Below are 142,607 nucleotides of genomic sequence, written 5' to 3'. Positions count from 1 at the left end.
TTTTTACCTCAACTAATTGTTGTCCAAAAGTAGTCAAAGAATTTTCATGCAAACAGTCATCTAACAAAGAAAGATTGCCACACATATCACATGTACTAGAAATACATGCATTGAAAAGAAAGTATTGATCATTAGGTGGCTTACAAAAAAAACTTGATATGAAATCCTTTATAGTTTCAAGTGGTATTTTTATACCACATTCCTGCAACATTTCTTTACTATGCATGGTACCACATATAGATCGAAATACATCATAATGGTAATGAAATTGAATATGAGTTTTGCAACAACATGTGATTCTTTCCTTGTTAATCCTTACATACCATGGTTTACACTTTTCAAAAGACCTTTGACTAATGGTAATAGTTAACACCTTATCATCTACAAATTTTCTAAACAATTCAGTTTGAGTCATGTCAAAAGGTGTTTAGGATGTGGATCACGTATTTTTGACCCAACTCTCAATTTAAGAACATCTCTTGAATTAGGTGATACTCTTGTATTATCATACCAAAAAATTTCGACCAAACTTTTGACTTCACTAGTAAGTTTCATATCACATCTCAGGAGTCTACCACTAGAAGTCCACAAAATGTTTGTTGGATCACATTCAAAGTTAACCCTTCTCTTTACAGCTCTTTCAAAAGTCTTATGATTCACATTAAGATATCCACTTATGTTGCTAATCAATCTTTTGTCAGTTGTTGATTTGTTAACTAAAGTTGTTGTTATTGCTCGTCGTGCTGCATTCTTATCTTTAGAGCGACTTTTCTTTTTGATAACATCAAAGGCACTAGCAATAGTGGAAACAACTTGTTTTAAAGACTCATTTCTATTCTTGGGTTTCGCATACATTCCTAACCTTTTCATTACTTTTTGCATTTTAGATATTTTAATTAATTGCAACATCAACTGACATTGAAACACAAATTCTTATTATAAAAAAAATGTCTATATAATCTATTAGCATGTGTCCTAATTTGTCTCCATGAAACCAATCCCTCAAGATTATCTAGCACATCATTAGGAAAATAAAAATTATGTTATGGCACTTTACCATCATTCTCACCTGTTTGTTCAGTAATTGGTGTTTCTATGTCTACATTCATACAATTGTTATTTTCAATTGGAATTTTATTTTCACTATTATTTGGGATTTGAATCTCATTTTCAATTTTTCTTGGTATTTCTTTTGAGGCATGCATTTCTACTGGAATTTGTTGTGCATGATCATTTGACAATCTATTCTCATAAAAAAATCTAAATCATTTAAATCATAACCTGCTTCTAAAAAATCACCAATTTCATTATAAGAAAAAATTTGAGGGTTTCGAGACACACCTATATTGAATATTTGATTGGAATGTGCACCTAAATCTCCTTGTAATAGGTTCTCTTCTTTAGCCTCTTCATTCATTGTGGTATACTTAATGTCTTTCTCCTTTGAAACACTGCTCAATTCTCTAATTTTTTTGTCTTCGCTCTCGTTCACGTTGTGTTTCATGCTCTTTATTTGTTGCAATCTCCTCATTTGTCAGAACTTTTAATTTCTTCTTTCTTCATTTTTTTGATCCCATGTTTGCACCAATTTTGAATTCAAATCAACAGCTTGCAAATTGCAAAAGAAGACAAGAAAATAGAATAACTATGATAGAATTCGTTATTGTAGATCGAAACTGTTATTCAATGATTGCAATCATTGAAAAGTGGTCTATGGGGCATTTTTTGGGGCCCAACAGGTATATAAGAATCGGGTACCCAATTGTTTAAAAATCGGGTATCCGACTTTTAAACAATTGAGTACTTGTTTCTATCAACGGTTAAAATCGAATTGGGCACCCAATTTTTGAATTACAAATTGGGTGCCGGATTCTAGTTGACATAGGCAGGAATTTGGAATGGCCACAAATTTGCTTTGGGTTTTGCCTTGGGGAAAGGCATGGCATAGGCTTGGTCCCACCAAGCCATGCCTTCATGAACCATTTTTTTTCTAAGGCATTTAATCAACAATTTTAGGGATTGTTGTAAATTTTTATATGGTTGTCCCCATTGAATTTTTTGACGAAACAAAAACCCATTATAGGTCTTACCATTCTAATTTCAAAAATATAAATTTTATAGTGTTATGAGTTCATTTTCTATTTTTCCATTATTTATTAATCAAAATTATCTCTTAAACGTTAAATAGTGACATTCACTAAAACTTTAATAACTTTTTTAATTTTTCATATTTTGTAAATTAATTTAGATATCATCAATCCTCACACAATTCTTTTAAAGTTTTTTAAAAAAATTAAAAATAAATTTTGATTAAATTATGGCGTCCGTACATGAGATATTTTAGAAATTAGCTTAATTGTCAATTAAAAATTAATTTTAAAAAATTCATTAAAAAATTCAAAAAAAAAAATCTCATTAATCTTTGGTGTGTCAGGTAACTTCATTTAAAAGGATTAGAAAAAATTTATTTAATTGTGTCAAAATTATGGTGTGGTCCTGAAATAGACATTTTGAAAAAGTGGTTTTTAAAGATCCATATCAAAAAAAATCTATCATATGGATATACAAATTAATTACATATTCAAAAAGAAGATCCTAGGCACTACAATTTTTATTTATCAAGTTTTTTAATATTTAATCTTTAAATGCCTCAAATTTTGGCATCAATTGACAAAATGTTTCAAAAATAGGAAAAACACTCCCAGTTTTTGGCCTAAAGTGAGACCCAACTTCTTGCATTGACCCTTATGTGTGTGTGTGTGTGTGTGTGCGTGTGTGTGTGTGCGCGCGCGCACGCGCACGCGTGTGTGTGGATAAGTATATATAGGAAATGATGATTACAAAAATAATAATGTATATCAGATTGAATCAATCCTATTGAAGCTACAACTTTAACACTTCCTCTTAGTTAGAGAGGACTACTATAGAACACATTATGCTCTCAAGAATATGAAGAGATATCATCTCACCTTTTATAACACATAATTGAAATAAATTCCATAACTTTAATATAAGCTTAAACACCACCTTAAGTATGGTCTATAATAGTAACTCTGTCATGGTGTTCGACAAGATCTGGCCCAAAGAACCATAACAAGTCAGTTATCATGGTGTCTAGAAAAATCTAGCGCAAAGAACCATGACGAGTTGGTTATCATAGTGTTCGCAAAAATTCATCTCAAAGAACCATGATAACAGGTCTACCATTTATAAGATCACCACCTTACAATGGTTACCTTATGTCTATTCGTTACCATGTCTTCTAGCACTCTAGGACAACAACTTAATAAAGTTTGTCATGATAACAGGTCTACAATTATAAGATCATCACCTTACAATGGTTACCTTATGTTTATATATATATCAAGGAAAGATCATCACCTTTCGTTACATATCATATGTGAAATAGTAACCACCATGAACCCAGTCAAAGGGTGGTACAAAAGCTTTCACCTTAATTCTCTCTCACAGACAAGAATGCATTACAAGGAATTTCACTTATAACGTATCTTCATAGAGAAGATATCATTCGCAAAGGATTGCACCTCAAAATAGTAACCACCATGAACCATGATCCTGGAAGTCAGGTCCTGTAGTTAGCCCCTTTGAGACTCTCCTCACCTAAGGATGCCTATTGAACTCCCTCTAAATCTGATATTAACCTTCCAACCTTCCAGTGAAAAGTTATTACTTCCTCGTGATGTACACATGAGTAGGCCCTATCACAATTATGTAGTCATACATGGGCATGTTAGACTTCATCTAAGTATCAATCTTCTGAGTTCCTTGTTTAAGGTTGTCCCTAATGAATTATTGAACTACCTCTTGATATGAAATGATACTCATAATCTCAATCATCAAAGATATTCACTTCTTGAGCCCCACTTTAACGAGCCAAATCATTAGATGACTACTAAATTCTAGATCATAACTTCTATAGAGCTATTAATGAGATTGAGTTTGCACAATATGCCTAATGTACCATTCTTTTTTTCTTGCAAGATCATCTTTAGATACAAAGGAAAAGATCAAAGAAAATGACTCTTATTGTATGTATAGAATTACAAATGAGAGAGAGAGAGAGAGAGAGATACAATGAGCTAATAAATGTAAAAGATGAGAATTGTTATCTGCACATGAGAATCCATAGATATTAGAGAATGTAACATTTCCTTTCTAAAGATGGTTCAAGTGGGAATGAAATTTAATACATGTTGCATAACCTGATCTTCACAGTTTGCAGTAGGATTACTTCTATAAAAATCATTCCTATTGTCTAGTGATGCCTTTGGATATTTTGCTATTTGTTCTAGTTCTTGACACAGTCGCTAGTGGTCTTTCAAACAATCATTTGAGATCCCAGGAATGATTCACAATGATCTTAATCAGGACACTTAATTGCATCATTATTATCACCATAATATCGAGGAGCCAATGCCATTAAAAATTTGTAACAATAAGTGTTGTTTATATACTTCATATTTGTATATTGATTTGCATATGTGCCTTTCAATGCTGATGCTATTATGAGGAAACTTATTGTTGCTATTGTATCATATTGCACATTATACAAGTAGAACTTATAATTGTTATCAAATCCATCCAACGTTTTCTTGTTACATCTACATGGTGAATTTTCTACAATCTTTGTCCTTATAGTAGTCAGGTCTTTAAGATCTTCCTTTTAGTAGTAAAGCTTTCTTCGAAGGAACCTGCTTTGATACCATGTTAATTTCTAGGATCATTTTTGCAAATGTAAAATCATAGCCATTATTATTGATGATTTCCAAATGTAGATTTGGATCTCATATAAAAATGAGGGGAGACATGTCTCTATGGTGTAATCATCATTTAAATAATATTATATTAACATGAATAATAATAATATGTATAACAATATATATATACTATTATATATATATATTATTAACACGGATAAGTATATATAGGAAATGATGATTACCAATAACAATAATGTATATTAGATTGAATCAATCCAACTAAAGCTACAACTTTAACAAGATTCCCTCAGATTTGTTGCTTTAGGTTTTGCAAGACACGCAAACAAAGTTGGAAAATGTGGAAAATAAAATGACTAACCTGGCAGCCCAGATAGAGCAAGGTCAAGAGGAGATACAATCCTCACTTCCACCTAGAACTGAACTTGAAAATTCTAGCCACAACAAAAAGAGTGTTGAAGTCTCACCCACAAAAACTAAGAAGCAAAGGAAACTAGAAATAGTTTATGACTTGTCCTCGGATTTTAAAAAGATCAAACCACATAGGTTTTTGGGCTCTAAATCTGGAGAGGATGTAGAGGCCTGGCTAGCTAAAATGGAACAATACTATGAAATTAGAAGTTTTTCCAAAACTTTCAAGGCAGTGTGGGGAATATACCACCTTTCAAGTGAAGCAACTACTCGGTGGGGAAATACCAAGATAGAACTCAACATTAAGACAACTAATGTTACATGGGAAAAGTTTGTATCCATCTTTAAGAACCGATGGTTACCCCAGACTTTCTACAATCAGAAATTGTTAAGCTTTCAGAAACTTAAACAAGGGGATATGTATGTACACAAGTACTGGGAGAAGTTCAATCAGTTGCTGAAGTATGTACCCCTATATTAGCAAGACAAGATCCTAAAAGTTAGGAAGTTTGTTATGGGATTGAACAATAGAATCAGGGGAGCAGTGGATGTTCTCACTCCCCGAACTATGGAGGAATCCCTCGAGAGAGTTGTTCATTAGGAACACAAAGTGAAAAGAGATGACCCTATCTGGGATAACAAGAGGAAAACTAGTTGGAACATAGAAGGATTGCATTCAGGATCCCACAAAAAGCATTTTAAAATTTTCAAGGCCAATAAACCAGAGCCTAGAGGAAATGGTGGTAAAGAATTCAAGGGTAACTCCAACATAAATGGTGGCATCAAGGAAGCAAAAAGAAGGGACCACTGTCAGGATGTTTCACTTGTGGTGGGGATCATTATTCCAACAAGTTCCCTAACAAACCAAATACCAATTAGCCACCTCGACCCCCATTACCGCTGTAACAAACCCATAGATTATTGAGTATGTAAATCAGTCAAGGGCTAGGGTAGAGCAGTGCCTATTTGAGGCCCAGGTTGACTTTCCAAATTATTCTACAGAGTTGAATCTATATGTAGCACCTCTTGAATCCTATGACATCATCATGGGTATAAATTGGCTTAGTGAACATAAGGCTAAGGTCAATTGCCTTGCCAAGATAGTAGAATTTTTAGATGACCAAGGCAATCATGTGACCTTCAAAGGGATTATGTATGAAATTCAATCATGCTAGATATCAGCCATGTAGCTTAAAAGATGCAGTAAGGAAGAGGTGTGAAATTTTTGCGGTGAAGATTGAAAACTTGAGAGAACCTATAGATACTACTTATGGAGATGACTACATCTTCAAAGAAGGAGAAATTAGAGAAAAACTAAGTGAATCCTTCCAGAAAAGGTATCCATATATTAAGAAGTTTTAGGATGTGTTTCCAGAAGAACTCCCTAGATTACCTCTATCTAGAGTACTAGGTGTCACCATAGATTTGATACCTGGGGCAGAGCCTATATTAAGAGCACCTTACAGAATGACCACTACCAAGTTAATGGAGTTACAAGTGCAACTACAAGATTTATTGGATAAGAAACTTATTCGACCCAATGTCTCACCTTAGGGTGCTCCAGTGTTGTTTTTTGAGAAGAGGGACGAAACCATGATGTTGTGTATAGACTATAGGATGCTTAACAAGGTCACCATTAAGAATAGATCTTTGCTTCCTAGAACTAATGACTTATTTGATCAAATGAGAGGTGCAACTATATTTTCTAAGATCGACCTGAGGTCTAGTTATCATCAACTTCACATTAAAGACGAAGATATTCACAAGATTTCTTTTAGAACTTGATATGGCCATTATGAATTTATTGTACTACCATTCAGATTAACCAAAGCTCTGAAAGCTTTCATAAATCTTATGAATAGAACTTTCCAAGATTTTCTGGATAAATTTGTGTTGGTTTTTATCAATGGCATTCTCATATACTCTCAAAATGAGGAGGAGCATCAAAGGCACTCAGAGATTTTTTGCAAAGGTTATGGGAACATAAACTGTGCGAAAAATTATCCAAATGTTCATTCTATCAAAACAAGATCCAATACTTAAGGCACATTATATCAACTCAAGGGATAGCCATAGACCCCACTAAAATCAAGGCAATTAGAGGCCTGTACCTAGGAACGTGATAGAGGTCAGGAATTTCATGGGTCTAGTGGGATTTTATCAAAAAATTGTTAGAGATTTCTCTAGGATAGCTTGGCCCATCATCTTACTTCAAAGAAAAGGGAAGAAGTTCATTAGGACCAAAAAGTGTCAAGCAGCTTTTGAATACTTCAAGGAGAATTTAACTATTGCTCTGATACTTAGAGTACCTGATCGCCAAGGCCAATTTGTGGTTATAACGGATGCATCTAGTGAAGGATTAGGAAGTGTATTCATGCATGAAGATCAAGTTATTGCCTATGAATCTAGAAAGCTTAAAAATTATGAAAATAGTTATGCTCCACATGATCTGGAATTAGCAGCCATTATTCATGCCCTCTAGATATGGAGGCACTCTTTGATAGGAAAACCCTTTTAACTCTGATCAGATCATCATGGCCTGAAATATATATTTGCTCAGCCTAACCTTAATGCTTGACAAAGGAGATAGTTGGAATTTCTATCAAATTGTGACTTTGATATCAGCTACATTAAGGGAAAGGAAAACAAGGTAGCAAATGCTTTAAGTCAACAAAGGCATGTGTCAGTTATGGTAGCCATAAATATCGTGCTTAGGGAGCAAGTATTACACCACCTAACCAGAGATGATTTTTATAGTGAGGTTAGCCAAGTACTTCAGAGAGACCCTCAAGATCCTAAGTACGGAGATTATCAATTAGAAGAGGATGGATTATTGAGATACATAGGTATGATGTATATACCCAAGGTTCTGGAAGTTTGAATGATGATTTTAGAAGAATCCCACACAACTCCCTATTTTGGACATCCTAGGGTGACCAAGATGATGAAAATATGAAAACCCTTGTATTTTTGTAAGGGGATTGAAAGAGAAATAACAGATTACATAGTAGGGTGCCTCGAGTGTTAGAGAGTCAAGGTAGAGCATTGTTATCTAGTAGGTCTACTGCACTCGAATGAGGTTCCCAAATGGAAGTGGCAGATAATTACCATGGATTTCATTCAATGGTTACCCATGACCCAGAATAGACACAATACCATCTTAGTAGTGGTAGACAGATAAAGAAAAATGGCTCACTTCATACTGGGAACTTAATAGATAGAGCACCTGAGATTGTTCACAAGTTTGTTTGAGAAATTATCAAACTTCATGGAATGCTAGAAAAGACTATATATGACAAGGATGCTAGGATAACATCCAAGTGTCAGACCAGAAAATGGGCTAATATCTAACATACTAGGAGCAAATCACAAACTCAATAAACATACATTGACACCCTCTAGTCTGCCATGAAAGCCAAATAAGCAAAAGGAAGAAACATAAAGTTAGAGATCCCCTCTTTCATTTGTAGCTCCCATGTCCTTCTTTCTTCTTCATATGATGTAGCTTCAATTGCCTATAATGCACACAATTAGGAAGAAAAAGCCTACGATAATAATATAAGAGTACTAGAAGAAGTGATTTAAGCTTGAGAGAGCAAAAGACTAAGGACCTAGGGACTTAAGACTTAGGACTGGCAATGAGAGAAAGAATGCTCAATTTATAATCAACACACAAGATCAGAGCATTGGACTTGTCATCTTGGATATGCAACTTGGCAAGAGATTCATTTGAGAATCCATGACACATATGACACAAAATGCCAAATGTAGGATTGTATGATGCTTGGAAGTCAAACATGGTAATACATGGAAGAGGATATATGACACGTCATGTGACACCTCAAATCCACTTACAGCCAAGAATCTATGACAATGGAAGCCAAATATGGACATGCACAAGGAATAAGAATATATGGATTATGACATATCTTAGCCAAGTGCAAATGGAGAATCCACGATGTGCCATGCCCATGTGTCACGGTGATGTCAATATTAGGTGGAATATTTGAATTAAAAATCCATTATTCCACACATAGAAATTAGTAAAAATGGAATTAATGGTGGAAAATATGACTTAGGAAATTGTGAATTTCCATGGTTTGTGAATGATGAATCAATTAATTAATTGAGGATGATAATTAGGAAGAATAATTAGTAAAATGACATAGGATTAAATTATGGGTTATTTAATCCTATAGAGAAAATTAGTAAATGATTGGCCAATTTGATTAAATAAGTGTGACAGTATCCTTTGATGAAAATGTGACGATTATTGAGATTGACTAGGATGATGACGATTAGACCAAAACCATGGTCAAATTTATTGATTGATTAAAATTGATAACATGCCAAGGACACACGACATGAATTAACGACATGCGACACTTAACCGATATCGTAAATGCTACAAGGTCAAGATTGATTAATATGGTTGATCATAATAACATAATGGATGTTGTCAATGTTATTAAGATGGTTTGATGATGTCATGATCTGGCACTAAGGGACTCGACAATGTCCATGATCGAATGAAAAGAATGACGGTTTGACCTAGCACTGAGAGCCATGATAGTACTAAGGTTAGATTGATAGGTTTGATAGATTGATAGGTTTCTGAGGCACTGAAAGCCACAACAATGCCTAGGATTGGACAAATGATGATAGATTTGGGATTTTTGACACGTTCCAAGTTGATTAAAACTAATTTCAGGTGATTCTGAGTTGATTTGATATGATGTGAAAGAGGATACGAATGTTGAAGAATATTATTGAAATATAATCAAATGATGATCAAGTTGGCCAAGAGATCAGAATTAGTGGAATGAGAAAATGGGATGAGTTAGTACAAGAAGGTGATGGAACTGTAGACGTGAACCATTTTTTAGCGTCTACACCAGGTTTTTGCAAACTTTATTCTCAGCTTTGGGAACCAAGCTAAATATTAGTTTCACTTACTATCTAGAAACTGATAGCCAGATGGAGAGAGTTAATAAGGTTTAATAGAAGACCTCCTAAGAGTGTATTGTATGGATTGACAATACTAGTGGGAAATGTATCTTCCCTTAGTAGAATCTACTTGTAATAAATCTTGTCAATCTGCTATCAAGATGACATCCTTTGAGGCCCTGTACGACCGTAAAAGTAGAGCTCCTATAAGTTGGAACAATTGAGGATAGAATTATCATTGGGCCAAAAATGCTAATAGAGACAGAAGAATAGGTAGTTCAGATCCGTCAGAGGCTAAAAGAGGCAAATGACATACAAAAGAGTTATGCAGATACTAAAATATTACCTAAAGAGTTCTCAGTGGGGGGAAAAGGTTCTATTAAAGGTAAAACCACAAAATAGTACTATTAACTTTGGAAAGAATGCAAAACTGGCCCCAAGATACATGGAACCCTTTGAGGTGTTAGAAGTTGTAAACCCAGTGGCCTACAACACTACCTCCAGCTCTTGTTAGGATGCATGATGTATTCCATGTATCATATCTTAAGAAGTATAACACCCATCATGAGCATGTAATTGATTGGAATCTTTTGCAAGTACGAGACCTAGGGGTGGCGGAAATAGAGCTGCTCAAATACTTGAGGCACATAAGCTCCACTTACGAAATTGAGACATAACCTAGTGCAGGGTCCAGTGGGACTAGTATAGTAAGGACAATGCTACCTAGGAAGATTATGATGAGATCTTCCAAAAAAATCCCCATCTATTCTCCAAGACTAAAACATAAATTTTTGTAACTATCAAAAAAACAATATGCTTTGTTACTTAAGTAGAATTTTGTTTTCTATTTTTGTAAAGTTCATCATGGACAATGAAAAACAAGGGGGGGGCAGGGACGGGGTGGGGTATGTTACATCCCAAAATTTTGATTTTCTTTTAAATAATCTTATAGTCATTGCAATGCTTAGTTAAAACTCTTGGATGTCATGATCTTGTGAAATGGAAGTTATGGTTAACGGTTTTTTATTCATGTGAAAATGGCTCATTAGTTGTTCATTTTTATTTCAACTGAAAATGAATGTTCATGTTTCAAGATAAATATTAGTGGTGGTTAGTCATTGTGACACTTATCAGTTATTGTTTTTTTATAATATTTTGATTTAAAATGGAGGAACATGTTATTATTGTGGAAATATGCATTTTGGTTACAAGAGCAGATGAAGGTGGGGAAGCATTGCTAAATGGGATTCAAGGAATGGGGCACCAAAACAAAAAGGTCCATCAATAGATTATTAGGTATGAGCTCTAACCACCTTGATGAAGGATTTAACAACTAGACAACATGGAATGTACCTTGGGAAATCATAATCCACCCAGTCAATTTTTAAAACAAGTAAACATTTAAATAACTATCGGGGATAGAGATGTTAACTACTTTTGATTTTGTTGTGACATTAAGTTGTCAACAATATGTGAATCTATAGATTGACACCATGGTATTTTAAAACTTATAATTGCACCTACATGTATGGTTATATGTGCATACATATGTGTGTGTATAAATAATATATAATGAACCACATTATTTAAATTGCACACACATATGTATATATACATAGGCATAGGTGTACGTACAATGATAGGTGACATCAAATAACATTATGTCAATGTATACTATGTCTTGTATATGCATTAACCTTGAGTTGTTACAATTATGTGCCTCCCATTGGGTCCATAATGTGGAGATATTGCCACCACCTTATCAATCATGATTTTCCTTTATAAATTTATTTTAAAGATGCATTTTGGAGTTACTTTTTCTCGATCATGCCTCGCAACTTCCCTTTCTTGTAATAGAGGGAGCATATAAGTTATATGGAAGCATTCTGCTACCAATGGTTTTCATATATTTGCACTTGCCTTTTCATAATCTTAGAAACTCTAAATTTGGACAGAGGTACATACGTTGCATTTATTTTTACTATTCTTCTTGTTGCTTATGCGACATTGATAAGCCATCATTCTTTTGCATTTTTGCACTATCAAAATGCAAGAAAATCAATGTTTGCTCAAGTTTTGTAAGCAAGCAAGCTTAAGATTGACTCTTGGGTGACATTTTTGCAATCACCGTGTGAAAATCAAATTTCAGGTCATGCTACCCTCTGCCAATGCTCCATTTTTATATGCATTCTATCCATCTTTCCTTTTCATACACATCAATGTTATGAATGTTCATACTCATATCATGAATTCATAACCCATGGATTTAGAATACCAGTATTATTTGAAGGCATGATTAATGAGATTGAGTGAGCTATGTTATTTCTTTTCACACCATGTTTTACACATCGAATGATGGATGTCATACAGACCCAATCAATTCTCCTTTTTTTTGTTTAACAATAACTACCAAGTGTATATAGTGTGTAGCAAATATATATGTACATAAAGTTTGTCTTGATATTACTCAAGAAGTCTACCTTATACAGTGGTATAGTCCATATACCATTGAGATAAGAAACAATCTCAAGAAGAGAATTTTTTGTTACAATAATAGAGATGCAAACGTATATACTGAAACCTCCCAGGATACACCCCTAACCTGGATGGTCAAGTACAAATGGGTAAGGAGGAGAGTTACCCCTACAAGAACAACTTAAATGTCAAATCAAGAACAATTAACAAACCAAAATTGTGCATGTTGGGTCAGCTCATGATTGTCCAAAAGTATGTATGTCAAGGTTGTCAAGTCAAGCGGTGGATGATTGGGCTTATACACTGCCCATCGGAATTTTTGGCCAAGGTAGGTTAGAGGCATGCTTGACGTATTTGATCACCAGAGGTTTGGGTGCTAACTAACATAGGGGAGGTTGGTGGAGGATATCCAATGCCTTGTCTACTGCTTAGCCAACACTCTAACACCGGAATGCTCAGATGGAAAGACCATAGTGCCCCAAGCCTAACCCCAGGGTAGGGAGTGCCTTTGTTGTTAGAGATTGTGTGGGGATAAGTTAAGGTATGTGGTTAGCAGGTTAAGCCTATGGTAATGCTTCTCCTCTTCACCAAATGTTGATTCTTGCACAACACATTATCAAATACTAACACTTGTGTATGTTTTCTTATCTTACTTCCATATTATTCCTTGAAGTGTATTTAATTATGATCAATGTAGTATCAAATGATTATGCTAGAAGTAATTATGGAAGTTATATTAGTTTCTTTTCATGTAACTAGAATAGGATTGTTTCTTAACTGCTAATTGTTAAAACTAGAGCCCAGAAATTCATGAAGATAACCAACAATAAGAAAGAAAGAAAACTAAAACAAAGAACACCAAAATTATCCTGGAAAAATCTTTTGAGAATGAAGGGAAAAACCTAGCCACACAACACAAATATATCTTTATTGATAATGAAATGTTCAAGTGTACAATATCCTTTGGTAGCTACAAATATATAACAATAGGAGAGACTCTTCACATTATAACTGAAGGTCTCTTTAGATTCCCATAACTCCTGTAACTAATTATAACTCTTTGAATGTTCATTCCTCAATGCATGTGAATGACACATGTCATTTACATTTAATATTACAAATTAAACTTAAGTGTCATTTTCATCTGAAGGTAATAATAATGGTAATAACATTCATATTTCTAGAGATAAAGATCTCTATCACAACTACCATCTTCAACACTCTCTCTTAGCCAGAGAGAGATCTTTAGTTGAACAATCACACAAGACTGCAAGCAAAATGTTAATGATGAAATCTCATCCCATATATCCTATAAGATTCATGAAAATCTATAACAATCAATCACATTCACGAAATCATTCAACATGAAACACTGTAACAATTAATCACATTCATGGAATCGCTCAACATGAAACCCTATAACGATTAATCACATTCATGGAATCACTCAACATGAAACCATGTAACAATTAATCACATTCATGGAATTACTCAACATGAAACCCTATAACAATTAATCATATTCATGGAATCACTCAACATGAAACCTTGTAACAATTAATCACATTCACGGAATCACTCAACATGAAAAGATTTGCAAGACTTACAACTAAGCTTTTATTCACAGACTCTCTCAATGTGAACTGTCATGGAATCTCTCAACATGATATCCAACTCCCATCACAGAATCTCTCAACGTGACGACATCATGAACTCTCTCAACATAATGTTCACTATCGCATAAAAAAAGAGTTATCAGAGCTGATCTTACAATCTCATTTATTCACACAAGAATAGAAATAGGTATAACAAAAGCAAGACTTAGTTCTATTTAAGTCTCAAATTTTTACAAATACCATAAGCATCACAATCATATATGAGAATGAAGAGGATTTCTTAAGCATTCCCTCTTAATTATGAAGCCTCCCTCTATTTATATCCTACAACGAAGGGAAATTAATAACAACTCATAAAATTATTTTCTTATTCCAAAATAAAAATATAATGTTACTCAAAATACTTATCTGTTGTAGCAGAATCAATAAATAGTGTTTATATTTTGGAAATAATACTTATCTTCTAGATTAGCTTCAACTCAAAATGCATCAACAACCTCTAACTTTACTATTGATACCAATCACAAGAATGCTCATTCAGCGAGTGTTTTCCATATAAGTATAATAAGCCACAAAGAAGAAACTATCTACTATCCTAACATATATGCAGTCCATATATAATAATAAAAATATAACCTGATCATACTCTTTTCTATATTAAAAAAAGATGATCACCATTATACTTATCTCATAAAATAACAATGACATTCATGCTTAAGACTTTTGAATGCTAAGAAGTCCAAGACTTCTAAATGTCTACCACGATAATGTTGTTGTTTGCAGCCATGCATCTTACTAGGATATCTCCTTCCCACCATTGACCTTCTCGATCTAATTAACATCTCCATCTCAGATCTTCTCATTCATCCAGAAATTTCAAAGACCTCCATGACATATATGCAAAGCCCCTTTGATATGTTGTGGTCTTGATTAGTTACTCTATTGAAGTCAGTGTGATGCGATTGAAGCAAAGACATGAGGGAACGATGCATCCAAATTGTATGTAGTGAATCTGCTATCTTGTCTGTTGATTGAATCCTGCCCTTTCAATGATCTCTATCAGCATGCAACCTCATAAAAATCATATATTTTGCTTATGTTGGCTTCATGCAACAAAAGTTTGTGACATAAGCTAAAGACCTCACTAGAGATTCTTTTCTACATCTCGATGTGACTGCCGAAGGCCCTACAGAAAATTTGGTTTTCAGGATTTGCATTGATGCGTCCGTCTAAATATGCCAACATTCTTTCCTTGAATCCATAAGCAAGAACATGTTTCTTCATGTAAGTTTGCAAAAGGAACTCATATGAATGTAACCGCCTATGATAGCCACGTTTAATCATACTACCAAATATATTTTCAGCTCCAATGCAAATTGATATCTTCCCAAGAACCATCGAGAGTTATGATGCAAAGACGATGCCACATCAATGCATGTGCCCTATGGACTTCTAAAATGAGGCCATCTTATGCAAGGAAAGAGGCACGATGCAAAACGTCCAACTCCCAAAAGAAAACAAAAATAAATTGATGTGGGACTGGACAACCACATAACATCCAACAATAACCTTATTTAATGAGAAGTAAAATATAATGGTAAACTAAAATTCCAAGGAAGCATTATGCCAGCATGCATTTGATACCAAGTCATCATAAATAGAGCACAAAGAGACCAAACTCATGAAAGAAATAAGAATGCAAGCCAAAGAATGATCATACACAATAAATGATAATCTCAGTCATTAGAATGAAGTCAATAAACTGCATGACCCAATGTTGTGACTCAATAAAATCTCAAAAGTCGAAGAACAAGATGTGATACTTAGCATGTCAAAAGAACGCACATAAAAGATTTTTATAAAAATGCTCGGAAGAAGACGAATCTTGTTCAAGAAAAAAATACTTTTTTTATATATTACATTTAATTAATAGTCAGTGCTTGGTAAAGTCTAGACTCAGACAAAATAGAGTTTATATGTTATAACCACTTAACTGACAAAGGGAATAAAAATTCACTAAAACTTGATCTGTCATTACCAAAGCAGTAGCTTTGGCAATTTTATCTTAATCCAAGCTAGAAATTTTGTCACAAAATCATGAAGTCAAGCCTAGGAAATGTCAAAACATAAATAACCATACATATCAAAAATGACAAATGACGAGAAACCACAAAAGAAAAGGAAGTATGAACTAAGAATAATGTGAATGGGTCCAACCTTAGATATGAGAACCCAGCTCAAACAAAACAAAATAAGTCTGTGGGAAAAGAAGAACTCCATAAGTCAATAAGACTGGCTATTCGGTAACACCACAAGTAATCAAATATTCAAATCTCTTTTGCAGTCATCATGAACAGACAAATTAGGACTCTTATGAAAACCGCAACAAATATCTGAGATAGAGAATGAGGTTTCCTTAAATATTGTTATTTTAACCCGGCTCTGATACCATGTTATAACTAGAGCCCAGAAATCCATGAAGATAACCAGCAATGAGAAAGAAAGAAAACTGAAACAAAGAACACCATATTATCCTAAGAAAACCCTTCAAAAATGAAGGGAAAAACCCAACCACACAACACAAATATATCTTTATTGATAATGAAATATTCGAGTGTACAATATCCTTTGGTAGCTACGAATAAATAACAATAGGAGAGACTCTCACACTATAATCGAAGGTCTCTAGATTCCCATAACTCCTATAATTAATTATAACTCTTCGAATATTTATGCCTCAATGAATGTGAATGACACATGTCATTTACATTTAATATTACAAATTAAACTTAAGTGTCCTTTTCAACTAAACATAATAATAACGGCAATAACATTCATATTTCCATAAATAAAGATCTCTATCGCAGCTCTACCATCTTCAACACTAATTACTTTCTTTGTACATTGAAATCAGTTGTAATGAATATAACTGTCTTATGTCATTTAGTCATGAAAGATAGATTTATCTTTAGGATTAATTTCTTTTTTCAATATATGAAAAATGGCATATTACAAAGTATAAAAAGATTAAATTGTTCATCTTCTTTTATGATTCCACATTCAAATGACTTTAATCTAATAGAGTTCAAGTTAGTGAAAAGTCCTCAATATTGTCAAAATCTTAAAGATTAAGAACAATAAGTTCTCTTTCCAATTTGATTTTCCTTAGTTAATGTAGCTTACTAAAGAGACTAAGATAGTCTGAATTTCATTAGTTGTAGTATAAGATGCAACCTGATACTGAAGATCTTGATAAATAGATAAAATTAGAGTACCAAAGATTTCATCTCTCCTACCAAACCATTTATTTTTCTACAAGTCTCATGTGTTAGTGTAAATAATTAAATATTATTACACTTTACTTTACTTAGGAATATGCATAGTCATATGAGTTGTCTTGTTGACAACACAGGAGTTAGCAACTTATTTGGCACATGCTCTTTATGAGATACACCTATGTAAACTTATCCTCACATTATCGCACAAGCTCCTGTGCTCAATGGAGGATAATCCACCTTTGGTGGACATGTGTTGAGCTGTAATCCTTATCTCTTCTATGACTTCTAGACATGTTGGTTGCCCTTATATATAGGCACCCTCTATGATGTATTCATCCATTATCCAATATTCTCATTATTGTTATTATGATCATCCATTATTGGTCCATATTCTACTAGTGCTTGAGCTTCTTGATCTTGGTGTCATCTTGCCCCAAGGCAAATTCTTACATGGTATCAGAGCCATAGGAGATCTCTTCACATAGCCATTGGAGATCATTTTTGCTTCACCTCTCGAAGGGCCATGATTCTAATTTAGAGTATCCGTAGATATTGGGAGTATTTTGAGTAAGATCTGACCTACCATTGCGTCTGGAGGATCAATTCAGCGAATTTTGTCTATAAATTTGCCTACCCTAGGCTATAGTCAAATCTGAGGCAAAAAAAAATTTGCAAACCAACACCTAAAGGCCTGATTTGCAGAATTGGTATGTTCAATTTAAGATCTGTAATTTCCTTTTTTGTATCTGCAATTATTCATTTCTGTCATTTATTTATGGAAATTGTTGAATCTGTCAAATTCTCGAATCTATAATTTTTTGAAAAAAAATAATTGGCCTTCTAGGCTGGTGGGAAAGCATTTTTTAATTGCAGGCAAATCGGGTAGTCAAACCCCGGCCACCTACGATTAGGCAGTCTGCAAATTGGAACAGCTAACGGCTCGACAATTAACACAGAACACAAACAGCAACACAAACCATGCGGGTTAAGGCATCACCCCCAGCGGTTTACTTAACTGCAAACCCCACATGAGAACGTTGCTAGTGGCTCACAAGCCACATTGCCTTTTGCAAGTTCTAGTATTTAAACCAGATATGAACCTTGCGCAGGGCGCATGTGGGATTAAATTCCACAGCCCCCACCATCAACATGCCACCAACCTAGGCCGACTGTGATGCCACCTCTACTCTGGATCATCGACGGCCAACGTTGCCTCTCCATCACCTACAGAATCACCGCTCAGCTCATGTGTCGCCCCCATAGTCAATCTCCGCAGTTGCCACGTAGTGAACAGAGATTCGCGAGCAAAGCCATGTTAGCCACACAGTCAGCACATGTGGTTTGCCACATCAAGTGCCACGTCAGCTAGACCATACCGCCACGTAAGCAGCCACGTCACCGTCCATACAATACGGACTACCATGTCACCTGCCTTGGTGGAATTATTGTTGATGTCATCATCTTGGCAAGCCTAAATTTGACGGTCATTTGATCATTACGAAAGGGCCAAATTGCACTGCTAAGACAGTTGTTTGGATGTCAATGTTAACACAGTATTTTGCTAATGTCATTAGGGCAAACTCCTCACCGTATGCAGTTTAGATTTGACAGTCCAACTTTGCAAGGCCATATCTCAGTCATGCAAACTCGAAATCAGGTGCATTTTTTTAATCTTGGCTAGAATATCCTAAATTTTTCAATGGTGCTATTGTTTTTTGATTTTAGTGCACGGATTTGTCAAAAAAAATTGTTTTTGGTGACTGAACCTATCCAATCCTGCATTTTGCAACTTCAAATGCTTCGTACAGGCTTATTTGGACACATTCAAGTTCTATTTTTTTTAAGTGCATAATTGTTTGTCTACTTTCTAGATTTGCAATCGAATTATAGGCTTGTGTGGACAGAAATACCACTTTCAGAAATAGGTCCTTTTTTTGCATTATATTGCTTTGATCTAACTATGTCCAAGCAACATTTCTAAGTACCAGATTTGAACTCCAAGAAGAGGTTGTAAACAGAAAAATCAGAAGTCCACTTACGCCCTAAATTGGCAACTGGTTATTGTAATCGCACTAAGTATAAAGTACCTAAAGCATTCATTTGGGGGGGGGTTTCTCTTGGAGTAATCTGATGGCAACTTATTTTAAATTAGATAAATCAACCTGTCATCCTTAATGGGACTACCATAATCATCAAGTTTTGTTCTCAACTCATTCACCTTAATGATAAAATCTTGGATGGAATCAAAGTTCTTAGGATAGAGGGAGATAAGTTCATCTTCAATCTTGTAAACATCCTCCTCAGTCACTTTCCCATATAGCTTTTCAAGGGCATCCCAAGTTTCCTTGGATGTATCATATTTTATGATCTGATAAAGGATCTTGTCATCAACCCCTAACCAAAGGATTCCTAAGGCTTTTCTATGTGCTAATTCCCAAGCACGGATATCACTTTGAGTTACTTTAACCCCTGTGGGTTTAAGAAGAGATCCATCTATATATTGAGAAACTTCTTCATTCATTAATTCACACCATTTTTTAACTAACCATGTGGCATAATTATGTGGTGTTAATTTTGGAACCTTAATGTTTCCCATAATGCAAGGAAAGAAAGATAACAGCAAGAGGACATAGAAAAGTCACCACCTAAATCAAATCAACAAGGCAAGTCTTCTCCTAATACCAACAAAAAGGGGGCAATAATCAAGAAAAGAAAGAGTGTGCCTATTGTAAAAGAATTGGTCATGATGAGCATGAGTGTTATCACAAGTAGATTGATGAATTGAAAAACATCATGAAGAAGCACAATGTTCCATTGCCTAATGATTATAAGGAAAAGGGGTCTTCATCTTCATATTCTAAGAGCAAAGGGCAAGCTTTACTCACACTCATTGTCGGTAAGGAGGAATGGATTATTGACTCGGGTGCCACACATAACATAGGGGCTTCAAGGAGAGATTTTTCTTCAATGACACCTTCAGAGGTACCTCACATCTTTGTAGGGAATGATACTAAAGTAGAAGTTGAATGAAAAGGTGAAATTGTGATGGACAGTGGAGCTTTCAAGGATGTTCTCTATGTTCCTAATCTTACCTCCAACCTTCTTTCAGTCTACCAAATCACTCATTATGGAGGTGGAAACAAGGTTGAATTTCTTTCAAATTCAGTTATTGTGAAAAGCATCAAAGATGATTCTATGGTTGCAATAGGTGAAGCGAAACATGATTCAAGGCTTTAGACTTTATCTTCCTTTGTGCCTAAATATAATGCACAAGCCTTTTTAATTCATTCAAATCTAGAAAGCAAACTCTGGCATGAGAGGTTTGGACATCTCAACTACAGGTATCTTCAACAGCTTAGTAGCAAGAACATGAATCATGGTCTACCTAAAGTCCAGTTCTCGGATTGTGTTCATTCAAGTTGTACACTTGGGAAGCATTCAGAAAAAATGGTTGACAAGAGGAAGTCTTAGAGAGCACAAAGTGTTCTTGACCTAGTTCATAATGATGTGGCAAGCCCATTTCCAGTGCCATCATTTGGAAAGTCTCGCTATGCACTCACCTTCATTGATGACTACTCTTGCTATACTTGGGTATTCTTCATGACTCATAAGAGTGAAGTGTTTGAATGATTTCTCACCTTCAAGGCTCAAGTGGAAAAGCAATCAAAGAAAGCCATCAAGGTTCTTTGAACAAATAATGGAAGGGAGTATGTGAACTCAAGACTTATAGATTTTTGTACTCGAGGGAATTGACCTTCAGCATTAAGTACCATACACTCCACAGAAAAATGGTGTTGCAGAAAGGAAGAACATAACCCTCAAGTAGATGACCACTTGCATGCCACTACATAAGTCTCTTGATCAAATTTTTTGGGTTGAAGCAATAAATTATGCAAATTACATCCAGAATAGAAGTCCTCATAAAGCTTTGGATGGTTTAACTCCTTTTGAAGATTGGAATTGAAGGAAGCTTACTATAAAGCCCTTTAGAGTCTTCCGTTGTCCAACATGGGCACGAATACCTCCACAGAAACGCAAGGCATTGGAACCTCAAAGTAAACCTTGCATCTCTGTTGGTTATGCGGACTCATAAACCCTACAAATTGATGGATAGAGAGACACATGAAATTTTCTATGAGAGGAGTGTACACTTTGAAGAAGGTTGTCCAAGCTTTACGTCTTCAACTCCTCCTTCCTCTGTTATTGAAGAGAGTGACAACAATGATAGTGACTTGGAAGATATCTGTCCATGACCCAAACAGAGGCAGCAGATAGATGAGAATTTCGGAAATCCCTTCTAATTCTACATCTTCTTCCACTAGACCAAAATGGGCTCAGTAAACATTGGATGCGGCAGGATCATTGGCAGGGAATCCTTAAGATACTAGGAGGACAAGATCACAACACAACTCACTCCCTCATGCTTATATTGCAGTTGCTTCTAATCCTCAATCATTCAAAGAAGCTTCAGGAATTCTAGAGTGGGATAAAGCAATGGAGGAAGAATACAATTCTCTTATGAGAAACAACACATGGGACTTAGTCTCTCTTCCTAAGGGAAGAAAATTGGTTCGGTGTAAGTGGATCTATCGGACCAAGTTTGCAGTGGATGGAAGTGTGGATAAGGCTAGACTTGTTGCCAAAGGTTTCTCACAGATTCCTAGTATTGACTATACTGAGACCTTTGCACTAGTAGCTAAGGTGAACTCCATTCGTTTGACACTAGCTATAGCTGCAACTCAGAGATGGGTTGTTCATCAAATGGATGTGAAGAGTGCATTTTTGAATGGTGATCTTTATGAGGAGATTTATATGGAGCAGCCACAGGGTTTCACTCAGGATTCTACTTTGGTTTGCACGTTGAAAAAGTCTATCTATGGATTCAAACAAGCTCCAAGAGCTTGGTATGCCAAGATGGATTCTTTCCTTCTCTCAGCAGGGTTCACCAAATGTCATTCAAATTTGAATGTCTACATTCTTCATCGGGATGATTCTCACTTGCTTCTTGTGCTTTATGTTGATGACTTAATCATTACAGGGAGTACAACATCCATCATTGACAGTGTCAAGTCTACTTTGCAGGACAGATTTTCCATGACAAACTTGGATCTACTTCATTATTTCCTTGGTATTGAGATACAACAATCTTCATCAGGGATCACATTATCTCAACCCAAGTATGCTCTTGATCTACTTGCTTGATTTCGCATGATTGACTGGAAGGTTGCATCTACTCCATTTCTTTCAAGTGTTAAGTTAGAAACGAAGTGTTCCACTCCACTTGTTGATACTACTTTGTATAAACAGTTGATTGGAAGTCTCATCTACTTGACACATACACGCCCTGACATATCCTTTGCAATTGGCACGGTTTCTCGCTTCATGCAAGAGCCACATGAACTTCACTAAAAGGTAGCCAAACACATCTTACACTATATCCAAAGTACACATACATATGGGATATGCTATGCAACTGGTATTGGACCACAGTTAGTGGGTTATACAGACTCAAACTATGCAGGGGATCTTGTTTCTCGCAAAATCACTTCAGGATACATGTTTCATCTTGGTTCCAACCCCATTTGTTGGCAGAGTAAAAGGCAAAACACTATTGCTCTTTCATCTACTAAGGCTAAGTATCGAGGAGCTGTCACTGCAGCTACAGAAGCTATTTGGTTACAACATATTCTGAAAGAGTTTGGTCTTTACATACCTAGACCCACAGTCATACATTGTGATAATCAGAGTGCAATTGAAGTCTCAAAACATCCAGTGTAGCATCAATGCACAAAACACATTGAGGTTCATATGCACTACATCAGAGAGTTGATCCATGAGCAAGTCATTGCATTGCAATATTGTCCTACAGAACAGTAGATTGCAGAAATCTTCACCAAGCCCTTCAATGAGGTCAAGTATCTTCATTTGCGAAATCTCTTGGGGGTGCAAGATTTTTCACCAGGAGGGGTCACATGACTCTTCTCTTCTTTATTGTATCTCTCTTTTTGGAGGAGGTTTTTAACATGAATTTTTCCCTCTTTCTCTATTTTCAGAGACTGCATTGCATCGCATTGTATGTAGAGCATTGTATTTGTACATAAGTACCTAACATGGCCTAATAGTCGGGACCCACATTGCATCTTGCATTTAGCTTTGTGAGCTTAAGTGCATTTCCCTAAGTTGCACTTAAGGGGGGGTGTTAGTGTAAATAATTAATTATTATTACACTTTACTTAAGTTTACTTAGGAATATGCATAGTCATATGAGTTGTCTTGTTGACAACACAGGAGTTAGCAACTTATTTGAGCACATGGTGTCTACAGCATCTCTTTATGAGATACACCTATGTAAACTTATCCTCTCATCATCGCACAAACGCATGTGCTCAATGGAGGATAATCCACCTTTGGTGGACATGTGTTGAGTTGTAATCCTTATCTCTTGTGTGACTTCTAGACATATCAGTTGCCCTTATATACAGGCACCCTCTATGATGTATTCATTCATTATCCAATATTCTCATTATTGTTATTATGATCATCCATTATTGGTCCATATTGTGCTAGTGCTTGAGCTTCTTGATCTTGGAGTCATTTTGCCCCAAGGCAAATTCTTACATCATGGATTCTGGAACTATGACAAATATGATTATTTGCAACTTTAAATTTCATAATGAAACCTTCATTTGTGATTTTCACTAATGATAGTTATATGAAGTATAAATTTTGAAAAATCGATGATAAAATAGTAAAGTAAGTTAGCCCTCACAATACAAGTAAACAATCCCTTTTATTCAAGAGAAAATTCTACTTTTTGTAAATTTATAATTAGATATGTCAAAATAGAAGATGTGTTTTTTAATTGAAAAATCTAAATATCTTAAGGAAAAAATCAACAAAAAGTGCATGTGTATATCTAATTTGCTCTTGAACACCTTTATGACCCTACAAAGATCATGAAAAAATATAGTCCAAACAAATAAAATTGGGCTCAAATGCTTAAAATTTAATCTAATTTCAAGCTAGAAAACACATTAAAAACTGAAAAAACAACTTGCACCATTATAAAATTCGTAAAGCTAGTTCTTTATGACATTTTGTTTTCAAAAAATGGCCTCATCTAGCAAAAGTTTTCATGGGGCGTAGGTGGCATATTTATAGCCCTTAGGACCTATACATGGCCATTGAGTCAAGTGGCAAGCAAAGCCACTCCACTCAAAGTTTAAAGCCCTCACTCATTTGTACATGACTACTACGTCAGGGCTCGACAAACTAGTGCTCAAATGGTCTATGAACAAAAACAATAAAAACTTCGAGCCTATGTTAATGATTATGATTCTCCAAAGCAAGGTAAATGCTGACATATGTACTTGTCTACACAGTCCAAAAAAGAATATTCCCTATGAGACATCAATCTGCCCGCGGAGATAATCTACCAATGAGCTACAAGGTATGGACCATACAACATATGCATATTTGTATAGTACGAAACAAAATTGTGAAATCTGCAAACACTAGCAAAAATTACTAAAAAAATTCAATGTCCAAAATTGAAGTTACTTATATATGAAAATTTTGGGCCTCTATACTCAGCTATAAGGTATGTTTTGTATCAAAATATATCCAAAAATATTTCATGCCCAATCACCCTTAGATTTAAAGAGTTCACATATCTAGAACTCTAATATCATGTAGGAATCATATGTGAACTCCCCACAACTTGATCACCTACGAAACCAAAAGTACTTATAAAGCATTGCTTACTAAAACAATGTATAGGGATAGGATTAAACAAGATTGTGACATGCGCTTTAACTTCTAATCCTATGTTATGAGACAACTAACTTGGTTGTCACTAAATAGAAATATTTTGATCATATAAAATGTACAATTTCATATAGATGGATATCAAGAAACAGAAGAATTCCCATCCATAGCTCCCCAAATAAATTAAATGGACTATTTGGAAACCATGCATAAGTCCTTGTTCACATCATTAATCTGTCAATCACTCACTAGTGCAGGAATATTTTGTATATTTATTTCATTGAAATCCTTTACACACGGCCTCTTTAAATGATGGACAAGTCACATTAGCCCTATGTATGTAAATATGTGTACTTAAAGTAAGTTATTAAAACTTGTAGCCCTTTGGTGCCCTGTGAGGATAATAGACAACTTACTGCAAATACATAATTCACACTCTACAACATTTTCTCAGGCTGAACTATATAATACAACATTTGGATTTAATGCACATTGTTATTGAGAGTTTGGAGCTTTGAGAAAGGCACACTTGGCATTCCAGTTCCAGCACTCCTTGTATATTGAGACAGAGAACCCAGACCAGCCACTGCTGATTCCCTCTTGTGCGCATATTTCTTGATCTCTCTTTCATGCTCTGCCATGCACTTCATCAATATGTGTCTACAATCAATATTTATAGTTAAGGCTCCTCTTGATTCTGAGAAGGAACATTTCTGACCAAGTTCTCTTTCACAACAAAACTACTAAGACAACCGTTAACAATACGAGGTGCAGCACCATCAGAAAATCGTTTGGCCAAGTCAACTGCCTGCAATTTCAAAATATGAGTTATTCCTTGAGCCTGTTGACATGAGCTAAGCAAATGCAAAAACTGAGAGAACTTTAGTGGCCATTTCTGACCAATTTGTGATACCTCATTCATGACAACTTGGTGCTTCGTTCCTAGAACTAACATTTCTGCCATGGCTATGTGAAGAAGACATAGCTCTAAAATCCTCCCAGCTGATTCATCCTTCACAAGTGACATTTTTTGTAGCAAAGTATCAGTTAGGAAAAAGTAGGATTTCGACCAAGATTCACTTAATAAATATTTACGCCTATTATTCTGCTGCTTCAATCCCATATGTTTTAACTAATAAAAACTAACTTGTCAGCATTAGGTACCGTTAAAAATATATATACAAATACAACCTAGCGTAAACTTGCTTTTAGCATGAATAGCACAACTTGAATTTAGTGTTTATGATACATGCAAATGAAATACTGACCAAATGATTTTCACAAAAAGTGCAATAAGCCATCATGATGAAGTCGTCGCCCCCAAACAATATACAATGAAAGAAATAAAATATAAACCACAGTTAGTTAAGAGTTGCAATAAATTGAGTAAAGTCAGAAATGCTCGTGCACACTTATATCAAAGGATGCTTTTTGTGGAAGCCCATCGAATCAACATTGTAGCAAGTCATTATTTGGTATATCTAAACTCTGAAGTATCAAGGGGTTCATTGAAACCCTTTTGTTGAAGTTAGCTTCAGAAGGCTTACATATCTGATTTACAAGTAATACTAAATATTTATCTGAGAAATCAATTATTCATTATGACTCATCCATATATATGTCTCTCATAAATGGATTACGGTGATAAGACAAGAAGATGAACTAAAAATTATAAAACAGGATTCCTCCTAGCTAAGAGGGAGTGTTAATGTATTGTAGCTACAGTAGGTCTCCTTCAAACTGACATAGATAACATAAAGGTTGTTTATGTTACAATAATAATAATATGATTATTTTAGTGACAATAATTGCATTATATATTATATTAATATATATATATATATATATATATACCTTAATATGATTATTATGAATAGTGGTGTCCCTTGGTGACACAGCACCACCAACATATATGTAGGAATATTAAATCTTCCTCTGACTTGGATTTTAAATTTAAAAAAAGATATAACACTGATATCTTTCAACAGTCTTTTTCTAAAATGACAATTGTTCTCAGAAAAGAGAAAACAATAAATGACTACTACCTCTCAATGCATAGACTAACACTACACATTTCCGTAATTCTCATTACCACATTACCAAAGCTCTTAGATTTACATCCAGCAATGTCATTTATGAGTTGTGTGCCTTGCACACATGCCCCTTTTCAAACAGGTATCCTCTTTTTCCCCTCATCTTTTTCTTTTTGGTGTGCTGTGTTTCTTACTGGTTGCTTGTTTTCCATTTCTGCCCCTTGGGGGTGTATTTGAGAATGTTTTCCACTTTGAAGTCTTTTTGGCCTAGGGGTTAAGTTTGGCCCAACTTGAACAGATCCTAAAATCAATAAATTGCAATGAGGGAGTCTTTAAGTCAAGGGGAATCTCCTTTGTCAAAGATTTTCATTTTATTGGATTTCCTTGTCTTCCGAGAATCCCAAACATTTCCATTTCCTCCATTAAATTCTTGACATTTCCACAAGCTCGTCAAATTCCTGAAATTCCTTACGCACGTAAAACTCCCAAATATGAGACCTTAATCAAACCTTAAAACTCTCAATGAGATTCAATAATGTTAAAAAACGTTGCATTTTTCCAGGAAATCCTTGCAAAATCCTAAATCACCAATCTCTGCGGGAACTTTCACATTGACGGGGAATCCAGTCTCACATCGGAAAATCAATAACTTTGCCAAGTCCCTAGTGAAGCTAAACTTCCATCTTTTTACACGAAACAAAAGGTTTTCAAGGAAATTCAGAAATTCCTTGCCTTCATGGAATCCAAGAAGTCCTTGCCTCCATGGAATTTGCAAAATTATAATATCAGTTGAATTTCAGAAGTTCCTTGTTTCCATGTAATTTCCGAATAAATTTTCAAACGATATGCAAAAAAGAAATGAAAAAAAGATCGAATAGCAGAAAAATCCATAAACGCCTCGAAGTTCTGAGATTCCATGAAAAGCCCAAATCAACAAAGTTCCATGAAAACTCTGAATCTCCAAAATTCTGTGAGATCTTTTAAGTACTCAAAATCCAAGAATGAATTTAATTTCCAAAAAGATTTACTCATGATATGGACATGAAATTACTACAATTCTTTTAGAATTTCGGCTTTATTTTATTCATCTTTCTCTTTCAGATAAAAATGCAACTTGCCAAAACTGAGAACATTTACTCATATATAAGGAGGCTTGGAGGCTTCATCTCACATCTAACACTTTCACGAGAGCTTCACCCAAACTTTGTATTCAAGGCAGTCAAAAATTCAAGCAAGGGATATTTCTATCTAGTATTGAAGGATCCTTTGTAGGCATTTCCTCTTCGAGAACTAGCGTATAGTTGGCCATCAAGAGAGGAGATATAAATCGAAGCATTCATCACCTTCTACATTGATGCACACTTACATCCATAGCACCATGATGGAATTATGGTAGATCCATTGCAAATTGTGTAGATACCCTACATTCACATATTCAATTCAAGATCTTCAACACTCTACAAGACAAAATCCTTATCAACAAAAGTTTTAAGCAAGGTGAATCCTAACGTTTATCTTGTTCAGTCATTTACAGTTAAATTTATCATTTCAAGGTTGATTCCTCAATCTAGGGCTTGACTAAGGCAAGCCCTCACCCACCAAACAACAAAAACACTTCACTTTCTGTGTGTAGGAACAAGATAGCAGGATTCACACGCAGATCTGGAAATTACTCCCAGAGAGATTTTTGGAGAAGTTGGTTCAACTCTGTTACAGTGCCCCCAATACACGTAAACCCTGAGAATGTGACCAGCCAAGTTGACCTTGACCTTTTTGCTTTTTCAAAAGAACAATTTTTGGGTTCCATTGGCTTCGTCCGTTTATTCACAAATGTCAAGTCAGATATTCAGAAACAAGCTCAGATCCACGATTTTCGGAGCTAAATTACATCTTCTACTACATATTTCAAGGTGAGTCTTTCATATTATATTTCCTTTCATATCTTTATCCTAGATCTATATCTTAATTGGGCTGATTGTATACACTTAGCATCTTGATCTATATTATTTTATCAAATAGTTCAATTTCGCATATACATTATCACTCACAGGCCAAAAAGTGTATTTCCTTATATTGTATTCTCCTTTATAGTTCAAATTTAGAATTGACACCCTTTATCTTTTGGGTCCTTGCTAGTCTAATTTGGGTTATAAAGAGGAATCATATTTGGAGATTATCTCTTTCCCTTCTTTGCACATCCCTTTTGAATGTTTCGGTGGTGTAAAGTGGAGGTCTACATCCTATTAAAGCACCTCCATTTTCCCCTAAACATTTTGGTGAACCCAACTTGTCCCCCCTTCTTTTTGGTGTTAGATGGTTTTATTTTGGGTGTTTACCTTCTTTTGGTGAACCCGACATCATACCCTCTTTCTTGGAGTTAGATATTTCTCTTTTGAATCTCTCTTATTTTGCATCAGACTTCTTTCTCTTCTTTGTGCATCTAGATCTAGCCTTGTTTGCATTAATAGTATTTAGCTAGATCTCTATTTTTCATGGATTTTGTAACATTGAGTATGTTCTTTTCATGCTTTATTGTTCAAATGATTATTGGATCTTGTATACATTTTAACGAAGCAATGATTAGTGAGATCAACTCTATATGCACTCATCTTTTTCTTACAATGCACAAATCATTTAAAGACTTTTCCAAACATTATTCCCTATCTTTGAGATAAAACATCACCCTCGTAGATATAACATATGATCTTCCTCTTTATGGAGATGAGTGACGGATTAATATTGCCCCTCCTAATACAGGCCTTGACTATGGGGATGCATTGCTTGAGGGTAGTCCTATATCTTCTTTTAGTACTTCCCCCTTTATGGACCTCGCCTTAATTCATGATAATTCCTCTATGGTGTGCTTTACTGATAGTGGCGTTCCTTTCATTGATAATGTCACTATTTGGGATGAACCTCTTGATAATTATGTTGACTATTCTCTTGCTCATGAAAACAATAACATGATGATTGATACCTTTTCTTTTCAACGTGACAATCTTGATTTTTCTTCTTTTCCTAATATAGATCCTCCTTTTAGTGATATTTTAGAGCAAGAGGAAGCAATTATAAATACTTCATCAATGTGACCTTGCCTTCATTTGATGCTCCTAGTAGCAAGGAATCATTAATGGAATTGTGCAATCCCTATTCTAAGGATTCCTTGGGAAAAGAGGAAAATGGCAATCTCCTTAATGCTCTCTCTTCTAGTGATGAATCTATGGAGAGGCAAGCTCTTAATCAAGTTAATATAGGTCAACCTATTCTCACTCTCTAGGGTTATCCTTCATCAAATAAACCTCTCGTTACCCTTAAAGGCCATCCTTCCATAACTCTTAAACGGGAACCTAGCATTTCTAAGGATTATCATGTGGTATCTCACACCTATTGTACAAGAAATAATCTGCAACCTACTTCTCTTCCACCATTTCAACCCATTCTTCCTCCTCCACTTTGTCTTTCTAAGGAATGGAGTATGATTTGGTATCGCAATTACGTAATACCCCCGTCAAGATTTCTCTTTGGGAACTTCTTCAAACATCTCCTACATATCATGAAGCCTTGAAAAAAGCTTTAACAACTCTTCCAAGTCCACCTCCTAATCACAATAACATCAATGCCTCCTTACAACGCATGAATGCTACACTAGTCCCACCTCAAACTGCTGAAAGGAATTATGTCAAACAGTTTGCATTCAACCTCTTATTTCTCCGTTTAATGTTTTAAACCCCTTATAACTCCAGAAATCAAACGTTTATTTGTTTGTTGTGTTTTGTGCATGCAATTGGTATTATACAACATAAACAAGAAAGAAACTACAATAATATGCAAGTGGAAATGAACTGCTGCCAATAAAATGTTATTTTCAGAATTCATAAAACCAAATACATGGCAGATTTATCAACTCACTAATTATTTCAGCATTATTGACATAATACTCCAGCCCATGCTTTCGAAACTTTCTGCTACAGTACTTTGTCCTTCAATCAGCCCACTACCTTCATAATATCATTCCCTCAAAGCGGCATAAGCGTCGGGCAAGTAGTGAGGAAGATATGAGCAAAATACCAAATCTGCCTGTAGCCGGAAATGCAACTAAACTGCCTGATAATGAAGCCGATAACAAAGAATTCCAAAGGCCAAACCCCAAGGGAATGACGTCTAGAATGTTACAAGAGAGGATAAACGTCCTCAAATGCCAAGAACGGAGCTGCAACTCACACACCAATTTCTTCTCATATTCAACCTGCTATTGAAGCCACAAATGCTTCCTTTTATTCTATTTCCAAGGGTCCACTCAACTCATATGGGCAATGCGGGATAAAAGATTTGTAGTATATAAAACATATATTAAAATACCCCTTATGTCTCCCTTGGGTACACATCCCCATAAAATAAATATTAAAGTAACACTTTAATATTTTACAATTAAATTAGACGTTACTTTAATAAAACTTCAGGCATTAAAATGTATTAGCAATCGGACTCCGAATAATGCGAGTGATAGCTCATCGGAAAGCTCTCACCGAGGAGTATCAAATCCAATCACCAAAATTGACTTGCACTATGTCTTGCCGACTTACTAAAAATAGTAAGTATGCCTGAAACTGAGTAAATCAACTTCGTTTTGGCCCAAACTGAAAATGACTAGGCCAAAACACTCCAGGATCCCATTAAACCCTTCGTTAGCCCTCGGGACCATGTAGAACAAGGCTAACACACACACACTTGGTCAACTGCTAAAATGGGGACATTACACCCACCTCAAACTGCGTTTACTCATGATGATTTGCCTCCCAAAGAGATTCAAGATCGTTACGATGATCTTAGGGTCGTTGTCCTTATCAATGGTAACCTCACTCGTAGAACCTTAATCAATAATGGGTTCAGGCTTAATATTTGTAGTATAGATATGCTCAAAGAAACTAAAGCTGATCTTTCACATATCAAACTTGACAATAATCCTATTCGTAGCTTTGATAATGTTTCCAAGAAAACTTTAGGCACCATCACTTCACCTATCATTAAAGTAGGTTTGGTTATTTTGAATACTTCTATTCATGTTATGCCTGGACCTCTGAATTACAACCTTCTTTTGGGTAGACCTTGGTTACATGCTATGCATGTTTTTTCCTCAAACTCTTCATCAAAAAGTCAAGGTTATCTTTAATAATGTGATGTACACTCTTCATGTGGATACTAACCCAAATAAATGTCTAAATGTTGAGGAGAAACAAAATCAAGAATCTAATGATGATCCTCCTACAAGTGTTCTTTCTGAAGATGATTGGGGATCCTTAGATTTAATCCCACTTTTATTGACGAGTATAGATTTAATGACCTTTCATTTATGAAACCTAAAACAACTCCTCTTTCTAATAACTTTGTTACTACTTCCCCTCATGGTGAATCTCACAAAACTAGTGATATGGATTCGTGTTTTCATCCTAGTTATCATAGATTCACCAAGGATGGCTTTAGTAAACAACACCACAAAAATCATATGCCCCAAGGCAATGGGGGGCATGAGAAATCTTTTCACACCATTGCCGATAATAATTTAGGATGTGTGCAACAAAGTATTGAATCTCATTCTTTGTCCACACCCCCCTGACATGTCTTCTCCTATTAATCAAGAAATTATTTTACCTAAACTTCTTCATGCTAAGGTGATTACTAGGCCTAAACGAAGAAAGAAATGTGGTCAAAAACTTATGAATCTTTTGTTTTGCATGTATCATCGTTATCATGATCACTCTACTAATGATTGTCAGGCTTTACATTACAAGATTCAACAACTCATTACTAATAGGGTTATTCGCATATCTCCTTGTAATGAGCTTTATTCTTCAAATTACATCAAAGTCCTGATTATGTTGCTCCATGCCATGTAACATTGTTGGCCTTCCTCTTTGGGGCTCATTATCATATGTGGTTCGATTTGTGAGTAGCGTAATAGGTCCCCTCTTCTCTTGTTCCTACACTTGGGGGGCAAGGGAACCTTATCCACCTTTCTCATTTTCTCCACAACCCACTATTTTCTTTGGTTATGTGTTATTTGTTTATCATGTCAAATCTAATCTTATATTATTAGCAATTGGATTTTCATGGTAGATAGATCACTTATCTAGGAGCCTCATAATAGTGTATTCTCCTTTCCAAGGTTTTCCTTTTTCACTTCTTGCATGGTGTCTCATTGCATTCTACCCTTCCATGACCTCATAGGAGTTGTGACCTCTTTGCTTTGGATAGGGTGTTGCGTGTGGATACTATCTTGATGCTGAAATTCCTTTATCCTTCTTCATCACTTCGTTAAGATGTTAAAATAAGACATTATTTTTCCATCTTAAGGGGGGGGGGGGCATACATGGTCCCCTTATCTTTTTCATATGTTTTTATTTTTCAAGCACAACATAGAGTACACTAGCATAACACAACTTGCTAGGGCCAGCTAGTCTCTCTTTTTGCATGTCTTGGATTGGTTGATTAGCATGCCACACACACTTGCTAGACCATTTGACTTATCCTAGCACATACACAAACCATTCTCGTAATATAGGAGTACTCAAGTCTCAAACCATTATCTTATTGTGATTTTTGGATATGATGAAGACTCAAAACTCTTAGGGGCAATTACGGACTCTAAGGATGGCTTAGAGTACTTTAGCCTTGATGGCTTGGTATGGTAATTCTTCATAAGAACCACTACAATACCTTATCTAGATGCATCGCACTCTAACAAACCGGGCTGAAAGAAATTTGGAAGAGCCAAAGTGGACAACTGTTCATGACCTATTTGAGCCTATCAAATACAACCTATAGCTCATCTAGCCATCTAAAACCGCCCTTCTATGTGAGATCTGACAAAAGAGAAGCAACTTGTGATTATCCCTTCACAAACTCCTCTAATTTGCACATAAACCTAGGAAACCCCACAGCTCTAAAATGTTCCTAAGTAGGGGCCAATAACATATTGCTTGAATATTCTCCTCATGAACCTTGACCCCATCATTACCCATCACATGCCCCAAGTACAAGATATTTGTAAGCCCAAATTCATATATGGACATCTTGGAAAACGGAGACTAAGCCTCCATAATGCCAAGTACCTCATCCAAATGTCTCATGTTCTCATCCCAAGTCTTGATGTATATTAATATCTCATCAAAGAACACGAGTACAAACTTTCACAACTACTAATTGAATATGTGATTCATGGATGACTAAAAAGTAGCATGTGCATTCTTGAAGCCAAAGAGCATCACCAAAAACCTAATTCATTAGTACAAGTTTGGATACAAAAACCCAATACTATGTGCAATTTAAGGGATATGGGTACATATGGGTACAGGTGTGTGCTATATATATATATACACAAAATTGTAAAACTAATTCATTACATAGTATGATGCTTCATCATTGATCAATGCCAAAAGCCAAAGATATACATTAAAATTTTAAATACTTGATCACTGATCTATGCTCACAACCCTAATGAAAATCATTACATTGAATTACTTATTTACAAAATGAAAATGCAATTTATGAAACATGATTCAATGTTCAATGTTCATCAATCATTATAAGAATTATCAAAAAAATCATCTATGGGATTTTCAACGGTTGCAAGCAGAGCATCATCATTAGAACCCAAAGCATTTCCACTAGCACTAGATGCACCATGAGCTATGCCATCATCATCATCCACATCAACCATTCTAACTCTAGCAAGATTCTAAATGGTTGCGTCTAAGTTGGCATACTCAGGTGCTACATCCCAAAGCTTCTCTACCCCCTTCTTGGATAGCGGATCCTTATATGACAGAAGGTGTAAATTAGTGTGAATATACACCAAGACTTCATCTTTTTTTGTAGCCAACCAATTATGGTTTGCTAAGTACACAAAGGAGTATGCACTCCAATTCCTCTCAACAGCAAAAGAGCTTGCAACCTAGAGAGAAACCAACAAAATTTTATAAAAAATACAAGACATATTCAAGAATGTTAAGTATTAAATTCTATAATAGAAGTGGCCAATAAAAGAACTTGTGAGAGAATCTTGATTGCAACAGGTTAGAGGTATATATAATCTTGACCATGGAGGTGCTACCATATAATAGCGTCCAGTTTTTGTTGGTCATTAATAGCACAAGGGGAAGAATTTTTCCAGAGACAAATAATCCAAATTCTTTCCTAACACTTGAGAGTCTACTAAATGTCGTCTTATACCTATTAGTAACTTCAAAATCTCTATATGGTGGTACTCTATCTAAGATAGCAAGTACTTATGAGATATAGTACTTGGAAGATGAGCATTTTCTCTCTTTTTGCTATATGGTGGTACATATCTTTTCAAATCTAGGACTCATGTATCCAAGAGGTGCATTATTTATTGTTGACATTATCTCCCTCCAATATGACGATTTCAGCAAGTTTAATGGAAGACCATTCAGAAAGAGGCAATGTGCAATTTAATCATCAAAAATATCTCCAGCCTCATTTTTAAATGCCTTTTCTAATGGACCTCTCTTGCAGATGGAGATTTGTGGCTCTATATCTTCATCCTCTATAGAGGACATAGGTAAGAAGAGATGTCTAGAGGTTGTAATTGGTTGAGAGGATGGTGTTATTACTTGTTCTCTCAAAATTATAAGCCACTTTGCTTTCCTTTTGCAACTAACATGCCTGCATCTTGTTATTTTATGAGTGTTGTTATTTGTGCAGCTAACAACCCCTTCTCATCTAACCCTAGGCCCTCACACATATTTATCCCTTTACCCTGAGGACCCAAAATATTTAGCTTCACTCAATAATAGGAGCTATTGTATTGTGCATTGCAAAAATTACATTTTCAAAGAAACCCCCCAACTCCAGGGAGTTGTGAAATTCTTGTAGTGTGTCTCCATAAAGGAGACCCTTATAAATTCTCAATTTTTTACTTCCCTCCCCACCCATTGAGCTTTTACTACTCATTTTTGCAATCTACTAAAAAAATGAGGAAACAAATACTTAAAAACTTCTTCACAAACTTTTAAAAAAATTTAGTTATCAAAAACTTGAGAAAATCTATCAAAAGATAAGGAATAGGGTTTAATGCATACCTTAAACACTTAAAATCTTTTTTGTGAAAACTATATGGCACTCCAAAATCGATATCTTTTGAATACAATCACCTCACTTCAAACTATCAGGATGGAGAGTAAATTTTGAGAGAGAAAAATCGGAGGTAAAAATGAAACCTAAGTGTGTTTGAAGGCCTCATATTAGAGCATTTTAGTGTTAGGAATAAAATATGATTAAAATAATTGTCTTCGGCTCAAGTTTGGGCCCACTCTCCAACTTTGGGTGGTGGGTTCTCATTTGTTCACCTCGGTACCTAAGCGGTGCATTTGGATTCGTGTTGGGTGCACACAAGGTGTGTGTCCAACAGTGTAGGCGTGCACGAGTTTGCGGGTGTGCGATCCCAATTATACCCACAATGTTGAGCGCACACCCAGCACGAACCCCCATCGAATTCACACCTGAACTCAATTCAAGGGATCTGTGTGCGCACCTAGTAACGTAGCCTAAAACTCATAGAACCCATGGTGAAATTTGAATGATGTCTTATGTACGCCCTCATCACAAACCCAAATTTGATGGTATCCCAATTTAAGATCAATCTTCGAGAAGTACACTACACCATAGAGCTCATCCAACAACTCATCTACGCATGGAATGGGATATATGTTATTAATGTTTTTCTTATTCAATGCACAATAATCAATACATGTGCATATAGTGTCATCCTTCTTCACCAACACCATAGAAGAAACAAAGGGGCTAGAAGTAAGCCTAAGATGCCCCATATATAGTAGCTCATGGATAGTCTTCTCTATCTCATCCTTAAATTTCTTAGGATGAGATAGAGAGTACTAATCACGGGATTAGCGTTCTCAAGCTCAGTCACATGCTCAAAACCACAATCTGGTTGTACCGCAGGAGGAACGTCACCAAATATAAGATTAAGCTTGTTTAATACCAATTGTACATCAACATAGAATGATCGCTCATCCTATGAAGGTGACTTGGATGAAATCAAACACTCTATTGCCCAAGCAACATCTCCATGTTTGAATAAGGATTGTATCCTATGAGCTGAAACCACCATCGACCCTACATCATACAGTGCCTCAAGCACAACCTTCTTACCGTCCTCCATGAACTCTAATTGCATCATCCTAAAATCCTCTATGTTGCCTTCCTCACCCTCACCCTCAATATTGTTTCCCTCTAAACTTGTGTATTGTAACTATTCATCATCCACATCAAAGGTAATCTCAATGAGATGTTCTTTGCCTTTCCCAAGTCATGTATGTCGAGGCTCCCAAGGCTCCTTACATGAGAAGTAAAGCTCCCTTCTCAATTCATCATGTATCTCATGGGAGGCAATGGTAAACTCTTGCAGTGTGTGGAAAGCTCTTGCAAATACATGTGGCAAACTATGGAGACATGTGGCAAACTATTGAGACTATAACAACAATGCTTTGAAATCAATAAGTTTAAACATGTCACTTGTCTCATCAGTGCTAAATCTTTGTAAACAACACATGCTTATGATCAATCCTAGCAATCAACCACTAAGCAAACTCTTTGTAAGAGTTTATACATTCAAAGTTACAGGTGACCAAACCATGATGCCACCAATCATAAGCCACACCCGCAAAGCGTAACACTGAAAAATGAATGGCCTCTTCTTCAAACATAGGCTTAAGTGAGGTAAATATCGAACTTGTGAACCCAAGCTCATGCGCTAATCTTCCCACTACCATCAAAGGAAGATAAGGTGAGTTTGATGGTCACCTTCTCCAAGTCTCTATTTTGCAGTTGTCCAGGCCATCTATCACCCCTAGCCCTCAAACTATCTTTGCCTTGTACACAATACTGGAGTAGAGTAAAGCATTTCCGACATACTATGGAAGGGCTTGCCACTCATCTCTAATTGCCATAACTACATCCTAGAACTCTATTCCCTTTAATGGGTCTACTAGTGGTGGCTCATCTCCAGGAAGAAAAAGTGGTTGCATGGGTCAATAGGTTGCATGTAATGTCCCCATTTTCATGAACACTAAATCAGCAAGTTAAGGGCAGCTTGGCAAAGGATATTGCAGTTGTAACTTTAATATCCCACTAGTGTTTTTACTACACATGATGAAGCAAATTCTTCACAAAGGCATGATGTCGTTACTAATTTGGTTGAGGACAACTGCATTAAATCCTATCATTCTCATGACATAGGAGCTCATGATCACGAACAAGTCAATGATATGATACCAACCATTGATGGCAAACCTACACCACTTAGTAGACATGAAGATATTAAGTACAAGAGTCCTCTCCAAGCTCAATATTGTTGCCCTCTACACTTGTGTTTTTTAATTGTTCATCATCCACATCAAAGGTAATCTCAATGAAATGTTCCTTGCCTTTCCCAAGTCATCTATGTCCAAGCTTCCAAGGCTCCTTACATGAGAATCAAAGCTCACTCCTCAATTCATCACATGTCTCCTGATCCATCCTAGGAGGCAATGGCAAACTCTTGCAGTGTGTGGAAGCCATCTGAGTTGGCCTGGAGCTTCTACGGAATTTCTTATCTTGCAAATAGATGTAGGTGGTGGTAATTCATCAAGCTCTAGGGTCGTCTAGACTCTAAATAGTATCTTCCAAGGTCTTAGTCTTAAAAGCCTTAACCAAACCCTATAACCACTCTGGTAACTCCTTAATAAAAAGCATCACCACACATCTAGCAAGTATCTCCAAGACCATAACAACAATTCTATGTAACTCAGTAAATTTTAACATATCCCTTATCTCATCCGTTCTAAATCTCTGTACCACAATACATCCTTATGGTCAATCCTAGCATTCAACCGCTAAGTAAACTATTTGTAAGAATGTATAAGTTCAAAGCTTCTGGTAACCAAACCATGATGTCACCAATCATAAGCCACACGTTCAACGCGTAACACTAAAAATTAATTGGCCTCTTCCTCAGACATAAGCTTAAGTGAGGTAGCAATCAAACTTGTGCACCCAAGCTCATACGTTAAGCTTCCCATTACCATTAGAGGAAGATAAGGAGTTTGGTGGTCACCTACTCCAAGTCTCCATTATGTTGTTGTCCAAGCCATCTATCACCCCTTAGCCCTCAAACAATCTTTGTGTTGTACACAATACTAGGGTAGAGGGAAAGCATCTCTGACATGCCATAAAAGGGCTTGCCACTCATCTCTAATTGCCATAACTACATCCTAGAACTCTATTCCCTTTAATGGGTCTACTAGTGGTGTCTCATCTCCAAGAGGAAAAAGTGGTTGCAAGGGTCAATCTATTGTATGTAATGTCCCAATTTTCATAAGCCTTAAATAAGCAAGTTAAGGGCAGCTGAGTAAAGGTTATTATAGTGGTAACTTTAATATCCCACTAGTGTTTTTACTACACATGATGAAGCATATTCATCACAAAGGCATGATGTCATTACTGATTTGGTTGAAGACAATTGCATTAAGTCTCATCATTCTCATGACATGGGAACTCGTGATCACGAGGAACTCAATGATATGATACCAACCGTTGATAGCAACCCTACACCACTTGATAGACATGAAGATATTAAGTATAAGAGTCCTCTCGAAGCTCTACCAATTGAGTCTCCTCACCCTCAATAATTGATGTCGTTTAAACTTGTGTCTTGTAACTATTCATCATCCACATCAAAGGTAAACTCAATGAGATGGTCATTGCCTTTCCCAAGTCATCTATGTCCAAGCTCCCAGAGCCCCTTACACGAGAAGCAAAGCTCCCTTGCCAAATCATCATGTGTCTTCTCTAAGTAAACTCTTGCAATGTGTGGAAGCCATATCTGAGTTGGCTTGGAGGTTCTAGGGAACTTCTTATCTTGCAGATAGGAAGTAGGTGGTGGTAATGCATCAAGCTCTCAGGTAGTCTAGATAGTCTCTTCCAAGGTTTTAGTCTTAAAAGCCTTGACCAAACCCTATAACCACTCATGTAACCCCTTACTAAAAAATATCACCACACATCTGGAAGGTATCCCCAAGACCATAACAACAGTGCTTTGCAACCAAATAAGTTTCAACATGTTCCTTGTCTCGTCGGTGCTAAAAATTTGTAACACAACACATCCTTATGGTCAATCCTAGCAATCAACTACTAAGGAAACTCTTTGTAAGAATGTGTAAGTACAAAGCTTCAAGAAACCAACCATGATGCGACCAATCATAAGCCACACCCTCAAAGCATAACACTAGAAACTAAATGGCCTCCTTAGACATAGGCTTGAGTGAGGTAGATATCAAACTTTTGCACCCAAGCTCATGCGCTAATCTTCCCGCTACCATCGAAGGAAGATAAGGTGAGTTTTATGGTCACTCACTCCAAGTATCCATTATGTTCTTGTCCAAGCCATCTATCACCCCTAGCCCTCAAACTATCTTTACCTTGTTGTAATAACCCCAACAGGTTATAACTTCTTCAAACACCAAAAATCTTTATAGTTCAGTGGTTTGACATTTCGTCAAACACTTTGCAAGCAAGCTCTAATACCACTATAATGTCCTGCTCAAATCTGACCTTAGAATGCTGATTGAAGGCTTGAAGAATTTTGTCAAACACTTTGCATACAAGGTGTCATATGACGGATATAACTTTTCAGATTGCTGCAATGACTCTTGTTTCGATTTGCATCAAAGAGAATGTTTACAAAAAAGACTCCAGATTGTCTAAACAATGACCTAACATGAATGTGCAACTAATTTTGACAATATTCAATACAAATATGTGACTTAACTACTTGCAATATGCAGCTACAGCAACTAGTAATTATGACAAATACTTTGGATGCAACCTAAGATGGCATTAATGCACTTACAACCAAGTGTCATTAATATAAACACTTAGTATGCAAAATTATAACATTATTTATGCCAAAAAGAGAACTTATAGCCAATTGATATTTTGTCAAACAATTGGAATGCAAACTAATAAGCTGATCATCAACTCTAGGATTGCAATATAGATAGTCTAAAAATTACAACGCTCTTTCAATTGCAAAATCCTAGCCTTCCTTTGATACCAATAATGCCAAATGGCAAACAAAGACAAGTACAATGTAAAATAGTGAAGTGCTGAAGCTATATTTTGTACTCAGCTGAAAACCTACATTTCTCAGGAAATATGCCAAATGAGAAGTGAAGAACCTGATTGTAGATGGCTGCAATAATTTTCTTCAATGCTGCCACTTCTGCTTTGCTTTTTTTCGATCTGCTTTTTCCACTTGCTTTTTCCGGATTTGCTTTTTCGAACTGCTCTTTTCACATCCGCTTTTTTGAACTGCTTTTTTGGATCCGCTTTTCAAACTGCTTTTTCCAATTGCTTTTTTCGAAGCTTCCTTTTCGGATTGCTTTTTCGGCCTGCTTTTTCGGTTCTGCTTTAAAATGGCTTCCTATAATTTCAGACCTGCTAGAAATGACCTCCAATAATTTCGGCCCTGCTAAAATTGCCTTCTGAAATGCTAAAATGCTGAAAATGGCCTTAGGCCCAATGATGCCCTAGCTGAAGTGACTGAAGTATCACCTCCAAATGTGCAACCCTTCAAAAGATATTTCACTTCCTCAGTTATGCAAATCCAAGGGAGTTTTCGTTCCCAAAGATCAACTGACTATCTGAAACCACTTGGCTCCACAATAGACACTGTGACTGAATCACAGTTTGATGTCGAGAGAAATGAACAACTGGATGATTAGAATGAAGCCCGGGGTGCCTATTTATTCTTTTTCTCCACTTTCTCCAGAAACTTCTAGAACATTATTTTATTTTATCTATTAAGTGAATTTATAAAAAATATTTTATAATTCAAGTCACTTTATTAAATTAATTAAATATAAAGTTACCTTTTAATATTTATTTATTTGATAACTTTATAAATAATTAACTTAATATCACTTATTTATTTAATTAAAATAATTAATTAGTCATCCTCATAAAATATTCATTATTTTGGACAACCTAATTAATTAAATTAATTAAATCAAATTGCTTCCAAAATGGGGACATGACACTTGTACACAATACTGGGGTAAAGGGAAAGCAACATTGACATGTTGTGGAAGGGCTCACCACTCATCTCTAACTGCCATAACTGCATCCTAGAACTCTATTCCCTTTGATGGGTCTACTAGTGGTTGCTCATCTCCAAGAGGAAAAAGTGGTTGCATGGGCCAATCTGTTGTATGTGATGTCCCCATTTTCATAAGCTTTAAATCAGCAAGTAAGGGTGGCTTAGCAAAGGATATTACAATGGTAACTTTAATATCCAACTAGTGTTTTGACAACACATGAAGCAGATTTTTCACAAAGACATGATGTCATTACTGATTTGGTTGAGGACAACTGCATTAAGTCCATCATTCTCATGACATAGGAGCTCGTGATCATTTGGAAGTCAATGATATGATACCAACCATTGAGAGAAACCCTACACCATGTGGTAGAGATGAAGATATTAAGTATAAGAGGACTGATTTTTATGACAGCAGCCTTCCCCTTGAACATGAAGAAGAATTGAAAGTCATGGCAAGTCCAGAAGGTCTTATGGCAGTGACCTTGGGTATTGGCACTCATGATATTAGTGCAAAGAATCAGGGTTGCATGGAAGTTTTGTCCCATAACAGTTCTGATTTTCATGTCATTAGTGAGTTGTGCTTGTAGCAATATGAGGTAGCAAAGATTTCACATGTAGATAATGTTGGAACTCGAGATTTGGTAGTAATGATGTAATTTATGAGGAAGAGTCAAGCTGCAGTGAGTCTAATTTTTCGTATCAGACCTTAGAGAATAATCTCAGAGTTCATTTATTAGTAATAGATCCTAGGATCCGACTTTGAATGGACATGGATATAGATTAGGAGCGAAGAGTGTGAGGATATTGACATATCAGCAGCTTCTACATTATCTAATAAGTTGTTTGTTGAGGTGCTTAGCAGTGATACCTCATTTGTTAATGTATGCGATGAAGATAGCATCCATCACGTTACTTTTCAGGCGGTGAGTGACGTCGATACAGCCCCATATCACTGTGCAAATTGTGGGCTTGAGAGTTTGCACAGTGGTCGTGGATTTTAAGACATAATTTGGTTGGGCAGCTAAAGGTGAATGACAGGCGAATTGTCACAACCATTGAGCATTTTGATGTTGCTCGTCAGATGTTGGCTACCTATGTTTGGGAAACCCCTGTAATGAAGGAGCATTGTGATGGTAGTTTTTCCCTTGCAAAGTTTCATTAACTTCGAAGAGCTATAGGGATAATGAAACATAATTACTTGTTGTTATTGGTTGACAGGATCTATCTTCTAAAGTGAGGATTATCTTGTTACGATGCGTTGATGGGAAAGCACGAGGATCTAGATAAGCCCACTCATGAGCTTGAGGTGACAACGGAGTTGTTGAAGAGCACCCAGTTGGCTCTTCAGGAGTCATAATCACAGTTAGAGTTCACTGTGGAGTTGAGTCGAGCACAGCCTTCACTAGCTATAGATACAGCCCAATTCCCTGTGGTAGTAGCTAGTGATGATTTGAGTTCCATGGTTGGTTGTAAGGACGTGTCTACATCCATTGTTGATACAGGCGTTGTAGTCTCAACTGGGACAAGTACTCTGGTTGAGAGTAGAAGAGAGCCATATGTTGCATCAGGTTCTCCTGTGGTTACATCTATTGCAGGTATTGATGGTGATGAGTTAGAGTTATATTCAATGCTATGACACTCAGCGCTTGACTAAGGTGGAAGCTTTTTATCATGACTGCATAGAAGGACTACTCATCACTACTTTTTTGATCCACATAGAGGATTGGATAACGCATCCATATGGATTGGCTCTAAGGTTGTACTATCCTTTGGGAGATGAGTATTTTCCATCTGCGGTAGATTGGATCAGTTGCTGCAAGTTGGATTACTTGCCGAGTCAACACATCCATGGGAGCCTTGCAGGGGGTGGAGATAGTGGTATTGATACAAACACTTTCAAATGTTCTTATCTATATAGTACGGATGGACGTGAGTTCAATCTTCTTTGGGACCCGAGTGATGACATGGCTAGCACTATTGTTTGGGTGGGGTCCCATTGTTTGGCTACAACGTTAGGGGCACGGTGAAGTTAAGTTCAGAGTTGGGCAGGAAAAGTCTAAGGATGTTCTTTTAGGCAAGTTTTTCTTCTAAGTTTAGGATGCTTCTAGTGCATTGGAGTTTCTAATAAGGGTCACAAAGGAAATCTGAGGATATATACATGGTATCTTTTAGGTGCTCAGTTCAGTTGCACCCGGGTTGGACAGTGTGTATGGAAGCTCACTATGTGCAGATCAAGAAAGCAAGCTTTATCAGCCTACCAAGTTTCTTCTCTTTGAAATGTTCACTCCTGTGCCACTAGAATCAGACTTGATTTAATTTGGTAGGTTTTGTCAGTTGTTGAGTTGATGATGTTAAAGGAGCCAATTAGTGATCATGGGGACATTACACAATCTTACCCTTGGGATCCAGGTGGACTAATGTGTTATTTGTTTCTGCAATTGTTTGGGGACAAGTAATTTCGAGCAGGGCAGGCTGTAATGTCCCCGTTTTGGCTAATGTTAGGGGACAAGTTGTTAGCCCATCATCACAACCCTCTTGGGCTAATGTTTAGATAGGTAGTCTCAGTTTGTTGAGCCCGTGCCTATATTCCCACTCCATAGGTCAGGGATGTTCAAGATTGCTCTTCATTTGAGTCAGATTGACACACTTACTATTTATAGTAAGTGTTTATTTTGGGTAAGTCGGAGTTTCTTTAATTAGCAAGGCACCTAGACAGTTCGTTAATAGTATGGAGTTGTGGTGACATTGACGGAGCTTCCAATTTTGGTTTTACTATATATAGTAAGTAAGATTATAGTAAAAGATATTGTTGAGTGGGGCACCCGAACTTATGGTATGTACAGTGATTTGACTTGTTTGTCAATTGGCTCAAATTGAGGGACATACTATTTATAGTAAGTATTGAAAGTTACTACTTAGAGCAAGGCACTTGGGTAATAATCTGTCAGTCAAATTATTACATTTGGTGTGGAACTTTTGAAAGGATTATTAAGCTATTAATTCAAATGATGTTATTAATTGAATTTATTTAATTAACTATATGCGCTATTATAAAGTGCCAAGTGAATTAATGCTTATTTTAATAGCGCATTTAATATGCCTAAATTGTGGACGGAAATAATTGTTTATTATTTTCAAATTACAAAAGCTAAGTTAAGCTTTAAGTTATGTGAGGCATGACTTGAAGCCTCTGATCGAATGGACATATGGAAATATAAATATCATGAAAGAAGAGAAATGGATTCATTCTTGTTGCATTGCTTTTTTATTTTTGGATTAAATTGTGAAGGGGTGGGAGCCAAGGGTTTTCAGATATTTTTATCTGATGGAATTGTGAATTCTATCCAGATAATGCACTTTTAACTATTGAAACTATCTAGCGAGATTGTGCCTGATGGTGGCATCATTCAGTGCCATTCATTGTTACAATTTGTGATCAGTTTGTAAGAAGTATTTCAGCGGTTAGGGTTGAAATTGAAGGCAGCATTAATAATTTGAAGGGGCTGCGCTTAGGAAATGCAAGGCACATTTTTGTTTGTAATACAACTCCCAGTCTTCACTTCATCTGGAGTGCATTTTCAGAGATCTATAATACGTATTCGGAGGTTGTTGGCTAAATAGAAAATAAAAACAATACAAGTTCCATTGTTTTTTAATATTTGAATAAATGTTGATACATATAAATTAGTCATTGTAAATTGATTGATCAGACGTGAAGGAATGAAAAAGCACACTAGATGTTTGATGTAATGTCATATCTTAACTGCCCATAATCGCCTATTAGATTGCATGCCAAGTGTTTGTGAAAATGTCCATTGGTTGTAGGTGCAGAGTTATGTAAAAGTCATATGTATACATTCCAAAAGACAAAAAGGATTGTATTTGCATTTTAGTTATTTGCTTAGATATCTTGGCAATCACTTGTGAGCATTTAAACTTCATTTGGGACCATTCTAAGCAAGTGAAAACAATCTAAACATAAAAGCCACCAAGGTAGAGGTTGCATGCAAAGTGTTCAGCAAAATGTCAAACGTCTAAAAAGTAAAGGAATTCGATGTTTCTCAGAGTTAGAACTCGCAAGGATTCTTACAATGGTATTAAAGAGGGACCCTTCGTATTTGGTAAGGGAGTTGGACGCACAATAGATACAATGGCTAAATAGAAAATAAAAACAATACAAGTTCCATTTTCTTTTAATATTTGAATAAATGTTAATACATATAAATTAGCCGGAGGTTGTTGGCTAAATAGAAAATAAAAACAATACAAGTTCCATTGTCTTTTAATATTTGAATAAATGTTGATACATATAAATTAGTCATTGTAAATTGATTGATTAGACATGAAGGAATGAAAAAGCACACTAGATGTTTGATGTAATGTCATATCTTAACTGCCCATAATCGCCTATTAGATTGCATGCCAAGTGTTTGTGAAAATGTCCATTGGTTGTAGGTGTAGAGTTATGTAAAAGTCATATGTATACATTCAAAAAGACAAAAAGGATTGTATTTGCATTTTAGTTATTTGCTTAGATATCTTGGCAATCACTTGTGAGCATTTAAACTTCATTTGGGACCATTCTAAGCAAGTGAAAACAATCTAAACATAAAAGCCGCCAAGATAGAGGTTGCATGCAAAGTGTTTGGCAAAATGTCAAACGTCTAAAAAGTAAAGCAATTCGATGTTTCTCAGAGTTAGAACTCGCAAGGATTCTTACAATGGTATTAAAGAGGGACCTTTAGTATTTAGTAAGGGAGTTGGATGCACAATAGATACAATGGTTACTCCCAAGTTTAGATGGAAACAAGAAATAATAATTATTTTTGGAATTATGTTTTTTTTTATTTTGTTTTTTTTATTTTTATTTCTATTTTAGTAGACTACAAGAAACGTGTATAGCACACCCTATAAATTGCACTGTACCTAACAAAAAATTTAATCTGATCGGTGATGCTAGCACAACATGTCATCCGATACCATGTGGGTTGGGTGGAGACTAGACCTCGTGACCTCGTGCTTCATAACAAGAAGCTCTCGTCAATTGAGCCAAGCCCTAGCCCTATGTTATTTTAATTATTAATAAAGTAATACTTTATAAATTATTATTGATAAAGTCCAATTACTAAGTTATATTTTCACTTAATGTAAATGTGGCCACTTAATGACTTAAAAGTCATTTAATAAAGTGCATCACATCTGTCTTACTAAAAATAGTAAGGATCTCTCTCTAACATCCACTGACTTACTATAAATAGTAAGTCCGTGAAACTAAGCCAACTAACAAATTCTGCTACTAAAAAGTCCAAGTGCACTACCAAAAACAACAAACAAATTCTGCTACTAAAAAGTCCAAGTGCACTACCAAAAACAACATGGGCATAACTGACTTACAACATCGGTCGTACAAATAATGACTGGGGCTAAGACACTACCTCCACCTCATCCTCCTCATCATCCTGACTGCTATCTATAACACTCTCACTATTAGAAGTATCCTTTCGGCCTCTATCAGTGTCCCCATGTTCCAGGCTTGGACCACGTTCTTGTCTGGCATGTTTCTAACCTACCCCTACCTTCTACCCACCAAGTGTGTCTAAGTGTTGCCATTTCATAGTAGGCAACTCACTAAGTGCCAACTACCCTATTTGGATCTCCTTCAATAGGAGGTCATGCGATATTTGTTCCACCATGGCCTCCAACAGCAATCGTATGGCGTAATGTGGCATATAGAAAGTCTTGTGTTGGAGAGTCATAAACTCATACATTGGCTCTACCAATACAATAGCCCGCTCATACATCCTACCACCCAGCAAGTTATTCCTCAGGGATATATTTGCGGGAAAAAATATAGGATGTGCAACTCAAACCTGTCAATCTACTCTTCACGACATCCGTGAGGCATCTCCAATGTCCTTCTCGGATGAATGTCTTCTTAATACCTCGATTGTGTGACGACTTCCGAAGGGACTCCTCTGCACTAGTAAGGTCGTCTCTACAAATCAACGAAATATTAGAATCTTTAGTCTCCTTAGCCATTTTTGCGGCTTCAAATCAACCTTGACTCCCTTTGTTGCCAACAGGAACACCCTTCGAAATCCTAGTGCTGTGAAGGAAACCATTACCAATTGGTCCATGTATGTGACAATGCTCTGCTTTGAAAATATGTCGAAGGTTTCAATCATCACCCTCAATGGACCTTTAAAATACTTAATACAAAAGATCGGCATTTGAATAACCCATTGCACCTACGCTCTCCATAAATTATCTTTGAGTAGATTATTTGGAGTATCACCACTCTTGAACCTCCATCTTTTACAATCCAAACCATTCAGGCCTTCAAAAATGGCGGTATGGGTTGTGATAGGTTCTCTGAGAACTTGCCAACACCATCTGTCATCCTTGTACTCTTGGCCTTATTTTCTTTTTTGTTCCTCTTGTAACTTTTATGCCTAAGGGAAGAATTTGTGCATGCTTATTTGGATTCATATTGTTGTTAGATTTCTGAAGATCACTGCAAACATATTCAGGACTGCCATAACATTTAGTATGTGATTTCCAAATGGCAGCGACCTCTTATTTAAATTGAGAATAAACGATGAAGAAACATATCCCTTTACAGGACATGTTTATTCATTAATTAGATAATTAATATAATAAAACTTAATTATAGTTTTATATATAATATTAATTTATCTCATTTAAACTTATATCTCACATATGATGAACACATATATATAAATTATCTCATATATAATTATATATACATTTACCTGATAGAAGCTATCAAACATCAACACTTCCTCTTAGCTAGGGAGGATAAACACAAGACAGATATTACACCATTGGTAGTATTAGGCATGACAAATTTTAAGGATATCTTTGGTCAGAAGATATCCGCCGTTTTGATATCATGAGTATTGGCCTTCAGAATATATAATATTCACCGAATACTCTGAGTAATGGTCTCCAGAATATCAACACTTGATACTCACCATGTACTCAATAAGGTAATGGTCTGCAGAATATCAACACATGATATTCACCATTTTGATATCACATTTGAGTATTGGTCTACAAAATATCAACATATGATATTCACCAAATACTCTAAGTAATGGCCTCCAAAATGTTGAGATGCAAGATATTCACCAAGTACTGTGAGTTATGGTCTCTAGAACATCAAGTTGCATAACATTCACCATGTACTCAAAAAATGTTTATAAGGTATGTGCACACATATTCTCATAAAGCTTACCATATAAACATCCAACATGCAAAAGTATAATCTATCATGATCTACATTGATAGCGTCAAATATCCATCATGATAGAAAATTCAATTATAAGTGACATCATTTGGAAGTCGTCACTTTCTCATGATGTACACAAGGGGTAGGCCCACTAAAATCACATAATCACGAGGTATATTCATGAATCGCATTCATCTTGACTACCACAATTTATTGATTACTAGAGAATCCATCTCAACATGGTTTTATTCTCTCTAAATCAAAATGACCAAGATCACCAAAAGTTGACTGAATCATATCCTCTATTTGCTCCCTGTCTTTCAAGATTGCCTCTAATGATATGTCAGGCTCCCTCTGAACCTAATGCCAATCCTCCTTTTCCTACAAGAACATTCTCAAAGGAAAAAATCAAGGCAAATAGTTCTTATAGTATATACAAACAAGAGAGACTACATTAATTAGTTAAATAAAATACTCAAGAATAAATACTTAACTATACATCAATATCCCTTTATTTAATCTTTTATGCCATTAGACATTAATATTGATAACATAGAGAATCACACCTTCCCTAATTATTCTTAAATCATATTTCTCAATTATGTACCTCTACATACATACCTTTGATACTTGCACTAGCAATAGGAAATCTTAGTCTTAGTCCACCCCTTCGTATAAGTGATGACCCTACAACTCTTCATGGGATGAGTGCATTGAAAAGATATTCCACATATTTATATTTTGTTCACTGCCTTCGATGGTCACATTAGCTACATTGTAGGGCCCGCATTAGAGTCGAACTACTTATCCTATCAATGCCCATTTAATAATGGTCATTTATATGTGAAGTACTTCACTTAGCTTGTGGATGTCTAATATGACCCAAATGTTTTAATGAATATCAGCAGTCCTTCATTAATCTTTTCCAATTATCAGTGATTATTTGGAAGGGAACATCTTGATGTTCATACTATCTTTCTGTTGTTTGTCCTCTTTCCATTTTGAATGTATTTTATTGTTTGGTATTTGCCCATTGGTGGGGTTATAAATGTTTTCCACGTTGCCATGGAAAGGAAGCCATCACCTTGCATTAATTATTATAAGATCTCATCTTCCTTGACTCTATTGGTGGATTCATACACATATTCTCTCATTAACAAGGACACATATTCTCTCATTAACAAGGGATCCACCCTTTGTTTTATAGATGATGGTAATAAATCAATCTGTTAGTACGTATTGTGGGCCACTCGCCCTTTAACATATATCTCTGGTTTTATCAATCAATCTTCAAGAGGCTTTAAGATAGCACCTCGATATAGAAATCAATCCCAACATTTGCAATATCCCCACTTTGTTCCTCACAAAATATGCTTCCAAATCGCTAATATTTCTACCAATGACCAACACCCCCAATTATTCAACTCAGGAATCAAAATGCTTGTCTCGAACCTCCTATTAATTCGAGCATCCAGCCATATGCTTCTATTATAATATGCCTTACCTGTTCTAACCTTCATTACAGAACTAACAACAATAGTTTTAAGTAACCAAATATTCACCCAGCTTGTGATACTAATGACTTCATGCATTGACTTTTATGGCTGAAATGAATTGCAGAAATCTGACACACGATATCTTTAATGATAGAAATTATCTTCACATTGATGACTTACTGCTGACTTTGAGGGTAGACAACAAATGATAAATTGAGCAGCTATACTTTAACAATGGCGTGATGGCTATCATCCATGTTGCACATCTCCTCAATTTCGCGTGTCAACTCACTGACTTCAGACCTGCAAGGAATATGTTACCAGACTGTACGCTATCACCATCAGGCAATGTTATTACAGTCAGGTGGAAGCCAAAGCTATGTACTATCAATCACTATCTTTCTTGTGACAATGCAGGTAGAAAAATTCTGATATAAATTTGCTCGACCAGGTTTGGGAATTCGTCCAAACTCTGAAGGCTGGAGGTTTCTGTCTCTAGACTATCTTGAAGCTTAACCGAAGTTTCTCAACAACATCGCATGCACTTTCTTCACCTTCTTGTTTCTATTCATTTGCAGCCTGCTCTGATACCATGTTAGATTTCCAAGGACCGCTGCAAATGCATTCAACACTGCCATAATATGTAGTATGTGATTTCCAAATGGCAGCGACCTCTTATTTAAATTGAGAATAGGCGATGAAGAGACATGTCCCCTATGGGACATTTCTATTCATTAATTAGACAATTAATATAATAAAACTTAACCATATATATATATTTCGCTCACAGAAACTTATATCTCATATATGATGAACACGTATATATAAATTATGTATCCCATATATAATTATATATGGATATATCCAACATAAGCTATCAAACATCAACAACTGTTGTTACTTGAATCTCCTCCTTGTAACCTTGCTTTCTAGCAGACTGAATAACGGTTTTCTCTTTTGTCTTTTGTGCAAGAAATGGTTAGGGCTTCTCCTTTCTTCTCCAACGTAGGGATGTGACCCCTAGTTGTGCATGCGGTTATGACCTTCTGTCATCCTTTCCTTTTCGTCCTACCCTGTACGGCTCCAATTTCCCTTTAATACAACAGCGTAATACAAGTGCTAATCATGGTGAATGGTTGTCATAAGTTATTTTGTGCTATTTCTTAGTCATCTTGTACGGCTTGCATGATCGTTGTCTGGAGACTACCATATGGTGCTTTTGTTTGGTGCTCCTATTTCTCCACGGGTTCAAACTATCCTTTTGTCTTTGTTCAGTGTTATTGTCTTGGATGAAATCAACTCTATTTCTCCTCTAGAATGCTTCTTGACACAACTCGAACTTCTTACTCCGCACTATTTATTGTGTTTGGATCTCACAGGGAATATTTTTATGTGTTTGTGCTCGACAATATAGATTTTTGTTTTGCTCGTACAGTGTTGCATGCTTCTTTTTACATTGTACAATGGTCGCTCATGATGTTACTCTGTATCGTATAGTATTTAGGCGTATCAAGTCTGAGTGTTTCTTCTTTGTGCATTATACGATGTTCTATTTCTGGTTTTACCAATGTCGTACGATGTGTTCACGCGGACATGCTCAATGTAGGTCGCACAATGTGCACGCCTCAATATCGTACGATGTTGCCTTGGTCGTATGACCTCACCTTTCTAGCCATGCAATGTGTCTTTTAATATTTACCCCTCGTGCATTGTACGGTCAGTAATGTGCCACTAGAATCTCTAAGTTATATTTTAGACCATACGATCACATACCTTTCTCATTTTCTACCATGGGTTATATTTTAGACCAATTTTCTTTGCCAAACTCTATTCTTAGGAAGTCCGTATGTTGGCATGCATGCTTTTGTTGAGGCTTACTTTGTGCTTGTCGCCAGAGTTTCCTAAATTGATTTATATACTTATTATTTTTCCAAAAAAAAAAGAATTTAATTTCTACCTAAGTCTAAATTATCCCACCTCTGATGGTAAATCTTCAGCTTTGAACCATTAACTGGGTTCGCGATCTCATGTCCCTTGAGAATCCACAACTTGATCGACCCATTATCACCAACTTCCCCTATTTTGTATGGTCCAAATAATTTTTTTGAACTTACCACGTTTAATCTCATTGCAGCCATTGTACTTGAACACTAACTGTCCTGGTTGAAACCTCGTCTGCTTCAAATATTTATGCCATGCGAGTTTGTGCCACTTTCGTTGCCCATTGCGCCATTAGTCTTCGCTCATCTAGCTTGTTCAATTTATATAACCTTTCATGAAGGCTTTCCATATCACCAAGTCTATTCTCGATTGCTATCCAGAGGGGAACCATAAACTCTGTCGATACTATGGCTTCTTGTCCAAACATTAATTGAAATGGCATCTATCCAATTCACCTTATACGTCATACAGCAAGCCTCTACCCCACACAACTTGTAAATTATTGATGCAAGAATCTTATTTGTTGTGTCCACCTAGCCAGTAGCTCGCAAGTAGTATGGACTCAAGAGGGAGTGAATGATTTTAAACTCAGTTGTGAGCAATCGGATGTCATGATTAACAAAGTGACCTCCCCTGTCACTATTCTACTAGATAGGGATGCAATAACTTGTGATGATCTACTCGTACATAAATTTTGTTGTACTTATGCCTGAGTTGTTTGGTAGTGCCTGTGCTTCCACCGACTTAATGAGATACTTTGTTACTACCACTACATATCGACACCTCTGAGTCTTCCTCACTTTTAGGAGTACAATAAAGTCCAAGCTCCATCGTTCAACCAGTTCTTGGGCTTGTGAAGGGTTAAGCAGAATAAGTACTCATTTCAATGGTTTGCCTACTCGCTGGCAAGTCACAGTTGATCACCCATTCCCTGGAATCATTGTATAGAGTAGGCCACCATAGTCCTGCTAGGAGGACTTTCCATGTTATGTCTAGTCCCATATGTCCCCTTGTTGAACCTTCATGTGCTTCCTGCAAGACACTATGCACTTCCTCTTCCATCACGCACCTTCGCAGTACTTGGTCTGGGCCCATTATGTATAGGAATCCATAGATCAGTTGGAATATTTTGCTCTGTAGCACAAGCTTTTGTCGCTCTCCTTGTGGCATCTCCCTCGAAAACTATGAAGTCGATAGATATTCCCCAATACTTTTATAACACTCTGGAAGGATGGCAATATGAAATAGATGTGCATCAGGAAAGTCATCAATGATACCTTCTAGCGGCTCCCCTCACTCGATTCGAGAAAGTTGGTCCAAGATGACATGGCTCTTCCCCGACCTTATGACAATGATGAAAGTAAATTCTTGTAGTAGTAGCAAGCATCTACTTACCCTGCCTTGTATAATGGGTTTGTTCACCAGGTACATTAATGCTTAGTGGTCCACGTAAAATGTGAATAGCATGGCTAACAAATAGTGCCTAAACTTTTGTACTACATATACCATTCCTAGAGCTTCTCACTTCGTTGTGTTGTAGTTCTTCTCAGCCTTTTTTGCGAAATCGATAGGATGATCCAGGTTGTGATCATTTGTTTGTGCAAGAGTTGCACCTATTGCAAAATTGGACACATCTACATGCACGTGAAATTCTTTATCCCAGTTCGATTATGCCAAGATCGGTGCTCCTAGCAATCAGGTCTTCAACTCCCCAAAAGAAGTCTCTTGCTCCATACCCCAAACATAGGGTTCACCTTTTCTTGTCAATCTATCAAGAGGAAAGGAAACTTGGGTGAAGTTCTTTATGAATCGTCTGTAATAGCCGATATGCTTGAGGAAGGATTTAACTCCATTGACATTAGTCAGAGCCTCTATTGCAACTATCACATAACAGACGATATGCTTGAGGAAGGATTTAACTCCATTGACATTTGTCAGAGCCTCTATTGCAACTATCACATCTACCTTATCCGGATCGATTTTTAGTCTCGTCTTACATACGATGTGTCCCAACAGCTTGCCCTAAGGGATCATGAATTTGCACTTCTTCGGGTTAAGTGCTAACCTAGCCCGCAGACACCTTTCCATACACTCATCCAATGTCGCTAAGTGTGTAACTTGCTTGCTAAAAATAGACCAATCATCCAAAAATGCTCGGAAGTTCCCCACAGACATTTTGTCAAAGATATGAAGAATTATTCTCTAGAAGATTGTTGGCGCGTTGCACAATCCGAAGGGCATCCGATTATACGTGTAGACTTCGTCTTCTACCACGAATGTATATTCAATTTGTCTTCATCTACAATCGATATCTGGTTATAACTCAAAAACTCGTCCATAAATAAATACATTTCGTGCCCAACAACTACTTCCAATATTGTGTGGGTGAACGGGATCGAGAAGGATCCTTTATAGTGACCATGTTCAAGCACCGAAAATCAACACTGATTCGGATTTGGTTTGCACCCTTTATTAATGATATTACAATGGGCGAGACCCATTCACTTGTCTAGACCTTGAATATAATCCCTGCTTCGAGCCTAAGTTGGATCTCTTCATTCAACTTGGCGGAAAAAAATTTATTCATTCTGTATGGTCTTTTCCGCACAGGTATGGCTCCAGGTACCAGAGGTATGCAGTGTACGCACATCTCCAACACTACATCCTTTAGATCCTTATAAGTCCCAACGAATACATCTTCTGTGAAGATATTAAATGATGTCACTTTCAATACTGGATCCCAATCATCACCAACCAATATGTTGTGCAGGTTCTTCACATCGTCAAGATTAGTAATGCGGACAGATGGTTCCTCGTGCTTCATTGACCTTCCGACGTCAAATTTGTGAGCAGGACTTTCATTTACCCCAGCTTCACCTCCTTTATACTCTCGGAACTCTAGTGGAAACACATCCTTCTCAACTCCTTGGTCGAATTCTTCCAACCCTACCATATAGCTATGAAAAAGTTCGTAGTCCTCCATCTGCCAATGAAAGAGTCTATTCATTGAACTTACTTCATCCTCCGAGCATTCTTCCAATTCCAATACACCCTCGTCATTGGGTTCCATCTGGTTTTTTTCTTCCTCTATCCTGTCATGCTCTCTGTCTAACTCAAACTCTGAAGACAAGGCAATCTCCTCACTCACCATTTGTATACGAAGGTCGATTACAAACTTCATTTGCCATTTTCCATCAAAAGGGTATTCTTCTTCCAGCTGTGGTTTGCCCTTGCCACCACCAACCATTCCCTACCGAGAATGGTGTCATGCCCCTTCTTCAACAATATCACAACAAAGTCCAATACAAACAGTTGCATCCTAATGGTTACTTGCTGAGCTATGAGCGTCTCAAGGGGTTTTATTCCCTGTTCATCTGCACCAATTAGGTTGAAGGTGGATGGCAACAAGGTAGGCTTCCCAAGATTTTTCCATGTCTCCTCTGGCAGAACATTTACCCCTGACACGTCGTCAACTATTGTATCCATCAAAATAAGTCTTAGAATCCCTATTTTAACTACAGGCAGGTGTCGGCCATTGTTCACTGCCAGTAGCGTGGGGTCCATTACCAACCCTCCTAGAACGTAGCTCTATTGTGCAGGACTGGTTTGAGGAGTGGTTTTTAATTGTGTGGTGCAAGTATTCAATAGTATCGTCTTGAGGCATAGTTTGGAGAAGGTCTTGGATTTTAATCGGTACCTCTGTTTGTAACATCAACCATAGTATATTGTTTTCGACCTTTGTCCGCACAAAGGTACTCGCAGCCACATTTGTATCCTTCTTTCCCTTCATGGCCTTCTCGATTTCTTCTTTTGCTTCACGTACCCTTTGCTTTTCAATACGAGGATCTGGGTACACATCTTGTTTCGCCTGGTTCCAGGTGGCAACAAGTACCTTCTCTTCCTCAATATTAAGTAAATTTACACCTAACTTCAGACGGTTTGCATCTTCATGGTCTTCAAGACCACACCATTGACACAACTTCTGAGGTGTCACTCTTTATACAGTCTCTGGCAAAGTGACCCCATTGGCGGCATGCCCAACACTGAATCATTGGCCAACCATTCAAATCATACTATATTCGGCTTCTATTCTCATTCCCTCCTCTATCTCCCCAACGGCTGTTACAATATTCGTCAATGGCACATTGTTGGCTTGTTGGTTCCAGTTGATCGACCTAGAGGTAGACAGTTGCTCCTGAATAAAGAGTACTTTTTGACTACAAGTCTTCATGTTGTATGGGCATTCCTTGGTGGAATGGCCCATCACCTGGTAAATGTCACACATTAACTATTTTGGGCATGACTCCTTCGTGTGCTTGTTCTCCTTGCATTTTGTGCACCACATCTTACCTTCGTCACTACAGCCTACGCTCCCCTTAATCGTATTGAACTCCTTCAACATTCTCTCCATGTCCTTTTAGAGCACGTGGACCTTTTTATTTGGTTTGTCCTCGCTTTCACTACTGCTCCCCTCTCCGGACAATTCATCAACTTTCTAATGAAGACTTGCCTTGTTTCTTCTTTTTCTTTGATGTTTTCGCTTCACTCTCCAAGTTCATGGCTCAGTCATAGGCATCGGAGTACAACGTAAGTGGTACTATCTTCATTTTCCTTTGTAGGGAGGCGTTCAATCCTTCGACAAAACATCTCTTCTTTAGCTCGTCCGCCGGCTGAGTGGTCATTCTCCCAATTAGTTCTTCGAGCCTTCAGTAATAAGCTCATATTGTCCCCTTCCCCTACTTCGAACTATAGATCTTTGTTACTACTTTGTTGTCCTCCTAAAGTAGTCTGAACTCCACTTGGAATTCTTTTATGAGGTCGTCCCATGAACTTATTTTTCTTTTATCCTTATTCGAGTACCAATCCACAGTAACTCCTCGCAAGGCGGCTGAAAATTGTTGTACCCATTCGTCCTTGTCTGTGACTGCATTGGCCGTCCATATTGTTTCACAAGTATGACAGTGTCTAACAGGATCTTCCTTCCTATCTCGGTAAATTTTGGTAATTTCCATTTCTAGTAGATGTTTCTTCTGGTCGGTTGCTGTGGACCAGTTGATTGTGTTCCCAAACTAATAGGATTAGATCCCTACAGGTTGCTTTGACCACCATGTTGTTTTGTCCCTCTGATACTTGTTCCTCCCTAGGTGTCTTCAGCTTCCCTCGCCTCTTCTCTGCCTTCGTCTTGGGTTTCCTCCCTAACGAGATAAGCTTATGAACTGTTCCCACGTCTCTTCGATCAAGTTCATCCTTCCTCATGTCTCCTCAAGCAATTCTCCGCTGCTTCTCACTCGTCGATGTTCTAGCGAGTCATGGCCTCCGCCTTCAGTGGTTCCTGCTCATCCTGTGGCACTCTCGTGGTCACCCTCTGTAACACCTTCGGGGTCCCCTTTGGACAACCCTTCAACTAGTTGTCCCTCGGCAAGTTGCCTTAACCTCCGTCTTCGTTCGACTTCTTGTGCGAGAATTAAAGCTTTGTGTGTGGCTTGCAAATCAACGTTTTCCCCTTGTTGTTTCTATTTTTATTTAGTAAATTGGGCATTAATTTAAACACCCATTATAAGTAGTAAACAGAACACTTTTTATTTATTTATATCTCAGTACACGTGAGTCGACTGTGCGACCATTACAAATTTACAAGTGTTCTTTACATTTGCCACTCCCAAGGCTTAAAGCTCATGGGTTGGTCCTCTGTCGGGTTTTGTCACGTTCCTCCTCCTCCCGACAGTTGTTTCCAACAAAGTTCCTCAAGATCTGTTGGCAGCATTGTTCCCTCTCAGTTTCCTCCCTTCGCCTCCTCTATGCGAGAAATGCTTGCATGAACAGACAGGGAAATTGATGCAAGCGCTTGTTTGTCGTGGGGCTCATGTTCAAGGCATCCTAGATGATGTCCTTAAGAACTTTCGCACGTGCAGCCTCTCTTCGTACAAATGTTTTGATAGTCGCTCGAAACAAAATGTGGAAGTTCTCAGTTAGAGCATATTCACCTTCAAAAAGCTTCGTCACTCCATCGTCATTGGTCGTGATATTTTCAGGAACAGGTATTCCCATTTATCCGTTGTATTCCATTCCCTACGTTGCTCCCTAGCTTCAATTGGCAACGGCGCCAAATGTTTACCGTCACAGTAAACTGGTTAATGCATACTACATAAATGTAAACATAACACAAAGTAAACAGGAAACCGGAATGTTATTTCATTAATGTTTATAGCTAGTACAACTCAGAACATGAGAGCAAGTATAACACAATGATTGATTGGTATCTTTTCCAGTTCATGACAGCGTTCAGATAATGTCCGAAGCGTTGCAACTCAACCGTTGCGACAATAACGCTTTCAGTACAGTAACCGTCACTCTTAACACAATTAATTATTACATAACGACTTCAGAAACACAATTACCCGACAAAAAAGTGGACTGTGATGGGGTGTAAGCACAAGGATCAGATAGAAAAGAGCACCAAGGCAGTTTGACCTTACGAATATGCAGAGTTTTGTTAAGGCATGTGGTGTTTATCACTGTTCAATGCTGCTATTTCTTCAACTTTGCAGTACCAATTTGTGCATTACATGTAACACCTCTTTTAAGTCAAGTCCAATCACTGTTGAGTTTACAATCCAATGACTGCTTCCTACACATGATTACCTTGTGCTTAGTCTTTTGAACTTGTCTACCACTAGTTGGCAGTTTTAAAACAGATTATCAGTAACCCGTTGACAAAAGTCATCTTCAACAAAGCATCTGAGAACTTTCCTGCAGTCTTCATTGCATACATATTTCTTCATGTCAAAGGCATGTAAACCTGTAAAGACTACTGGCTTGAATTGCACACTTGACTGTCATTTCTCGGTGGCACTAATACTATGCCAGGCTAGACACACCAATGGGCAAAGAGATAGCAACAGATGTATTTGAGAATACAATGATAATAAGGTACAACTCAATGTTTATTTTAATCATTATCTAAGATTTGTGAAGTATGCCAGCACTACAACCAAGTAAAGTAGCAACCAGCATTGCCTATGTACAACATTAAAAATCTGCATAAAGCTACAATTATTACGTGAACATTATAAAATTTTGCAAAATTTATCAAAAACACAACTTAGGAGCACATGGATACATGCTTCCTACATTGACTTGGATCTGTAAACAACAGAAAGCTAAGTATGTCAAATTTTTTAGAATATGATTTGACCCATTTGCAATGGACTACTCCAAGCCATTTCCGGAAATGCAAAAGGCCCAGCCGGGAAATCAAGAAGAGAGAAGATTGGAAAAGAAAAACTTCAATTACAAAAAAAATTCAGAGACAATTATTTTTTCTTTCTCTCAGTATTACGTATAATGCATTTCTAATCAACCAAGGGGTACACAGGAATGGCATGTGAAATTCATTACTCATTTCCTTATTGCCTCCTTATCCTAATTATGGGTCACCAAGTGTAATTCAGAATGTTGATGCAAAAAATAAAATCCAGTTAAATCCAAAAACTAAAAACTATCATTCATTGCATGTCTTTAAAGAGATGAACTATTGCCCATTGAAACTATAACTATTAAAACAGACATTTCAATAAAATTCACAGAGACAACAATGCACATGACCAATGTGCTAAATTGGTTAAAAGTAAGCATGGCAACAACAGCTCAGTATAATATGAAGACATTAAAGTTGGAGCTTTGTTAATTAGCAAAACTGCAAAACCTTAGAATACATGAATTTTACCTTCCATTTGTTTGGAATAATTTCATCCAATATTGTAACTTGTTGGTCCCATCTTTCAACAACTGCTTCCAAAATCTTCTTTGTCCTACTGTAATGTATAATGTTAATTAGTCGATTGCAGAAGAACAACAAAGAGAAGAAACCACCTTTGATAATGTATGTAATAAATATCAATGTTTATCCTAAAACATTAAATCAAAATGATGATATTAAGTTGCTGAAACAGAGATATGGAAATTCCAACCCATCTCAGAACAAAACAATGCCATCACTCCCTCTAGACTAAAAAGCAATAATCATCTACAAAACTGGCATACAGAAACGAACAACCCAGGTCCTTTGATCAAAAAAATGAAAAAACTCTTAATGATGAAAGAAGTTGATTTCTAAGAAGTTTATTGTCCTGAGCTTCCCGTCTTTCAGAGCAATCTGCTTAATCACCTCTGAATTTTTTCTATCAAAAGCTTGAAGGAGGCATTGGAAAGCAAAAAATATGCAATTGATCACATACTTTTTTGCGCCAGGCAAAAGCCATGATCAACAGTAGGTAAGAAAAGGTGGCTCTACAAAATGAAGAAAAAAGCCACAAGATGTTGGTCCAACCTGATCACCTACACAATAATATATCAGCTGTCAAAAGTATGATTCTGGAATTGTTATTACCTGGGTCACACATCAGTTTTCATCATCACTGTTTCAAATCTTAATATATACCATGCTTGATTTAAGTTTTTGCACTGTTATCAGTCTTTGGTACAATCAACATCCAGTTCTAGTTTTTTGGCATCAGACATAAATCTTGGTTGGGTTGATCCTTGTGTGGTAAAGTGAACATCTTTTAAATTTTCAGTTTTTACGTACTTTTGTCTATATGTTAGTACCCGTACAAAACTTTGTTTAGAGTCATGATTGTAGTCAATAGTAATGCCATTCTTATTGTTGTCCCTAATTTCTCACTTGTAAAAATAGGGATAACCTACTGAAATTTTAATGTTTAAGGCTGTAGACACATTTTTTGAGGTGTTTCTCCATATCCTAGGAATCCATTGACAAATCCAGTCCTTCCTCTCTATTACTGTCAGGTTTCAGTGTCTAAAAGTTGGCTTTTCTTTCAATTTTGGGTGTAAAAGGCTGCATGGCAAGTTTGTCTTCTATGTTGGATCTCTGGCCTATAATTGCAAGTGATCATTATTACAAGTTGCAAGCTTGCACAATAGCCTTCTTAAGACCCAATTTTGACTTCATTTTTTTCTGCTTTCGTTTTGTTTTGATGTTGAGTTGGTCCTTTTAAGTGAACACAAGTCTTTTTATGGTCATTGCAAGTAAATGTTATGTTTCGTTTAAGACTTGTAAGTTGGCTTCCAAAACCCGAAATACAAGTCAAAATTTTATTTTATTTTTAAATTGCAATGTCTTTCCAAATTCCCTGTCTTCAAGGCATATTTTCAAGTCATTAAATAGCAATTCAGCTTTGAAATTATTAAATGCAAGTTTTCCATATACAATTGTAAACTTGTAATAGGCTCTCAAAAGCCCGAAATACACTCTAAGTCCTTTTTCTTTATAATGTAAACTTGTAAATCATCATATACAGACTGAAATGCAAAGCTTTATATTTTGCACTTGTAAATGTGAGCAAAACCCATTTTATGACTTGTAATTTGCCACTTAAAACTCGATGGATGTATTCTTTGTGTTTTAAGGGCTATGTTCAGCGGAAGAAGGATATGAATCAAGGGTTTTGAAACCCGGAACAGAAGGTTGTATGCGTTTTTCACAACTTGAAGCTTGCCATTTGTCATTCTAGACCCGCTTTTCACTGAGTTCATATTTATTATCAAGGTTTTCGTTTAATAACCAAATTGAGATCCTTCCAGGCCTTCGAGCTCGAATCTGTCATTTGGTACTCACTTTTGTAGAGTTATTCCACATTTTTCTAGAAGTGCGCCCTGGTTCATGTTGAAGCTTATGTGGCTGCGAGAGAATTATACCTCTGATTACTGCCAAGATCTTCTTTGAAAGACATTACTATTAGTAATGATGGACTGCAGCTTTGCTTCTGTTTTGGTCTTGGTTCAACTCCTTCATATTCTTTGTAATGGTTCTGTTTTACTTCAAGCTGGGCTCAAATTGGTGAAAGTTCCTAGCTTCCACTCTTCCTAAGATACAGTTGTTCGATGTTTTTTTGTTCTCTCATGTTGTCTTCTTGCATTCAAAGGAGTTTATTCTTAGCATCTATGAAAACTGACATGGCACTGATATCATCTAAGTTATGCTCGAAGAGTTATGTTGCTTAATGAAAGGTTCATTTTTATTATGAGTTTCGTCGGTCCTTGCCTTGCTAGTGTCGACTCTTGGTTATCATTGAGCCTTGTCACTGTCGGTTTATTTTTGGAGCATCAGTTTCATATTTGTGGTATTGTGTTGTTCCATAATGGCATGCGAGTAGTCTTCATTGAGAGACACTTCAGCTTCCAAGAGGTCTCCTTGGTTATTTTACAAAAAATGAAATCTGGCTTATTTATTATTCATGTCGTATGAAGAAATTTGAGCTGATTATCGGATCAGAAGATCTGGACAGAGATTTTTTTAAGTTCTGAGCTCTTGGCTTCTTTCAGTGTGTTCAATGCATGTCTGTTTGTCTATATGTATTTTTGGAAGTCTGTTCTTTTATGAAGAAATGAAGAGATTCTTGTATCTAGTGTTTATCTGACATTCATGGTCAATTGCAAAATGTGAGAATAAAAAAGTCTTCTTGATTGATCGTGTTGAAGACATCAATCATAAGCAAGAACTATTGCATTTGTTTTGAGATCTGAATAAAGGATATATTTTGGGTGTGACTGGGTTTTTCCCTCAAGTACGAGGGTTTTCCCAGGGTACATAATCGTGTCATCTGTTTGTAGATTTTTTTGAGTTTCTGTTTATTGCATGTGATGCTATTCTGGTCCAAAACATTAACAGTTCGCACTTTCTGTGCATTTTTCATGAGTTTTCATGGTTGTTTTAAGTGTTTTAGTGTACCTTTCATTTTTCATGAGTTTTCATGGTTGTTTTTAGTGTTTTAGGGCACATGTTTCCTCATTTCAGCATCAGGAGTCATCCACAGGCCACATTTGGCATACTTCAACACTTTAAATAAGTTTTTAAGTGTTTCTCCCTGCAATTTTGGTGTTTTAAGCCCATGTCTCATTCTTCTCAGCTCATGTGTATGTTTTATTGGTTTTTTTTCTTTTATGTGTTTGAAGGCTTAAGAAAACTAAGATTTTGGTATTCTATATTTGTAAACTCGTTTTACTTCCTTTGGAGGTGAGTTTTTTGCTATACTTGAACCACATTCTCTGAGGCCATATGGTTGCATTTTGGGATGCTGAATCCATTTCACAAAGTTTGTTTTTGCATTATACTGCAAAACAAAACTCACAGCTCGGTTCTTAAGATCTGATTGCTTAGTATGTTACTTTCAAAATACCAATTCATGAAAGCAGATCTCTGGAACCACATTAGCTAAACAGTGGCATTTGAGAGGACAAAATGTTGAAAGCATGTCCAAGGAATATAAGTATTAAGCATACCAGTGAGAATCTAAGGCATCAAATTTCTTCAAGTTCGGATGTAAATAGTACAGTGGGTCATAGGTATGCTTATGAAAATAGATAATGATAGTGCTGGATTCGATTTTCAGAATGATGGAAGAAACATTAAGGACAAAGATGATTTCAATGAGCTCTCAGTTTGTAAATGATGTTGATTCTGCGTAACTAAAGGTTTCAAGTTCATTTGCAGCAAGTGGCAATTTTGTTTGAATTCATAGCATTCAGATACAATGTTACTTCTTATGTTACATCCGCAGGTGAAATCATATCACAAGGTCTTCTAAACCCAATTATGAGTTCAGCTCTTTCTCAAACCTGCAAATTGTCTTCCAAAGACACAGCTGTATATCATTTTACTGAGGGTGCATTTCCAGTTATTAAACCCTAATTGCAAGTCGTTGTTACAAATGAAGACAATATTTTTACTGTACTTGCAGCTAATCTCTCAAAATCCCTTTGTGCATTATGCTTCTTCTCCCAAATGCATTTTCATGTTTTAGGACTTACATTACAAGCCTCCTTCCACAAATAGAACACTTGCATTCCATGTAGAGAGACCTCAATTGTGCATTATATAAGTAATTTAAAATTTTGGGTGTTGAAAACTTCATTACAAGTTTCCACTTCAAAGCAAAGTACTTGTAATGGCTTCACCACAACCCAAAATGCAGCTTTGTGATATATATTTTATACTTGCAAAATCATTATGTCCTATTCTACTTGCAATATGATTCCCGGAACCCAAATATAGCTTCAAATGCATTACAAATCCCTTGAAATCGGGTCTCTAGGACCAAACTACAAGTGCATGTTCACCCTTTCCCCTTGTACATACGAAGTTGTGAGCTCATTTCTCAAGCTCACAAGTCAATGCTCATGTTTTTCCAACTTGCAATGTAGTCTCCAAGACTCACAATTCACTTGTGACCCCGCTTTTGCATCTTATTCAACCTGCTCTTGTCAGCCCTGTTTGCACATGACCTTCCAAATCAAAAAATCAGGGCAAGAGCCTTATTTTGTAGGAAGACACCAAGACTGGAGAATGACACAAAGCAATAACAACGTGACAGAGCCATAAAAGGAGGTCGATAAGTGACAGGAATGATGTAGAGCATAAATGCTTCAAGACTGAGATTATTTACAATGATACCTAGAGGGATCCATGACATGGATCCCTCTTTTGATGATGCTGAAACGAGAAAACATGTGCCCAAAAATGGATCCTTCTAGGCATGCAAGAGACAATGATAACCAACAGCAATCCATGAAAGAATAACGAACACTCCATATCATCAAAAGATAAAGGTGTTTCACAGTGTTTTGAACATTGATGACAGTGAATGACAAAGGGTTCATTGTTTCATAGTGGGCAATAAAATGCTTTCAAGGAAGAGATATCAATGATCTATAATGATATTCTCGCATTTTGAATTTCCTACCTTAGACTTGAAGAAAGAGCTTCCCCTGAATGATGAGTTCTTACCACAACCTTGTAAAGAACTAAGATTGGAATTCATCCACAAAGACACAAAGATCTTCAAGAATGCAAGCTCTTGTTCTGACTCATTCCACCAAGCAGCAGAAAACTAACAAAGAAAGATGTAGATAAAGTCATGGCTCCAGACACTTAGAATAGTTTCAGTTATGTACTTGTAATTTCATTTTGACAAATTACACGTAATGTCAAATATTGTAATTGCAGGTGATCCAATCACTTGCAAAGTTGTAACTTGTAATTACGTATAAACAAATTGCAAGTGAAGTTACATTAGGACTGCAATTTGGAATAATTCATAGTTAGTTGTGGAAAGTTGGAAACAGTCATAGTTATTTGTGGAAAGTTGGAAACCGTCATAGTTAATTAGACTCCTAGCTGTTGAAGTATAGCATCAGCTTAAGTGATATACTCGTTACATTTGAGTATTTGTATTCATGATTTATATGGACATTGTTTTATGTCTTATATTATAAGAATTATATATGTGTGTGTGTGTGTGTGTGTCTATTTATTTATAAATGACATGACTTAACTAATCGGGCTCTTATAATCAGAAGAGACTATGTTATCGGGTTCCTGAATGTGATTGTTTTACCACCACATGATTGTCGATTGAGAAGCAAACTAATTGTATTTGCTTATACACCGACGATGATCAAGTAGGGACACGACCCTCCGTGGCCTTTGGCCACGTAGAGTCATGTCTCTACGGGGACATGACCTTGTTGTTCAGGTTGTAGCTTCTGTCAGATTGATTTTATCATGAGATACCTTGTTGATGGTAAATCATCTTTAATATAAATATCTTATATATATAATATATATTATATATTATATATAATAACATATTATAAATATGCTTAAAGATTAGTTATACATATGGTTATTTATATATATTAACTAATGATGATTAACCATAGAGACAAGTCTCTTCATGAGACATGTCGTCTCCTCTCATATTTATGAGTCTTCAAATCTGCATTTGGAAGACATCAACCAAATTGGCAATGTTAATACATTTGCAGAAAATGATCCATATTACTCAACATGGTATCAAAGCCAGATTGCAAATGTAGATAAGAAGATTGAACTAGAAGTAACTTGCACAATAAAGGGGAAGGACATATGAGATGAATAGTATCTTATAAAACTAAGATGTTGAGGACGGAAGTGAATGATTTTTTTAAGGAAAAATCTAGACTCTGCAAATAGAAACAGGAGGAAGTTAGCATGGAAAATACAACAATACTAGGGAACCATAGTCGCATATGGCCTCTGCCGCAACAGTCTTAATTACTATCGTAGTAGGGGTGAGGCATAGCCCCAAACTAGAACAGCAACTTACTATGCAAGCCAACAATCGGAAGGAGGACTAAAGGAATGGGAATTACATGTTAAGATATCAACAACCACGATCAAGAAATTCCTTGAAGTCAACTGTCTAGATAAAGGAGTGAAAGGCGTCGCACCGGCTAGCATAATTCCACCTTTGCATCAGTGAACAAGCACTTCAGGAACAACGTTTCACAACAACATAAAATAAATCAAAATCATAATCACCCATTGAAATTCACACTTAGTGTTGGAATGCTAGTCAAGAGGAACACACGCAGAATGAAAGGATTCTCCAATGCCCATACATACTGGTTGAACAAGACAGCCGCACGTTGATTCTGTAATTGGCATTATATATTCGGAGCAAAGAAAGGCGTCGTCCTAGCAAAGAGAATATCGTGATGACCATTTTATTAGGAACAATATGCAGGTTCACGTCCACCAGGAGAAGATCGATGCTCAAATGTTGAGTTATTCCTGTAGAATTGAGTTGGAATGATTGATTTTTTGAAGTGAGATCCCCCATGCTTACCTCGTCATTTGAAATCTTCTACAAGGATTGAAAATGTCATTTTATGTAGACACTCCCTCTATTTTATTTCCTTCAAGATTAAAATATATATATATGTGTGTGTGTGTGTGTGTGTGTGTCGGGTGTATTAAGAGCATTGAAAGTACCCAAAAAAAATGTTGATGCCATATGGGTAAACAATGAACATAAGAAAAGAAGTTTGTATTTGGTTGTGAAAGGAATCCTCGATGATTCAGCAACAAAGGACATACATAGAGCATGGTATGAGTTTCTTACGGCACATATAGCGATTAAAGTTTGAGTTCAAACCGAGCAAATATTAATCCATCTGTATATAACCCACTAAGGAAGATAGACAACGATGGGAGGCAGATAAATAAATGGTTAAGAAACGATACAAAGTCAGTGTTATATGTTGGCAATCATACGTTGAGCTATATCGCATATTTGACAGCGGTGAGTAGCAATATTATGAGAATATATCAAAGGCAGTGGTGCTGAAGAGAGACGTGAGTACCTTGATGGGTATCGTCTCATTGAGATGTCCTGTGTGAAGGTAAACGATAATAATAAAAGTCTACAAAATGTTCTTGAATGGTTACAAGTCCCTCGTCGGGATAAGAAATATAGTCTCACGTGAGATCAATCATCCATGAGTCGGAAAAATTCATAAGTTGGTGAATAGTATAAGAAAGAAATAAACCCTCGATTTCCAAAGAGAAAAGACCTAATGGCATCCACAGAGGGAAAAGGCCCTCCTTCGCCTAATATCATCCATGCAGGTATGCGGGACCCACCTATCAAATAAGAGCTATATTTGGTATGATTAACTTTAATTTTTAATTTTATATAAATGATAAATTAATATAATTTTGAATATTTTGAATTATACATGTGCTTATCTTAATTATATAATTGCATGAATTGTAGAACAATAATTATATTATATTGAGGATAGAGAAAATATTATGTAAATTCTATTATCATTATGATAACTAATATATTATTCGGTTATGTAAATAACTATGTTTGTAATACTTCCTTATTCATTATGTAATGTCCCCTCTTTAGTTCGACATGACATTGATCATGGATTTTGCCTATTCCAGACTCTCGTAGGCAAATGGTGTGGAGAGAGAGTCAATTCTGCGGATCAGATGGTCATATCTTGCTCTTGAAGAAGTGTTAAGAGGTTATATTTTATTATTATGTGTTATTGGGGCCTACATGTTATAATTTTAAGTTGAGTTGCACTTTTTATTTTATAAAATTACTTTATTATAAAAAGTGCATTATAATGAGATTTTATAAAGGATGTTTCTAGAAGTTCTAAAAAAAGTGCATTATAATGAGATTTTATAAAGGATGTTTTTAGAAGTTCTAGCAACTTCTTAGAAAAGTGAATAAATAGAGGGTTGGGCCTCTCATTTTGGACATGCTTGGATTTGAGATTTCTTCTACTTCTTCCATTGTGGAGCAAATTTGTAGTCTCTTGGGTCTGCAAATTATTATTTGATCTTTGGGAACGAATCACTCCCTTGGATTGGCGACTTTGAGGGTGTGAAATATCACCTGAATTGTTGCATTTGAGGAGTTGGTAATTCAGCCATCTCATTTGGACTTCATTGAGATTCAGTTATAAGGGTTTACTTTGGTTGGAATAAGGGTTTCAGTTGTGCCCTAGCATTTGTGGATTGATTAACAGGGTTTGAAGACACAGTTGTGCATTATTTTCAGACTGCCAGTCGAGGGTTTGGACCCACGTTTTTGCTCATAACTCCTAATTGGCTTGACGGATGAATTTCATATTTTAGGGGGTTATTCAGCAACCCTAGGCGCCCAGATTTATTGCTTTTGGAGTGACAAAAAACGCTGCAATATTTTTATCTAGCAGCTGTACCAGGCCGTACCTGTACGGCCCTGTCAGTTGGGCAGCAGCAGCAATTTTGTGAGTCGGTTTGGGGCAGATTGTGAGGTCTTCGTGTGGCATTAATTCAGCATTCATATCCGGCAAAATTGGAGCTATTTCAGGTGCACAAACTGAAGTTTTGATTGCCAAAATATTGCATGTTATGGATTAGACCAGTCAGCACCGTCATTGCATAAATAGTTATTTCCAGTCATTAATAACTGTTGTAAAAGTTTCGTCCTTTGCATTCCAAATCTGAACTAGGTTATTGTTCATGTCATAACATTGCATTGTCAAGAGCTTGATGTATTAGAAGTGCATAGTTGTCTCTCATTGTAATCAGTTCTATTTGCTATCATAAAATCAGAATTGCATTGGACTTCATATTTGAGTTTCATATTGTCATCTATCTCTTAGATTGGTAGTGTTATAATCTGGAATTGTTGTTCATACATTATTGGCATCATATATTGAGGTTTTGTTGTACAACAATTAGTAATATTGCAGCCTTATTCGGTTACATGCCAACTGTTTGACAAAATTCCTAAGTCCAGTTTGAGGGTTTCAGTGGCCTTTATAGTAAGGGTCATTACACATTATTTGAATAAGAATTTCATACTCATTGTCAGTTATTTGATAATCAAATAATATGTTTAAAATATAGATTAAAATATATATACTGGAGATGGAGTATATATGTTAAAAGCATATAAGATATTTATCTATATTTTATTGAATGATCTTATATAATTATACGAAACTATTTATTATCCTTGAGTATTATTGTAGTCTCTCTTTCTTATTTGTATGCATACAACCAAGAGCTATGTGCCTTGATATTTTCCTTCGAGATTGTTATTGCAGGAAGAGGGAGACTGACATTTTAGGCAACCTTGAAAGAGAGGGAGCAAATAGAGGATATGATTCAGTCAATCTTCGGTGATCTCGATCATATTGATTCAAAGGGAGTAAACCATGTTGTCATAGAATCTTCAATGATCGATAAATTGTAACAGTCAAGAGGACTATAATTCGTGTAAATATGTGATCTTAATGGGCCTACCCCTTGTGTACATCATATGAAAGTGGTGACTTCATTTAAACCATCTACGATAAATGATACTTGACGTATGAGTTATAGAGTCATTCAAGTGACACAATCATACTCAATCAAGATATTGGCGTATTGTAGAAAAATTTGTGTTCGCTTCTACTATTAAGCTAAGTAAATGTTTTGATTTTCAATGGATAAAAAGCAAAAGTTAGAACTTAGAAAGAATTTATCATATTTGATACAAAACAATATAAAGAATGAGTGAGAATTTTACATTGTGGGGGGAATAATAGTCAATATTCCATTCCCACTTGAACCTTCATTACAAGGGAGATGTTCTATTCTCAACTAATGTAAGAAGGCAATTTCTAAATCTTCATGTGCAAATAAGTATTCTTTAAACTGAGGCTTTTGCATTTATCTAATTTGTAGTGTCTCTCTTATTTGTAATTCTATAAGAATTATTTGCCTTGATCTTTTCCTTTATGTCTGAGGATGTTCTTACAGGAAAAGAAAGTTGGTACTTTACATATGCTATCTAATATTGTGCACGCTCAATCTAATAATAGTAGCTCCAAAAACCTTAATGATCAAGATAAATAAATTGAGGCTCTTGAAGCAAACATCTTTGATGATTGAGATTATGAGATTCTTCTACATTAAGAATCAAACTGTAATGACCCTCCTCAAATCTGCCTCAAACATGCTGATGAAAGCTCAAAGAATTTCATCAAACAATTCACATGCAAGGGACGTATGACAGATATAGTATTTCAGCTAGCTTCAAATGACTTTTTCTTCAATTTGCATCAATGAGAATCTTGTGCTAGAAGACTACAATGGACTACACAATGACCTAACATGAGTGTGCTACTAATTTTGACAATATTCAGTGCATATATATGATCTAAGCATGAGAAATGAACACCTACAGCCAACTGGCATTTTTACAAACAGTTGGTATGCAAACTAACTAGCTGATAAATAATGATATTAAATTGCTTAAATGAGACCAGCAACTATTATCTTCTTAATTGCAATGAAAATTACAATGCTCATGAAATATGGCCAAGACTTTGGCATTTATATGGATTACACAATAATAATGCTGATATAATGCACACTTACAGCTGAAAAACTTATAACACCCTAAAAAGCAATACTAACAAAAGAACCTGGTTGTAGATGGCTGTAATAATTTCCTTCAATGCTGCCTCTTTTGCTTTGTTTTTTTCAAAACTGCTTTTCCGGCCTGCTTTTTCGGTTCTGCTTTTTCGGACTACTTTTTCGTACCCGCTTTTTCGGTTCCGCTTTTTTCGGACTACTTTTTCATATCCGCTTTTTCAGCCCGCTTTTTTCGGTTCCGCTTTTTCGAACTACTACTATGTTGAATCTCAAGACCATATCTTTCAATGGCATCAAGATTTCCAGCTTGAAGGGATTTCGTCCTCCAAACTATTGAGACATAATCTCCAGCAAATTTCCCAATTTCTTTGATATTTTCAACCATGCATAAAAGAAGCTCTTCCATTTCTTTTATAGTGTTCTCACAAGAGCTTCATCCTTCGTTTCCTCAATGTGGGATAAAACATAACTCCCTTTATGTAACTTATGTCTCCAATGTGTTATAAAATAAAAGGGGACTCTTTTAATTTAAATATTTCCCACAAACTATAGTCTATGCATTAATAAAGTTAAATATTTAAATTTAACTTTATAAAATAGCTTTATCAATGCATAACAAATCTTATCAATAGTAAACAAGTCTTCTTGCCAATTTTAGACAATTACCATTGGCATACCGCTGCCACTGAATGTCCACCCATGCCCAAGATGACTTACTATAAATAGTAAGTATGCCCAAAGTTGCCTCAAAACCCCTCAGAAAGACTTGCAACTGAAACTATCTAGGCCAAATGGCCTCTAAGCCCCTTTAATGTCTTGGTTAGCCTACGGGACCGTGGGAAAATAGGCTAATGACAACATCATGCTATGAATGCTAAAAAAGGGGACATTACACAAACACAATGCAGGATTTTAGAAGATTGATACATAGAGGGAGTCTAGAAATACATGTGGGTGACTGCATGATGTTGATGGGCCTACTCCTACGTATATCATGAGGGAGTGATGAGTTCGACAGGCATCCTTGGGTAAAGAGAGCTTCTGAGGAAGTAACTAGAGGACCTGACTTCCCAAGATCGACGTTCAGAGGGAGAAATTTTGAGATGCACCTTTGTGGATGATATCTTCTCTATGAGGAGAAGTTCAAAGAGAAATTATTTATAATGTGCTCTCCTCTATGAGAGAGAAGTATGAGGTGAAAACCCTTTGTACCACCCTTTAACTAGGTTCATGGTGGTTACTATTTCACATATGATATGTAATGAAAGGTGATGATCTTTCACTAACATATATAAACAGAAGGTAACCATTATAAGATGACGATCTTATAAATGGTAGACCTGTTATCATGGTTCTTTGGGCCGAATTTTGTTAGACACCATGATAACGAATAGACAAAAGGTAATCTTTGTAAGGTGACGATCTTGCAAATGATAGGCCTATTATTATGAGAATTTTGTTTCGGATACGCTGGAAGTCATTGATAACTAAAGCATTATGATTACTCTAGATATTGTTTCTGACAATTAGAGATCATAATATATGTTATGATAGTGTTCATAGCATTGTGATTGTAGTTATTTGACAAGTCACTATTTCAAAGTGTTAAAATCAAATAATATGTTGTGTATAGATATCCTTGTACTAATATCTCATAAAAAAAATTGTCGCTTCTCCCTTGCTAAGAGGGAGTGTTTAAGTATAGCATTAGTCGAAGTGATATACTCGTTACATTGAGTATTTGTATTCATGATTTATATGAACATTGTTTTATGTCTTATATTATAAGAATTATATATGTGTGTGTGTGTGTGTGTGACTTTCCTTAACTAATAGGGCTCTTATAATCAGAAGAGACTATTATGTTATCGGGTTCCTAGATGTAATTGTTTTACCACCGCATGATTGTCGATTGAGAAGAAAACTAATTGTATTTGCTTATACACCGACGATGATCAAATAGGGACATGACCCTACATGGCCTTTGGCCACATAAAGTAATGTCTCTACGGGGACATGACCTTGTTGTTCAAGTTGTACTTCTGTCGGATTGATTTTATCATGAGATACCTTGTTGATGGTAAATCATCTTTAAGATAAATATATAATATATATTATATATGTAATCTAATATATTTTATATATATATATATATATATTATATACTATTATATAATATAATAACATATTATATATATGCTTAAAGATGAATTATACATATGGTTATTTATATATATTAACTAAAGATGATTAACTATAGAGACATGTCTCCTCATCTCATATTTATGAGTCTTCAAATCTGCATTTTGGAAGAAGTCAATCAAATTGGCAATGTTAGTACATTTGTAGAAAACAGTCCATGTTACTCAACACTAGCAAGGCAATAAACCTTTGTCGGTTTGTTGAGCGCTCTATGACTTTTGGCTTAGATGTAACTCAAATTGCTTTGAATAAAAAAGGCAAGTTGTTTTGAGACTTAATGCCAATTCCAGTTGTTATGTAACAACATTTTCTGGAATTGATTGTGAGGTTTGTGTTTTCGTTCAAGATGGATTTGAATTCAATCTTGCAGACTTCGAGCTGCTGATTGCGTTCACAGTTATAAGTTTGGTTTCAGATTTGATCTTACAAACTTTGAGTTGCTTATCAAGTTTGAAGCTAGTGTGAAATGCTCAAGAAAGGAGGTAACTTATATATATATTGGAGACATTGAGTTGCATGTATGTTTCGTTCTTGTTCCTGAATTCACATAAGGACTCATTAAAGAATTTGCGCTTTCATGAACTTTTTGTATTTAGCTTTGCTGAATTGTACTTAGAAAATTGTTGTAAAGATATAAACACTTATCCTCAAGAAAGGAGGTAACTTGTAGACTTCGTGCTGCTTTTATTTTTTCAGTTTGTGCATGTAAGGTGAAATATATATTGGAGACATTAAGTTGGATATATGTTTTGTCCTTTTTCCTGAATTCCCATAAGGAACCATGGAAAGACTTTGCGCTTTCATGAACTTTTTGTATTTAGCTTTGCTGAATTGTACTGTACTTACGATATTGTTGTATAGATATAAATGCTTATGCTCTTTCGCCTCCAAACAACTCTTAAAGCACACTTCGTTTTCCTGACTGCTACTATACCCTCATTGACCAGTGGTTGGCGCATTATTTTACTCTCGCCACATAACACCCTACCTTCATGCCCAGATTCTTATAGGCAACGGCAGAAAATGTTTGCCCTATAGAGTAAAGTTTAATACATGCGAGAATGCAAGTAAATGTAACAGAACAGATATAATGTAGAGAATCATAACTGCATTTCCATTATTCTCATCAATTCTTTTACAATGTATCAGAACCATACCAGCATTATTTCTATTTCATCCCAACAACCATAACATAACTCGGAGACAAATACATGAACATATATAGATGTGTCGAGAGGGTGTGAGTGGCAACTGTCAGCAACCATCATTCAACTACCTAGCCCTCAACAATATTAACAAACACACTACTTGCCCAACAAAAATATGATGTACATAATTGTTGTGAAATTCAAGGGATCAATTAAGATTTTCTCTCTCCATAAGCATCTACTCTGGCTTCTCAAAGTCTCAACCTACTATTCAATCAATAATAATGTCTATGTAAATTTGTTGAAGAATTCATGAGAATGAGAAGTATTCTTTGGGTGCCTAGAGCAATTCAATACAGTTAAAACTATAGTTTTAGTAGTAAGTGTGGTAGGATCTCTTCTGAAATCATTTTTTTATTGTAAGTGTCATATTTATCATTTCAAAACATACTTTCTATAATAACTGATTTCCTTGCTAGAGTTTGAAATAGTTGTGCCCAAGTATCTTCACATTTAGATTTGACTGCTGTGGGCCACTCAAAAAACATAGACCAGCTCGAATACCATTTTTATGGATTCAAGACATTAAATAAGGCCCTGACCTTTTAGCCTGAGGAACTTTCAAAAAGTAAGCTTTTGCTTTTAGAGCATAATTTCAAAGCAACAATTTGTAGAGTGAAAATTTATATCAAGATATCAATTAACAGATTTGTCTCCTCAAAAAGAATTATAATAAAAACTCTTCTTGCCCAAGGGCCATAGGTTAATTCCCCCTTTGAATTTTATATAGGTCCAGCTCCCTTTACGAGATTTGATCTATGAATCAAAATTTAAAGGTGGGTATACTTATCACCAGAAAGCAGGAAGGTGTCTAATACTTGTGCATCACTATGCGACAAGCACAAATATAAAAACTGAAAGAAGGATATTTCAAATAAATTACCAACTTTAAGGCTCAAAAACCATTCAACTTCTCAACTAAATCACAATTGGTACCAACACACAGATTTGGAACATCAATGTAACTTCAATTAAAATTCAATTTTGACTGAACTTTCTGAAAGAAAACAAGTATCACTTTAAATGAATATTTTCACCCACAAAGAAGTAATCATATTCACCAATTTACTTGAAGATGGATTCAAAATGAACGATAAAGAAAAATCTGATACTTAATGCACCCAGATGACAAGATCTTTCATAAAAGTCTGAAGAACAAGAAATTTCCTTGATCTTCTTTACTGATTGTTTCTCACTCTTATGTCACAGTCCTCATAAATAATTATCCAACATTCCTGAAACCAATTCTTAAAAAGACTCAGTTAAACAAAAGTATTGTTACAAAAACGGTTGTATTACAATTAGGTGTGAAGCCTCACCCCGACCCATCCTAGCACCTATGATACATTGTTATTTTTGATACTCATGCTGACATGTCAGAACATTATTGGATACACTGAACTTTGTTATGCTATTTTGCGATGTGTGATGCTTACTTCAGTTAGTTGATTTTGCCATTTAATGCTTATAAATATGTATAATGATGAAAGAAAATGTATGCAAGCTAACACATTTGGTTATGCAAGTCGAAAGGCTAGAAATATGAGTAGAATTAGATAAACAACTATTTATTAAGAAGTAGATGCTTTAAATTATATATAATTTCCCTTAGCATGTTAATTCACATTATGCACGTGATTTTGGACCTACTGATGTGTGCAATGAGTGTGCAGGGAAATCAGCCAAGATAACCCAATGGAAGAAACAGAGTTAAATTTCTTGTTAATTTTGTGCTAATTTTATATTGTAATTCTTTAAAGGTTGTAATTTGATCTTACTATGCTACTAACTTTTAATTATTCCTAATGAGCCCTTAAAGGCTTAACAACATTAAATTTAAGCACCCCTATGGATAAGGGTATGGGTGGGGGTACTTTCCAACCCTCTAGCCTCCTAGGTTGACTCTTAGGGTCTCTTAAAAACCCTATTATAGGCTGATTTCGAAAATGGGTTGTCCTTTACTTGGGTTAGTAAAACCAACCTCCATCTTGTGTTACTTGAACCCTAGTGAGGTTAAGGACCATACTTAGAGGCCTTTTTGGGGGAACTTTAGTTTTTTTGGTCACCCAATCCTCTAGTTTGGAGGAAGCTTTGAAGATTGAAGAAAGAAGAAGGGAAGCTCTTCTCAAACCACCATTGCCATAACTCTTTTATGAAGGTAGGAGTTCTTTACTCCATGAATGGTTCTTTGTGTGTGTGCCCATGCTTGAAATCTTGTTGAATCATGTTGAAGACATTGTGTAGATATGCATTCCTTGCTTGTGTGTTGAGGGTGGTATTGGGAGGGATTTAATCTTGCTTTCTTTGATGTTATTCTTATGCCTTCTTGGTGTGTTGATTGTTTTTGAGAGATTTTCATGGGGATGTATTTGGCAACACTCACCCTTGGGTAGGGAAGAAGTGGCCATGCTTGGGGAAAGGGCATTAGTTGGACCTTAATAGTGTAGAGTCTCCTCTCATGGAGGGAGGAGGGAGAAAGGGTAGGGTGTATGGGCCCCTACTTGTCATCCCATACCTTGTTGTTATTAAGAATTCTTGAATATGGTAAAGAATGAAAATCCTTGTGGATGTAGCCTCGAAAGGGCCTTGAGAAAGAATGGAAATTCTTGGAGTTTTAAGCCCCGAAAGGGCTAAGTGAAGGTATGGTGATTGACTTCTCCTATTAAGAAAATCCACCTTTCCCCTATATTGGTTCATTGTTGGACCTATTGTGCAACCGGGTGGGAATGTATGTTCATTTTGCTTGTCTCCTTATGATGTTATCCCCATGTTGTTTCTTGTATTTTTCATGTTTCCCCTTGATGCAATGTAGACTTTTGATAAAAGTTCTCTTGTGGAATCCTGGAAGAAATCTCAAGGAATTGTAATATCATGTAACTTGTAATAGAATTTGATGTAGTGGTAAAGATATCGGGTTTTCTTACTGGTTCTTTCCCGATGGAGCCTTGAACCAGGATGAATAATAGAGGAAAGAAAAGATTATGAAAATTCCCTTGCATCGATCTCATGTGATTTCAATTTTTGCATATGTTGTGAAAAAATTAGAATGATAGCAAATGTCTAGAATTGGAAATTTTGAGTTTCAATTATAATAGTAAAAGGCAAATGGATGTGTTGAAGTTTCAATTCAATGTTGAACATTACCATGTTATAATATCAATCCTATATTGTGATCACCAAGCTAGCATTTTCATTGTTAAGTTACAATAGTGATACAATTGAATTCGATAAGAATTATTCATCACCTTTTTGTTTTATTCTGAATTTAGTGTCATGATTCCTTGATAAGATTCACAAGGTTAACTCCTTCATTGCCAAGTTTCATGTTGAATATAGACGATTGATCTAAAGATCATATATTCCTTAACTTCAAATAGAAGGAAGATTCACATTGTGATGTAGCGAACAAATAAATCAAAATTATGAGATGTAAGACACCAACATACCCCTTGCATAACCTTGGAACTTGATACTGGTTATAATAATTTATGTTGTCATTAGGTTGGAATGCATTATTGAGATAAAGATGTATATCAAAAAATGCCAACTCTTAGCCAAAAATTGGCTTTCAAAAAAAGTGCACCTCCAAGCCCAAAAAGGCTCTCTGGAAAATGTATGGAAGTAATTTTAATCCTTCTAGTCACAGAGAATATTCTCTGTATTATTCTCTTAAATCTCAAATAAACACCATTATTAAATCTTTAAAAGAATATATATATCATTTATTTTCAAAATTTAAATATGCTATAGAAAAATGTTGTTGACATCCTTCTACCAATAAAACTTTTAGCATTTAATTTCCTTAAGACTTGTGACACAAGTCGGATTGCATAAAAGATTTCCTTAAAAAAAAAATTTGTAATTAAAAAAAAAAGAATCCATCTCCTGCCAGCAAGTACTGGGTCGCATCACGCAGGAGGGCAGGAGAGTTAATGTTTTAGCATATATATTTAAGGGAAGAAGGGGGGGAAAATGGGTACTCACCAACTTCCATTTCCCCCCCACATCATGCGCGGACCTGTCGGAGGTACGTGCGTTGGAGAAGGGAGACGTGGGGAAGCACCCGCACTTTCTCTTGCCGCCACGGAGATGCAGGTCGTCCTGCGAGGCGTGTCCCCCACGCATGGACAGGGGACGGTCCTGCCACGCGCAGGCCTTGGGCAGCGCGTGGGCAGGCCCCCATGATGGGTACCGTGGGTTAGGCATGCGATTTGAGGGTGGGTTTATTTTAAAGTGTTAGGATAATTAGTTTATAGTTAGTATGTCAATATTAGTTAGTGATAGATTTTAGGTTAGTGGGGTTAGTATAGGTTACTATGTTTTAAGATAGTAAGTTAGTTATGTTTTTTTATTGTTAGTTGCTTTTATGTTTTAATAATAGTATTTTACTATGGATTAGTGTTAAGATTAGAACTTTAGTTTTGTGACAATTTATTAGAGTTGAGTAATAAAATAGTTAAATTTAGTTATGGAAGTTTAAGTCTTGTTAAGTTATTTGTCTTTGCCTATTAATTTTGCATGTAAGGTTCTTAACATTTGTTACTCTAAGTATTAGTAATGTTGATTTGTTTAAGTAATTGTTTTACTATTAAGGTGTTGAGTTAGATAGTTTCATAGGTATGTTGTTAAAGAATTAAATTTTATACTTCCAAATCTTATTAATGGTCATATAATCTAATTTAGTGGTATAGTATAGAAGTTTTAATTCATTTATGTTATGTGATTTTTGTTTTAATGTTAGTGTAAGTTGTGAAATAGATAGTATGTAATTATAGGATAGTTCATTAAATGTTAGTTAGGATTTAAATTTATATTTAATTCTGAATAGGAGTAGTATTAAAACTTAGTTAGAATTGTAGATATTAGATAATAGTAAGAGAGATATTATGTTTCTATGTTGGTATGGATGTCAGTATATAAAAGTGTTTTTAGATGTTAGAGTATCAAATTAGCTAATTTAAAAAGTTTTAACTAGAAATTGGAATGTTTCAATTAAGATAATTCTAATGTTTTACTTCCTAAGTTTCATACTATTGTGAATTAGTTAGATTAACTGTAATATTGGCAAGGTAACGATTGGACTTAAATCTCATAATAGTTTAGAATAAAGTTTAGGTTTTCTTATCGATCTATTTGAAATAAGACTAGTTTTCAATTTTAATAGTAAATGTTAAAATTAATAAATTTGATTTGGATTAGAAATTTAAATGTAATAAAAAAATTTAAAAAAAAAATTGTGTGTGTTTTGCCCTAGATTTTGGGCATGACATTAGGATTCCCTGATAGGGAATGACTAACCCAGATTTGAATTGTGGTCATAGATGTGATTTGATCAACAGTTCCCATAAAAGTTTGAAAAGTCTTCGGCTGCGTTGTTTACCGTATGGGGTAAATGGTTTAATGTATACAAACAATAGACAAGAACATGTAACACAGCAGTACTCCTTTTATTATTCGCATATATGCCGAAGAGATTACATAGTGCCTCTAATGATTATTCCAACAATGATGATCAGTAATTATTATGTAGCCGACGAGTAGAATTAATTATTTCCGAATGGGCACGACGGTTGAGTCACCCCTTCGGAATTAATTAATTCTACTCGTCGGCTACATAATAATTACCAACAACATGAGCCACCTTTTGATGTGGCAAATCTACCACATCATGTTTTGGTCATCCAAATTGTTTCTTTTTTCGTAGCTCACACCATTCATTCTTGATTCAATGTGGCATTTCACTAAAGTCGTCTACTTTTTCAAACGAAACCACTCAGGCTACATCAACGTCCATGTTATCATTCATAACATTTCTGCTAGAGCGCTGGACTCTTGATAAGGGACTAATCGAACAATGGGTTCTAGTGGAATGAGAACTGTTGTCACTTCAATTACCACATGGAGCTTCATGTTCCTTCTGAGGTGCTAGAGCTGAAAAGAAGTTGAAGCAAAAGAGAAAGCTCCAGCAGAATAAGAATTATTGCCACGTAGGCTACTACATAGACATCTCCTTCTCCACTAGGGCACTAGAACCTCTGAAAGGTTCTAGCAAACTAGTAAATTTCAATGGAAACTATAATTTGTTGATGTGGATATCCATGTAGGACATACAACTAGAGATGTCGACTGCCTAGAGCTCAAAAGAAGTCCAAGCAGAATGCCACATCAACATTTAAAACCATTTTTTCCAAAGCTCTGAAGCCTTAGCAGGGTTCCAGTGGAATTAAAAACTTTGTTGATATGGGAAATGAAGCCAAAGACAAAAGGGAAATTGAAAAGTCCAACATAGTACTGAAAACTGACCTAATGTGCGCCATCATCAATATGTTTCAGGACTTTGAAACATATCATTCCACAAGAGGCGGAGAACCCCGTCAGACCACAATATGGTTTTTGAAACCTATGAAAATACCGATATCAATTTGCATAGACAACAAAAAGTTTTCTTGGAGGCTGAATGGGTTGTTTTCACATTGTCAAGAGTTGATGAAGGTTTCAAAACTGGGAATAACACTTGACAGACCTGAAGGGTAAGTAAACTTATCAAGTACCCAAACACATTATTTGCTGGATTTTGAAAATGTTCGATGTGAGTCTTGTGGAAACATAACTATGATAAAGAGTGTTCAAGTCATCGATGCAAAACCAGTTAGTACACCTTTGCCCAGTCATTTCAATTTTTCAATTAAAGGGATGTGTCCCAAGAGACAAGAAGATAAGGACTATGTGTCCAAGGTTCCAGTATTTTTAGCAACTGGCAGTTTGATGTATGTCATTGTGTGTACAAGGCCAAACATTGCACAGGCAATGGGAATTGTGAGCAGGTATATGAGCAATACTGAAATAAAGCAATTGGAATGCTGTAAAAGGATTCTTTAACATTTGAAAGGTACTACTACATGGACATTATGTTTTGGAGGTTCCAATTCTACACTCCAGAGATATGTTGATTCAAAACTAGAAGGAAATATTGATAGCAGGAGATGCACAACAAGGTATGTGCTCACAATAGGTAGAACATGAGTTAGTTGGATTTCAAAATTCTAAATAGTTGCTGAACTGTCCACCACAAAAGCAGAGTGTGTTGTTGCTACCAGGGCTAGTAAGAAGATACTTTGGATACAACAGTTTATGGAGGAAATGGGAAAGCAGTTGGCGAATAGCAGGTTGCATAGTTATAGTCGAAGTGTCCTTTATCTTGCGAAGAACTCAACCCTTCACTCTAAGACGGAACATATAAAGCTCTGGTACCATTCCATATGCTTAGTTTTGGAGGATGGACATATGATGTTGCAGAAAATACAGATAGTAAGTATCCAACAGATATGTTGAGCAAGGTGACTTCCTGCTCATTTTTTGGTTTCCTTCAAACGTGATACGAGTGGAAATGAGATACAAGCCAAGTCCAAATGTATTAATCCAATGTGAGTAACAAGTGCAACATTGTTCGTCCAAAATCATTGTTTGGTATGGAACCTAATCAAACTCCAAGTGGGATATTATTGGTATGTGGTAACAAATCATGCTATTGGGTTTAAATTTTGGTGGCTGTCAGCTGCATTTTTTCCCCCAAAAAAATTAATGAAGAAGTGCAGGGTGTGGAGCTCATGGTAGGATTTTGGGGGCAGAGCCCCTAGCGGGGGTTGCTAGGGGCAGTGCCCTCAACTCTCAGTTTGGGGAAGTGCCCCGAAAGAAAAGTTTGCCTATTATTAACTAAAGGAGTTAGGTATTGTTTTGGCCTATAAATAAGCAATTGTTTCTTTGCTGGATGTAGCTCACACTGGGAGAACCATGTTAAATCTTTGTGTTATTGTGTTTTTTATTTTGCATTATTGTGTTTTTTATTTTGCATTATATTTAATATTGTGTTTTACTTCAGTCTGCCTTAAAACCCTAACATTTCAGAGTAATAAAACCTTGCAACTCTTAAGCAGATGCACAGTTAAAATAACTTAGGCGTTTACATATGACTTCTAAAAATTCTGCTAAAAGTTGAAATTTTTCAAAAATTAATAGAAAATTTGAGGATTCCCAAAGCAACTCAAGTGTACTGTCCCCTGTTCGGGTTGGACATAAAATTTACAAGATTAAGTCAATTAACGTTATAGGCTTCTAAATGATTTATGTTTAGGAAGTAATTTCCCCTTCAACATACCCAATATTATTACTATTTGGTTCGTGGATCCGAGAGTATAGATGTTATCCAAGTTGTTTAGATACCATCTCAGGTTGCCCTAAAAGTTTACAGGTCCAAGTCCGTTTAACGAAGATTTACGGAACGTTGACCCCTACCCTCTATTGGGATACAATCCAAAGATTGGATTTATACAAGCTCATCCTTGGTAACATCATATGCTTCCTATCAAAGATCAAATAATAGTAACACGAGATAATTCGATTATTTATAATGATAATTTAGAGAATTAAATCTGTAAAAATGTTTCCATATCAATACCATCATAAGCGTACATTATAATTCTTTCAATTTAATTACTTATAATGATACTAGTAAATACTCAATAGTTGTTCATATCAATATTAAATATGAGCTTTATTTACTTCAAATTAAATGATAGTCACTCCTTTATAAACATGGTGAACTACATACCTTCATTGATGCATATATATGTATGCATACACACACACACACACACACACACACGGTGAACTCCATACCTTTGTTGACGCATATATATATGCCAAATACCTGGCCTACCAACTTGTACAGTCTTGGCACATTATTATCCTAATTACCCACTAGCAATTCCCATGGTGGAAATCAATATGATGACGCGGTGTGTGTGTGTGTGTGTGTGTATTCGGTCACCTTTAATTGGTCCGACCTTATTCTCCGTTCAATATAAGACATCTCCCTTTAATACACTTGGTTATATATTTCATTGTTTATTTTATCTTATCTCCCCTCACGTGGGGTGTCAAATTATTAAGGAAATGACCTAAGGGGGAGCATATATGCAAAAGATGGTAAATGAATAAAAGTGAACCACATTTTGAAATTTTGATGGCCATGTGAAATACTTCACTAATTTTGAAATTTTGCAAATTTTGGATACTTAGCTAATTATCCCCTTATGTTGCCATCAATGCCAAAGGGGGAGATTGTTGGCAATTTGGCCAAGGTAGTATGTTAAGGTTGTCATTTATGACAACATATATCTTATTTTGAGAAGGCAAAATGAAAGGACAAAGTTGAAGTATAATAATTCAAAAAATTATTTAAGTATACATCAGCAGAACAATGTACAGTCAGATTATTTTGTTTAGCACAATTGACTGGAAGCACTTCGGCTTATGCACACGTATAGGAAGGAATGACATGATGTACTTGACATGTGGGTAGAAGCGCTAAAGGTTTGGCAATGTACAGGCGAAGTTATTGCAGATTTACCAGTTCCACTTTAACAGGAATGACAGAGTTAAAGGCAAAGTAAAGGCATTTTGGTTAAGAAATTGTTTTGGTTCACCAAAACAATTACTTGACAATGTTGGGACAACATCCTAGATGTTAACCCACATGTGGCAAAAGACAATTCAAAAAATTTAGCAAAGTATCAAGCAACAAGGCCAACAGGATAATAGATTTGGTATAAAGGAAGAACATTTTGCTTTAGAAAAGTGTGGCACTGTATTGTGATGTTATAATGTTCAAATGTGCACTTTATAGGATAAGTATTAATGCGAATTTGATCCTAGTATAGAGTAGTGTGGTTGCATGATCAGTTTTGAAGAAGACATCAAAAAGACAAATCAGATATTGAAGATATCAGCACTATGAAAAAAATTCTGGTATCTATCTCTTTTGATAGCATTGTAAAGATATTATTGCTTGTTGAGTAGTGAGCTCTTGTTGCATACTTTTGTACTATAATACCAACTCCTAACAGGGTTGAGGCTTCTAACAAGGACAAATACACTATAAGGATGTAATAGACTCCTAATAGGGTCAATATCTTTCACGAGATGCTTCTAATTAGTGGATCATTTTGTGGGTACCCTCCCCACCGTGGGTTTCCCTAGTTAACAAATAATGGTGTTATGAGTTGCATTCTGCTATGGTTATGTTTACTTTTCAATTTGATCATATATGCAAGTTTAAAGATTGTTAATAATATCCATAATTGGGCAAACTTTGTGGAACATTGATTGATCCCCCCACCCCCACCCCCACCCCCACCCCCAAGTATTCCCTATTTGTAACAATTGGTATTAGAGCTTGGTCACAAGTTCATCGTTCGAATCCCGCAGGCCACAAGAAGTGACGCTAGGAGGGGGATAGTTGGCAATGGGCCAGCATCCCTTGTAGGGTTCACAACATGACTTAATTGCCTCTTGTGGTTCTATAAGACTATTGGTTGTATCGAACATTGACAAGTCGATCTTTTGTGTGCAGCAACAACCCTAGCCTTTCTAATAGTTATAGCTCTTCATGAATTTGGTATGATCCTAATATCATATATTCCTAAGCATAAATGAAATATTTCTAAGGATACGCACTTGAAGCATGCTTAATCTTGATATTAATCTTAGTTACTACCTTAATCCCTCTTAACTAGAATGAAGGGTTGTGTCCTTACATATTACCCTATAAATTAGGAAGAGAATTGTCTCCCCTATCATCTCATCATAATTATTGAATTCATTAATTTCCAAAAACTATTATAGCTATGATTTAGACCAAAACTTTTGTTTCCACCATAATTTTCAAACCATTGTGAATTCAGAACTGGTTTTTTTGGGGGTTTAGAACTACACAAAATAAAAAGTTGGCTAGAAAATTGAAGGTTTCTGCTATTTTTCTGCAAGTTATTTTAATTTTGTGATTTTTCACTGATTTTCTCCTCGCTGTCTCTTACCCGGGGCACGAAGCGGCTGCTCGACCCTCCTACTTCCAATCAAACCAGGTTTGTGAGACCTCCCAACAGGTATACTCAGCAGTGGCACCCAACCTCCAACTATACTTGGAGACGGTCCAGGGATAACCCTCACCCAAACCGTATCCTTCGGTGCTGGTTTTTTTCCTGCCTGGGAAGGGCCTCTAGTCTTTCCCTCATGGGTTCATTTGCTTTCTTGATTTTTCTTTTTCCGGACACCGGTTGGTGCTCCTATTGTTAGCGGTTGCCTTGGTTGTACGCTTTCAATCCCTTAGACCCTTTGTTGTTGGACATTAATAAATTTATATAATCTTATCTAAAAGCTGCAAAACTCAAAAATTGTAAAAGATATTTACACTTTTGCAGAATTTACGAAAAAGTAGCTTAGGTTAGTTATTTGAAGTTTATTGTTACACAAAATATATTCCTTAGTTTGGTGGTCAAAGTTTGGTCAAGCCATGAACATAAAATTCCATCATAATTCAATGTTCCTGAATTTTATAGTTACAACTCACGCTAGATATATACTGATTGCTAGTAATAGTATAATAATATAACCTAGAGATAAAATAAATATCCAATTGAAGCCATGCCACATTTTAGAAAAAGAGGATTTTTGTACAAATACTAAAAATAAGGACCCTCTTTGTTGTCTACTGAAAATCCAACAAAACACTCCACCAAAACATAGACAATTGTACATATTATTAAGGATAAATTATTTGCATTATTTGAAACATCTTTAAATGATGGTTTAACTCCAGATAGGTTTACAATGGAACTATTATCAGAAATAAAGCCCCAACAAAACCGCCAAGGTTGGCACAATCTTAACAAAAAAGTCAAAAAATTAGAGAATATTCCAAACTTCAAAATTGAACCTACCAAGAAGAGACATCCATAGGTTGATGGTACCAATGTGATTCCATGGATAAGTCTCATGGATTAATACTTCAAACTTCATAATATACCATAGTGCAATGGTTAACATTGCCTCGCTACATTTAAAATCATGACCTTACCAATGGTACCAAAAGAAGAGGAATGAAAGCAAGGGAATTAGTTTTTTAAAGAATTTACTCACTTAATACCCCACTATAAAAAACCATGAAAGGGGACCTATTTTACCCAACAATTCTAAAACAAATGGGGTCTGCAGCTGAATATAATGTTGAGCATATCAAGTTTGCAATTTGAACTCAAGATGTGACACGTTGTCAAAGGCTACAACTAAATCAATGGACTTAATGACCAAATTAAACCTGATGTTCATTTGTTGAAATCTAGCACAATTAGAAAAGCTACACAACAAGCATTACATATTGAGCAGAAAAACCTCACCACCAAAAGATCCACACAAAGCCAAACCATAGGCGGAAAGACAGAAATGTCCCTAATCCTAATAATAAAAATGGGTCTGATTTCATTAGCCCAAGACAAAGATCTAATTCTCTTCTTAACAAGAGAGAGAAAAATAAAAGGTTCTATGTGAACATTGTGGGAAAAAATGGTCTAGGGATCATACATGTGGTAGTATTGAAAATAGATTATGATAATTAAGAGTGAGGTTGAAGATGATGAAGTAGCCATAGAAGAACCAAATATGGTAGTGAAGCATGAGAAATTAAGAGGAAGAAAAAAATGCTACTATTTGATAAGTAGGAGATATCTCCACAGCAAGTCAATTTGTGATATTGCTATCAGGATGCTACTATTTACTATCTCTTTATATACTTTGATACCAAATGTTATGATATTTCTAGGAAATAAATACAAAAGGGAGTGACCTCCAGCAACTAAGCATAGACCCAAAAAGTCCATAGATAAATTTGGGTGTGCATTTAAGATAACACCTAGTGCCAACATAAAGGAAAACAGCAAATAGCAAGCAGTAAAACATACAATTTGGCCAAATCATGTCAGATATTTATTTTTCCCTGCCATAGTTATAGAATGTTTTATTGTAAGTGCATGTCAGGTAAAGAGATAGAGAGAAGACCTTAAAACAAAATCGTTGTATACCAAATTGAGAGGAGCAGCAAGGACATCTGCTTCTGAAAATCAGGAAAAGGTAATGATGTTAAATGTTTACTATTAGACCTGGTCAGCAAAGACTGATATACATACATGATATGTTTTTATATGTATTTGAACTTTAGTCTTTAAATATAGCATCAAGTAAAATTGGGAAAAGCAGTTTTATGCTGGTCTTAGAGATTAATGAACATTTTACTGTAATCAGAAAATCCATACATGAAAGACAAAATTTAATATCTTGCAGTGGAATCCACAATCATGTCTATGTTAGTTAGGTGAAATTTTTCCTTCGGTAATTCCTTGTTTATATCCTGAATATCCATACAATCCAAATTCTACTATCACATTTAGCAATGGGGACTGTAATCTATGGGAACCCGAGTTTTGCAAGCTTTTGGATTTCTTTCTTTAACTACCAAAGCAACTTCAGGAAGCGGTTTTATAATGTTCTGTTTAGAAGGTTTAGCCTTGTGATAGAAGACAATTTTGGAACATTCATCTTTTTTCCAATCACAGGGGTACTCCTTTCCTCGATGAATGGTTTTGTGAACAAGCAAACAACAAGCTGTTATGTGAATTTTGGTTCTTCTAATGAAGGAATGGACTCCCCAAAGTAAGCATGTTCAAACAACAGATGGTTGAAACATTGATCACAAATGATGGAAAGTTGGAATAGCCACAAAGCTACTCCAGTAAAGATTTATCCTCAGAAAAAGTATCTGTTTGAGGAAAATGTGTTTGATAAAATAAATCAAGTCTACGTAGAACAGAGTAAGTGGAAAATCCTCCTAAAGGGATACCTCTCAAACAATGTAATTTTTCCTCTTACTCCAATTTTCCAAGAATTTTACAATGTTTTCGGAAAAGAAACCTAAGCCTTCCATTCCAAAATGTCCTTGGAGTTGAATAGACTTGCATATACCATCTTTGCTAGCTCCCAAACCTTTTCCTTTACAACCATATTTTTTGTAAGATTCTAAAACCTAGATTCTATATCTTGTGAAGGGATGGAAACTATGGTAAATAAGTATCAACACTAATCACCTCAGGAATATTCATAATGAACATATTTTAGATTGACAATGTGAAAATCTTTCCCGCATCCATAGATAATAGCACCCTTCTATGCCCAGATGATATGGCAAAGCATTGATTGGTTAAAGGCTCACCCCATTATCAATATTATCTTACATTCTTAGAGTTAGATAGAATTCCTAAACCCTTTCTCTGTTACAGTTTATTTGGTTGGGATATAATTGAAGAAGTTAATGTCAAGTTGGTATCCATTGAATGAATAGCATAAGTCCCTTTGTGATAAGAACACACAACCCATATACATTGTTAAGCATATAAGCATCTGTATTCAAGAGAGAGTTGGAGATATGGTGTTTCATCCTGGAATACCGAGTATTAGATTTTGTACGTTGTAGTGGAATGAAAGTCACATCAACAGAATTTGATGCTAGGAGGGCAGAAACAAAGTTCATTTATGGAATTATCAACAAGTATGATGACCATTCAAGTTATCTTTGAGATGTCAGAGATCTCTTCAAGGTGAAATATCCAAAACAAGTGAAAAAGTTGAAAATTTCAAAAAAAAAGTAAAAAACTTGAAAAATCCAAAAGAAAAACGTTTTTCAATTGATGGGTGCCAATATCACAATTGGCAGGTTGATGTTCTTCCAAATTGATTTGATTTGAACAAGCAGTTACATTGACACAGATTATATCAACTTGCAGCATTAGGACAATGTAGAATACATGACACGAATGGACATAAGGAGATGCATTGTTTGTTTTTTCTTTTGAGGATAGAATTAGCATTGCAACAAAGAATCTCTTTTCTGAAGTGCATAAACAAGTAATATGTGTGAGATCAAAATTAGAGTTCCATGAGTTTAAAGAGAAGACTTGGAGGAAACCAAGAAACAAATATGAATGAAATAATGGGCACCATTGTTGGTGTAGTTTACACAACCTGTTGCTTTCAGAACGTACATGTCCTTCATGCCAAGATGCCATCAACCTAGTCAAGTTTCAAATGGGGTGGTACGAGGAATCATCTAAGGGAGAAAACAAGGATGGCAATCAGCTTTTGTTAATGCATAGATTAGTTGAAGAATTATTAATAACTCTTATATTGATTTATGTTATTCTATATAGTTGAGATATTTTATATATATATATATATATATATATATGAATACATAAACAAGTTGCGAATGATCTAATCACCTCTCATCATTATATTATAATCTCCTTCATCGATGAATTCGGGTGTTGGCATTATCACATTAGTTATATGTCTCGATGTTTGTCAAACATTAGTTTACATGAAGTCATGTCCGATAGACATGACTCAAATATGAGTCACGGCTATCGGTCGTGACTCCTAAACAAAGCCGTGGACATATAAGATATTGTAAACCGCTGACTTTCTAATATACAGCGAACACATAAGTAATATAAGTCTTCAAGTATACATTACAGAGCAGTGGATATCTTCAGTATATATATTGCAGAATCTCAGATTACTTAATCATCTTCAGGGCCGGCCCATCTTCAGTATTATATTATATCTTTGCCTTGAGCAGTTATTCTAAATAATATAAGTTTTCAGTCTGATACTTTAAAAGCTTTCATGTTGGACATTAAAAGAGGGGCATGTTCACCAAAACAGCATGGTTGAGCTTAATGACCAAGACAATCAAGTGGAAGATGAACAAAGAAGTTTCACGCCTTACATCAAAAGAGGAAGTTATTGAAAAGAAAATCAAAGAGGCAATCGGTTTTATCCAAGAAAGAGAAAGGATACCAAGCAAAGAGAAACACTTGAGGAACTACAAGATCACCACAAGTTTGAAGAGGAAGATAACCTTGGTAAACTTTTGTTTGTCCTAAAAAATGAGATTCTTGGGGATGAAATGTGAGAAATATCAAATATCCTTTGAGAGGAAAATCAAGTAGAGGTGCTAAAGGAGGAATTTCTAGATATCTATTAGAGATTAATCCAAAAATTAAGTGCAACTAGACAAGGTAACACAAGATGTCATCACCGCCATAGTCTTTGAAGGTGGGGGTGGAAAGATCTCAAGGAAGAAATGCAAAAGAAATCATTGCCAACGCGATTTCAAGATAGTTTAATTCTTGTAAGTGGCATGATTCACCATCAACCCAGACCTCTGGAGACATTGCCACTTGAGATTGTATTTGATGGACAACTCATGGATATGTTTGATGATGCTCCAATCAATTTTGAGGATACCATGCTTGATGAGTATACACACGAATAATTGCAAGATGTTCCTAAAGTAGATTCAATTGGCAATCCCATGAGAGATGATGAAACTTCAAGTGTATTTAGTGAGAATGTTCAAGGTATGTTAAGAAAAGGACAACTTGATCCCATGGAACAAGAGGAAGAAGAACATTTTAAGGGAAGCGACAATTTGTCTTGGTATTTCAAGGAAGACTTCAACTATTTGAGGGTCAGCTCATCAAAGAATCCTTGATTTTTGAGGATGCACTTAAAGATACTCACAAGAATACATGGTTCATGTTATACAAGGATACGCCTCCAAAAGTAGTATTCCAGGCCATAACTTCAAGACTAATCTTGCCTTGATCACCCATGAATTCAATGTTGATGCCAATATGATGATCCAACACCAGCTTTGGGCTATTTAAGCTATGGAGAATTTATATGTTCCATTTAAATACAAAGCATGCCACGTTGTCTCCTTCCCTTCTTTTAATGTTGAACGCCATGAAAACTATTGTTTTGATTATGGTGATCTAGGAAGACAACTTGTATTTGGATTGATTATTGCCTTTGAATCACCCCAACTATTGATTGTACACAATAGTTTTCCTAAAATTGAAAATGGGGTAGTAAGTTTTTTTTGGAGTACAAGGATAAATTTGCAAGATCAAGAACCGTTACCCAAGCCTTGTTGCTCTCAAACATCCTGAGAAACCATATTAGATCAAGTCTCTATATAGCTATTTTAAGTATTGTTCACTTAAGCCTCTTGTAAATAGTTAGAGTAGGTCTGTCTCGAACCATTTGGCTCAAAGGGTCTAGTGTAGGTTTCATTTGTTTTAGTTATTTAGGAGTCACAACCAAAGGATAACTATCTATGTGCAGAGAAGTTTGATACCGTCGACAAAGAGAGAAGGGTTGTTGTCGCTGATGGTGCATGTGTCTCTGATCTCTGCGCGGTCTCACCAATCTGATGTGAGTAGCAGAGGACGGGCTCCCAAATCACTTCTTTCCCCTAGGAGAGGTAACTGGAGTGAAGAGGAAAGTGATAAGTTGATGAAGGGATGTAGATCCAAAAGGGGAAAACTCCCAAAGAGTGAGATCTCGAAGACGAAAGGCCTCCTCAAGATAGAGTGCAAGGCATCGTTGATAATCATACTTAAAAGAGGACAAGGACTTGCACTCTCTGAATAAGCAATGGACCCCCCCTTGAATCTCATAGTAGATCGGACAATACAATAAAAAATGGACCTCAATCTCAGCCACACCCATGTCACAACACTGATAAAATCACTCCTCTCTGCTAGTCTGGCGATTTGTCTTGATTCAAAGATGGTGAGAACTAACTCTGAAAGAGCCTAACTAGATACATAAGGCATAAGGCCACCGTCGGGCGTAGTAAGGTTGAACAATAATACCATCCTAAATGTCAACATAGTGCTCACATAGAAGGTCATACGCAGGCAAAGGCCCGCAGCGAGTCGACCCAAGTCACATAAATGAACCTCCTGTAGATGTCCATCCTAGTAATCTCATTCAACTTCGACTGAGGAGGGAGGAGATCAGTAGGAGCATCCAGGGATACCTGAAAGGGAGGGAGGCAATCAATATCGATATCCACGGAGCTAAAGAGACTAGAGGCCTAAGCATGCCAGCACTAAGCGCAACCAGTAGGGTCTGAAGCTGCAATCGAACTTGAGGAATAGTAAGCCAAGTAGGAATAACAATTTCTGCCATCAACAGAGTCCACAAAGCCCCTAAGTCTATGAAGTAGCCAAATCAAATCAAAGATCATGCAAAGTCTAAAGGGATGAGCACCGAACTCGGCCAAGATAATCCTGGTAGGAGTAGTCGGCTAATAGTGGATGAGGCGCTAAAGAAGAAGAATTTGAACACTCTCCACCAAAGCCCAGCTAGTGGCCAACAGGGAGAGCCCCCAGAGGGTCGAGCCATAAAGGATAGTAGGTTTAACCAAGGAATCTACGATTTACATCTTAGACTTGGTATCCTGGAAATGGTGTCTGAAGCACTGTCTCTCAAGTAAAGCAAGTGAACCTAGCCCCTTGTTGACCGATGGTGTCATGGTCGGCCTCAAACTAAAACACGGCCCAAAAAACCTAATTCCCAAAAAGGCATAGCTTGGAAGTCATCTCAATCTCAATCCCTCTAAAAAAGAACTGGAGATGAGAGGTTTTCAAGCAGTTGAAAACCGTAACCCGGGTCTTGCCCAAGTTAACCACCAACTACCAAGAATCACAAAAGGAGGCCAACCTGTCCAAAAGACGTTGTAACCCATCAAGGGAGGAGGACAAGAGCACCAAGTCATCAGCAAAGAGAAGGATGGAAATCAAGACTTGGCGAAGATAACACTCATCCTCGGGAAGTGAGAAGCTCCTGAGATAGGACTCAAGCTCATCAATGTATATGCCAAACAGCATAGGACAAAGTGGACAGACCTACTTGACCCCAATAGAACTCTGAATGAAATTGGAGAAGCCTAGAGGAATCTCAATACAACTAACAACCCTCTAATAAATGTAATATCCCAATATTATAAAATAATAATATTTTGTTATGTGGCCAAGAATCAATGTTTCTAATCTCTCGAGCCCATTGGTTATTTTTGTACTTGTCGGCTTATTGCTATTTTGTAATCCTTCGAGAAGTTTCCCCGAAGCCCTTTATAAGGCCTTCTTGTAGGTTGTTTTTGGCATGCTTTTGGATTATTTTCTATATACTGCGAATTCCTGTTGGAGTTCTGAATTGTTCGCCATTTCAGAAGTAAAAGATCTTCCCTATTTGGCCTTGCGGTTTCGATGAGATTCATCCCTCACCCTATTCCGTTGTTGCATGTAATTCTTCGCTCATTCCTGACAAATCGGAGCACCATCTTTCAGCAATTATTATTCGCATCCAAGTCTCTATTATTGTGTAGATTTTATCAAGATCTATTGTGTTTTGTGTATGAACCAGATTGTATTCTATATTGGGTTCGAATACCTAATTGTGTGGCCTCCCGTCATTTCCGTACTACTTCTTCCTTGGTCGTACGGCCTTCACCCTCCATACACATTGTCGTACATTACTCCTCTCACTCAGCCACACCAAGTACACCCTATCGTACGGACGTCCAACACTCGCCATACATCCTCTCTTCCCCCACCGTACTCCTACAACCACTGTACGGCTCTCATTAAGCCACTGTACGGCCTTTTCCTTACCCCCGTATGGTCTCCTGTCTGTGCAACATACGGCCATCAACCCTCCCCTACCGTACTTCCACTTGCTCCACTGTACTGTGCCCCACCAATTGCTGCCGTACAGACCTCCAACTGCACCGCACGGAACATTATAGCGGTATCCGAGCTGGTGATCTTGCCAATCTATCGGTGATATTGGATGCCGCCAAGATCCCAATTAGTAGGAAGAATGGGTGAATCAAGTGCTGAAATGATGCAACTTCTAAGGGAGTTGACAAGTGGATAGCAACAACTCAATGAAACCTTGTTAAATGGACAACAGCTCTGTAAGACCTTGGCAAAGGGGCAAAGATCAAATTGGCAAGACCCTCCGACTTTTGGCACAAGGAAGGTCAAATGGAGGACACAATGGGCATAGTGACAATTCTGTCAATGAGAGGCTTCACACAGAACGATCCCACACACGACCAATGATGCCAACATTTCCCCGATGATTGGAACAACCTAGGGAACAAGAGCCTACTTTCCTTGAAATGCAAGATCAATTCCGTCAAGACTGATTTGATGCCAGATTTGGTGTAGAATTGTCTTCCAAGGATTATGTGGATTTGCGGATGAGGTATTCTAGGAGGCAGGGTGATTACAATGATGACATTAGACGAAAGATTGAAAAGATAAACTTATCATGTTTTGATGGATCTGGGCATACATCAACACGAGCATGGGTTCAAAAGGCTGATACATACTTCCAGCTCAACCCCATGCTTGAAGAAGAGGCTACCAAGTTTGCAGCACTTCACTTGGAGGGAATCGCCCATGAATGGTGACACCATGGGATGGTCACCCTCGGTCATAATCAAATCACTTCATATGCCAAGTTCACAGAGAGACTTATTGACCGCTTTGAAGGAAGGGATCCAGAACTTAACTTCAAGGAGTTGGCACAACTAAAGCAAACTGGATCAGTAGAGAGCTACATTACAGAATTCCAGAGGCTATCCATACTAGTGACAGACATTTCAAAGAGAAGACTTGTTGTTTTATTCATGGATGGGTTGACTGAACCCTTAAAGGGTTGGGTGAAGGGTTTTAACCCTGACACACTTGTGGCAGCAATCAAGAAGGCACAGGACATGGCAACATCCACTTCTTCGTCTAAAAGTTATTCACATGCTAAGCCACCCATCGTTTCGGAGGAGAAAGACAACAAGCCCCCTCCAAAGAAGCAATCAATAGATGAAGCTACGAGACAAGATCTAAGGAGAAGGAAGCTATGTTTTAATTGTAAGGAATCATGGGAACCAGGACACCGATGCTTAGGGAAGGGGAAGATCCATTACATAGAAGTGATGTCACACAGTAAAGAGGATGAGGGACCACAAGTCAAAGAAGATGATCAACAAATTGTGAAAGAGGGAAACATAAATCATGTAGAGGATTGCTGCACTAATACATCACGGAGGAACCATTGCTCTTGCGAGTACTCCGAGGTGTACTATTTTTCGGGTACAAGGAACTCTCCAAGGACAACGGGTCATAGTTATGTTGGACAATGGGGCCACACTTAATTTCATTAATTCATCACTTGTGGAACAAAGAGGTTTAACTACGGAGCCACATGCGAGATTCCAAGTAAAGGTAGTCAGAGGAAACCTCCTATCATGTACCCATTTGGTCCCACAACTTAGCATTACCATCGAAAACCATACAGTGACCAAAGATTTCTTTGTAGTAGATCTAGATGACATGGAAGTTATTCTTGGCATCCAGTGGATGGAAACATTGGACGAGTACACACAAAGCTTCAAACAAATGGAGTTTTCATTCGAAGTGGATGGAAAGAAGGTGGTCCTCAGGGGAATGTCAAATGGAGGGCCGAAGGAAATGGAGGGCCGAAGGAAATCTCAGCACAATGGATGGAAGCTATTCTTCGACATGATGACATTGTTTGGGCAGCACAATGTTTGATATCAACAAAACTGATGAAAGGACAACAGATCGACCACCAGGATGGTGAGCTTCACACAATGTTGGATAAGCATAGTACAGTCTTCATCAACATCCCTCCGGGCATCCCTCCACATAGAGGATTTGAGCACATCATTGAGTTGGAGGAAAGAGCCAAACCTGTCATCACTACACCCAACCGCCATCCAAAAAGGTTTGAGGAGATAGAAAAAATGATCCAAGAACTCCTAGAGAAAGGATGGATTAGGCCTAGTTCCAGTCCCTTTGCATCATCAGTAGTTTTGGTTAAGAAGAAGGATGGAACCCTCTGAATGTGTGTGGACTATCGTGCACTGAACAAGAAAAACATTAAAAATAGGTAACCCATCCCCAAGATCGACAAACTATTAGATGAGTTACATGGTGCACTCTATTTTTCCAAAATAGATCTTCGTTCGGTATACCATTAGATTCGCATGAGGGACGAAGATGTGGAGAAGACCGCCTTCCGTTGCCACTATGGACATTATGAGTTCCTAGTTATGTCATTTGGTCTAACCAATGCTCCAGCTACTTTCCAGTCATGCATGAACCACATCTTCAACAAGCAACTGCGAAAGTACCTATTGGTGTTTTCTGATGACATACTCATTTATAGTAAGACATGGGAGGAACATTTGAGGCATTTGGATGAAGTACTCAGAATTATGGAGTCACAATCATTGTTTGCTAAGAGGTCTAAATGCGAGTTTGGAATGACATAGATATTGTATCTAGGGCATATAATCAATGCTCAAGGAAAAGATTCAAGCCATCTTGGATTGGCCGCCTCCCAAGACTCTCTCTGATCTACGTGGATTTCTAGGATTGTGCAGTTACTATAGAAGGTTCGTGAAGGGGTTCTCACAACTTAGTGCACCACTAACAAACCTGACAAAAAAAGGATCTTTTCACTAGGATATGAAGGCACAACACACTTTTGACAAGTTGAAGTTATGAGTTCATGCCCGGTGCTAGCACTTCCCAATTTCAATATGCCCTTCATCTTGGAGTGTGATGCTTCAGGAGAAGGTTTTGGGGCGGTGTTGATGCAAAACCGTCACCCCATTGCATTCGAGAGTCAAAAACTCTCAGAAGTAGAACGATTGTACTCCATCTATGATAAAGAGATGCTCGCAATCATGCATGCACTAACAAAGTTTCGGCAGTATCTTGTTGGGGTAAAATTTGTGGTGCAGACAGATCACAACAGCCTGAGATATTTTTTAGAGCAGAAAGATTTAAATGAACAATAGAAGTGGGTGAGCAAAATCCAAGCTTTTAACTTTGATATTGAGTATGCGAAAGGAAAACATAATGCAGTGGTTGATGCTCTATCAAGGAGGCCTACAATATGTTCATTGTCTGAAATTTCAGCAGATTGGAAGGAACGCCTATTGGTCGAATACTCCAAGAACACATTTGCTTGCCAGTTGATGGATGGTCAAGTACAAGATGATAGGTATAAGGTGGTCGATGATATTATCCACTACAAGGGCAAGATTTCTCTGGTACCCGAGTCCAAAATGAAGGAAAGAATTCTGAAGGAGATGCATGATTCATCGTTGGCTGGACATGCAGGATACATGAAATCCTACAGGCAAATCCGAGAATGTTTTACATGGAAGGGCCTCAAGAAGGACGTCTTATGGTATGTACGGGAATGCTCTACCTGTCAGCAAAACAAATCTGAGCATACCCTACCTGTGGGACTTCTCCAACAATTGCCAATCCCTGATCAAAAGTGGGAAAGCATTTCAATGGATTTCATCACTGGGCTACCCAAAGTTCAGGGGAAGGACTGCATTCTTGTCGTGGTTGATCGTTTCACCAAGTATGCCCATTTCTTTTCCATTTCCCACCGGGTACCAAGCATCACAAATGGCCGAGTTGTTCTTTCGTGAGGTTTTCCGTTTACATGGTCTTCCACGAATTATAGTAAGTGACAGAGATAGTCATTTCCTTAGCAATTTTTGGATGGAGTTATTTAGGCTAGCGGGAACAAAGTTGTCACCGAGTACGAGCTACCATCCACAATCAGATGAACAAACTAATATTGTGAACAAATGGTTGGAGGGCTATCTGAGGAATTATGTTTCAGCGTAGCAGAAGGCATGGGTGCGTTGGTTGCATCTGGGTGAGCATTGTTACAACACTTCCTATCACATGTCAATAGGCATGCCACCCTTCAAAGTGTTGTATGGTTATGAACCTTCATCATTCATGGATTTGGCATTGGGAGACAGTCGTACGCTGAGGGCTAAAGATTGGCTACAAGAGAATTTAGATATCATGAGATCTCTCAAGGAAAATCTACAAAGGGCTCAAAATCAACAAAAGATATTTGCAGACTGACATCAAATTGAGAGAAGTTTTGAGGTGGGTGATCTGGTATACCTTCAACTTCAACTGTATAAATAATCCTCCTTGAAGTTGTTTGGTAAGGAGAAACTAAAACCACGCTTCTACGGACCCTACAGAGTGGTTCAAAAGGTAGGAGAAGTTGCCTATGAATTGGAGCTTCTTGAAGGGAGTCGAATCCACAATTTTTTTACGTGTCATCACTGAAGAAGGCTATTAGACAACGTGTCACAATGTCGAAGGAATTGCCTCCCATTGATGAAGAAGGGAAACTAATTTTAGAACTAGCTGAGATCATAGAGGTCCGGGAGAAGAAGCTCAGGTTCCATACCATTAAGGAGTTTCTTGTGCGATGGAAGGATCTTCCTGTCGAGGATGCCACCTGGGAAGGCGAGCAAATTCTAGAGCATCCAAGTTTGTAATTGCTTAAGGGCAAGCAATTTTTGGGCACGGAGGACTATAATGTCCCCAATATTATTAAATAATAATATTTTGTTATGAGGCCAAGAATCAATGTTTTTAATCTCTCGGGCCCATTGGTTATATTTGTACTTGTCGGCTTATTGCTATTTTGTAATCCTTCGGGAAGTTTCCTCAAAGCCTTTTATATAAGGCCTTCTTGTAGGTTGTTTTAGGCATGCTTTTGGATTATTTTCTATTTATTGCGAATTCTTGTTGGAGTTATGAATTGTTTGCCATTTCGGAAGTGAAAGATCTTCCCTATTTGGCCTTGCAGTTTCGGTGAGATTCATCCCTCACCCTGTTCCGTTGTTGCATGTAATTCTTCACTCGTTCCTAGCAAATCGGAGCACCATCTTTCGGCAATTATTATTCGCATTCAAGTCTCGATTATTGTGTGGATTTTATCAAGATCTATTGTGTTTTGTGTATGAACCAAATTGTATTCTGTATTTGGGTTCGGATACCTAACCGTGTGGCCTCCCGTCATTTTCGTATTGCTTCTTCCTTGGTCGTACGGCCTTCACCCTCCATACACATTGTCATACATTGCTCTTGTCGCTCATCCACACCAAGTACGGCCTGTTGTACGGACATCCAGCACTCACCATACATCCTCCTCTCTTCCCCCACTGTACTCCTACAACCATCGTACGGCTCTAATTAAGCCACCATAAGGCCTTTTCCTTGCCCCCGTACGGTCTCCTGTTTGTGCAATGTACGGCCATCAACCCTCCCCTGCCGTACTTCCACTCACTCCACCGTATTGTGCCCCACCAATTGTTGTCGTACGGACCTCCAACTGCACCACACGGACATTATAATGAAGTCTCATGATGGCCACGAGAAGAACTTCGAAGACCCCAATATCTCTGAGTTTCTAAGATAACACCAATCGGGGACAAAATCAAAGGCTTTGCCAAAGTCTACAAAGCAGCAGTAGATTTTTACCGAGCAGTGTCAAGCCTCCTCAATGATGACCCTGAGGGTGAAAATATGATCTGTCGTCTGAAAATCCACTCTGAAACCAGCCTGGCCTCTCGCTCTGCAACCTAATCTGTCTAGTTGTCTCGTGAGAATAATGTGCAAAACTGTGGAATAGAGTTTGGCAAAGGTATGCCCAATCATAATGCTCTTGTAAATGCATGGATTCGAGGTCGGCCCAACCTTGTGGATTGTGTAAATAATATGGTGACACCAAGACAGCGGAAAGCCAGCACACACCACTCTGTTGAAGAGATTGGCAAGAAACAAACCAAGAACAAAAATCCTCAAGTTGAAGGGCTCTGCCAAGAACCCTTCCTCATTAGCAACCTTGCTACAACTCATGGCTCTAATGGCCTTGACAATGGTGGATATGGTAAAGAAGTGGCGGTGGGGAGGGGGGGAGGGCGATGTAAAGGGGAGGTTGACCAAGAATGTCATAAAGGGTGACGATGTAGGAGATGAGGGAGCTGAAATCTAGGTTAGGTGGAAAGCGGAGTGGCAAGGGAAGAATGTGCGCCAAAAGTGCTTTGAGGAGGGCCGAAGGGAAGAGCTAAGGGACTTGCATTGCTCAAGGTAGAAAAGACGCTTCTTTCAACGAAGGAAGCTACAGTAGGAAAGCCTAACCAAGGGGAAGGAGGGATCCTGATCAATGAAGGTGGAACGAATAAGGCGATGGAAGGATTCATTGTCATCATCAAACCAACAATTCTAGGGACAAGAATTGGGGCGAGCAGGATGGGTCACGAGGGGGGCAGAGGAATGTGGGAAAGAGAGGATGGTGAACTCTCGAATCGTTATGGAGATGTGATCAAACATGGTGGAAGCACAAGACAGGTCTATGAAGGGAGCGGCCCGAAGAGCATGCCTGAGGTGGTCGATGAAGAGGTCATGATCGAAGTCAACGAAGGAAAAGGTGGTGAGTGTAGGCAAGGGCAGCACAGAGGGGTAGGGATATCAAAAGAAAAGGAAAAAATGAGAAAAGGAAATGGAAGTAACGCAATTTGACTGTGGTTGCGCAATCTCTACTAGTGCTACTCAATAAAAATCACAAAAAGTAAAGTAATGTCTGTAGGGAAACCACAGTGACAACCTCGTAGGGGCTATGGATGTCTGACTAGTAGCGAGGCACTATTTAAAATGCTTTTGGAGTATGGATATAAAAGTAGCTAATTACAATGGATCAAAGAAATCTTTATGAGCAATGAATGAATGAACTTGCACACACTGTAACTAGGATTAAGGTTCTTAGCTCAATTCGTGATTTCTTGCATTCTGAGTGTGTTTCCTAACTCGAACGGGTGAAAAGGGATTGATCAAAGATTCTAAGTTCCAATCTACTTTTATCCTTGAAATGTTTGAGAACATTTCTTTGGGCAGGTGCTAGATGTTGTAAGGTTTTCACACCATCAGCACATTGCAAATGTGTTCTCCCTCTTTATTGGTAGGTCTAGGTGGTAGAGTGATTCCGGTAACAATTCAAAGTTTTGCAAGCCTTCCAGAAGTCAAGTTGCAAAAATATTGAGAAAATTAGCAAAAATTGAAAAAATTGACAAACTGGGCAAGTCTGGAAATTGACAAGTTAATATTATAATAAAAAGTTGAGCCAAAAATGTAATACTTTCTTTTGGTAAATCACCTTAAAAGGGAAATGAAAAGAAAATTATTGATGAAATTAAAATAACATTTCCCTCTTTTTTTGTTGACACGTAGAAGAGTGGCTTTCACCTTCCCAACTAGCAAGCTTACTACATAGAGGAGTGCATTCCACCTCTTCAAGTGACATGTTTTCCACATGGAGTATAATCTGCCTTCTCATCTAGCAATTTGACAAATAACATTGTTGACTCTACCTTCTCATTTGACGATTTGACACATAAAGGAGCGCATTCCACCTTCTCATGTGGCAAAGAAAAGTAGATTTATTGGAAATGAAACCAAAGAGGTCATTTGAACATGAAGATTAACTTCACATTTGTCATTAGAATATAATCATTTAATGTAATCAAATCTTACATTGAGCTTTCTCTTAGATATTTAATAAGCTTTGGATTAAATAATTAATAAAATTAAGCAAGGAAGATCAATTTTAATGGCATTAATTGGGATGGAAATTAATTTCAAATTGAGACAAAACCCAATTTGCATTGTTTTCGCAAAATGAAAATGGATTTTAAATTGAGATGAGATTAAACTTACCTTGATTTTGCAAAATACGGATGATTTTAAATGTGGATTAATTAATTCATCCATTGTCGCATTGAAATTATCCAAATGGGATCAATTTCAACAAACTAGTGGCTGAAATTAATGGGAAATTAATCATAAAGGGTTGTAAATTGAATATTTTCCAACCAACTTGAGATTGTAAAGAGGTCGTGCATTGAAGGAATTATTCCAAGGTCCTCGATTTTGCAAAACTATTAATTGATTTCAACCTAAGGGGAGCCAATTCAAATTGAGTTCTTCAAGGTGTCATCAAATTTAAATAATTAGCATTGATTTCATACAAGGAAAACAACGATTTTTAAATGATGATTATTATTGGTTGCAAATCAATTTGAAGATGGGAGATAAGATTTCAATTTGCATTACCAATCAATTTTTGTTATTGGAATTGTCAAAAGTGGTATGTTATGACAGTTAACTTGTTCTATTGTTGTTCTTGCCAAAAAGGTTCAAATCCCATTGGGGATGAGGTTTCCTATTTGTGCCCTCACCAATTCATTGCTCTAGGTCAAAGCATTTACCCCTCTTTTCATTAAACAAAATCTTGGAAATTAAAATGGCATGTTGGGATCTAAATAGAATTGCTTAGAATGGTTTTGAGAGAAAATTGAATTGTAGATTTGATTTTATATCCATTGGTTTCCTCTCATTTCAAGAGATGAATTAAAAAATAGTAAGTTTGTGATGACTTTCTTAGTCTTACTAAGTTGATATGTTGAGATTAAAATTTGAAATTTCACAAATATTTACAAGTGATGGTTTTCCTTGTAGGTTAAGGAATTGTGGGAGGTAGTCAAGGCGCAAGAATTCAAGGAACAACTTGGGAAAGAAAAAGAATTCAAATCTGCAACCCAAGGCAATGAGAAGATTTCCAAGACTAGAAGTTTTTATAAAGAGGACAAAGGTTATTTATCAAGGCCATGAGATGAACATGCTAAGGTGGCGCTCATTCACCTTTAACCAATTGGAAAGCACTAGGTGCCCAATAGAAGAGCTTCAACATATCATATCTAGATTCATTGAATATGTCAAAAAAGGATAAAGGAAAGAATCTTCTCAAGGAAGACCTAGCACAAATACAAGTGGCATCATCTTGTTGGTTCATTAAATGGTGGCTACTTCTACAAGCTTCTACCTAACCTCTTCACATTGGCCCATTTGTTGGTGTATCTTATCTAGTGGTTATGCCTGAATCATTTTTCTATTGGCCCATGAAGGAAATGTAATTCTCTAATTGGCCCACATAGTGGTGCCTAATTGTAATTGGGTGGACATTTAATATTTGTAATTATGGTTAAGAAAACCCTAATTAGGGCTTATGTAGTTTAATCTTGGCCCTTGATTTCAAATTTGTCTTGGCCATTGATTGGAATTGAGCCCCTATATAAAGGCTTGCTCACATCATTTGTAAGAGAAATATGTTGGAGAATTCTCGTCAAAGTACTACCAACATTATTCTATACTCATTATTGTCTTGCATGGTGGATATATATGATAATTTTGAAGTATTGCATGGTTCTTTGCATCTCTCACATAGATCAGGATTTTGTTTCATGTTCAATAGAAGTAGAAGTAGACATATGAAAGATATTGTAGAATGGTGATTAGTGGCGAAGCTACTATCCATACCTTTTGGTACTTGTTGATTGTGAGTAACAGTGCAAGGTTTTTCTTGGCCTAAATTGCAAGTGTTTAACTTTTATTGGATATATACATTTAGATTGTACCTTCATAAGGTATTTGAATGAATATTGAAAATATGAAGATCATTCTTGCATCCATAGAAAATAGCACCCTCCTATTCCTAATTGATATAGCGAAGCAAGGATTGATTAGAGGCTCACCCCATCATCAACATTATCTTGCATTCTTAGAGTTAGAATTCTTAAACCCTTTCTCCATTGCAGTTTATTTGGTTGGAAGTAATTAAAGAAATTTCATGTTGGTATCCATTGAATGAATCGCATAAGTCGCTTTGAGACAACTAGCATATAACATCATTCTCACTGAGTGAAAGTCCACGATTAAGAAGGAACCTTGAGGTTGTCTCATTTCGTCACTAAATCCATATACATTGTTCAACATATGAGCATCCTTATTCAAGAGAGAGCTGGAGATTTGGTGTTTCATGCTAGAATACTAAGTATTTGAATTTGTATGTTATAGTGGAACAAAGCTCTCATCAACAAAGCCCAAAGTTAGCTTATGGCAAATCTTAGACAGGTACATAGTGATGTATGAAGAGAGTGTTCAGGACTCACGAGCTACTCTGAGTATTCTTTGCATTATCGTGGTTATCCTACTCGACCTTGACATTCAATTAGTAATGCTAGGTTTGTGGATTCAAACTAGGTAGGTAACGGTGGTAGTAGAAGATGTTGCATAGTCTATTCTTGTGGTTACTGCATAGTGAACCCAGCCAAGTCTAGTCTTATAACCTCCTATTAATCTTATAGTTCTTACATAATGAGAATCCTAATGAAAACATCATAATTTGATACAATGCAACAATTACCTCCTACTAGTTAGTGGATGAGCTAATAAAGCTCTATAATAAATGGTTCATTATGCAAAACACTCATTGAAGGTTTTGTGAATGGGGTCACAAGCTAAGGGCTTGATTAGGGAATACTCCATGGTTAAGCAAACTTGAGTCTCAAAGTAGTGCAAAAATTACAACTTACTTATCATTGGATGAGCTAGAGGGGATCCATAACAAATGGTTCACAAGGATCAATGCATTGAAGGTTTTGCAAATGGAGTAAAAAGCTATGTGGACTTGTTATTGGGGGAAGTCAAAGGAGAAGTACAATTGAATTAGAGTAGTACTAGGATGTGTGACCTCTCAGGATGTCCTAATACTTCACCCCTATAAGCATCACCAAGATGCAATAAATACAAAATGAAACATTCACTTTTATGAAAGATGGATTCATGTTTAAAAAATGCTCATAAAATATAGGACAATCACTTGACTCAAAAACCATGACATTATATCCTAAAAAAAGCATCATAATTTGAATATACTATCAAAAATACCTCCCACTTTCATTCGATGAGTCAAAGGGGCTCTATAATGAATGGCCTTTATTATGGAGAACATTTGTTAAGGTTCAACAAATGGGTAGAAAGCAAGTTGATCTTGAGGAAACTCCATGGTTAAGTGCATCTACATTGTCGTATGAACATGGGTGACCTCCATGTAAGTCGCATTGCTTCACCCCTATTAGCATCACCTACCTGTAATGAGTGCTAAGTGGACTATACACAATCATGCAATGGGGGTTGGGGGGTGGGGGGGTGGGTGGGGGGGGGGGGGGGGGGGGGTGACCCATTACTCATGAAATGTGTCAATAAGTTTGACTCAAAAAGTAAACAATTGAATCCCAAAAAAAATCATAATTTGATGCATTGCAAACAATATCTCCTACTTTAAAATTAATATATTTATGGAAGTTAATTCCATACAACCAAATTATTATAACAAAGGGAAAAAGCTACACAAAACAGGGAAGCAAACGTTGCTGGAAAACAGAATAAATGTACCTTTTGAAGTTTCCTCCTCTTGCTTCATTTCATACTCTCTAGCTTGCTCCTTAGTTTCGGCAACTACGGGACTCCCACTAAAATGCATATGATCATAACAATCTAATGAAGTTTTGTCAAATTGAAGAACCCAATCTGAAATAAGATGTAAAAGAAGAGTAGAGTCAAAAATTATTCGGAAAAGTTGTCACACTGGATGATGACAAAGAAGCCCAACCAAATGTACATGAACAATAAGCACAAGATTTTAAAACATACTGGTTTTATTTTACAAGCAGAAATTTTATTAGTTTCTAATGGAATGTCTCTAAAGCAAGCAATTATATGTGCAATACACACATTTAGAATGTGAAGTATGGTTAGCAGCTGAATGCATGAAATGATTATTTTTATAAACTGGAGACGCCCAATTTAACTATTTGACAAAATTCATTCATGAATTCCACAAAAAAAATCATCATTTACTCATTTGGCAAAGCAGTCAGTATCAACATTTCCCTTAAGCTCCTTAACAATTTGATTCCTTATAATCTTTTGAGTACCCAATTTGCCTACTTTATTTGTAATCAGAAAATAGTCGATCTCATCGGTTTGATTATTATATTTTTGCTTCAAATATTTTCCTGAGACATGCTTCTATGAAGAACTTCAAGATATCGGTTGTTTGAGACAAAGTTCAAGCCACTAAACCTTGAGATAATGCATAAGTTTCATGACCAATCTCACCACTATTATCTCATTACCTTCCTTTAGGTACTGTTTGTAATGGTAATTGTATATTCAATAATGAAAATGGAGTTTACAATATATAGGCAATTACATTATGATTCTGATTATAGAATCAAATTTAAACATAAGTCAGCAATAGAAACTACCTAAACAAACTAAGATGAACATTAAATAAACATTACATTATTTTAGGTTCTAACTACCCTACAAATGACATAATTTGCAAGTCCTTTGGTCACCAATGCATAGAAGGTTTCCCTCTTTCGGTCACAAATGCATAGAAAAACAATCTACAAAATAAGCATGTTGTTGAGACCTTCCCTGATTCTATAATGCTTCTAGATATGACTAAGATAACCGCAAACCTTCCAACCTAACGTTGGGAAAACATAAACTTGCCCTCCTTGTAGCCAAAGAAACTAAGTTCAAACTTTTGAAACTAAATCCACCAACTGCTTCATAAAAACAAACAAAATTTTATTCAGGAAAATTTGGAAGAATTTTTGCATGTGTACTATGACCCAACATAGATCGTAAGAAACCACAATTTCTGTAGAAAAAATACCAAACCCTTGATGTGATGCTAAGATCACCCACGAAAAACTGCCCATGTTTTAGGAGAAATCAGAAAACCCAACAATAAATTTTTGTGGAAAAGTTATGAAACCAAACAGTAATTTTTTGAGACAATTTGTAGAACACAAACATGATTGTTTAGGAGAAAATCAAAAAAAAAATAAACAATTTTTAAGGAGAAAATTGAAAAAACCAGACATGATTTTTAAGGAAAAAATCGATCAAAACTCAGACACTGAAACATCATTGATGATTTTTTGTGGAAAAACACAAAAAACCCTCTTGCAAACAAAGATCCCAAGATTTTTTTGTGAAAAAATCGTGCAAAAAATGAAAAAAATATCATGATTTTTAGGAGAAAATCAGGCAAAACCCTTCAACAACAAATGAAAAAATAGAGATTGTGCAACAAAAAGAACCTTAGTGAGTAGCTGGCACAAAATCCAAGGTACGAATCTACTTAGAATACAAAACTAGTTTTGAGGAAAATACAGTAAAACCCACAAAAGAAACCCAAATCATTTTTAGAAAACTGCAATCAGCAATCCCTTCAATTCCACTTGCAAGAAAAAACCAACACACAAGCAAACCCTTGGTTGCAAGAGAAAGTCGCCTTCAAAAACCCTCGAACACAAAAGGAAAACTGCTCAAATAAAATACCAACAAGTTTTTTCATTTAAAAAATATCAAAAAGAAATCTAGAAAGAATTCCAAGAAAATCACAAATTTTCAAAACATTTGCCAAACTCTATAAAACCCCATCGACTCACTCTAATACCAGGTAATTATAATTGTACAATGTATAATCAATAATGAAAACGGAGTTTGCAATTTATAGGCCATTACAATATGATGTTTCTAAAAGAAACACATGTAAACAGGAGTCAGAAATAGTAACTACCTAAACAAACTAAGATGAACATTAAAGAAAAATTACATTATTTTAATAGTGCTCAATGTTGAAGATGGTAGCTGCAATAGAGATCTTTATATCTAGAGATATGAACATTATTACCATTATTGTTACGTTCGGCTGAAAAAGGCACTTATGTTTAAATTGTAATATTAAATGTAATGAGATGTGTCATTCGACATGGATTGAGGCATGGAAACTCAAAGAGTTGTTATTGTATTTGTAATAAAGAGTCTCATTTTGGGAATTTGGAAAGACCTTCGGTTGGAATGTGAAGATTCTCTCCTTAAGTTATTTATATCACATTAAGCGATAGGCATTGTACACTTGAATTTTTATAATCAATAAAATGATCTTTGGTTGTGTGGCTGGGTTTTTCCTTTCATTCTCGAAGGGTTTTCCAAGGATATTTCTAGTGTCTTTGTTTCAATTTTATCTTTTTCTTATTGCTAGTTATCTTCATTGTTTTCTGGGCTCAAGTTTCAACATGGTATCAGATCAAGGTTCCATAACTAGAATAAGGAGTCTCTTGAGTTCCTTGTCTCTATAGTTCTTTGGCTTGATTTTGGTGCTTTTGTTTTTTCTCTAGCAATGCTTGAAGGACTTATTTTTATTTGGTGTTGTATAAGATCCACTCTTTTATGTTCTGCATTTATGGTGTTATCCATATTTCCATCTACTATTTGTCATCATGCCTCCTCGGTTTTTATGATGATTGGTTGATTTTCATATGGTGGTATCACTTTATCTTCAGAGAGAACACTTGTATATACAACAACTAATCTCATGGAAAGTTGTATGTTGATTGACCATTCAATTTTCATAATAATGAGAGGTTGTAGGATATCTATGTCAATAGTTTCGTTATTTTTAATGGAAATCTTCTAATACTCAAGTATCATGGTATTTGTCTAGTGTGATATGTGCGTGTATTCAACCAGCATAAGTATGTGCGTGTATAATTGAGAGAGAAAATAATTAATTAATTAATTTTTTTTTAAAACCTTGTGTTTTGATGATCAGTTTCAGTGGTGTATTTTTGAGCAGTAGTTTATTTATATATTGTTTTCCCTTGCTTCTAATCTGACCGGCTATTGTCAGATCTTCACCATAATGTTTTTTTTTTACCTGACAAATTCTCCATCTCTTGGTATTGTCGAAGCTTCCTTTGAATTTTTCTTGGACGTGTGTAGAGCTGTATCGTTTCCTTGTACATCATATTGAGATTCTATTTTTTTGTGGCATAGCATTGATGGGTATCGTTGAGTCATCTACCAGAGCTCGATTTTTATTCGTCATTTTTTTATGCTCTCGTGCTTTATGTGGCAACCGTTCATGAGATCGTTTAACTTCATGACAGCTTAAAGAATAATGTAGGATGTGTGCGGCATTATTTTTTTTTTGGTGTTAAGATATCGCAGATTTTTTTTATTCTCTTATGGCTTTTATGTTTGGTGTCAGGTTTTCCGGACTTAATCAGTATTGGCGTGCAGATTTATAGTCAAGCCAATACTGCCACAGCTCAGAGATCTTGTTGGCATAAGTAAAAGGCTTTTGCTAATTTATTTCATTCTGTCACACTTAGCATTTCTCTGACCCTTTCTTGTTCCCTCTGGAATTTTTCAGCGGGAGGTGTCATTTGTCTTCAGTATTGAGGATTCTTATGTGTCGTCTTTGAATTCATCAGTCTGATTTTATCAGATATTAGCAGTACTTTGTCTTCACAATTTAGAAGTTGTTATGATAAGGAAAAGCGTTGATGATGGATTATCGTCGAAGGATCGAAGGGCAAATATGGAGAGATTATGGTCTCAGCCCATGTGAAATATATAAGTATTCTATAATGTTTATTTTCAGAATTTTATCTCTATATTAATCTCTTTATGATAGATCAATTTAATCTCTATTGGTTGTAGGATGCAACAAGAATCATGAAATAGAGATGTGGTTTACTGAATTGAATTAGAGATAAATTATTTCATTCAATATGAAGTTCAGAAGGAGCTTTTGCTTCAGAGGGGGGCTTCATAATTAAGAGGGAGTGCTTATGGAATCCCCTTCATTTTCATATATGCTTTTAATGCTTGCAATATTTCTAGAATTTGAGACTTAAATGGAACTAAGTCTTGTTTTGTTATGTCTATTTCTATTCATGTGAAATCAACAATAAGATTGTAAGAATCAGCTACGATAACTCTTTCACTATGCGATAGTGAAATCATGTTGAGAGAGTCCATGATGTCATCACGCTAAGAGATTCCATAATGGGAGTTGGATGTCATGTTGAGAAATTCCATGACAATTCATGTTGAGAGAGTCCATGAATAAAGGCTTAGCTACGAGTCTTGCAAATCTTTTCATGTTGAGTGATTCCATGAATATGAGTAATTGTACAGGTTTTCATGTTGAGTGATTCCATGAATATGAGTAATTGTTATAGGGTTTCATGTTGAGTGATTCCATGAATATGAGTAATTGTTACAGGGTTTCATGTTGAGCGATTCCATGAATATGATTGATTGTTACAGGTTTTCATGATTCTTATAGGATATTTTATCATCAACATTTTGGTTGCAGTCTTGTGTAATTGTTTAGCTAAAATCTCTCTCTGGCTAAGAGGGAGTGCTGAAAATGGTAGCTGCAATAGAGATCTTTATCTCTGGAAATATGAACGTTATTACCGTTATTGTTACATTCGGCTGAAAAAGATACTTATGTTTAAATTGTAATATTAAATGTGATGACATGTGTCATTCGACATACATTGAGGCATGGAAACTCAAATAGTTGTTATTGTATTTGTAATAAAGAGTCTCATTTTGGGAATTTGGAGAGACCTTTGGTTGGAATGTGAAAAGTCTCTCCTTAAGTTATTTATATCGCATTAAGCGATGGGCATTGTACACTTGAACTTTTATGATCAATAAAATGATCTTTGGTTGTGTGGCTGGGTTTTTCCTTTCATTCTCGAAGGGTTTTCCCAGGATATTTCTGGTGTCTTTGTTTCAGTTTTATCTTTTTCTTATTGCTAGTTATCTTCATTGTTTTTTGGGCTCAGGTAATTATAATTGTACAATGTATAATCAATAATGAAAACGAAGTTTGCAATTTATAGGCCATTACAATGTGATGCTTCTAAATGAAACAAATGTAAACAGGACTGAGAAATAGTAACTACCTAAACAAACTAAGATGAACATTAAAGAAAAATTACATTATTTTAATAGTGCTCAATATTAATATAGCTTCAAAAGTGTAGGAGGTTGCAAATGCATTCTTGCTTAATGGTTTACCACAAAGGTTAATCTTCAAAAAATTCATTAGATATGTGTGTGCAGACCCTACTCGGTCACTAACAGCATGATTATTATATATCATGTACCAATACATCTATTTATACATGCATATTGATTATGTACATAGCATTACCTGTCATACATCCATGGTGCTATATTTTATGCTGTTCCAAGGCATGTCTGAAAAGATGCTTTGAGGAAAAGAAAAAGTCACCTGTCAGACAAGAAATCTTGAGTGAGCTTCTCATATTGAACTACCCAAACACAGGCTGGGTTCAGAGAGCTGCAGTTCGTTTGTGAGTTTGGCAGAGTTTGATACAACCATGATTCAACTCCAACTACAGACCACACCACCTAAATGATGCCAACAAAAGCCATGTTCGCCGTGGAGGCTCTTGAGAGAAGGGCCCTGTTTCAAAATGCCTCTAATCATAACCACCCAAAAACTTTGGCTCACAACAAGGACACCATCAGTATGCCTTTAAACACCAATCCTAGCAAATTGTTGGTGTGTTTCATTGTTGGATCTAATAAATTATTCTCCTAGGTTCTAAAAACACATGTTGCTTAAGTTTACTTAGGGATCACATAGGAATAATTCAATAATCCCACTTTCAGTGATGCTATCACACTATCACTTTTCTGCCTTAAGTGAGACTTCCACCTTTGTCGGACTTATCACTTTATCACTTGTTCACCTTTTGTAGAGGTGTTGCACAGATACCTTTCCACCTTGGTAGGTAATCCAGTGGACATGTGGCACAAACATCTCTCCACTTTGGACGTTGATCCGCCTCTAGTGGACATGTGATATTCACTTTTCCACCTTATATGAGTGATAAGTTATCTCTTTCATGTCATAAAATTAAGACACTTTTCATAATCTTATGCGTGCTTATGTTCTCGGGTTGGCCTATTTAACCAAGGAGTCTCCTTTGTAATATTCATTATGTTGATTCAATGAAGTGAAATCAATTGATTCATTCTATTCGATCATGGTCTTGGTGAAAATACAGTTATTATTGTCATATTTATTATATCTTATAATTGTGCTTTTCATTAAGCCTCTAGACCTTAGGTGGCTATTTGCATAGCCAAATCTTATACAAGCATATTGAAATGTAATACAATACATCTTTTATCCTCTAAAAATTCATTTTACTTGAAAATGACATCCCCATCCCTGTCACTGTCTCCCTTTGGCTGTGTTCATAACAAGTATACTAATGTTAAAAGCAAAAAAGAGAAAGACTTAAAAATACAGAACGTTTTTTTAATTACGGTTTGGTTTTGAGTGCAAACAACTTAAACAAAAAGTAGGTATTTCCCTGCAAACTAATGGTTTGAGAAGGCCGCCTCTATGACGGCACAAAATTTCAGAATCGGCTAGCTTACACAATACTAACGTCTGCCGCTAATGCAATACAGATAAAACATAATTAATTATGATAGATAACAACAAATGAAGATGAATCCTAATGCTCGGTGTTCAAATTTTACACTTAATGCCTGCTGCCCAAAAATTTTCATTTAATCTCGGTTGTTCAAGGTTTAATGCCCACTATTTTACGTTCCATAGGCAAGAAAGCCTTTCCACAATGCGCTTAAGAAGATAACAATAACCAATAGCGTTCCTTTATATCATGGCAAAAACTCATACCGTTTCTCATATATATTCGCCTCTCCAGTAGTCTCAGCGGGCTTGAGCCTTCCACGCAAGCTTCATATAGTATTAATCTGCCATATAAAAATAACAATACTTATAGGACTCTGGCACTCAAGTAACTAGAAGTCAAATATTATGCTCATTAGTAACCAGTCATCCAAACTTTCACAGCAGAGCTCTAAGGTACAAATCGACATGTCAAAGACTACATCCAAGTGCAGCATATCGCAAGGTATGAGGCTGATTGTACAATATATGAGAATGTTAAAACAGGATTTAATGTCACGCTGAAGAAAGCTGAAGTGCTAAAATTTAATAAATTGCTCATATCAAACTGTAAGGGAAGTTATGTTATCTACTGAAAATCCATATTGAACTCTAACTTGGGGAAAACAAATTAAATGGTGATATTGGATCAAATACCAAATATTACTTTGAGAGATGGCTAACAAAGTTCTTATATTAGTAACCTAAATATCCCATCCAAACCTAAAGAAAGGAAGGCCATCATTTTTAGCTTGGTAAATGAGTGTATGGGACTATCCCTCAGGAGTCAGCATCACAGTTACGGCTCATTTGGTAGAGCCCAGTCGAAAGTTATTAACCCAACTGGTACATGTAACCTAACTGATATACAGAAAAACTTAGAAATATATATAAAACTACATCCAACTTGAGATAGGACAATCCATACGACAATTGAAATTGGGGGAAAAAATGGGCTCAAAGTCTGGGTGTTGCGAATTATCATCATATCCGAAGAGTCCTCGACAGCAGTTTGTCACCCAAGAGATACCACTGGACCAGAAAAGTGGAACTCGCCATTGAAACCATTGAAGATATGGTGAGTTATTAAAAATTAGCTTTCAGTTGAATCCTTTTTTTGACAATCTAAAGAAACCGCAAAGATGATTAATAGATATTCTCACAGTGCAAGTTCCCTTGCAGCTCGAGGGCTCCTGAATCGACCATCTTTATCTCGGGTCTTTGACATGGGATTCAGATGGCGAGCTGTCGGAGAAGATAAGCGCCCATATTCATTGGGTATTTCTGAAACCGCACGAGAACTTTTTTTTGGTTGGGCCAAAGTACCGGCGCACCTTACCACCATAAGGCTCTGTACAGCAGCACCAAAAAATAACTTTTCATTTCTGAAGCCCGAGCAGTTTCCATGGCAGTTATTTGTGGTCTTAAATTGTGGCGTTAAAAGCCCAGCTGGAGGAACCGACGAAGAATACAGCAGAGAATGACTAGTCCTTAAAAAAACTGCCATCGCTGGAACCATGGGGTAGAAATGTCCGACTTGTTACAGAAGACGTCTACTTAAGTGCATCCCTCCCCTCATCATGATTGTTTTGCTCTTTTTTTGAGCTTTTGTTTTTTTTCCAAAATCGGTTTAGGAACCAAATGGATATCGGATGGCAGTATCAAGCATCCTGGCCCACAAAAGTAATCCGGTTTTAAATCGTATTTCAAACGTTGCTTTGGGGACGATTTAAAACAAATTTGGGAAAATTTTAGTTTGAATGAATGGAGGGGGGATTTTCTAATGCTCTACTCATCAATGGTCATAGAAACATTTTCAAATATTATTTTATGTCAAATTTTCTATTATTAATCTTGAGTAAAAAAAACTTCTTAATATGTCAAGTTTTGTTTTTTCAATAAGTTTGTTTAGATTGTCCACCTTCAAAGTATTTTCAAATTGCTTATGATATCTTCATATATTGCAAACTCTCAAATGAAAAATAGTAGATTTCAACCATATCTTTGCTGCAAAAAGCACAAGTTCTCTCCTCCAACTTCTCTTAGGAGATGACCAATCTACTCATTTCACGTCCAAGGTTATGACAATCTTGAGATGCTCAATTAAGATTTTAGGCATTATTGCACAACCAACAAAACCAAAAATACACTTTTTGATTTTCCAATCTCATAATTCTGATTTTTTTGAGATTTGTATAGAAGTAGTTAAGAAGCTCTATACCCCCCCTTCAATCCTTGCCCTACATGTCTCCTAATTAAGCCTATTGTGAAAATCAATTCCTTGGTACTTGTAGCCTGCTACAAACACCAAAGAACTTCCCTCAAAGATAAAGATACTTTGTTGCTTTTTTTGTTTCAAGGAAAAGTTAATGACTTTGGTTTTGTTGGTGGTCACTTACATCCCAACCTTTTTAAAATTAGCTTTAAAGCCTTCAAATGTGCTCTTTCAATGCCTAAGCAAACCTTGCAATTACAATAAGATCATTTGTGTATAATAGCAACTTTACCACATATTTCACCACTTGGATACTCTCTCCTATGTTGCCATTTAACCATTCCTCTAGTTTATCAATATGCAAACCAAACAGTGTGGCAGAAAGAGGACACCCTTGATTGACTCTAATATCACTATCAAAGCACTCTTTAGTTTTGATATTAGCTCTATGTCACTCGCAAAACTTCTAGATAACTGCAATATACTCATTTGGAATCTCTAGTTCTTCCATTCAACTCCACAACTTGTTTTGGGGAATAATGTTGAGCTTTTGTAAATACACAATGCAACAAAAGGCCTCTCCACCTTTTGTGTCCCAAGTTATTTCAATGAAGGATCTAAGAGTATAGAGTGTTTTGGCATGAGCCAACCTATCATTCTGGCCTTTTACCTTATTTTTAACCCAACTCTTCATTTTGCATCATATCATGCTAAAAATAATAATGAAGAAGCAAATATTGACTTTAGTATTGTCATGCCCTAAATTTACTAGATAAAAAGAAAACACAACAATTTTTTTTCTTTTTTGAAAGGTGTACTATAGGTGTTATGTATAGATATATGTGTGTTATGAACGTTCTATTTGAACGGTGAGTGGTTCGGAAACACTTAATATTTCCTCGAAGGCGTAGGAAATTTACTAATTTGATCATTGAGTTAGAAGATTATATGGTTATTTGTTTCCATTGAAATCATGTATTAAGGTTATTATCTCCTAACATTAATCTAGGATTTAGATTATGACATAAGAGGCAGTTTAGATTACAATTCTGATCCTACGTTCGATTTCCCACAAGCAGACATTTTGTGTGCCTATGTGAGGTACAAGTAGTATGTCCAGGAGATTGCAGCATTACTATCATTTGCAATTATTATTATTATCTTATTTATTTATTTTATTTATTTATTTTTATTTATTTATTTTTATTTTATATTTATTTTTCAACTGTCCGACTTTACGTCGTGTCACCTTATTATTTTCATCTAATGTCTTAATACTATCAGGTGTCGGCAAAGTTCTTTTAATGGAGCATTTCCACTTTGTTCTTTACTAGTTTTCAATTAGGTCTAGGTATCTTAAATCAATCCTTAATCAGTTATTTTCCATATCTCTATATAACGATACTACCTAGGAACTCAGATATCCATGTTTAATATTTCCATCTTATTTTATCATTTTATTATTATTTTCTTTTGTTTAAATATGTTATTTTAATATTTATTTAATTTAAATATTTTATTTTATCATTTTTATTTTGTTTATTATATAATAATTAATCCATACATACCAATAGCATGTGGGATGGTCCCTACAAGTCCAATTACAATTTTCCCAATTAACAATAATAATAATAAAAAGAAAAAAAATTTAAATACCTACTACCCCTTGAATAAATAAAAAGCCCACCACCTATCCTAAAACAACACTTGCAACATGTGATTACCATCTTACTAGTCTCCTCCTTTTAGGGCCCATTTGGTTGCTGGAATTTAAATTAAGCATTGGCATTTAGAATGTTGGCTTTGGGATTCTGGAACTTGGAATCCAGATTATGATTAGGGAATCCAATTTGGGACTGTTTGGTTGACCAAGAATTCATTGTGAGAATACAGCTTTCCTCCATTTGGTTGCACATTGTGGAATTGGAATAGTAGCCAAAATAACATGCAAAATATTATCATCCAGATGTAGCATTATCATCATGCAAAAAAATTCAATACTTATTTGGTTTGTTGAAGTCCAAACATTTTTAACAAGTATAAAAAGATTAAGTCATGTTGAAAGTAAACATTATCATAACAGATGAGGACGAGATTGTACTAATGGATACTAAAAAAATTTATGACTCTTGCTCTATAAAAAAATACCATTGATTATAATTCACATAATTACTGATATGAAATATGTATATTGTTCAAGTCTCGTTGAATGAATCCAAATCACAAGAATTGATGAAATAAGAGTCAAAAACATCCCATTAAAAAATATATATTTTTAGAGATCCAATAAAAAATTTGATCATCACAACATTCAAACTCATAGGTGCAAAGTCTAAATGTTTATATTAAAATTTTATGAAATCTTACCTGGAAAGACTTTTACGCCAGAAAAAAATCAACAGAGTAGATTGTTTTTGTCCTACATACGATTCATTTAACTGAGAAACAATGTATGTGAAAATTTTATTTCACCAAACTTTTTTGCAGTAACTATTGAGGCAGATCAGGCAGAAAAAGCCTGATAAATTACTCAACAGTGGCAAATATATGAGCAAGTGATAGCGGAAAATTTCCCCCCCATTTAAAAAATAATAATTTCAAAAATTAGTGCAAAAAAAAGTGCTCCCAAATGGGCATTCGGAAGTCAAACCCAATTAAATTTTACTTAAGTTGAAATCCTCATTTTCAAAAAATGGGAATTAAAACGGGAATTCCAAATAACAAGTATTTGAAGGAATTTGGAATCCTTGTTTTGGGGGTCAAATGGGGATACCGGATTCCACTTTTTCCCAATTCCAATTCAGATTGTGCGGACCCAAACAATGGATTAGAATTTTTTTAGAATTCTGAATGCCAATTCCATTCTAATTCCAGCTACCAAACAGACCCTTAGTTCTTTACTGTAACCCCTAATTACACTTACCCACAACAACATTCAATCAACAAGTAAAGTGACCACATCCTCCCAGCGTATTCCAAGGTCTAGGGTCACGTGTCCATGCTCTCTACAAAGAAATAGCCAATAGTAACTTCTACCTTTCTCTTGAAACCACTTTCTTGGCATGTTCCAAGTATTACTGATCCCCAAATTATGACATGATGTCTAACATGGTCTCACACCCCCCAACCACCAACTTCTTTTCCCCACTTTCTAAAATGCAAGGCTTCTTCTCCCTAGGCGTGATGGGATGTAAGAATCATGTTCTTAACATATTGCAAGTTTTAAACTTTAGTAGACACCAAGGTTGGTATGGGAAGCTTTTTCAAGACAGGACCCCCATCATTGCCTTTTTACATGTTTTAAAAAAGTGACAAGTCAAGCACATGGGGACCACAGCCTTTTCCCATATTTGAAGATAGTAATTTGTTGGCATGCCTAGGTTTGATAAGGCTTACTAATGTTGTAGAGTTGCTTATACATATTTTAGTATTTGAGGGTTGAATTTCATTATTATTTTTTTGGTACCATATTGATTTGGATGTTTTTTTTTTTTTTTTAAGATTTCCCCACCTTTTTTTTATTAGTGTATTTAGTGCAAATTAATTGTAAGGCACACCTCTAGTGGGTGGTTATAGGTTTAGATACCTAGTTAAGTCCTTAGGATTGTTTACTATCATTATGTTTTCTTTTTCTATTGCACATAAGTGATTACTTAATTATTTTCTAAAGACAAGATTCTAAGTATATTCCCTAAATATTTTAAGGTATTGTAATAAGGGAAGGTTATTTTTCCATTCCTCATACATTTTCCAAAGAGGAAATGTAGACCTATAGCAAGTCTGTCATAGATTTGGTCTAAGTGTTTACTTTTTCAAACTTTTTTTTTTTTTGTGTTTGTCTATTCCATCATAAAATTTTAAGTGAACACATTGGTTGATAGGATGGTATTGTCTCCTAAACAAATTTTGTTGAACTTTGAAAACCAAATGAATAAATGATTTTTACATAAGCAATGAACTATCAAACATGATGATTTTCTTCCAATTTATGAAATGCACAGCTTATAACTTTTCAATGCAACTCATATATTTTGAATCTTACCAACTCTACTCATAACATTCTTCTACATATCATTTATGAAATGCATATCTACAAATACATCAAGGAGAAGAATCTCATATAATCTTTCTTCATAACACATCAAATTTAACATATAAGGTTTCATTGCAAGTAAAAATATATCTATACAACCTTTCAACCCTTCCTTCCACAATTTCAAATGATAACAATGATACAATCTCTTTTACAACTCATACTAAACTTTTCCATAACACATCAATTTTCTAATAACCATTCCTTACAAGTAAAATATAAATATATACAACTTCCTAATCTTTCCTTCAACAATTTTCAGGTGATAAACAATGATACAATCTCCTTACATCACAATGAATAACAATAAAGATTTACAAAATCACAACCCAATGAAGATGACATGAACATTGATCTTTCTTCACACAATTGGATCTTTTCCACTTTATCAAGGGTGAGGCCCTAATACTTTTCAAAGGCTACATCTTCTCAAGACGTGCACATAACACACCCAGACAAGGAACCATGGAGGCTCAGCTCCTAACCTAGGCTTCTAAGAAGCTACCCACTGAGCAAGGGAAACAAGAACCAAATGGGTTACACACATACATCATTTTCCATTGCATGAACACTACATAAACACAAAACAACTCCCTCCCATGCTTCGCACAATGATTCACCATTGGAATCATCTCACATTGGGTGAAGGTGGGCTCTTCAAAGAGGAGATGCCATAACCAAACATAAACAATGTATTAGCCATTCCAATTTGCCTCTCAAGGCCATCATAAACATCTCCTCCTTATCCACACAAAACCCCTTGTATCTCCTAGAATAATAAAGGTATATGGCTTCAATGGAGCCCATACTCCATGAAATAAAATAAATCCTCATCATGAGGAACTCTCTCAACTACAATGATGAGCCCAACTATGCCCTTCACCCAAGGCTTCTCTTCCCTCCCAAGGGTGAGTGAAGCCTTCACACCCATGAACACATCAACACTCACATTAAAACAAGAAAATCAAGAGGGCAACAAAACCAAAAGGAAATCTTCAAGAACACATATCACATTCACATTTCCACAAGATAATGCCCAAGTCCACAATGCAAGATTCAAAGCACAATGCAAGCTCCATCAACAAAACCTTCACACTTGCAAATTTATTTTGCCATACTAAAAGAGAAAAGAAAAGAAAGTGAAGCATAGTATGAAAATCCCAACCTTGGTCCAAGTTAGGGTAATGATAATTGTAGTAGAGATCCCTTAATCTCCCTCCAAACCTAATTGTCTCTAAAATTAGAGAGTGGGTGAATAACCCACTAATTTGTCACCCCTCCACTAAAAAGACTCTCTACTAACCCTTTTTTTTGTAGGAACATCAAGCCTCCCCTTTCTTACATTGTTGCTCCTCCAAAATAAGAAAGTTTACCAAGTGGGATTGTGAGGGTACTCTCATGGGGAAACTCAAAATTTCGAATTGGTTCAAGAGGGCTTTGTTTTAGGGGTCTTCTAAGTTAGGTAATCACTAAAATAGTTGAATTTAGGCCCCTAACATGTTATACTACCATTTGGGTGGATTTTTATCAATAAAATAACACTTTAGGATCCCATTTAGGCCCCCTAAAATCCCTAACAAGTTTGAATTCGAAAATCAACATGATGGTGACCCATCCTAACACTCTCTCCCAAGTGGGTGTACTTAAACATTAATTGGAAGAAAATAAAAGGACTAAGATCAAGTGACCTTGTGACCAACACTCTAGGTGACATGTCATCAACACATAGACAAATACAAGTGTCAAGTGACACATTAAAATGCATTACACTTCACCATGACATGTCCTTAATGCATCTAAATTATGATTAAACATATTCACAAGCAAGCAACCATACAATTACGAAGAAAAATACTTTCACAACGAGGCTGTTGAATCTTTCAAAGATTCACCTTGGTTAAACTATGTGTTCACAAGGTTTGGAACTTGTTTCCCCCAAGAATTTCCATGGTTCCTTTTCCTGCACATTAAACTCGAGCATCAATAGTCCAAGGGGGTCAAATAAACATATACAACATAAATGCATATAATAATAATATCCATATTAACATAATTCTAATTAGATTTTCTTTCCTTATCTTTTTCAATTATTCCATTCGAAATGTTACGATATCAAAATCTGCATCTCCTAAGTCATCATTATCAAATTAACATCTATCTATAAATCTTGGGTTACCAATTGCTAATGCAATATCAGGCTAATGCAATATCTATGGTTACCAATTGCTAATGCAATATCAGGCTAATGCAATACCAATTGCTAATGTACTACATACAGACCTGATATTGCATTAGCAATTGGTATGGTGGCAAGATTTTCTACTAATCCAAAGGAAAATCATATAATGGAAATAAAAAGAATTATGAGGTATCTAAAATATACTAAAGATTATGGTTTTTGGTATAAGAATGGAGGAAATTTTGAATTAAATGTTGATATTTGATTGAAAAGATCATTTAAAAAGAGTATTGTTAAGAAGGAGATTGTTGAAGAAGATTGTGTGTTTCAATCATTGTTTTGTCAGTGATGTCAAACCTGCTATTTGTCAGTAAGACAATTGCTTATAAGATTCAAGTACTATCACTTAGTTGATTGATGAGGAGGATTTGATCAACAAAATGTAACAAAAGCACCTAGAGGAAAGGTTGAGTTATGATTATGTAATGAAGTACAAGGATCAGTTATGACAGTGATAACATGATGTATAAATGATCTACTTAAGGTTACAAAATGGCTAGCTACACTTAGAAAGTTTAGAAGAACAAGTTTAAAAAAAGTTTGTCTGCCAAGCTTGACCAAGTGGATAGTAGGTGTCGAGCAAAGTTAGTGCAAGCTAAGCAGAAAGTTAGTTGGAGCCAACTGGAAGAAAATTCTAGTGGATTTTGAGCAAGATAGTTGAGGTTGAGTAAATTTTAGTTGATGTCGAGCACCAGTAAAATCTAGTTGATTTCAAGTGACACAGTATGTGCTGAGCATTAGAAGATTGATAATGTCGAGCTGTTGCATTATGTCAAAGATCGAAGATTCGCCAAATATAAACTGACAAGTTTATTTTCTTGGAACTTGTGAATCAGAAGGAAGATAAGATTGATGAGTTGGTGGCACAGAATTTGATGTAAACCATTTTTAGGCAAATTCAAATGGATTCTAAGAGAAGTTTCTAGAAAAGACAAGATATGGGGTAGATACATTGTATCCTACCTAATCCATCCAAAACCCTAATCTAGATGATGGATAATGAGCAAGAAAATATTCTAATTTTCTTTATATAGGAATGTTTGGTCATGAAGCAAAGAGGTTAGAGAGGTTGGTGTCACATGTGAGAACCTAAGGAGGAGAAGGAATTAAGGGTTTTGATTCATCAAGTGACCCAAAAGAAGTGTTTGCAATGGCATATCAAGCATAAAGGCTTAAGAAGATGAATGCTTGAAGGGTGAACAAGCTATCAAAGCTACAAAGTATGAAAGCCAAGCAGAATTGAGAAATGAACAGAAATCTATAATCTATAAGTGAAGTTGTAAGTTGTATCAAATCAAAGCTCTAATGTTACTCTCTAACAATTGTATCAGTCTAAGAAAAATCCTTTGGATTAAGGTTGACCTAACAATCATTGGAAAATCCTTTAATAAGGTGGCATTCCAAGTGAATGGCCTAAAGTCCTCTAACAAGGCTCACTTTTAATAGGGTGCTTGAAATCCCTTAATTGGATCACATTTAACAGTGTGTATTGTAACCTTTAATAGAGTTGGCCTTTCGTAGGGCATCACTTTGGAAGAGTGAAAATGAGTAGCATGTTAGTGGTGGTATTTTCCAATTTGGGTTTCTACGTTAAATCATTGTGTCAAATGTGCTGATGAATGTGTTGTGTTTCATGCTTTACATTTATGCAATTTGATTAGACAAGTTTTAAGTATTCACATATTCATTTGGATGCATGCATGAATATGAATGTTTTATGAGTTCACTAAGATAAGAAAAGTTTTATTTATACATCTGGACCTTGAATAACTGATTCACCCCCCCTCTCAGTTATTCTAAAAGAATTCCAACAATTGGTATTAGAGTCATTTGCTTAAGAGGACTAGTTTTAAGGTACTAGAAGCACAAAGATCAAGATTTCTAAAAGAGAAGTACCCAAACTCAACAAAGATAACTTTCTTGCATGGAAAAGTTTGATGAAGCTACACCTTGGAGGACTTGGAGATCATGTGCAATCTACCATTACAGTGGAACATGTTGATCCAACAGAAGCCCTAATTATTGAAGATATGAAGAAGAAAATGGAACACAATTAGATGATGTTGGAGATTGTCTCTTCTCTAACCTATGTCGAATTTCATGATATCAAAGGCTGCAACATTGTAAAGAAGATGTGGGATGCCCTAACCACCATCTATGGAGGAGACAAAAATGTTCAAAGAGCCAAGTCTAAAAGCCTCAGAGGTAAGTTTGATGGCATGAGAATGGATGAAGGTGAGAATATTGCTCAATATGTTGCTAGGATAAAAGAAGTTGTTAGTGCAATAAGAGGACCTATTGGTCATATAGATGATGATATTGTGCTAAGAAAAGTCTTGAGAACATTATTACCTATCTGTGCTATTAGATTTTCTGCAATCCAAGAGTTGAGATGTATTCCAGGAAATGATCTAGCCCTTGAAGGTTTGGTGGGTAGACTCACTACTTTTGAGCTATCTAACTTTGACAACTACAAGTTAGAGAGTCTTGAATCTTCTTTCAAAGCTAAGTTGTTATTGAAGGATTATGAGGAGGTAAAGCAAAAGAAGAAGAAAAGAAAGATAAAATATGCATCGAGTGACAGTAATACAGATGAGGAAGGCATTGAACAATTAGAAGAACTACTGGCAAGGAGATTTCATAAAGGTAAAGACAAGTTCCAAGGTAAGTTACCCATTGTTTGTTTCAATTGCAATGAAGTTGGTCATATTGCAACAAGATGTACATAGAAGAAGAACTACAGAGAAGGAAACAAGTACAAAATTTGAAGAGAAGATGATGGCAGAGATTACAAAGACAAAGGCAAGAAGTCATGCTACATTATTGATGAACATGACTATGATGAAAATAATGATGAAATGATATACGTTGCAATGAAGGACAAATCCCATGAAGATGAGGCAACTACACTTGTGACCTATCTGAACAAGAATGATAGATGAATCATTGATAGTGGATGCTCACATCACATGACTGGAGACAAAAGTAAGTTTATTACCTTTACTTGTTATGATGGAAATAGTGTAAGATTTGGTAATGATAAACCATGTTTGATAAAAGGAAAAGGGTCTATCAAACTCACAAACAAGATTTCATGTGACAATGCTTACTATGTTGAAGGATTAAATTATAACTAGTTAAGTGTGTCACAATTGAATAATCTATGATGCAAGGCTGAATTTGAAAACAAAACTGCCAAGATATATGACACAAATGGGAAGCTGATTGGAAAAGGTGATCAAACTAGAAGTAATTTGTTCTATCTGGATATAGAGGATGTTACTTGTCTTATTACAAAACTTGATGATGTATGGCTTTGGCACAAGACATTATGTCATGTTAATTTTGAGAATTTGGTTAGTATCAGTAACATGAAAAGAGTTAGAGGTTTGCCTAAGTTGAAGAAACCTGATAATATAGTATGCAAACAATGTCAGCTAAGCAAAATGTCAAAGTCAAGCTTTAAGAGTAAAGCTTATACCTCTAAAGAAATACTAGAATTTGTTCATACTAACTTGTGTGGACCTATTGAGGTGCAAAGCTACAGAAGAGATAAGTACATAATGTTATTTGTTGATGATTACTCTAGGAAGATGACAATCATGTTTCTAAAACAGAAATCTGATACTTTTCAAATGTTTAAGTGGTATTTAACAAGAGTTGAAAAAAAAACAAGTAAGAGTTTGAAATGCTTGAGATCAGACAAAGGAGGAGAATTCACTTCAAATGAGTTTGAGATGTTTTGTAATGACAAATGAATAAAAAGACAAACATCTACACCTAGGACCCCTCCACAAAATGGAATTGTTGAAAGAAGAAACAAATCTATAATGGACTATACCAAAACACTTATGATGGAGAAGAATGTTGCTCTAAAATACTGGAGAGAAGCTATAAGTACTACTGTATATACCTTAAACCGTGTGCAAGTCAAAAAAGGTACTCATTCAACACCTTTTGAACTATGGTATGAATATCCATCTAATGTAAAATACTTCAAGGTATTTGGAAGTAAGTGTTATATTCTTAGAGACATTAGGAATGGAAAGTTTGATGCAAAAATTGAAGAAGGTATATTCTTTGGATACTCCATAAGAAGCAAAGCCTATAAATGTTTGAATACTAACATTAACAAAATTGTGGAAAGTGCAAATGTGAATTTTGATGAATTTACAAAAGTACATGAGGCTAAACCTATGAAAGAACAAGAAGAATACAAATCATTTGTATACTTATATGAAGGAATGCATGTTGAATAAGATGCTCCAAATCAAGTCACAAACCAACCATAAGTCTTGGTAACTGCCGAGTTACATCCTATGAATGCCGAGTTGCATTTAGGAACTAAGCTGCATTTAGATGCCGAGTTGTAGAATGAAGAAAATGCAAATTCTGATTTTGAGATTAGTATACATGAAAGAGATGTTGAGATATCTAAAAGAGATGCACACAGTGACTCTGAAGCTAAAAGAAAAAATGTAGAAACAAGAGCTAAGCCAAGATTGTCTAAATATGTCAAAAGACATCATCCTGCTGATCAAATCATTGGAAACAAAGCTGTTAGGCCAATGACAAGAAATAGATAGAGAAGTGAATCATGTTCGTTAAGCATGAAGGAGCCCAAAATAGTGAAAGATGCATTGAAAGATGATGACTGGTAAAAGGCCATGGATGAAGAGATTCAATAGATAGAGAAGAACAAAACATGGAGTCTAGTTCCTGGACTAGGAGACAAGAATGTGATTGGCACCAAGTGGGCATTCAGAAACAAGCTAGATGAGAATGGTGATGTGACAAGAAACAAAGCAAGATTAGTTTGCAAAGGATTTGCACAAGAAGAAGGAATTGACTATGGTGAGACATTTGCCCCTGTTGCAAGAATGGAAGGAGTAAGAACTCTACTTGCTTATGCTACACACAAAGGTTTCAAAGCTTATTAGATGGATGTTAAATCTACATTTATGAATGAGATATTAGAAGAAGTCTACATAGAATAACTAGAAGGATTTGTTAATGATAACAATAAGAACATGGTATGTAGACTACACAAAGCCCTGAATGGATTGAAGCAAGCACCAAGAGCATGGCATGAGAGATTTCATACTTATCTTGTGAAGATTAGATTTGAAAGGACTGATGATAAAAAAAATCTATACATAAAGACAGAAAAGACAAAAGTATTTTGTTATCTAAAATATTTGTTGATGATATCATATTGGAAGGACAAGATGCTTTGTGTAAGGATTTTGCAAATCAGACGAAGCAAAAATCTGAAATGTCTATGTTTGGAGAGATCAAATTCTTTGTGGGATTGCAAGTATATCAGATGAAGTATGGTATATATATCAATTAGTCAAAGTATATCAAAGAGGTATTGAAGACATTTAGATTAGAGGATTACAAACCAGTAAGTACACCTATCGTGACAATACACAAGTTGTCAAAGAATGATGATTCAGATGAGGTGAATCAGACACTGCATAGGTCTATGATTGCCAAATTGCAATATGTAGTACATAGTAGACCTAATATTGCATTAGCTATGGGGATAGTTGCAAGATTCTTTGCTTATCCCAGAGAGAATCACTAGATGGTTGTGAAGAGAATAATGAGATATCTAAAAGGAACAAAAGAGTTTGGTTTATACTATAGGAAGAATGAAAAGTTTGAACTAAAAGCCTACATTGATGCTAATTGGGCTAGAAACATTGATGATAGAAAGAGCACCAGTGGAAGAGCATTATTCTTAGGCAAAAGACTAGTTACATGGACTAGCAAGAAACAAAATTGTATTCCCCAATCTACTATTGAAGTAGAATATGTTGTTGCTGCTATAAACTGCACAAACATTGTATGGATCAAATGGCTATTGAAAGGAATGAAGGAAGAAATCACGGAACTAGTGATACTTTATTGTGATAATACAAGTGCTATCAATATATCAAAGAATCTAGTGATGCACACAAAGACAAAACGCATTGCAATCAAGTATCACTACATAAAAGAGTTAGTTCAAGACAAAGAGGTGAAGACGGAATATGTTAATTGAAAGGAGCAAATTGTTGATATCTTCACAAAACCATTACCTAAGGATGCTCATGAATATCTAAGAGGTAAACTAGGGGTGATACCCCTAGCAAAGGCTATGTAAAGAAATAGAGGGAGTGACCTGCATCAAACAAGATGATGTTCATATAATACAAATTGATGCAGTGGATCTTACTTTAGGAATTGCCTGAAGTAATCACAGAACTAGAACTACAAATTAGTTAAAGTAAGGTGACAGAGGGAGAAGTTGACGAACCTACAAAATCTTATATCTACATGTATTAAAGATGCCAAGTGTTTGGGGTATATGTCTTTGGCATTATTGTCAAAGAGGGAGAAAGTACATTAAACTGATCATCATTAGTAGAAGAGTTTTACTAATCAAATGCAAGAGAAAAGTGCAGAAAGTACATCATCATAAGATCAAGAGATAAGAGGGAGAAAGTCCTAAACTAATCTATTGATCAGAGAGGGAGAAAGCGATTAGAGAGGGAGAAAGCATATCAGAGCAAGGATCATAACAAAGAGGGAGAATTGATCATCATTAGAGGGAGTTATAAGAAAGAGTTTTTGTAACCTATTCAGAAGATTGAAGTTGCTGATAGAAGGAATACAAGTTTTCTTTTTGGTATTGTCTTACTATTTTAACCTAGTTAGTTTGGTTGAACAAGATGTTCGTCATTCGATTGACTTGGTTGATTAGTTTGGTTTGTCATCAATGCCAAAGAGGGAGATTGTTAATATCTGATTGAAAAGATTATTTGAAAAGAGTGTTGTTAAGAGGGAGATTGTTGAAGAAGACTATGTGTTTCAATCATTGTTTTGTCACTGATATCAAACCTACTATTTGATGGTAAGACAATTGCTTATAAGATTCAAGTACTATCACTTAATTGATTAATGAGGAGGATTTGATCAATAAGGAAAGGTTGAGTCATGATTATATAATGAAGTACAAGGATAAGTTAAGATAGTGATAACATGATGTATTAATGATCTACTTAAGGTTACAAAATGGCTGGCTACACTTAGAAAGTTTAGAAGAACAAGTTAAAAAAAGTTTGTCTGCCAAGCTTGATCGAGTGGATAGTAGGCGTTGAGAAAAGTTAGTGCAAGCCGAGCAAAAATTCAGTTGGAGCCAAGTGAAAGAAAATTCTAGCATATGCTAAGCAAGAAATTTGATGCCAAGTAAATTTTAGTTGATGCCGAGCACCAATAAAATCTAGTTAATGCTGAATAATTTTACAGTTGATGCCGAGTGATGCAGTATGTGTTGAGCATCAGAAGATTGATAATGTCCAGTTGTTGCATTATGTCAAAGATCAAAGATTTGCCAAATATAAGCCAACAAGTTTGTTTTCTTGGAACTTGTGAACCAGGAGGAAGATAAGATTGATGAGCTAGTGGCATAGAATTTGATGTAAACTATTTTTAGGTAAATTCAAATGGATTCTACGAGAAGTTTATAGAAAAGACAAGATATGGGTAGATACATTGTATCCTACCTAATCCATCCAAAACCCTAATTTAGATGATGGACAATGAGTAGAAAAATATTCTGATTTCCTTTATATAGGAATGTCTGGTCATGAAGCAAAGAGGTTAGAGAGTTTGGTGTCATGTGCAAGAACCTAAGGAGGAGAAGGAATTAAGGGTTTTGCTTCATCAAGTGACCCAAGAGAAGTATTTGCAATGGCATACCAAGCATGGAGGCTTAAGGAGATGAATGCTTGAAGGGTGAACAAGCTATTAGAGTTGCAAAGTATGAAAGCCAAGCAGATTGACGGCTGAACAGAGATCTATAATCTACAAGTGAAGTTGTATTAGATCAAAGCTCTATTGTTACTCTCTAAAAATTGTATCGATCTAGGGTAAATCCTTTGGATTAAGGTTGACCTAATAGTCATTATAAAATCCTTTAACATGGTGGCATTCCAAGTGAATGGCCTAAAGTCATCTAACAAGGCTCACTTTTAATAGGGTGATTGAAATCCCTTAACCGGGTCACATTTAACAGTGTGAATTGTAACCTTTAACAAGGTTGGCCTTTCATAGGGCATAACTTTAGAAGAGTAAAAAGGAGTAGCATGTTACTGGTGGTTTTTCCCAAATTGGGTTTCCACATTAAATCATTGTGTCAAATGTGATGATGAATGTGTTGTGTTTCATGCTTTACATTTATGCAATTTATTAGACAACAACTTGCAAGTTTTAAGTATTCACATATTCATTTGGATGCATGCATGAATATGAATGTTTTATGGGTTCACTAAGATAAGAAAAGTTTTATTTGTATATTTGGACCTTGAATAACTGATTCACCCCCCCTCTCAGTTATTCTAAAAGAATTCCAACATTAAAAGCCTTCACTAATGCTGATTGGGTAGGAAGTATTGATGATAGGAAAAGCACTAGTAGTGGAGCACTCTTTCTTGGAAAGAGGCTAGTGTCTTGGACAAGCAAGAAATAGAATTACATCTCTCATTCTACAACAGAAGCAAAATATGTTGCAACAATAGCCAATTGTTCCAACACCATTTGGTTCAAACAATTGTTGTTAGGTATGAAGGAAGAAATCAAGGATGTAGTAGTTATCTTCTGTGATAATGCCAATGCAATTAACATATCCAAGAATCCAGTGATGTATACCAAGACAAAGCACATTGCAATAAAATATCATTTTCTGATAGAATTAGTGCAAGGAAAAGAGATGAGATTGGAGTATGTGAATACAAAAGAACAAATTGTAGACATATTCACCAAGACATTACCTAAGGATGCATTTTTGTATCTAAGAGGTGAGCTAGGGGTCATGCCCCTATCTGAAGCTCACTAAAGAAGGATTAGTGATGCATTAACTGAGCATTTGAAGATCAGTCAAGTTGATGTAGTATTGTCAAAATAGATTGCATATGAATCAGTACATTTGGTACATGGAAAATCCATTGTATGTTGTCTTTGGCATGATATGTCAAAGAGGGAGATTTTGTTGTCATATCAAAGAAACATATTAAAGAAATTTGGAATGGAGGATTCTAGACCAATTGGAACACCTATGTCTACTAGACATAGGATGTCCAAAAATGATGATTCCAAAGAGGTAGATTAGACTACATATAGATCAATGATTGGAAAACTTTAGTATGTAGTACACATAAGACTTGATATTGCATTAGCAGTTGGTATGGTGGCAAGATATTATGCTAATCCAAAGAAAAATCATATGATAGCAATAAAAAGAATTTTTAGGTATCTAAAATGTACTAAAGATTATGGTTTTTGGTATAAGAAGGGAGAAAATTTTGAATTGAAAGCCTTCATTGGTGCTGATTAGGCAAGAAGTATTGATGATAGGAAAAGCTCTAGTGGTGGAGCATTCTTTCCTGGAAAGAGGCTAGTGTCTTGGACAAGCGAGAAATAGAATTACATCTCTCAGTCTACAACAGAAGTAGAATATGTTGTAGCAACAACCAATTGTTGCCATGTATGAAAGAATAAATCAAGGATCTAGTAGTTATCTTCTGTGATAACACCAATGCAATTAACATATCCAAGAATCTAGTGATGTATACCAAGACAAAGCACATGGCAATAAAATATCATTTTTTGATAGAATTAGTGCAAGGAAAAGAGATGAGATTGGAGTATGTGAATACAAAAGAACAAATTGCAGACATATTCACCAAGACATTACCTAAGGATGCATTTTTGTATCTAAGAGGTAAGCTAGGGCCATTCCCCTATCTAAAGCTCACTAAAAAAAGATTAGTGATGCATCAACTAAGCATTTGAAGATCAGTCAAGTTGATGCAGTATTGTCAGAATAGATTGCATATGAATTAGTACATCAGGTACATGGAAAATCCATTATATGTTGTCTTTGGCATGAGATGTCAAAGAGGGAGATTTTGTTGTCATGTTAGAGAAACTTTGTAGCAACGAGTTAGAGGGAGAGATTGCAGTTAGAGAAATTAGAGAACTCACAGTAAATCATTCTAGAGGGAGAGATTGATGTCAGAGGGAGTTCTCATGGATGAGAATTAGAATGAAACTAAGGATATTATCCTTACTTCTATTTTGCTCTAAAATTTCTTTATATTATGACATGTTGTGTTGTCATCAATGCCAAAGAGGGCGATTGTTGAAAATAATTATTCAATTGTATCTTGTCTTTGATGTTACGCAAAATGTCAAGCCTTTACAAAGAAATCAGTGATAGCTGGGTTCACTTAGGCATTGAAGACAATTTCCTATATATGTTAAGTATTCAATTATAACCAAGTTCAGAGACAGTATTGACAGAGCTTAGTTGGTTAATGAAGAAAAGTATGTATTGACCAAGCTTAGTTGGTTAGCAAAGGAAAGTCAACATGAATTCAATATTGACCAAGTTGGGTCGGTTAACATTAGAACTTTTGTGTTAACTGAGTACTTAATTATGTATTAGTCGATTGTCAGAATATTAAGTTTGATAAATTTATTGGTTAATACAATCTAACTTAAGGGATGATAATTCTTTGATTAAAAGAGTATTCAAGCCGACTTGACAAGGTGAATCATATATATGAAAGGTCAAGTTAAGGATTGAAGTGAGAAGAAGGTGGAATTGAAGAAGATGAATTAAAGAAGCAAATTTGGAAGGATATCTGTAAGAGGACAGAGTATCCGAGTTGACAAAGCTACAAAAAACATTCCAATGAAGGAGGATCAAGTAACCAAGCCAGGATAAAGATCTAAATCAACAAAGTTAGTTGCATCAACAATCAGGTCAAGTCATTGTTACTCTCTAATAATTGTATCAGTGAATTAAATCTCCTAACAAAGTTAGCCTAACAGCTATTTAGCAAATCCTCTAACAAAATGGCATATCTAGATTGAAGTGTTTGAAGACCTCTAACAAGGCCAATCCTAACAGGGTGAATTAAATCCTCTAATAGGGTCACACCTAATAGTGTGTTTTGTAACCTTTAACAGGGTTGGCTCCTAACAAGGCTCACTTCAAAAGAGTGAAAAATAGTAACTAGTTACAGTTAGGTTTTCCAGAATTGGGTTTGCATGTTAAATCTTGGTGTCTCGTGTTCATATTATTTCCTTTATGCTTCTACAACTAAGTTATTTATGGTTAAATACATTTAATGTTTTAAGATCTAATTATCTTTGTGCTAACTGAGTGACAATAATAAATCCAACGTTAACTGAGTATCAATAAGGATCTGGGTTAAAGTTTTGTTGACATCTTAAAGAACTTGGACTTGTTTTTGTTGCAACTGATTCACCCCTCCCCCCTCAGTTACTCCTCGTTTCCAACAGGTTCACCATAAATTGAACAACTTCAATTCAAACCAAGTTAGCTAGTAGACATAATGCAATTCAATTCAAGAGAGAAAGGGTTCCAAACTATGCCAAAACACATCTCCTTAAGCTTCTTCAAGTAGATTACACACAACACATGATCTTCAAGAGTTGGCATCAAATATAATGTGAAGATTGACAACGTAGTATGCAATCAGATAACCCAAAAATATCATTTAATGCAAATAATCATAACAACATTATAACTTATCTTCCAATTTAAGTCTGAACTAAAAGAACATATCCCAAACATAATACAATTCAAGATCATAAAATGTAGAATCTAAACTAATACAATTCAAAAATAAATTTAATTTTCCCTCTAAAATGTAGAACTAAAAACAACATTGTAAAGCAATTTAAAGCATTCTTTGGACCAATCCTAGTAGGCAACTACATGCCAACATACCAACAACTAGAAACCAAATTAACTAAATTGTAGAGGACGATATGATAGTGTAACAATGCAAAATCCAAAGTATATAAATACTATATCTAAAATTGCAATCCATTAACACAAAATGTTGAGGAATGTAGAGCATTCTCTCATACATACTTCAAATATTGGGAGATGATATGAAAAAAGTGGCCACAATATTTAAAAAAACCAATAACCTAGTCATGTTATTGAAATTTTGAAATAATGCGATCAAGTTATTTTGGTAAATACTGAGCCTAACTTTTATAAAACCCAATCAAGATTTATGATAATAGAAACTTGATCAAGTTTTCAAAACCATAGAAACTAATATATATCCCAATAAGGTTTCTCTGTTAACCAAAGCATGATCACATTATTAAAAACTTAAAATATTATCTTCTTCATCAAAACCCTCATTTAAACTTGAGCCTTGTAGGGTTGGAACAGTGAAAGGGTGCCAAAAAATGAGCAAAACTTGATTGAGTTTCATAGAATGTATTCTTTTAGTGTTTTCAGTAGTTTTTCACCATGTTGCATGGTGATAGAGACAAGAAATGCATTGCTTTATTGTTCTTAATTTAAATTGAATTGTATTAACATTTTTTGTATTGATATTTAAAAAAAAAAAATTTCATGTTCTCTTTTAACATCACCCAACAAAAAATACCCAAGAACAAGATGTTCCTGAACAACAATGACCCCTAGTACCTCAAAATGCCTCTCTTCAACAATTAGAAAAGCCTCAAAACTTTCCCATCAAGGCAAAAATGTTACCCCTAAATAATAAGAACAATCTCAAAACTCTTTGTCTCATCTAGTGGAACCTATACAAGCCACATGTGAGCATTAAAAAAAAATCTCTATCATAAAATACATCCCAATTCTCTCAAATAGTGAATAGGTTGAGATTCGTTGAGCATAAGCATCATTAATCCCTTTTTATAGCCCTAGAAAAGTCAATGATGTAGATAAGATATATAGACAATGTGCTAAATATGACATATACAGGGATATATGTCATGTATTTTATTTTGATGGGTTTGTTGGAGTCATTTATCATTGCACTAAAAGATTAAACTTTCAACGCATTATATAAATGCCGGATTTAACCCAACTTATGGGAAGTGGTTAAGGTATTTCACAAATCTCCAAGGAGGTGTTGACCACCAAATCAAAAATCTCTTCCTCAACATCACCAAAGCCTTCAACACCCATTGAAGGGAGAGTTGAACCTATGACCCAAGGATATAATACTAATTGTTGGAATCATTTGTTGTTGCACCAAAAATGCAAACTTTCTATGCTTGATACAAATGCTAGATTTAACCCAACCTACGAGAACTGGTTAAGCCATGTCATGAATCTCTAAGGAGTTATTGATTGACCACCAAGTCGATAGGGCTACCTTATGAAGAAAATTCATAAGTAAATGTGATATATTTTATATTTTCGTCAAATCTAAAACTTATGAGACCTAAACTCAAGATTTGAAGAGGTTTCCTATATATCGATGTAATCATGTTTGATTGAGAAATGATTTTTCAGGATAGGTGGCATGTTGTCTTTGACCAACCACCTTGTAATTATGAGGTGCATTTCTATTTTTTGAGAAATTTATATTAGAGTTTATCCTTATACTAAAGTCAAACTACTTTGACATGTAGGAGTTCCATGGTATATGGAGAGGCTTTATCTAGGATAGTAAAGGGATCAAAGGGTGGTAGCCCCAATATTAGGGTTGATCTAGCTACTAAATTCACGATCACAATATCCTTAAACAAGTATATGGAGTTATAGGCTCTTTAGGTGATAATGTCATTGTTCAATATGGTATACAATTAGTGCAACCTCCTAGACTAAAGAATGATTTAACACCTACACCACCTACATCATTATTGAGGGAACCATTTGGCTCATCCCAACCCATTGATCATATGCATCCCAACTATGAAAATATATGTTTTGAGGTAAATACTGACAAAAATGGGGATGGTTATACATCTTATTCATATAAAAACTATTGGAGTAGATGTCATGTTACTACTATAGAGGATATGGTCCTCGTGAATAACCAAATGACCATGGTGTTTTCCAACCCAAACAAAAGAAAGTGTGTTTATAACATACTTATTAATTACTAAAAACTTATAAATTTAAATATTTTATATTTATTGAATAATTTAAACTAATATTTGAACTATATGCTTTAATGGGTGCGATAGTTGGTGTGAGTACACCACATCATATTCCTTCCACTCCATGCACACATTTTGATACCAAAGGTAAACAAAATTAATATGTTAAAAATAATATAGTAACTTGATTTAAATGTAATATTTGATAATATATACTAATTATCTAATGCACATTTTTTGGGTATTTTACAAAGGTCAACAAAGATTTGATGTCCCAAGTTGATGATGTCACACTTTTGGCCATTCACTTTGGCCTAGAAAGCTTTGTGGTGTCATATTTTTGTAGCTCTTTTTACACTTTTTATTGAACCTACATGAGTCATTTGAATGTACATTTACTTATATTTGATATTATATATTCATATCTTCTCTATTAATTTAGTTTCTCTTAGGTTACCCCACTTGGATCTGGGACATCTTGTGTGTGATAGGCATCTTTCAACCCACCAAAAGAGAAAAATAAATTGGTGTAAACACCTAAATACCAAAAGGTAATTAAGAAAAAATTTAAATTGTTTGTTAAAATGTATTTTTTTTATTTTAAAAAGTGTACACTTACTTTTTTAGACCTTTTATCCCTCCCATTTTTTATCTCCTAGGTCCATGAATGCACTTATGTTTGAATTATTGTCATTCCTTGAGTTTATACCCATTTCCAGTTGTTCTGTTTCATCCTTGAGATCCTAGTGAACTTTTTGAGGTCCAAAATCCTCTTGTTCAGGATCAAGGCCATCCCTTACCCCCAAGTAAGGGATGATCTCATCCCCGAACCCCTAGTAAGGGACAAGTCATCCCTTACCTAAGGTGTTTTCCCCAAATCCTATAAGGAAACTTGCAACAAAAAAATCAATTTTTCCACATAACACATAATAGACTTGAATCAAATAAACACTTATAATCCACATGCAAGAGAATAGACAACATACCCACAAAAATGTGACACAAGATATATCCTGTAAAACCCTAATTGAGGGAAAAAAAAGAGAGCCTCCAAAAGCATCCATCATGTAATGCCCTGCCAGGAAACCCAAAAGAAATTAACCTAAAGTTTCACTAAGTTTGTCAAACTTTTTTATTTTATTTTAAAGATAACAATTAACAACAACAAATAAAATATAGCAGAAGCATTAACTTACATACATACAACCATCAAAATAAATTGCATCTCCTAAGGGTTTCGTGATGTTGAATATCATTTAAGTTTTATTAATACTAAATCCAATATGTAACGCCCCGCCAAGGGATCCAAAAGAATCAACCTAAAGTTTTACTAAGTTTGCCAAACATTTTTTTTTTAACAAAAAGAATAACATACACGTCATGCATAAAGTAGCGAAAGCAATAACATTCAATCATACATAAGCAAACATAACAGATTACATTCCTTAAGGATCCCAAGACATTGAATCACATCTAAACTTAATTAATACTGAGTCTAACAAATACCACATCCACATGAAAGAATAATTATAAGTCCAAGTCCATTTAAATAATATACATCTATTCTGAATGCCACTTGGAAATAAAAATTAGAATGCACAATCATCCACTATACTTGTCATAGGGTATGAAAGGCTAAAATAATATACATTTATAAAAATATATTACATCATCCCTTTTGGATCCATAAAATAAAGTACGATACAATAAGTGAAATCATCCATCATAAATATATAACCATCCATCATAATACACAAGAATAGAATGAAAGGAAATGCAAATAAGGAACTCCAACCATGACATCAACAGACAAATCTCAATGGTAAGAGTAAAAAGCACTACCACTCGGCTATGTGGTAAACCAAGAAGGCCCACTCCCACTACACTAAGGAGATAGTCTCAAGTCCCAAATAGGATATCAATCCAAAAATAAAAAATAATGTCTAAGTCCAAGAAACCTTAAAAGTAATCTAACTCAAAGGTTCCAAGATAAATCGACATCTAGACCTAGAGGCAAACACAAACACATAGAAAATCTATACTGCTAGTGGGCAAGTGTCATCACACAAACCAACTCTAGGGTTACTCAACTAGTCTTTTAATCCTCTGCCCCCCTAGTGACTCTATGCAACACTAGTATCCTTTTGTACTGACAAGGCATACTAACAAGTCAACTCTAAGGTTAACCGGCTAGTCTTTTAATCCTCTAGCCCCTTAGTGACTTTCTGTGGTACTAGTATCTTGTTAATTCATTTTAAACCTATTTAATGAAATGTTATCACTTATTAAACTACTTATAATGGGTTACCTTGGTAGCCACTTTGGGCTCCGACCTCCATCGCAAGCCACTTCCCAACTTAACATACAGATTACCTACCCCAGGCTCATAAAAGTACAAAAAAAAGAGTCATAGATTTCACCTCAGTCCTATACAAGTGATTGGAAAGCATCAAAAAGATAATCACAATAACACATTAGTTCTCTATGAGCAACTGGAAAGCATCCCAAAAAAAGTACTGATCGAAGATTCAAAAAGGTTAAGTCAAATATGTCATAACATTCACCTCAGCTTCACACAAGAACACTGGAAAGCAATAATGAACAATAAAGTCAAACTCAACATAGAGCATACTAGACACATTACCATGGGTGAATTTAAAAGATCAAGATCAAATCAACATAATACCACAATCGCATAACTCCCAAGCCTCTGGTAGACATCTTAGAACTGGTCAAGCATAGATGACATATAGATTAAAGTGTAGGTTTCATAGTTTAGTTTGATTTTGAAAACACATGGTTGAGTTAACAGTAAGGTTTCAATTTCCGTTTAATGTATGTTTCAAGTAGATATAACTTACACTTTATGCTAACAATTAACTCATCCTCATATTCGAATAAAAAGTACAATTATCCTAATTTGATTTCAAGTCAATTATTCAAAAATAATTTAAGTGTAATTATTTATTTAAATTATTAAAATAATACTTATTGATTTTTTAGTAAAATAATTTACCATTTTAATTAAAATCAATATTGTTAATAATAATAATTAAATAAATTTAAAACTTCACTAATAACCTCCATTATTAATTATACTTAATTTAATTTAATTTAACTAAATTAGTTAACAATTGCATATAAAAATAACCATATTGATATTATTTAATTATTTATTAAATTAATAAATATTAATAAAAATAATAATTTAAAATTTAATATAATAAAATTTTGATTAAACAATTTTTAATAAATTAAAATTCATTTATGTAAAGTGTTTATTTGAAAAGGCCCACTGGCCTTTCACCTGCAATTATAGGTCTAACTGCTGCTACGGCCGACAGTCTACCCTACGACCGCAGTCTTAAAGGCAGGTGTGTACAGCCGGGGGGTGGTGGTGTGGGGATTCCCCACCCCCTCCCAATATATATATATTTTAAAAATATATAACAATTATTTATAAAAAAAAAACTCCCTCTCACATATTGATTTTTTTAAATAATTTAATAATTTTATTTTTTTAATTTTTAATTTTATTTTTTAAATAAAAGTTCCAGCAATACCCTGATAGGGAAAATATGGCCAATCATACCATTTTTCAATATAAAATTACCATTTCAATTCAAAACCCTTCCTGGTTTAAATTTCAAATTTTTAATTCTACTGAACGAGGATTCTATGATATTTTAATCTTTAAGTATATAGAAGAAACTTGATACAAAAGAACAATAGATTCAGAATGAAGATTGAAAGATTCATACGATGAAATTTGGGAAAATAGATTTCAGCAATCACGAAGAAGACAAGAATAATAAATAACGTAATTAGTTGGGTGAATCAAAACACAAGAATATACCTGGTTCTAATGCTAAAATCGCAAACACCCAAAAGATTTGTGAGAGAAATTTCTTCTCTCGAAACCTTCTCTCTGAAAATTCCTTCCCCAAAATTTGCAATCCCTTGAGAATGAACCCTCTATTGTTGATAAGGAGTTCTCTCCTAAATTCAGGGCACTAATTGTCCAATCACTCAAGAGGACTCCTTCCTTACAACTCTTTAACTCTTTATTATCTTTCTTTTTACATTTTCATGCACCTTTATTGCAATAAAGAATATCTTTATTACATTTGCTTGCTTTATCTTTTTAATTAATTTATTATATTTTAATCTCATGCATACTTTATGCAATTAAAATATCTTTAATAAATTAATATCTTTTCCATTATTTAATTTATTTTTGAAGCATTAACTGATAAAATATTTATTAACTTAAGTAATAATAATATTTAGCATTTATTTAAAAATGATCTCTTAAATATATTATTATTAAATTAAATAAATATTATTACGCTCTAAAATTAGACTTATAATTTTATCTTCAAATTTAATTCTTTTTATTTAATTAATTTCCCAATTAATTAAATATAATTAAATATAATTAAATATTAAAAATATCATAATAATTTCCATTAAATTAAATCATTAATTAAAATTTTTAAATTAGACTTAATTAATAGAAAAAATCACCAAAGACCTATAGGACGAAATATGAAAACCCATCATAGAAAAACACATACAAGATCAAACTAAAAGGTTATAATCACAAATTTACATCATACGACACATTCGAAAGGTAATCAACTCAGATACTTGTCCTAATTTTCTAAGACAATTGGGTTTAAAGGTTAGGATTTGGACTTAAGAATTTATCTCTCCTCTCTTACCATTGAGATAATGCTATAGGGTACGCTCATCCTAGCAATTCAGGGAAGTCGATACCCGGTACCTATAATTTGCATAAAATCCACACATGTACAAACATAATATTCTAATCTAAATAGGCAATGGCAGGAAGTGGTGCATCATGTAGATCTCGACTAGTAGGTGACTACGACTTCCTTCCTTAACCACATCAGAAGCATCATACATAAAGAAAACACACACACACACACACACACACACACACACCATACACATGTAGTATGGAGTAAGTATCCATACGAAAACATGTATAATAATCTATCTAACTAACATCTTCATATAACTAAAATCATTGTAATAATCCTCATCATGCATACATGGAGTAAATAGTATCAAGTAGTCTCATCACAAAATCAACCAAGTGTGAAACAATATTTGATAATTTGAAAGATAATGCTACTAATCATCAAGCATAAATTGGCCTAAAAGAGTTTGGCAATAATAACAAAATGTAAACTAGCGGTAGGCACTACATAATACTTAACAAATCCACATCAAAGAATAACTACAAGTACAATTTCAATTAAAAAAAATATAGTTACATAGGATGCCACTTGGCATAATCAGAATGCATAATCATCCACTGTACAAAACATAGGGTATGAAAAGCTCAAAGAACATACATCATGAAAATAATACATCATCTCATAAGATCTCTAATAAACAAATATAGTACAACATAATATAACCATCCAATAGAAATATGAGATAAAAAAGAAAGGAACATCTGCACAAACACATCTAGCAATGACACCCAGTTGTCGGATCTCAATGGTATAAGTAAATGTTGTGGTTCTACAACACACACCCCATTTTGATTGGAAATGGGGACCCCCTACTTTATTTTTTGGCTTTTCGGATCCCTAGTCTAGGATCCGAGTCCTTTTGTGCTCTTAACTAGTGTCCTAGTTCATATTTGGGTCCTGACTATAAAACCTAGTTAACAAAAATCAGAGTCTTTGAGCAAATAGGCTTGTTTTGCAAAAAAGGAAGTGCACTAGTGCACCTCAATTGGTGTGCTAGTGTGCTAAAAGTTGAGAATGAGATATTTGTGATGCATAGCTACACACTTGTGTAGCACCCAAGAGACCGGGGGCCTATATAACCCCATCCACCCCTCGTCTCTTCTACATTGCTTTCACTTTTTGTTTGCTTATCTCTCAAATGCCAGACTGCACCTCCGCACTAGTTCAGGTGTGCCTACTCCCATTTAGCACCTGCAAGACACAAGCGAACACATTAATACAAACCCCAAAAGTGGTGCGCATCAGCCTGAGTGCATTGATGCACACTTTTTTTTCTTTCCAAAGCACAAAAAACTTTTAAAATACTAAGGAAAACACTATTTTAAGGTGCGTAGTAGCACACCTCATGAGGTGTGCTACTGTGCACCTTAAAAGTAACAATCCAACAATGCCTAAGTCTAATATGAGGTGCATACTAGAATACTCCATGAGGTGTATTGATGCACACCCTATAAATTACATTTTTTTTTGAAAATGGGTGCACCAAGTGCACCTATTAGGTGTGCCAAGTGCACCAATTTTTACATTTCAGGGCTTTTAATCAAGTTGTTCATGTTTTTAGAGCATCTAGTTTTTAGGGGGTTTTGCTTGGAATAATAGTAGGGTATGATTAATCATTTTTCTTTCAACTTTAGACTAATGGATGTACTTTTTGTGCAGATTCAATGGCATCTTCATCATTCTCCCTCGACAAGAAAATGATACTAAAACCAGTGGTATTCAAGTTGTAGGGTGTTCCTACAAAATCATGGTTTCAAGATGAGTACTCAGAGATTAAAGACACAAATTTGGGTCACACAGATTTGGGTGAATTCTTAAAACTATGCAACAAACCAACTGAGAGGTCCTAGATGATCTCCACATTAATCTAACCAGGGCTCATTAATGCAGCATCACACCCGGTGTCAGTATAGTCTTCAGAACTAATCATGACTCTTGTAGAATATTTTGTTCCTGAAGAGAGGGTAGTCAAGAGCATAACGAGAGAGATCATTCTCAACCTCCAACCCAAGAACATTGAGAAAGTGTTCCATCTCCCCAAGGTGGATCAATTCATCAGACTAACCTATGAACAAGTAGAGAGATGGTATAGAGAAC

At 35.7% G+C, this 142,607-nt stretch overlaps 1 protein-coding gene across 2 annotated transcripts; it reads right to left on the bottom strand.

The window, feature by feature from the left end:
• Positions 1-25,485: 25,485 nt before the first annotated feature.
• On the bottom strand, positions 25,486-114,887 carry LOC149532917 (antitermination NusB domain-containing protein). Of its 2 annotated transcripts, none has more exons than XM_089803785.1 (7): positions 114,384-114,887; positions 113,449-113,525; positions 106,275-106,409; positions 88,210-88,264; positions 60,860-60,947; positions 26,147-26,245; positions 25,486-26,041 (listed from the first exon to the last, which is right to left on the bottom strand). In XM_089803785.1, exons 1-7 carry the CDS (start codon positions 114,737-114,739, stop codon positions 25,913-25,915), a joined length of 939 nt encoding a protein of 312 aa, XP_089659911.1. In that variant the 5' UTR covers positions 114,740-114,887; the 3' UTR covers positions 25,486-25,912. The 2 variants fall into 2 exon arrangements, with proteins under 2 accessions (XP_089659911.1, XP_089659910.1); XM_089803784.1 differs by having other exon boundaries at positions 60,860-60,944; positions 114,384-114,845.
• Between the last annotated feature and the right edge of the window lie 27,720 nt (positions 114,888-142,607).

The sequence above is a fragment of the Cupressus sempervirens genome, chromosome 10 (genome assembly GCF_028749045.1).
Source record: "Cupressus sempervirens isolate cs-2001-9-10 chromosome 10, ASM2874904v1, whole genome shotgun sequence".
In the NCBI taxonomy this organism is placed as follows: domain Eukaryota; kingdom Viridiplantae; phylum Streptophyta; class Pinopsida; order Cupressales; family Cupressaceae; genus Cupressus; species Cupressus sempervirens.
The sequence above is the reverse complement of the archived record's forward strand: the minus strand, read 5'-3'. Positions and strand labels throughout refer to the sequence as shown.

Excerpts from the sequence above, each read along its gene's own strand:
- LOC149532917 (XM_089803785.1), bottom strand. The coding sequence starts at position 114,739 with ATGGTTCCAGCGATGGCAGTTTTTTTAAGGACTAGTCATTCTCTGCTG. Across the intron at positions 26,246-60,859 it reads TTATTCCAAACAAATGGAAG|GATGAATCAGCTGGGAGGAT; the intron begins GTAAAATTCATG and ends TCACTTGTGAAG. Across the intron at positions 26,042-26,146 it reads ACCAAGTTGTCATGAATGAG|GCAGTTGACTTGGCCAAACG; the intron begins GTATCACAAATT and ends TTGAAATTGCAG.